The sequence below is a fragment of the Diadema antillarum genome, unplaced genomic scaffold, assembly GCF_040938485.1.
Source record: "Diadema antillarum isolate AM-2024a unplaced genomic scaffold, OU_Dant_1.0 seq00001119_RagTag, whole genome shotgun sequence".
NCBI classification, from domain to species: domain Eukaryota; kingdom Metazoa; phylum Echinodermata; class Echinoidea; order Diadematoida; family Diadematidae; genus Diadema; species Diadema antillarum.
This window is the reverse complement of record NW_027271933.1, coordinates 20,735-164,913: the sequence shown is the minus strand read 5'-3', so window position 1 is coordinate 164,913 and position 144,179 is coordinate 20,735. Positions and strand designations below refer to the sequence as shown.

Sequence of the window (144,179 nt, the reverse complement as noted above, 5' to 3'; positions counted from 1 at the left end):
AAACACCACATTTCATTCCAGCTGGCAATCATTTTCAAATTTTGCTTCTGACATATCACTAAATTTAGGATATAAATAAGCATGAATGATCTAAAGTTCCTCATTTTAATACAACTGTCTACTAATTAAATAGTCTGACAAATTTTTCGCTTTTTTGATAAAAAGAGATCATTTTTGGTAAAGAGTTCAGCAGCATTTATCATTTGGGCGATTTGTTTCAGAGTAGACTTATCTAAGGCTCCATATACACAAGTGTATTATACTCTAATTGATTTTCTTTACTTCCTGTCACCACGTTTACGATAGAACAGAAGGTATTCATCGTAATTTTGTTTTTCAGAAGTAGGGAGAGCACTGACACGACTCAACGACAGTATCGACAGGCGTTTGACTTTACACAGATACTGCCAGAGGCTGAATAAAGACTAGCTGTGATAGTGGAATTTCTCATGAATGAATAATGAAGCATTCAAACCCTGGCCATTGTTCAGGACCATTGTCAGAGTGTTAACCACACACTCCCATACACACCCATTGATCCCTGTGCAAAGTGAAATTTTGTACAGAGGGTTGAAAATAGAGCAAAGTCTGGAACCTAACTTTGAAATTAATCATGGATTTTATGAAACTTATTTATGCTTTCATATTTAAACTACCTTTAACCAAATTGTACACTATTCAGCTATCACTCATATCAATGACAGTGTTATCTGATATATAGTTTTTGAATTATTAAGAATCAAAAGTGGGAAATGTTTTTTGAAACACCTAGTATTACCCATAACATATGTCAGTAACGAGTCAAGGGAATGTGTACTTTTTTCAAAAGATGAAATTTTGTGAAATTCTCTTTATATTTTCCTTATATTGTTGTACGCATGTGACACCATACACCGCAGTAGTCTTCTCATCCAGCGGTGACTGCACAAAAACTTCAAAAATTCATAACTTTTGAACGGATTGTGCGATTTTCCTCAAACTTTCAATGATGTGTTCTACTAATATTGCTACATTCTCTCAATCCTTATGTTAATGAAGGTGAACTTGTCCTTTAATAATGTCTCCTAAAAAAGGGGTTATTCATAATTATAAATCAGTCACTGTTTTCAAGGATTACCTTTGGTTGTGATCAATGTCATCACATTAGGTAGCACATCGTTATCTTAATAAAGGAGTGGGTTTCTTTTTTCAACTATTGGGTATTATCATTATCAATCATAAATCATAACAACAGCAAGCTGTATACATCAACAGGTGTGGTGTTAGTCGTAAAATGTAGCAGTCACAGCAATTATTCGCTCTTACGTCCAATGTGCCATATAACATCAGTCACTATCCGTGCTCAAGATCCATCATTCCACTAAGGCCAAGTCGAAAATTGATTCGAATCATGGCACATTGAAAGTTCCAATTTCATTAGATGAGGGCTATTAATGTTCTAGAATTGCATATTTGCACTCAACAATGATATGAATCGTAACCATTAATCTGCATAACGCGATATTGTCATCACATACAAATCTCTACTTAATTTCATGTTTACCTTCGAAGACGAAGAAACAATGTCTTTGACAAATTACAATGAAGTCTTGTACAACAGTTTGACTTTTTTTATATTCAACGTGTTAGTCATTGACGATGGCGACAATTTTCATGTACAAACCAATGGGAAAGCCTGTATTGAAATTTTAGTCTCGTTTCACGTCATACTTTGACACTGGGGACCATACCAGCCTGTATCACAGCCTCCTTGACCGTCACAGGAACCAGTTACTGGGTCACATTGGTTGAATGACGCACTACAGTGGCAAGTCTGGGTGCAACCCGCACCATACATACCGGCAGGGCATCCTTGATAATCGTAAAGAAGGTTAATGAGCATAACAAACACATGCAAGTAGGGGAGAGTTGGGTGAACTGGGACGCGGGTGAAGTGGGACACCTCTCATATCTCAAAAAGTTTTGAACCAATCAGATTTCAAGTCTTATCGCCTATTAGGCATTTGGCATCAGAGTACAAGCACATGGTAATTGCTCTGCCTCAACTCTGGTGGAAAATTTATTTTGAATTACTTTTTCGGCAACATGTTTATAGCTTTTTGCATTCAGCGTGTAGTCCTTCCTGATTTCTTCGTATAGCTTTAGCAGATACTTCGCACGCTATACGTGGGCCTTGTAATTTCCAATAATTAATTTTGCATTAAATGGTTTTGAAGAAATTAGCTACAACGTTCAGGGAAATCGTGGTCCTTGATATAATCACATCAGGTATGTGTTCTTCCCTATTCTCATGTTTTGTACATGTAATTTTCTTGAATAATTAATGCTAATTGATTGTAGGGAGGAAATTCTGACTGAAAATTTCGAAAGAACCGCGTAGAATTTATCCATTACCTGTACTGCAGTCGAGTCCTGACCAGCCAGCTGCACAAGAGCATCCGTACGGGTCAGGAAGGCAGAATAGCGCCCTCTGACAGCCATTGTTGGAGGAGTTGATATCCACGCAAGAAACTCCGCAGTTCTTTCCCACATAGCCGGATATGCATGCTGCCACGATTATAGTGAATGTCGTATTTCCTTTTTTTTTATCATAAATGTGCTTTCATGATATTTCAACCTATATCATGATTAAATTCCTCATTAAAGGGTTGTAAAGCTGCTTAAAAAGACACTTACAATAAATAAAATAATGCACATTGAGTTTTTCAAAATAAATCGTGCATCGTCGATATAGTTCTATAAGATGAATATATAAATACATGCAGTTATCCTTGCATAAGGGGGAATCATCATCACCTTATTGTCTACAAAATAGTGTAAAAGACTTTGCTTAGTCAAAAAGATCACGTTTATGTCTTTTGAACTATGCATCAGTGGTAGCCAAAACAAAGAAATACATATCAATACCACAATTGTTCAAATTCATGTGACATTGACTACTTTATTATCTATGAATTCAACTACTAAGATCTAGTATCACGGGGAGGGGGAGAGAGAGGGAGGGAGGGAATTGATGGTTGACAAGCAGAACTTTTGTGTGCAAGGCACTTTCCAATGACTTGTGTGAACTATTACATGCATACTCTATGGCTCATACGGGTAAATAATTCCCCACAATGCAGTGTGTTATAATTCAAAATTCAAAAAATTATGTCAATAGGTGGGAAAAATAAGATGTTTCATCTTCGGTAACCTGACAAAAAAAAAAGAAAAAAAAAGGCGGTACACCCTTTCATCCATTAAATTTACAAGGGGGGTTCTTCAGCTCAAATTCTGTCCAAGGTCCCTTCAAAGTCCCTTCAAATTCCATCAGCAAAGTTTTCAACCAAAATGTGGTTTGTAGAAAAATTTATACTCAATATCTGCAGTTATTCAGTTTTAGCCAAAATGCCTTTTCTGATTTTTAATCATTTTTCACTTTTACTGTAGTATATATATATATATATATATATATATATATATATATATATATTTGTACGATATTGCATTTACACCGAGTACGATAAGGACAACGGGCCGGGTTTTTGCTATAGGGTGCGTCAAAAGGAACCACGTTTCGATCTGTTACAATATTTCCCCTCTGAAAGTTTTGTTACACAATTAATCTTCTACTATTGATTTTCTTGCTCTTGATTTTTACATCAAAAGAATAACATTGTGGGTGATTTTGTAACAAATTACTGATTCTTTTTTCTTTTAACGGAACCAGACTTTTTTTTTTTTTTTTGCGCACCATAGCAAAACTCCCTGACCGTTGCCCGTACCTAGCTCGGTGTAGACGTGCCCTAAAGCGAATACATCCTTTCATTGAATGAACGTATGAATGCTACAATCCAGTATTTAAAAAAAGAAATCGTTATTATTCGATCGCTTTATGAAGTACAGTGGGAAATAGAGATGTCAATAAGCTGTATCTGCCTATAACAGTATAAACAAACGGTTCAATGGCCGAACATTTATTCGTGACTCTCTTAATCACACACACACACACACACACACACACATATATACACACACACAACACTTTCAGACGCACAAAATAATGAGAATTCGAGTGTAAACACATTGAGTGAGTATTCTGTTACGGTGTGATCGGTCACTAGATCTAATTGCATTCAGCTGGAAGGTGGATGATGGCAGACTTTGCGCTTTGTATGTGAATGATATTCTCGAAGTAATCCAGGGCTCTATTTTATAAAGAGTTATAATTAATTATAGTTGATTTCTGTGATAAGTCTATAGCAGCCTGTGTGGTAAGGGAATTATCAAATGATTACTCATTCTTTGATAAAACGGGGCCCAGGCCGCTTAGGATAAATTACAAAAACCGAACCGGTTACATCGGTTACTATCAATGTTTTACAAAGATTTTTGTTATGCATGTAGTATAAACTGCACTTTTGTTTTGTATTGCTCCTTTGTCATTTGGTTATGTTTGGTTTAAAGGGTGTGTACAGTTCTGGTCGAGATGAGGATTTAGCTTTGAACGTTTTGCGAGATATTCAGAAACCACTCTATGAGATGTCAAAGAGCATGCAGTTCTAAGGGGTATCAAAAGTTTATTCGATGAAAATCGGTTTTGAAATGGCTGAGATATCCAAAAAAAAAAGGTGAAACAAAGAGATCCTAATAAAGTTGTGGCATGTCGCCTTTTATTATTAGAACTTTTTTGGATATCTCAGGAATTTGAAAACCAATTTTCATCAAATAAACATTGAATCCTTCTTAAAATTACATGCTCTTTCATATTTCATAAGAGGCTTTTCATTGTCTCACTTAGGAATATTCAAAACATGAATCCCCACCTCAACCAGTACTGTACAGTCCCTTTAAATTTGTCACATTGATTTTATTCATTTTTTATTTGATTTGATTTGAGAAGCAAAATAAATAGTTACGAACGAACGAACGACTATATTAGTTAGCCATGTTAGCATTACATTAAAAGTACACGTGTCGGGTCGCATCGCAAAAATCATCAATACAGGTGCACACAAAACTGCATACCGAATAATCAGATTGATATTTGACATATGGAGCAAATTAATATCACATTGCAAAGATGATAGACGAGAAACAACAAGTACGAAACCTTAGGGGAATTATTACCTCTACGGAGGGGGAGGGGTGTTGTTGCTTTTAGAGTGAAATTGATTCGATGCTTTGATTAAAAAAAGAAAGCAAAGTAGTGAAAACAAAAAGATGATTGACGCAATTATGATACAATCAAATAACAGAAAAATAACACGGTTGAATTTCATGTGAGCATATGAAAAAGAAAACAAATAACTTAGAGGGGAGTTTACTTTAATCACACTGCACGTACGCATCATAGATATGGTCTTAACTAATTAAATAACATCATTCAGCAGCTGCCGATACATAAACATCGAAACCTCATAGACATTTTCACCATTCCGGTTTGATTCAGTGTGCTTTTTGCATAGACTAACAAAGAGGCGTGATATGAACTTTGCTCATTCTGACCTTGATTTCCTTCAATGCAAAGGAATTCTCGAAAGACAAAACTGGCTTTCGAGAATAGTTGTACATCCCCTTATACAATCAAAACTGCAGTAATTATCAGAAAATGTCCATATAATGACACCTTCCCCTGGACAACAATCAAGACCTGCCATTGAATGATAATACCTTGATAAACAATAATTGCGTTTATGGCTAATTAGGTTATCAGTTATAGTTGTTGAAAAAGTGACACGGTGACAATATTTACATAAGTCAGGTATTCACCAACCTACGTATGTCATTATTCCAGTGAAGGCGGAACTTCATAAACCATAATCATTTTCCTGTACGGTACCGTTCCTATCAACTCATGAAGTCATTGGGTTTTTCCCTTTTCGGCAACGAGACCAAAAATAAATACGTCTTTATTAAAACAAACACGATCTTTTGTGTGTACTTATCGAAGAAATGCCTCAGTGTAGAATGAGCCGGTGCCCCTCGTTCTTTTCTCTCTCTATCTCTGTGCCTCTGCTGACAACTGCACTATTGATGAGAACGTACGCTGTGTGTGTGTGTGTGTGTGTGTGTGTGTGTGTGTGTGTGTGTGTGTGTGTGTGTGTGTGTGTGTGTGTGTGTGTTTTTTTAGAACATGCAAGCTACACCTGTAATTGACTTCTATTAAGGACAAGTGACAAAATTTTTGCACATTGTCTTTCCATTTAAATTTCAGTTGTGGTATCGTATCGAGATGCACAAAAGAGCTGAACTGAAACAAACCCACACCACTTTATTTGGAGTTACACTCACATCAGGACAATAAAACAAACGCTACAGGACGGATACGGCCATAACATACCATACACTATAATTGTCTGCTTACGTGATTCTTTTTCTTTTTGTTAAATGCTGTGGCTTATATTTTCTCTCTGTTCAAGGGCAACAAAAGGAAATAACACGTTCACATTGTATGCGGAGTTGATTTCATAATGCCAACATTGTGAGATATATGCGATTTAAAGTGCAGTTGCACATGTTCATGTTGACCCTAATAAAACATGTAAACAGGTATACGAGTGGAAAAAACGAAAGAACCACATAAGTTCCTCCTGATACCAAGGAAACAAAATTCTTTTAAAGAGATCACGTGTTTTCACAAATCAAATCTTATGAAGATATTCTTTGATACAACATTATACACATTCAATGCGGCTGTTGAGAAAAAAAAAATGTTTGTGATGTTTTAGACAAGAAGCAATAATTACTTCATCAACCAAGACTTTTTTTTTTTTGTGTGTGTGTGGGGGGGGGGGGGGGGGCTTTGTTTCGCAAGCAGATGACGTCATCAACTGAAAGTACATTTGCCTTTTTATTTTATTTTTTTTCAGTATTATCATTTAAACCAATGATTTGGTGAAGGTTTATGAAAACTTCCTAAACTTGGATATCTGAACTTTATTTCACGTCGAACTTTCATTAAACTTCTTCGTCTTATCATCATCATCATCATCATCAATGATTTACTTGATCAAGAAAAAGAAAATAATAATATAGTCGAAGCTACCAAATACAATACAAATACACTACATAATAAGAATGGCGCTGGACAATAAGGAAAGGTAGATGCCATTTATACATCCTGGTAAGGGTCGGTAAAAGCAGAATGGATTGTTGCTGCTCGGTTGTATGTCAGCTCAAACCAAACATGAAACTCCTACTTTTCTGTTCGTCTGATTTCAATCTATTCATCAAAGTTAACTTGGAAAGGGTGAACAACGATGTACCAAAACAATGATGTCGTTTTTTTTATTTTTTTTTATGGTGCATCAAAATCAAACTGCAGCTCAACAAACTGATAATGGCCCTTGGTTTATGTTAGCGCATACATGCGGTCAACTACGAGGAAATAAAACGGTCAGTTTGTAATTTCAGACTATGATTTAATGACATGATAATAACATGCAGAAGGAAGTGATAAACACGCAAAAAAAAAGCTCCAATATGAAGATTTTTTTTTATTTTTGTCTCCTTCCCCTGAAGTGAGGAAATAACAACAAAGGAATAGTCGGGGTGTGAATAGTTGTGCGCTACGGTGTTTCGATTTTAAATGTTTAGGCTCTATGTTGGCAATAAACGCATCCAAGCTTCCAACTATGAAAGAAGGTTAATTTACTCTTATGACGGTGTGCCCTTTGAACGGGCAACTTGGAATTTGAAACATCATGCCTGTGGCTCTTCGCTACAAGAGAATGTTATAGGCCTACTAACCGGTGAACCAGGAAATTAAAGTTGAGAAAAAATATTTCTCCTGGCCTGGAGTTCCAAGAGACAACACACAGGTATGCGAATTATGGGAATGACAAGAAAGACGATCATTTTCATATGCGCGTGATCCTTTTCTGTCGGTCGCATGGGGTAATTCTTGCTGTGGAGAAATTACAGTATTCCGGGCAGAACATAAGGGCTTTTTACACTTGTAAAATATTGCTTAGCCCCGGACCAACGGTGGGGCTAAGGGGGGGGGGGGGGCTTAGCCCCACCGTTGGTACGGGACTATCCTTAGCCCACTTTCTGTTTACACTCGTTTTTGCCAAAGTGGGCTAGCCCCACCGATAGTACGGTACTATCTGGCCCTGCAAAATAGCAGGGGTTAGCACCGCAATTGCGGTGCCAAGCAAGTGAGTGTAAACAGAGCGAAAAAATAATCCTGGGCTAAGCGACGGAGACGAAGTCCGACCCTCACTGACCAATCAGAAACGAGGTAATCAAGTGCTGCCGGTGCGTGCGTGTACGTGTACAGTACACAGCGTAATTATGAATATTCATGTGGTTTGGAAAGTCCGGGGCTAAGAAATATGAGTGTAAAAAGGTCAGTTTTCTCCTTAGCCCCGGACAAGAGATAGTACGGGACTAATTGGCGAGTGTAAAAGCCCTATAGATCCACTGAATGGGTCACAAGAATGGAACTACGATCCCGAATGTTAGCACTTCGATGTGCAATCATCATCGGCATGAACGTGGCAGTTTGCGGTAAGTTTTGTGATGTGAAGTTGGCACGGTGCGCCGGGGGCTATAGCGTATAATATCAAATTTTCATGTTGACATGTTCTATTCAGATGGATTGCAACTAGAGGCAACAAGTGGCAAAATGACACAAAAAGAGCAAAACAAAACGGATGAAGCTAAGTTAAATGAAATACAACTTGGCTATGTTTAATATTTGGCGTATTGGATATACAATTTATTCGCAGTATAAAGATAATTGAGTGATAGAGCTGCTCATGATTCTGTCAACCTATACAAAGAAATGCTGGTCTATAGTCATGATGGATTTGTTACCAACGAAGGCGGACACTCACATCCACTGGACACGGTAATATAGTGTAGTAAATAGATCAGGAATTGAGAAGATTTGCTATCAGATTCAGTGTGGTGTCAGTGAATATCCAATCTTGCAGATATTAATAATTAGAATGAGTACTATTCGTCACTTATTCAATGGTCAAAAGAAAATAGGACGAACTCTAACAAACATTCCGACAAGCTCTCCGATAAAAATCGGGTATCTTCTACGTGGACAGAAATATAGCTAGGGTGGCTATTACTGTTATCTATTCCCAGATACCAAGACTACTTTTGTTGATATTGAAATGACCATACATATGGCAGGGATTGAACTGAATATTAGTATTTCATTCCCTTTTTATTTGCATACCGTCAAAATTTCTGTCTCAGATTTAACTAATCTTCATGATGTCTTATGTCCCTTATTGTTAGAGCAGGAATCGTAATAAGTTTTGCTTTCCCGACAGTAACTTTTATCACAGTTGTCGTGACTTGTAAATCATTCTCAGACCACTGTACAGGCATTGCTCAGTGAGTTACATTTTGTTTCGTGAGCAAATACCATATAAACTCTTTAAAAGTTCCTAATAGGATTGAACGTTTTTAGTCCACTATGACACTGCAACACTGCACTAATAGGTATGTGGCTGAATCCATTGTCTTTCCTCTTTTATTTCCTGGGAAGCAAACTTTCCTTTATTTCCTTAATCTATGGTATAGAGTAAAAATTTCAGAGATCTTTGTAAGTAGGAAATGATGGGCATCATGCTCTATTTTTGTAAATATGCCATTCCCTTCCGTCATTCCTCTAGTTATTGGAAAAAAAATGACAACTGATTAAGTAACTTTACATCTTACGAAGGGACTCCCAACATTTTTGATTTTTCCTACAGTAATCTTCCACCATTCTTGCCTATCACATCCATATACTTCCAATTTTTTTTTTTTTTGGCTATAAGCCCACCCATAATTATATTCTAATGTATTTCCTTATATTTCTGTTTCCCCGTCTTTTTCCCATTCTCTAATTCAGCAAATCTAGGAAATGCAGAAAAAATAGACATGCAAAAGTGGATATTGGGGAAACTTGGTCAAGTTGTTTTAGAATAATATCAGTTTTAATATCGCGGGTCTTAGAGAGCACGTTGTATGGGTGAAGTTATGAATTTGAAAATTCACAAATTAATTTGGAGTCCATAATCAGACTTTCTTCAAACTTCTATGATGTGTTTTATGAATGTTTCAGTGTTCACTAATATCACGTGTTTATCTATAGGAAAACTTCAGTGGAACAAGAAGCTCAATTCGTTATCCATTGTTTCTCTCGTGGACTTCCATTTATTTCACATTTACAGGAAACATCCTGGACATGACCTGTGTTAATTTCAACCCAATCTACGATCCCAGTCAGCCCGCTTCATTTGCAGCTATTGTGAGCGGTGCTGATTCGACAAGCACATTGACCTTTCAGAGGTCAATAGACTTGACCACGGGGTCAGATGTGACAAGCTGGTGTTCTATCGATGATGATGTCTCCTCGTGTCAGTTACCATCTGGCTCAAATATAGACAGCTACCTCACCTCTTCGGCAAAGGTCACCTTACCTGCTGATACTGGAGACACCTTTGGGGCTTACTCATGTCAAGCTGAACGGTACAATTGGACAACAACCGCTACGACTCTGTTTATACGTTCTGACGGTAAAATAGTCTATCCCTTTGTATTAACGATAGTCAGTTTTACCTTTATCGTCGGCGGGAACGGAAGGGAAAAATGCCCGGGAGCAACTAAACATCTTTGACTTTCAAATTCAGAATGAGTACTTATGCCCTTCAAGCTGCAGTCTACATAAAGTCCTTAAAATCATCGTAGATACCGCCGTTGGGATAAATACAGGGCTATATTTTTGTTGTTGTTATTATAGTGCATGTGACTATAGACCTGAAGCAAACCGACTTGGACAACAGAAAGGACAATTTTGAAAGCGGTTCGTATGCTCAGTTGAAAAATTATCGCCTGTTTACGAAAACATGTAATTAAGCATAATCCTGCACGTTAGTCGTGCGATGTTCCCATCTCGTTAAGTTCCTGTGTTCACAGATGTAACCTCAATGCCATAGCGTTTATCAGTGCTTTACTTACATGATTCTTTCGATTATTGTCATACTTGCTTTGCGTGTGACGAACATCCTGGCCGTGACATTGCTACACTTTTTCATTCACAACTTAGGTACTATAGGCCCATAGTAAATGAATAACGTGCATGTTAACCAGTCAGGTGAAAAGGGACAAAGCGAAACAAAATGAGAAGTTAAATTTAATTAAAGTCTTTCATGTTAAGTATACTGTTGATAGGTACAAGTCTCTCCTGATAGTGCCTCAGTCTTTATCATAATATTGAATGATAGAGCAGATATAATCAAATTGTAGGTTAAAGCGTACACGTGACTATTTTTTTTCGCCTACAATGAAACACATAATTTTGCTTATGACTGGTCATTAGAAAAGTGTAATGACCGACCATCAGCACTTTCACGTCATAGTGACCGGGCGAGATTTCATGTTTTATTTAGGCCCTATTTGCTATGAGGATGAATTATCAAACTAAAGGATTTATTTCATCATTTTATAAAACAATCAATACACATGACTTTGTTCGCACATTAGTATAACCACCCACTCACGGTATTTTCGATACAGTCCAAACTTCCTCTTCCAAAGGTATACATGTACCTACGGGGGTAATTATTACTGATGACCTTATTGATGTAATATAAATTTTGTATAATGATAGGTTTTATATTGTAAAGACATTGTTTTTGATACCAAGTCGGAGGAATAGGCCACGAAAAGATAACAAAAGTTACAAAGGTAAAAATTATTTCGAAGCACACTCTTATAGGTCTCAAGTCTATTAGGCCGTAAGGTCACGACTGTCTTTCCTATGTAAGGTGAATAGTTTGGAAGATATCCACATTAATGTGCCCGTATATCTCGCATCTCTCTAGGGGAGAAATGACAAGACAAACAGTATGTTCCCTCTGTCTTGACCACTCCCTTTAAAATGTTAATATCATCAGCATGGCAGAACCATCTACCCCCTCCGCTACTTATTACAGTAATTCGTAGATTTCATTATTTTCTCTTTGTCTTCATGCCATGTATAAGCTGATAAAAGCATGCAGTCACAAGAAAAAATGGTAGTTCCTCCTAAACCAAGGCTATAAAAAAATATATCACAACCGTGTGAAACAGCCTTTCTGTAGTCATCTCATTATGATAATGTAGTACAAGCATTGGAAGAGTTCTTTAACATCGTCTCCGTATCAAAATACGCTCAATTTTACAGTTAAACATAATACATGTAGATTATGATGGACCCTCGAAACAATAACACTCATTTACTGTAACAAGACTGCAACTTTAATGTTTACCACTAAATCTCATGACATCACATTTTTTTTCTTTCCTTGAGTATCTTGTAACTATTTTTAGTTCAATGCATTGCGATGTTCTAAATCTAATGACAATGAGACGATGATCTGATAGCGAAACGAACAAACGTGTGAGGCAAAGTCATACTTATTCATAAATGATCACTCTAAAAGCTTATAGTTGGGTAGAATGATGCAACTTTTAATGGTTGGTTTGTGTACTGAGTACGATGCAGGACGTTGTTGAGAGTTGTTGCAATTATTTCAGCTATTGTGCAAACAACCTGCAGGAGCATCATTTCTGTGCTTGTCATAATCACAATATTATTATACACTCTAAAAAATCCGGGCCAGAACTGACCCGAAACTGGGTCCGTTGGGGTTACACACCGTTCCGGGTAAAAAATGACTTGAAATTTGGTCATGAAGACCCGGAATGGGGTCATCCTGACTCATAACTCAGCACTCTTAGAAAAAAAAAGGTTCTTTTGAGCACCATTAAATGGTTCTCAGCACTGTCACAATAGTGACACCCTTTTAGGTGCTCGTGAGAACCTTTTCAAAATGGTGCTTGTCGGCACCCTTTGCAAAAGGTGCCCATTAGAACCTTTTTCCCGATGAAATGGTGCTCGTGACTACCATTAAAAGGTGCCGATGGGCACCTTTTTGACTCTTTTCAAAAGGTGCTCATGGGAACCATTTCATTGGAAAAGGTTCTAATGGGCACCAATGTTAAAAGGTGCTGACAGGCACCATTTAAAAAGGTTCTCACGGGCTCCAAAAAAAGGTGTCGCTATTGTGACAGTGCTGAGAACCATTTAATGGTGCTCAAAAGAACCTTTTTTCTTTTTTCGTAGAATGTAGTATGTATGTGAATTGATGTCTGTGTATTTTTGATGTGTTTCACATGCAGTGCTGGTAAGGTGCTTCACTGGCACCATTCTTAAAGGTACATTACATATCTGCATTGAAAATGTGTATCACAAACTCTTTTGAAATGAAATGAATTCATCTGAATTTCATCTCATCAGTCAAACATACGTTCAAAACATGTATAATTGCAATACATTAGAATGTCATACATTATCATTGACACTGGAAAAAAAAGAGCAAGGATAACACACCCATGCACACACAGTTTCACAAGCATGAATACATGTACATGACATTCACGAATGTTTTTTCATGCAACATTACTCAATAACTGAAAACCATAGAAATTTGCTCTTTCATAAATTTGCAGAAATGTATTTATTTACCTTCACTTTTACAATCTAAAGGTGAGGTTTGTATTTGTCATGTTATAATCAGTCAAAATTCTTAACAAAATATTTTCATTTGTTCACTAATTTTTTTCCACAATATTTGTCATTTGTGTACCGAGCAGTTCTTGAAACACCAGCACACATCTCTGTACAGATGATATGAAATAGCAAGAGGTGCATCAGGCTTTTGAAATACATAACAAAATTTCTAATTCTCTGTGAAATAATTCCTGCATGGATGAGATACAGTAATTGTGTCAGTCTTAAGATAGGCAGAAGTCAAGTACATTACTTAAGTAGTATGAGGAACTTTTTCCACATATTTTCTAGTTTGTTCAGTGTTGTTGTTGTTTTTCTTTTAAAGCATATTTGTCCTAAAAGCAACTACAAAGGGCAGGAAAACAATTCCATTAAAGATAATAAAAAGTTTTGGTACCTCAAAAGCTTCCCTGAATTTCCTTGTCTTGGTTTGTGTTTCAGGTTAAAGTACGTTGTCTGTGAGAATTACTCGCCCCAAAGTGCTCTCATGTCTTAGTAATCATGCAATAATGGTTTCCTACCATATCCAACGCTGTACAGCGTCGATAAATAAATTTGTATTGTACGAAACCACTGACTGCGACCAGCAGCGTGCAGCCCATTGTACGCATAGCTAACTGCGACCAGCAGCCCCATACGCATAGCGTAATGGGGCTTCGCATTGTAGCATTCAGGATCATGACAGAATTAGTATCGCGGGTAAATGTCAACTTAAAATCCAAAAATTTCTTCGATTTGAAGACTTACCAATTAAGTTGAAGTATTGAAAACAGGCTTCGAACAACGTTTGGTTCTGTCAATAGACCCTTTCTGTTCGAATTGATGACTGAATGTGACTCGGTCGAGAGGACCTTGGGAGAGCTACATACACTGGATACCATGGCCAGCGCATGCGCACACAAACATCTTATCCGTTCATGGATTTGAAATTTGTGTGCGGGCTGTATGTGATGTGTTCGCATGCACTGGCTGTAGTATTCAGTGTTCTCTAAGGTCCTGTCGACCGAGTCACATTCAGTCATCACTTCGAACAGAAAGGGACTATAGGCAGAACCAAACGTTGCCCGAAGCCTGTTTTCAATACTTCAACTTAATTGGTAAGTCTTCAAATTGAAGAATTTATGGGATTTTAAGTTGACATTTACCCTACGATACTAAATCTGCCATGATCCTGAATGCTATAATGCGTAGCCCGATTACGCTATGCGTATGGGACTGCTGGTCGCTATGCGTATTGGGCTGCTGGTCGCAGTTAATTGCATGATTACTAAGACATGAGAGCACTTTGGGGCGAGTAAGTCTCACAGTGTTAGTTATATGAAAGGTACTTTAACCTGAAACACAAACTAAGACAAGGAAATTCAAGGACACTTTTGAGGTACCAAAACTTTTTATTATCTTTAAACAGGACCTATGGTATTGTCACAGAAAACATACATCATATTACTGGTATGATACTTGGAATAGGATAAGCTTTACACTTCTTCGCTTCACATCACATTCATAAAGGCGGTGTCACACCAGCCTTGCGTGCGACTTGCAAAGAACAATTTTGACTACCCGGAGGTCCCCGTAGATATCCGCACATGACAGTACCTAGCATGTATCTCAAAAGTAGTCGCCCGGAGGTACGCACGCATATTTTTTTACCCGCAACCGTGTTTAGGCCCTGTCACACCTTTCCGGGCAAGCTACTCGGGCTTGTTACGTGTAGGGATTTTCTAGCATACCGGACATTCCTGAGGGCGGAATAGGATTTGTGCGAGTCAGCGCATGTGTCTTACTTGCTGGACGCGTTATACTTGCGAGTATACTGTGTGACCTTTGTACCAGTCGCGTGGGGGCTGACAACTTAGTGAAGGAATTCCTCTAATGAAATGGCTGAAATCTCACAGAATTTCATTATCTTGGCTGCATACGGGACTGCGAAGTACCAGCGTGGGAATTGCCTGGGAAGTACTGCCGCTAAGGGTCTCCTACTGGCGTTCTGCGTGGACCTCTACGGGCATTCCCGCGACTCATCCGGAAAAAGTTTTGGTCATGCTCAAAACTTGGCTGCGGTTAAATCGGACTTGCGTGAGCACCTCCGGGCAGCTACGCGCTAGATACTGTCAGGTGCGGACCAACTGCGGAGAGCTCCTTGGAGTAAATTTGTTTCCCCGCAAGTCAAGCCGCAGAAGTTCCCCCGTACGGTATGACAAGGCATGAATGAAAATTGCAAACATTCTTGTTCGCCCGCTGAAAATCTTCTACGTGCTGGAAACTACCTCATCGCCACTAGCCCGCGTTATGGTGTGACACGGCCTTTACGTCGAGTACTTGAATTAACTTATCTTTGTTTGTATACGAGTGACTTTTTTGTTGTTGTTCTGCAATTTGAAAGCACATGGACACATCTATTCAACTGCAAATACAAGAAGAGTATCAATTCAGGTTAATCATGACTTCTGACAATTTACAGCATCTCCTACGAAAACACATACATACACACACACACACACACACACACACAAAGAAAAGAACACATTGTTTTATAATGTGAAGGATAATAAGAATCCCAAGGGGAAAAGAGCTAGGATACCACACCCACACAGTTTCACAAGCATGAATGAACAAAATTCCTCAACCATGATCTAAAATATGTAACATTGGGAATCAATAAAAATTTACACTTTTTTTTTTAAAGCAGAGCAAAAAATTCATTAGAGTAAACTATAGTATATACAATGCACGCCTAAGGCTGAGGGTTGAATTTGCTGTCCTATAACCTGCCTATGACAATAATATGTTGTTAGCATTTATCATTTTGTTCACCAAATTTGCCAACAGTCTTTTAAACACTACCACCACGTACATGTACATTTTGTATTTCTGCAAAAGCAATATAAACTGGTGACAAGAGGTGCATCAGTGCTTTGAAATAAATTACATAATCTTCAATTCTCTACACAATACGTAATTCCTGCGTGGGTATAAATGCAATAAGTTTTACCAGTCTAGGTGCAAACTTTAAAAGTGTGCAGAAATCGACCACACAATGACTGGAGAAGTGTAATTACTAAAAGAGCATTTTCCGTTTTGTGCTTTAATGTTTAGAACTATGAATGATTCCACTTCACAAAATGGCATCTGGTCTGATCTCATTACGTCCCCCCCCCCCCCCATACAGTTGATTCAAAGCTGTTAAATGCAAATTATAGTGAAACATTATCACTGGTACATTGTAAGTTGCAAATACTGTATTGGGATCATAACAAAACATAATATGTTTTGTTATGATCCGATATTATGTGACCCTCCATCACACAAACCAACAAAAAGTTGCCTGACATGAATATTTGGTTGACGGCAGATTCTGAAAGAGCAGCTATAAAATACACTATAAGTCAATGCAAACGGACTTACCTACCCTATCTACATATTTCTCAAAGGTTTTCTCTGGCAGCATCAGTGCCTTTTCTTTGACTCAGCTCATTCTTGGCTAGCGTAGGTTTCTGGTCAATGCTGTCACCGGGTTATCGGGCTAAAATTGTCATTCTGATCGATGTATTCTTGTGGTCACCCCGATCATTCTTGACTAGCCCAGGGTTCTGTTTGATGCTGTCAACGGGTTATCACGGGCTGTGTTTCTGATCGATGTATCGTCTTAGCCACACAGCTCATTCTTGACTAGCCCAGGGTTCTGGCTGATGCTGTAAATGGGCTATCCCGGGCTCTTATTCTGATCGATGAATTCTTGTGGCCGCCCAGCACATTCTTGGCTAGTGTTAAGCCTACGGTTCTGGCCGATGTTGTCAACGGTCTGTCACGGGCTGTCTCTCTGATCAATGTAGAGTCTACCTTTTTCCAATACCGCACCAGCGACCCAAACACGTACGTTCTGCTTTATCGTCCCGGCCGGAGTTACTTGTTCCCTGGTTTCTGTGCATGCTGGTGTGTCCACTTCCCTGACATATGAATTGAAAGAAACAATAGACCTACACAGCGTTAATAAAACAAAGTCATTGCCATAATTCGATAAACAGAAGACTGCATTACATGACGTGACTCCTTGCTTTGCCTTAGAACAAGCCTGAAAACATACTGAAGAGATTGTGACCTAACAATTAACAGTTAAGCCTACTGGGCTGTAGACAGACCTCTATTGGCTCTAACGTTAACACTGACAAATAATAACTTAGACTCTAGATTATAAATAATAAATTTTCTTATTGCATGTACAGTGTAACGGTATATAGACCTTACCCCGGGGCGCTCCTTGTACACAGTTATCTTTGCGTTCAGCGTTCGGGCTGTGTTTCGGAGTTAGTAGACTGATAGGCATATAAATGTTACATGCAGGCCTAGGTAAGTAACTTAGCCCGGCCCAGTTGCTGTAAAAACGTGACAGCCATGCTCCGGCCCCGCACGGCGTCTGTTCGGGCTAGCCCATGGGCCATTGCTATGCCAAATGTCTAATTGTAAAGTGTTATGCCTTTACATGTTATTGTTAGATCTGGATCTACTGTACCTGGTAAACATTACACAAGATAGCAGCTTCGATCAAATTAGATCTAACATTAACGTTAGGATCTAACACGTTATCTAACCGTTTAGTAGTCGCGTTAGTTATGAAAGGTTAATCACTGACTGAAAACGAAAACTGAGTGATGAATCAAGTTAACTTGATTCTGTACCAACGAATGTCATCTAAAAATGAGATAAAACCACGTTAAAACTAAAAATCTTACCTATTTTTCTAAATTGTGATGACACGTTTCCAGTCCACTTTGACAAAATTAATGTCTCAACGTTACCGGGTGCCGTTCGTTGGGTGTGATACTGGTGATGCATAGACCTAGAGTAATGTGTAAGTGTCTACGTCTGCGCTGCATGCTGCATGCATGGTATTGCATTGGCACTAGCACTCTCCTGCTGCCGCTGTGGTAGCCTTTAAACAAGGCGACTCGCTCTGCGTGCCCCCGTATAGCGCGTTTACCCCACAAACCTGTTGGTCGGCGAGTGGAGCGAGCCGCCTTTATCCACTCGTTCAGGGATGTGTACTTTTGTCGTTGTTGTTGCTTTATATTCTTTGACAAATTTGCGTACAAATTTGACGCAGAAAATACACACGGCACCAAGGCAAGCCTCGTTAATATTATGCACCAAGGCAAGCCTCGTTAATATTAAGTAACTATTCTTATTCTACTTAATATTAACGAGGCTTGCCTTGGTGCCGTGTGTATTTTCTGCGTCAAATTTGTACGCAAATTTGTCAAAGAATATAAAGCAACAACAACGACAAAAGTACACATCCCTGAACGAGTGGATAAAGGCGGCTCGCTCCACTCGCCGACCAACAGGTTTGTGGGGTAAACGCGCTATACGGGGGCACGCAGAGCGAGTCGCCTTGTTTAAAGGCTACCGCTGTGGTGGTAGGTTTGCATAGGCGCAGGCAGGCAGCACAGGGCTACATATAGCCGTGGCGCGTGCCGCGGCGGTTACATAGTCCTACAGTGCAGTACTAGTATGTGGACGTTTACGCGTACGCATATCTGATCGAGCGCTAAAATTGGATCGTGGCAGCTGTCACTTGGCACGCAGCCAAGAGAAGTTCTTAGTCTACGATAAAAACAATATGTACTTTTTATTATCACAGAAATAGAAACACATACAATATTTTTGTACCAATACCACAGTTTTGGTGATTCTTACATCTGGCATTCGAATATACAGCAAGGGGAAAAATGAAAGTGGACCTAAAGATATTGTTTGACCTGCAAGAGTACCACAAATAACACTCGGGGACTGGGTCGCATACTAGCAAATGGTGACGAACGGAACCATTTCGATTGGGAACCATTTATAGGTGCTCATCGGAACCATTTTGCGAGAACCATCTGATGAGAACCATTTTGGAGCCGACGAGAACCATTTGAGAACCTTTTTTTCTTAGAGTGTGGATGGGGTCATATCTGACCCCATTCCTTGTCATTTCTAACCCGGAACGGTGTGTGACCCCAACGGACCAGTTCCGGGTCAGTTCTGACCCGGAATTTTTTTTTTTTTTTTTTTTTTTTTTTTTTTTAAGAGTGTACGTATTGACAAAGCATCTTCATGGAATGGGCTCCCTCCCTCTCTCTCTCTCTCTCTCTCTGGGCCCGAGGACGTTGTATTAGAGGTTTGCAAAATTGTCAGCTGATATTTGCTGTGTATAGTGTGGCGGAAGCCATGCGTTATCCCTATCAAGTTTTCAGTATTTATGGTGTGTGCGTATGTGTGTGTGTGTGTGTGCGCGCGCGCGTGTGTGAGAGAGAGAGAGAGAGAGAGAGAGAGAGACAGACAGAGTAGGGGGTAGGCAGAAAATGCAATTCTTGCAAGTTTCAATATAATTTATGAACATTTCAATGCGGGGGAAGGCGGCTGGTCCTCCGCGTGAATGTGACAATAATAATATTTATTCATTATCGTGTTATTATGATATTAATGCAAGAAACAAAAGACATCATGTCTAAAGTACCGAATGAGCACGTGAAAATTTATATCAGAGTATAATTTAATCAGGTTTTTCATTTTCATTGAGTTAAAGGAGTGTAATTCCTTCGAAATGATACATTCTATAGTTAATCATTTAAGAATTCAGTCGATAGTGCCTATAATCCCTTTTTATTATCCGTCGGACACACACATAAACGTCTTCCGAAGATAGTGTAATCACACATTGATAAGATTTAAAGACTTTTTTTTTTACATGCATTACATAATGTCCATACAACTCCTACGCTGCTTTGTTACACAGTTTACACAAAACAAACATTATCAATAATTGATTATTACAGTTACAGATAGACAGTGCCTTGTCATGCATTCCTGTACATTAAAGGGATGGTACAGTATTGGTGGAGATGAGAATTGGGCTTTTAACTTTTTGTGAGATACCAAGAAAACACTTATGAAATAGTACAGAGTATACCATTCTTAGAGGAATTCAAAGTTTATTTGATGAAAATCCGATTTGGAATGACTGAAACATCCAAAAACAAAGTAAAACAAAGCGATCGTAAAAAAGTGTGGGTCCCACACTTTATTAGAATCGCTCTGTTTTGGATATCTCAGCCATTTCAAAACCAATTTTCATCAAATGAGCATTGAATTCCTTATGGAATTACATGCTCTTTCATATTTCATAAGAGATTTCTCATTATCTCACCTAAAAATGTTAGAAACCTGAAATTAGGTCTCAACCAAAATTATACAATCCCTTTAATAATTGAATTGAAATAAGAATGTAATTATAATGATATTCAACGATTTCTATACAGCCAATTTTAAGACTGGTTCATGAAATATGCGGATTCTCTTTAAATCACTATCTATGGGGTTCCGCCAGAAAGGAAATTTGAAAACAGGAAAAAATGCACCTTGTTTACTTGTATTGGTGACTTTAAGACAATATAGGGAGTTGGGTCGACTTATCCCACCTCCTCGGTACGACCAATGAAGTTAAGCGTTGTTTAACATGCATGACTGAGTAGCCGGTTCACCACAAGTAATCATTACAACGCAGGTTCCTTCATACTTAAAAAATATAGAACGCCAGAAATATTACTAAGTGTCCGGGTTTGTTTTGTTTGTCGGATTCATTTACAAATCTGCAGCAGTTAATTAAACAGCGTAAATTATAATGATTGTATTCAAATAAAACCGATATAGACGCGGTCACACTCCAAAGTCCATAGCGCCATGACTCACATTATAGCCTATAAATGGGCTATCACCACGTCTCATACAGCACTGATTTATTATGTTATGGATATGCATTTTTTATTTTGTTACCATTTTCTATAATAACAAAACAAAAATCAACATTTCTGTATTTCCTGCTCCAAAAATATAAACATATATATCAATAAAAGACAGACATTGAATCCAAATAGAAGGAATTAGTGTAATGTTCATGAACAACAAGTAATGCCAATGTTTATATCATGCCAAGGCGAAATGTTGACCCATTGACTTTATTTTTAAGCGTCACCATAGATAATGGAGATAATGATCGATGTAATCATATTTCGCACATTTTAACAGAATCATGAGGAAACTTAGAACTGAGACACTTTCTGTTCTTATCATGATTGAGCACGATTAAATCAATGTATTTCTTCCATCCTTTTCTCTCTTTTTTTATAGTTTAAAGTCCTGTCCGTGTCATAATTTGCCTGTACATGAAATTGAGAGAATGTTTTTGTATCTCAGCCCTGAAGTGTAAGATTTGATAGCTTAATTATGTGTCCATTTGTTCATTAATGTACAGCCAATTTCAGACCCAATAAATTGACGGTAACTGCCAGCATTGATGAAGAAGTACGTCTCGTCATGAACACAATGGGAACTGGTTCAGGCTTACCCGTCTGGATGCTCAACGGTCAGAGTGATCTTTCCGCTTCCGTGCAGGGTAATGAGTTGTACATCAGCAAGGCAAGCGAATCCATGGCTGGTGTATATCAATACTACTACGGCAATGCGAAAGAACAAGCAGGAATCGTCAGACTGATAGTTCGAGGTATTAAAATAGGCCGACAGCATATAGAGAGAAACTGCTCACTGTCACAAAAACAGCGAGCCATGACCTTGCTAAATATCATCTTTTACTTATTACACTGCTTTTCGAATCAAAATTATTTATATTCTCCCACTGACATTGGATAATTGCGTTCTTTTTAAAGGTAGTAAGAGTTGTATGTTCCTTCTAGACAAAGGTTCACTGGCATCTCCTGTCACATTGTAACTGATACCAGTAAAGTGCAATTTCCACTTGATTATTTCCCGTGTTTACACTACAACGATTGGAGTGTTTCTATGGTTTCTAATTGTTATTTAATTTTCCTTTTCATATCTTCAAAGCTGCAATCCGAAAACATTTTAAAGCGCTGTATCGGACTTCACAGGAAAAGCACACAACGGCCTACTTGGAAGGAATTCTTAATTGTAATTAATTTCTTATAAATGGAAATATAGCTGAAAATTACATTGTCTTAAAAAAGGATGGGTGATACCCTCCTTAGCACTAATCATCTTTCAAATTTTAAAACCAGGTTGCTTAGATAACCTCTGGGGGCCAAATTGTAAGTTTACCTGTCCGACATGCTACAATGGAGGAATCTGCGACGACATTAAGGGGCGTTGTGTTTGTCCGCCTGGATTTATGGACGATCATTGTGAAATGGGTGAGTTTATTTTGAATGTCTTTGTGTATTTTAGGAGCGCATCTTTGCAGTGCTAGCCACGGGCCGCTATAACGTTGTTATAGTTAATATAGTGTATTTTAAACACTTATTTTTCTAGCTATAGGATGGTCTAAGCCAGGACCGTTTATAGTCGCGTTAATCTGCACAAACAATCAGAATTCCATCTTACGACTACAACTGTAACTTTGTTGCTGTTCCACATACCAATACCCTGCACGGTCAATGGAGAATCAGGCCTGTGTTTCCTAAAAAAACCCACAAAAATATGCAAATTAGATGTTGTCCAAATATAAACAGTACGGATCAGAAGGTTGTATTTTTTCCGCGAACCTCGCACTGAGTGTGATATTACGTGCCCCAATGCATTTACAAAATCATGAATTATTCGTTTATATAACACCTTGTCCATATCACACTAATAATTTCCAATGACCGGCAACTCAGGAAGGCCCAAAAATGAATGTATCAATTAGGCCAAGAATAACCATCCCGCGTATTCAAACGCTCGCCATGATTCGACCACACATGAATCTATTTGCTTTTGTTTGAAACTCTGCAGGGTCTATACCAAATCTACATTAGATCGAGAACGTTGATAGGCCGTTATGAAATGTTAGTAGATCTATGTAATAGATGTAATACCAATCAGATCGATCTCTCACGTTAGAGACTAGGGCCCGAATTCACGAAGGTGGTCATGGTGGTACAATTGAAACCATGGTTCAAACCATGGACATGATTATGGAGCGCCAAGTGTCGCATGGCCCATTTCGTTATACGAAATCAGTTATTTCGTCAACGAAATGTTCATTTCGAAATGTCATTTCGTTACGAAATGACTGATTTCGTAACGAAATAAGCCATGCAACACTTGGGGCTCCATGGTTCAAACCATGATTTCAATTGTACCACCTTCGTGAATTCGGACCTATAGGTCTAGACTATGTCTTTTTCCGACAATGATTTTGTATAAAAACACAGACAAATCAAATTACGGTTTCTCAACCTGAAGTGAAGGCTTAAATTGAGATCACTGTGCTCCATGTAGCAGATCCACAGCCGCAATACGTAATAGTGTACATGCGTACATACAAGTACTTAACACAGAGAAATTTAGATATCGATCACACAATCACGATTGCATGCAGATCGTGGATTCCCAAATGTACTATATCACGCTAGATAGTAAGCCTTTGCACAGCTGCTCGTAGATAGCTAGTAAAACTACACCCTTTTCGTGCTCTGCACAATCATATTGCAAGAAACTTTATTTGAGGGATATAATATATTATAAAATGGGTTCAAGAATGTAGCCAATAGGAAGCGCTGGAATGAGTCACGTGGGCGTTGTTTATTTTAGTCCCATTGCACTTGCGTGTTATCCTATGGTAAATTGCCGATCGTCTGTGCGCGCGGCTCCTTTGAATTGCATGCAGTGCTTATATGCAAAGGTTGATATCGCGATATCGATTGCCAGCGAAACGAACGAAAAAAAAAAATGGCTGCCTCCAGCTCGGATCCGCTGCAGGCGCAGTTTGAACTGTAGAATGACGAGGAATTGGATGAATTAATCAATGGAACTGATTCGGCGAGCACGAAGCGATCTCTGAAATTCGGATGGCAAAGATTTGAGGCCTTTGTGAAATTTACCAAGACTTCATTGACGGATATTTCCCGTGAAAATTTGGATCAGCTACTGTCAGCAAAACGTAGTACAGTTGTATTCAGACAATCAGGTATGCAGCAACAGTTACAGTACAGGACAGTACAGTGTTACTGTTAGATCTACTGTTAGTAGTATTCAGACAATCAGGTATGCAGTACAGTACAGTACAGTGTTAGATCTACTGTTACAGGTGAAGAATATAATCATAGACCCATTTTATAAAACAAATGATGCACAGGATTATTTCGTGGCGTTAGTGTGCGCCTTGTGCATGTTGCATCACTATCAATACTCTCGAGTGCGCCGCACCTTCACTAACGCACTCTATCCTGTGCATCATTTGTATAAGATACACAATGTGCCTACGCCTCCGTTGCGTGGCATGGCTGCAGCGTATTTATGCGCAGTGTGTATGAAGCGCTAGCACGCTCGTAGCAATACACATATTACATGTGTGTACTGCAAGTTTTGTCGTCGTATTAGTACAAGTGTCAGTACAACCCAACGGAAACGCTGGACGACGGCTGTACATACGCCATGACTGCGCAGTAGTGCAAAATAGTTATATTTACCGTGTATTATAACAAAATTTATGCACGTCACGTGGTATCAATCTGGCCAGTCACAAATGTTGCTATTGATGACACAATTTCTTACATAAAATTATATACATGGGCAGACAGATCGAGCGGGAGGATACACAAAATGATCCATCAGCAAGGAGTGATGGGTAATCGACTGATGTTTTTGAGTCTGGAGACAAGATTAGAGCTTTATGCATTTCAATCCATATAATTAGAATGTTCTGTATACTACTAACAACAAAAAAACTGGTGTATTATAATGGGCTTACTCAAAGTGCTTTGAGACAAGTAAGTGCCTTCATTTTCACATTCCCGCCTATAGGAAGGAGTTTTTTTTTTCTCATAATCGTCTGCGAGCCTATTATATCCATATAATTATAATGTGTGTGTGTGTGTGTGTGTGTATGATTAAGTCATTACAGAAGCACTCATAGGGAGACTGTATTTCTCTTCCGTCGATTCTCCCTCAAAAAAAAAAGTAAACTGAGGAGTTTATTTACAGATGTATTCCTCCTCTTTTTCTTGCTATCAAAATGAAATAATTGTCAATAATTATAAAACGACTATTTCTATCTACAAAAATTCCAATTATAGAACATTTACTGCCTGCAGATTCCGCAAGATACATGCCTTCAGACATAGTTGAGACGCATTGTCATTGCGAATGCAAATCTATCTGATATAATTATGGACCTACTAGACACATGGACTGATCCGACCTGCATCGCCGCGGCTTGATTATGTGTATCTTGATGAGCACATTCAGACGTTTGGACAATGACGATTGTGTAATCGTTCATCGTCACTGACAAAAGAACCGTTTACCTCACTTCGGTTTTATTTTGCTGAGGTGCCTATTCAGACCTAACTGCCTTTGGAAAATCGACAATGGGGAGTAGCAAACCTAAAATCACGACAAATTGCGTGTCACAAAATTAGTAATTACTGAAGTGGAAGCTTGTGGAGACGCATGTAACGCTTAATGGTAAGACATTCACGTCGTCTGCCAATACTGCCCATGTTAACTCTGAAACAATGTGCGAAAAACGGGAAAAATAATATAGATTACAAATTACAACCAACCTTCCGAAATACTTGCTTTCTCTCGTAAAGTACGTGCATTTCGCAAATGAAATTAACTAAGCGATGATTTCCCAATGTATACTACAACTGCACATGCTCTTTTTTTCTTCATTTAAGAGAGTTGTCATTTTCATGTAGTTTTTAGATATCTCAAAGTGCCGTCTTGTTTAACTCAAGGCTGGCTGTCGGTGATGCACGATGAGATCAAAGCAAGAAAACATCTTTAGAATGTTATTTTGACACTTTTCACAGAAACAATTTTATTGCAGCAGAGACATCGAATCGTTTTTAATGATTGTGGAGGGCACGTGGGATATTTTGCTCCCACATTTTCTGATGCCACTTCTGGGGATAATTGGTTGACAAAAAAAAAAAACCACGGAAAAAAGGCTTTACATTTTGGAGAAACACTTGTTTACTGACATCACCTGAAAGGCAGCAAAACAAAGCAAAAAAAAAAAAGTTTCATCCTATATTTCCTGCAACAATGTGTCTGTGTGTGAGGGGGGGGGGGGGACCCTATGAAATGTAGAGTCTCCAGCAAAGTGGTAGCCCCCCACCCCCACCACCTTCGCAGTTGCGCCGACCAACTTTCTACGTCTTGTAGTCCTATAAAGGCTACATTAAATTGTGCTTGCTTTTTATTACTGTACCTGCTGATTTTTCAGTTCAGCACCCTTTCCATGCAATGAAGGTATTATAGCATACTATGATACCATGGATACCATCCGGCAATCGAAAAAGTTCGATAAATTCCAGTAACGTCATTCTCACTCATAAACACCGTCGAACACTAAAGTCAGTGACATTTTACTTATACATAGTGACGTCACTTGTCCCGTCAACAACGCGAAATTAGTGATGAGTTTAACCACACATCTAAAGCCAGTGCACGATAATACTGCTGACGCACTTGTAGTTGTAGTGTGTAATGTTTACTGAGGTATGCTACGGGGTTTCATTATGTTTTAAAACATCATGATAAAATTATTTCATTTTGACGATCAGAATGGCGATCAGTCTCGGCCACTGACTTTTTTTTCTGATGCTCTCTTTATTTCCCTTACCAGGAACGCTACGAATTCTGTTTCGATGTCGTCGAGGCCTACAGAGATTCTGTGCAAACCTATGCCAACTTCATGTAAACCCTCGTCTTGAAAGTCTATGACACATTCAGGAAAACAAACACGCGCCTGAAAACCCTAGAACATCCATCTCTCATCAACTTTGTTTTTGTTTTTGTTTTTCACTCTGGTTAATAAGCCAGTTCGTTGTTCCACTTTGCGCATGAGCAGAAACAAGGTCATTCGGACCAACAGGCATAATGGTTTTTAAATTCACTAGGATAAGCATCTGTAATGTAATGATTATTCATGACATACTTATAAATGCTGCTTGCCAGCACATCCACCTGACAGCAAAAGTGGTATTTGGCAATATCAGTAGAAACAGATTTCAATACATTCAATGCAAAATAATGAAATGGATGCTTTCCCAAGTGTAAATTGACGGATCGTTCTGCTCATCTGGTCTACGCAACTCTATTCTTTGTTTGAACAGGATTGTGAATCCCATAAATTGTTATGTAAAGCTTATGCATTATGTCGCTCTAAAACGAGTTAAGTGCCCCTAACCGACTGAGAAAAGAGAAAGGTCATTCGTACCAATGCGCCCATGAACTAACTCCGAACTAGCTTATTTGCTCCTCCTAAACAAGGACTTCTTTATCCTAGCCCGTTCGTCGTTCATTATAAAATAATACAGAGTAATTGTAGAGTTATGCACGAAGGAGAATTGGGGACATTTCAAAGCGTTGACTTGCAAGAAGAAGCATGAATATGCGATATCAAGGCAGGTACCAAGACAAACAACAACAACAACAACAACAACAACAACAACAACAACAACAACTAGACACAGGAATTCATTAACGTAAAAGAAAACGCAGTACCCACTCTTATACCAATGATAAGAACCATGGTACTGTCTGTCGGGCGAAAGCTCGGTAGTCTTGGTAGTCTAGTGGATACGACGCCTGTCTAGTGATTAGGAGATTGTTGGTTTGTGTCCAATTGTATACCCATTATTTTTTTTTCATGATGGCTCTTACTCAAACACTGAACAATTTGTGCTTATTTACATCGATATAGGGCAATTTGTTAATCAGTTGCAATAACAACAACTCGACGCGTGAACTCATTAGTTTCAGTCAAGACCTTAATGTCAATGATGTTTTTGGTTACTCCCATGCTTTGATCGTTTCTGAAAGCGAGCCAAAAATATTGTTAAAAATGTACCATTTCCCAGGCAGCAAAATGCCGATGTTCCTTAGCCGTTTCCGTGCAAAAAAAAAAAAAAAAAAAAAGTATGACAAGTTGGACCATATGCGTATCTTAGTTCGGTGTTTTCTTTGTACCACAAAATGAATAGGAAGCCCTGGAGGAAGATTTGATGACCATTGTCAATATGACATAGTCGAAACATGCGAATCTTTTTTAGCCAGAATTAATGTTGCTCGACAACTCAAGCTCCTCCATCAGCAGATCACCATTCGCGACTCGTCAGGAGATGGCAGCAAACTTCCTCATTTCGATATTGTTCATCTAGAAGGATAACGCAAGGAGCCTTGAAGTGGAAATTCAACTGGGTATTGAATATCCTGGTATAGAAGTACATCGAAGTACACTACAAGAAATACGAAAATTTTGTCGATTATAATTTCAAAGAGCTAGGACCCTGATGAACAAGAACAGTACATTATAAAGGATACAATTATGATTATAAATAAAAAGAATGACAAACAAAGCGTGAGCCGTTTTTATCAACCTCTCTCAGACACCCCCCCCCCCCCCCCCCAAATCAGAGCGAAAGCGGAATGAAACGGGGCCTCAGGTAATGACGTCATCCTGACGACGATCCGTGGCCCCAGCTCTCGGCGAGCAGTGTAGTATTGAATATGCAATGGACATCTCAACTGGGATACCCTTTGTCAGAGAGGAGATTCTTATTGGTATTATGATCATTTTCTTTGTTCATGACTATGTTAGTGTTTGATGTAATAATTGCTTTATTTTGCATATCTATAAAGTGTTGAAGGCTGAAACAACCTGCTGAAAATTATTCGTGTCATGGGATAGTGCGCACTGCAATATTAGGTGCTGGTCCTTCCACCATGCCCCTATACGCTGCAGACAGGGTTAATGCACAAAAATGCTGATATCCCATCATTTTATCAGTAAACCTTTTAAAACTAAAAATATACTCTTTGTTAGCCAAGTATAAAATGCTGTGGTTTTCTAGAATTTTTCTACTTAGTATAAACGATATAGTACGCAAATACCTGTAAACTTTATATTACATGAAGAGTGTCATTTTGTTGTTGGATATGATCATTGAAGTATAAACGATTGCACAGTCTTATTGTAACCCTTAAACGTATATACTGTTTCGAAACCGTAGTTTAAGACTCACCTTTCTTACAATCTATGAAATTTGTAACCTTTATATTTTATGCAAAGAATTGTCCTAACGTATAGATTGCAAAAAAAAAACCCCAACAACTTCGTTCTGTGTGCTCATTGAAGGTTGCATGTAGGCAAATATTGCATTGGAATAAGTTTTCTTGCAGTGGCAATACATGCGTTATTCTGATTCTGTTTTGTGTTCAGAATATGGAGATTGTCTGACTCCGAAGAAACATGAAGGATAATGTAAAAAAAAATGCTTAAATTGAGAAAATTCATTAAACAAAACAAGAAATATATTTACTGTGCAAGAGAGAGTTTTTAACTACAGCCTCACATCTTGGGCTGCATGTTCTTTTGTGTATGTATGTTTATCATGAATGAATGCTAAAGCTAGCCTAAATTCGCAGCAGACCTGCGGGATTGCGTGAGTTGAAAAATATTGCATTTACTCATGTAGACACTGCTGTCTGGCTCCAAGCTTAGCGCCCTAGAGCCTTTTTGAGCGAGGTTTATGTAATTTGTGTGAAGCCGAATTGATAGCATGTATTTCTCACAGATTCCTCGCACTATTGGATGAGTGCGTGCTGATCCACATCTCAAAAGTCAATGCTAGATATTCGCAAACTTATTTTAGGTTTCCTTTTCATAATATCTTTATGAAATAATTGTATGCATACGTGTATTTGATTGTATTGCGGTGGTCCGGTGATCCGGCTCTATAAAACTGATTTTGAGCCATCAAATTAATATCCAAAAACTCCATTTACGGTGACTTTGGTGAGTCGATCGGGCAGCAAAATTCGAAACGAAATTCCATATATCCTCTTATTTCGGGTCACTACATATTCTTTTTTCGGGCCACCAAAAATTTCAAGTTGAAAGATTCAAGTGGTAGAGGAAATGTTTATATCGAGCCCTGACGTGTGCATTAAAGATCGATAAAGCAAGTCATCGTATGATACATCACGATTACAACACTCGAATTCATTCAAGTATACAATGTCTGATTTTTATAAATATTTACACATTTCATTGCTAGTGAAGTTCGTATTATGCCCTATGAAATGTAATATTGTAACAATATTGTCGTGAAAGAACGATTGAAAAAACATTTTTACTTCAGCAAAGATCACATCAGTGTGAATACTTTAGATAACGAAACGGTCACAGGTTAGGGTCACAGTTTCTTTATCCTGATTTGTACATGTAATGTGTTATGCACCTTAAAGTTTGAGGAGTATTTCACTGGTCCTTTAAGACGGTTTGCTTGTATTGATGTTCATTGTTTTAATCATTGACTCTCGTGAAGAGACGCGGAGTTCTGTTTACGCCAAGGGTACTGACATTACTAGGTATATTAATAAAATGTCTCGTTAACTTGATGTTTATACAGATGGTCCAAAAGGCAGTCTTTTTAGAAAAGTATCTTTGATTAGCCAGTGTGATTAGTTTTAGGGCCCAAAAAATGGTATTGATGACTAATTATGCATATCAATAATACCCAGATCTTGAAGGGATCGAATAGTTTTGGTCGAGACCAGGATAGTAACCAGCATGTAATTTCAAGGATTCAACGTTAAGTTGATGAAAATTGGTCTTGACATGGCTGGAATATCAAAAAAAAAAAAAAAAACCCGATTCTTTAAAAATTTTCTTTTAGGATCTCTTTGTTTAGCTTGTTTCTGGATATCTCGGTCATTTCAAAACCGATTTTCATCAAATAAACTTTATGATAATTTTCCGTGGAATTTCATAGAGTGATTTCTGAATATCTCGCAAAATGTTGCAAGCTAAATCCTCACCTCAACCAGTACTGTACAGTCCCTTTAAAAGTTTAAAGGGATAACTTAATCCAGTACAGAAGTAGAGTAAGATATGATGAAAATGGTGGAAGTTAATAGACATGTTTTTAATAATACAATACAGGTATAAAAATGCTATCAGGGCCATACTCTCTGGTAGGATGGATTGCGCACATTGTAATCCTAGAAATATTTTTCGGCTAATACTGTTTCCGTCATTGTCTCCACACCGAGACGTGTGCAAATAAGTACGCAATGCTTAAAGCTGAATCAAATGAAGTATCAAAAGTGTGTTTAGAAATATTTGTGGCTGAAACTGTTTACTGAATTGTCTCCACACCGAGCCGTGTGTGAGCAAGTGTACAATGCCTTGATAGCTGAATAAATATGAATTGTGTTTGTTTTCCCGTACGTTGTCTTTGTAATCGTGATCAGTCGAGTTCATTGAAAGTAACGTAGAGGATAAATAGAGAGACTGAGTGCTGCTGATGACACGAGACTTACAACCATCAATGTGTGGTCAAGTGGTCGACTCACCCAGCAGCCTTTGCGATCATTTTCGAGTGGGCTTGCTGCAACGAGGGACCTCAAGTAGGCAGCAATAAATGATCATTGCATCTGTCTCTCTGGACGGACCAGCCCTCTTTTTTTATTTTATACGGAAAATCAAATTAATGGTAACATTGCTAACGATTTAAAAAAAAAAGGTTTTTTTTATGTGTGTCATTCTAATGTAAGAAGCATTTCGACAAAAATTTGACCCATTATCATCTCTTCTTTTTTTCTTTTTCTCTTGTGAGAAATGCAGATTTCATTACTCAGCAGTCGATTTAACTAAAACATGACGTAAAGTTTGATGTCATTACAAATGTGGCCCTGCATCACAAAACCAACAGAAAGTCGTCAGCTATGAATTTTTAGTGTAAGGCAGATTCTGAAAGAGCAGACTATAAGATTTGAAATGATGTATAACTCCATCGAAATCTAAATACTGGAAAGAAAGCACACACTCTGGAAAAGTGTGAACTGAGAAAAGAGGCTCTGAAGTAGAGGATCTATTCAAGCGCTTGATCTTTACCAAACCGCCCTAGCTGTGCGATAAATGGGACCAAAAAAAAAATAAGATGTAAACCACCGGAGCAACAACATAGGAGGGATTATCAGATTAAGCTGAAATTGAGCATGCTCTGTTGACACATTTTCCATGATTAATGCCAACTTCCAAAGCAGAAGCATCATCCTTTCAAAAATTATCAGGACCAAAAGTGAAGAGCGTTAAAGGATTTTCAAGAAATGAAAAGGGGCCTCTCCATAAGACGTACCTGATCTCACTACTCTGAAAAAAAAAGGCTGCAGAAAAAAAAAAAACTGCTAAAAACACACTTTCCCGTTCATTTTATGATCCAAAACTTTGGAACAATGTGAATGAGAACAGATCTTTCCGAGAATATGTAAAACTCAAGATTGACTTAGTTGACCTGTTTTACCTCTTTTGGGTCCTCACGTAAAATCAGTGGGTGCCCCTTTTTGTTCGTTTTGTGATACACGGTCACAAAATGATGCAAATGATTTTTAGGGCTGTCTCTATGACGGAAGTGGATGGTGTTTTGTTTTTACTTTGTTTTCTCTTTGTTGTGTGTGCGTATACGTGTGTCTTTGTGTGTGCTTGTGCACGCATACATGTTCAGGTGCACTTGCGTGCGAGTGCTGTGTGTATGTGTAAGTGACTGATTGTGATTTTTCTTTTCTAAAGACGTACTACACATGTATCTGCTTTTCTGTTGGTTACGCCGCACATAATTTTGAATATCAAATATGAACGTGACGTACTGTAGACTGATTTAAACCCTTTCTGTATCGTGAAATATCATTTAAAGTCTGCATACACTGAACTTTTAAATCTTTGTTACTATTCATTGACTTTTAGACGTATGTTACAAATGTGATTTGAGTGGAAATTCATAAATAAAATGATATGAAAAGTGGACACGTAAGACAAGGTATCAGATTGTCATTTTCCCAAAAACTTATACAAACTAGTATCGATTCAAAGTTATATGAGCTAGTTGCACGCTAATACTATAGGTATGACCACGAAAAATCTTAAATTCATCTTTAGATTCCTCAATTTTATTTTGATGCATCATTTTATACATCTGTCATTTGCTATGCAAATGCTCATTGATGGCATTTTGTTTTTATGCAGTTCCAAATTATACGATCAAACTGCTAAGAGTGTATTTGACGATTTACTCAAAATAGCCTCTACATAATCATCTGTCTTGTGTCACCTGTACAAACTCCCCATGCAAATTCATATAGTGTACCATGACCATTATGTTTCCATCTTGATGGGATGATTGATGATTGTCAAACAATGACTCTATCGTCTTGCGTGTCAATCAGAAGGTCCAGTACGTCTATCCATATATTATCTATTATGTATATATATATATATATATATATATATATATATATATATATATATATATATATATATATATAAAATACGTTATGATCCATCGACATAAAAGTTAAATGAGAACGGTAGAAAATATTTAAGGAAGATCGCTGGACTGTCAGTAATTGCACGTATCCCCTCAATGCCATCTCGGCTTGCAGCACTGGTAAGTTAAAGGGGAATTCCGTACCAGTCAAAAACTTTTTACAAAAGTTTTACAAGAACAATATGATGAAAATTTGATTTGGAATTGCATAAAGATTATGACACGTGAATTTGTTAACACTTGCTTCTTCTTCTTTTTTTTGACAAACACTTCTCGGGTAGATGAAATGAATAGATTATGAAAATAAGTGAGTTGATCATGGTATTACATTGTATCTCGAAATTTTCAATTAATTGTGAACAAAAAATAAAAAGATACTGAGGCAAATTCAATTTTCCGGCTGTGAAAGTGTGAAATTCTTTCTGGGTGAATAACTTCAAAATAAAGATCAGTCAGATGAATAAAGATTTGAGGCAGGGTTGAACTATTTTGAGCAAACACACTGGAAGTATTCCCGCTAAAAGCAGCTTGTGCATGGGAAACAAATACGCGAAATATCTTTCGCCATTCCCATGAAATGTGAAAGGGCCTGATTGCGTCTAGTGATGAAGTTTCATTTAACAATTATGTGAAATGTCATGTGAAGTCATGTAAATCGTGACTGACAAGCTGATTGAAAAGGACTTGCATACACAAGTGTATACACAAGCAAACAAAGAAACCGACAAACCTTTGTACTTGTCAAGAGATGATGGTATTAATAAAAAAAAACGTGCGCATTACAATTCCTTGCAATGCACCGCGTTTCATTAATACTTCAGATTACTGTGCCTTTGCTGTATACATGGCAATGTATAATCATATCAGTAATATTGTGAAAGGATTGATAAATGTTATCTGCCCCAATGATTTCAGGAGTAGGTCTGTTTGTGTTTATTAATTGTTATATGCTTCTTTGATGATAGATCAGTGTTAGTGTATGGGTTCCATGACATTCATCCCTGCGACAATTGCTCTCATGTTATATCTGCACGCTCAGCCGAATATTCTACCCACAAACGTAACTCTAACTTTATTCCTGATCCTAAGGCTGGGTTCACGTGGAAATTTACTATTTGGGTATACGGCGCACGTTTTCGAGGACACGCGATTAGCTTGAATCGAACAATAGGGTTTCCTAATATCGGGTAACATAAGAGGGCACTATTAGAAAACGCCATATAGTTGCGTATAGTATAGTATAGTATAGTATAGTATAGTATAGAGGGAATCGTGCTTGTTCGATTTTCATGCGGCGTATACTATCCCGTTCGGGTGCAGCAGCTGGTGTTCTGAATGTATGCCTTAGTATAAATAAGGTAAGTTACAAATTATAGTATTCTTGGTACTCATTTTTAATCATTATTATTAAAATAATTTGAAAATAATGTGAAAATAGATTCAATTCAAGAAAATATTGTTTATATAATTATTTCTTTATTATTTCACTTTTGCCATAAATTCACAGAGCTGGGATGGGGGAGTAGAATTAAGCTACCCCCCCCCCCCCCCCACTATGAAAAAAAAAATGACGTCATCTAGAGGGGTCCGGGAGGCCGTCTACGTACAATGTAAACTCCGTAAACTCCGTAAACCCCTCCCTTTAAGGATGGGGGACTCACCACCACCTCTCAAGGGTGTACAGCTCTGTCATCCGGAGATTTCCTTGACGACTGAATCCGAACAATAACGTCGGTAATGCGTCTGTGTCGATTGGCAACCACACCTTGCCATTTGAAAAAAAAAAAACAAATTTCATATATTTTATATTCTATATGACAAGCATAAAAACGAAATGCAACATTTTATCATGGTGAATGGTATATCATTGAAACAAAAAGAAAGTATCAAATTTCTCATAATATATCTAAATAAGAATAAGAAATGGAACACGCATATGCAATATATGTATCTGATAAAGTGTATTGTAACGTTGGTATACTCCATTAGCAATGATTAATCCACGGGGGAGTGGGGGTTCTACACTGGCCCACGGACTACATAAGCTTAAGTAGAATGTCCCTAAGCCTTGCTAAGGACATAGTTTTATATATATTTCCTTGATATTATCGTACTGTTCATATTGCACATTGTATGAGCAACTTAAAAAAGTCATATTGATAGTATATCACTTCTGAAAAAAAAACAACAACAAAGCAGTGCGATATGCACCAACTCAAATTATCGATACCATTCAGATCCTTTATTCGCAGAAATGAAAAGAGTCAAGTTAAATGAGACCATTTTTTTTTTTTTTTTTTTGCAAAACTCACTCTTTATGTTTCGGTTACATAATGGTCAGTTGCCATCCTCTTTTTTCTCATTATTACAATTAAGAAGGATATACATTCTTATCTCGCAAGACAAATTTCATGATTATAATCCTAAAACGGTGATGCTCTCAAGTCTATCAAACACACTGGGACCGATGTTTGGAACTTTCCACCTTCTAAAAGTCGAAGTTTAAAGTCCATGTACTCTTTCAGGAAAACTTTAAAAGAAATGTTGTTCCTTGATGGATATCAGTTATTTCATTGCCATTGTTAGTGTATTATACATGAAATTCTTTCGTAGAAATAGCGAAGCGTTTAATCTATTAACCCTAACTAGGCCGGGGGGGGGGGGCCTCCGAGCCCCCCCCCCCCCCCCCCCCCCTCGACGTTTCGCGCGATGTATCGCTAACGCGAAAAGCTAGCGCCGCGACGTTTCATGATTTTTTTCTTTCGAGTCTCCCGCATCTTTTGACACCAAATTTGCAATGATGCCCGGGCGCGCGGTTCCGAAGTTGCGCATAAATATGTACATGCATGTCAGACCAAAAATTGCTCAAAAACGTGAATTCGTGTACAATTTCAAGGCAAACTGTGCTTGCAGGCAAATTTCATAAAAGCATGATTATTTTGGGGTTTTAATGATTAAAATCAATTAATAACATACTTTTTTTTTTGTTCGGAACAATGTCGCGGACAAGTTTCATCGAAAAAAACAATGAAGAACATAAAGTCGAAAAAACAATGAAATACATAAGAAATTCAAAAAACAATACAATACTTAGGAAATTTTTCAGATGGCACAATTTTTTTCTCTTATATTTGCTCAGGACACTAAAAATAATATTTACACAAAAAACGTGCCCATTTTGAGCTTTATTTAGTGATTTATACCATATTGTTTGATTTCATGCATCATTATGCATAAATTAGTATAATTAAGCATAAATGATAATTTTTAAAAACATTTAACTTCATGGTGCTTTAGATTACGTCATAGGCAATGTGTGTGCGAATTTTCTGAATAGCCCGGCCTAGTTAGGGTTAATCAATCATGTAACCGTCTATGAATTTTTTACTGCTCACATGTACCTCGGTGAGAAAAACATTTTGTCATGCCTTACTGATCAGCGATCCAGGTGAATCTACTTTGTGTAAACCTTAAAGGGATGGTACAGTATTGGTGGAGATGAGAATTGGGCTTATGATATAACAGGGTATACCATTTTAAGAGGAATTCAAAGTTTATTCGATGAAAATCGGGTTTGGAATAAATGAAACATCCAAAAACAAAGTAAAACAAAGCGATCGTAATAAAGTGTGGGTCCCACACTTTTATACTAGAATCGCTCTTTGTGGGGTATTTCAGCCATTTCAAAACCAGTTTTCATCAAATAAACGTTGAATTCCTCGTAGAATTACATGCTCTTTCATAATAGGTTTCTCATTATCTCACCAACAAATGTTAGAAACCTGAAATTAGTTCTCAACCAAAACTATACGATCCCTTTAATAGTGAAAGCAGACAGACCTCTTCTTTCTCTTTCTCCTTTATACTATCATATCTCTATGCAAGTTATCCCTCCGTCCTATTTTCTTTGGGTATTATATGTCTTATGTGTATTGTGTACGGAGGCTGCATGCAAATCAAGCCTCTAGCCCCACTGCATTATTCATAATTGAGTATATGAATATAAGAACGACCCAAGTCCAATTTTTGGCCAAATTCAGTTTTTCATGGGAAATTGTAGCTTATCCATGGACTCATCTTGTGTGTAAATGATAAATCTTAATTACCCCCGGAAGTGCCTAAAATGAATGAGTTAAATCTTATATCAATGTAAGAATGAAGGACTTGGGTCATTCTTACATTCATATAATAGCGCCCTCTGTCATCCTTCTCCCATCTCTATAGCAGAATATCATGTATATGAATCAAAGAACGACCCAAGTCCATATGAATCAAAGAACGACCCAAGTCCACCACACAAAATGGCCTCTCCACAATTAATGTAAATGCTAATTGTCATAATGATATATGTTCTAATTTGTATATACAATGTTACCTTCCCATCACAGTTAAATAGAATATTATTGGACAAATAAAAAAGATATGAAGTTTTTTTTAGTTTACTCGAAATGATCCTCCATGGACTTGGGTCGTTCTTATATTCATATACTCAATTGTATTGCTGATACGTTTTGCTGTAGATTGTGTAAAAGCAATGAAGAAAAAAATGTATGCAACAAATATACATATTTCTAAGTATAGTTCCACTTGTTCATTTTGACTCCAATTAAGCAAGTAAATTCAACAACAACAACAAACAGAGCGGTGGAAATTCCACCTGATAAGAACAATTTCATATTCTTAAAAAAAAAAGTGTTTTCTTACAAATCTTCTCAGAATATTTTTGGTACAACATTGAGATAGATATTATGCACATTCGATGAGACTTTTCAAAAGTTTCAGGCCTAATTGTCAGGAAAAACAAATATCTATATTATAATTGTTCATTTACATTTAATATAAGAAACCATGATGTAGTCTTGACATTGTAGAGAAATTTATTAGGTCAACGCCGCTTCTATCGGGCGAGATATTATCAAAAAAAAAGATACTTAATTAATTAGATACAGTTATGCCGTCTTACGTCATTATGTTAGGTTCAGGCAAGCTTATCGGACAGTGAGGTTAGGTTTTACTCGATTAATTAAGTTCAAACCGAACATGAAACTTCTACTCTTTTGTTCGTCTGGTTTTAATCAATTGTTTTTATCAATCTATTATCAATTTGGATATTGTTCAAGTAATGATGCTAGGTTTTTTTTTTTCTATTGCCATGCATCAAAATGGAACTGCAGCTGAACTAACTGACCTTGGCTTATTATGTAGGCGTGTAGGTAAACAAATACGGGGCTACTACGAAGAAAAGACAAATCAGTGATATTTTCGATGTCAGTCTACACACGACTGTAATGACATGATAGTTACTAGCAGGAGGAAGTGGTAAAGAAAAATCTACAACTGCAATTGTTTTCTTCCATACGAAATAACAAGCAGAGCATCCTCGAGTTCAATAGTTGTGCAAACACGGTGTATAAGATGTTTGCATTTTAAACCCTAAGAGTAGAATAGGCTAATCCCAGATTTCAACTGAGGCAGGTTAATTTACCATCATAACGGTGTGCCCTTTGAACGGGCGTCTTGGGATTGAAACATCATGAGTTGCTTGTTCTTATCACCGTAAAACAAACTGATAAGCTACCACAGAGTGCTATACTGACCGTTGAACCAGGAAATTAAAGTTAAAAAATGGTCCACCTTGCTTGCAGTTACATGAGACAGCACAAGAAATGCAGGAATGACAGAGAAGACAATCATTTTCATATGTGCGTGATCCTTTTCTTTCGGTCGCATGGAGTAATTCTTATTGGAGAGAAATTACAGTATTCCGTTCAGAACGTAGAGTCATTGGATGGGCCACAAGAATGGAACTACGATCCCGAATGCTAGCGCTTCGATGTGCAATCATCATCGCCATGAACATGGCAGTTTGCGGTAAGTTCTGTGACGTTAATTTGGCGCAGTAAGCTGGGGATAGCGTAATATCATATTTTTACGTTGACACGTTTTGTGAGGATTGAATTGCACTGAACTAGAGGTGACGGGTGAGAGTGTCGAAATCGCACAAAAAGAGCAAATCAGAACGAAAGCAAAGGTATCATGAAATACAACATGTCTATGCTTGTGCGTATTTTTTTAATGATAGAATAGCACCATTTTGGATAGTACGTGTAATAAGATTTAGAGTAACATGATAAATATACATGAAGTATATACACATGAGACGCAATGAAGTATTGCCTATGGTCTGCGTGAAGAATTTTTTTTTTAGCCAGTCGATCATGCACTTGTCCTCAACATAATATGTGTTATCCAAATTGATAAAGATGTTGAATGGCTTCTTATATACATTGTGATACGTTACAGCACATCTGTAATATAATTTACCCAACTTCCACATTAATATATTATGATGAAGACATTACACAACCTATCTGAAGTCCAAACCGTCGAAATTCGCTGAGCTATACGACGAGTTCTGTGAGAAGGGCAGTGAAATTAATAAATTCTTGTCAGGACTAAATCACAACTGTCCTGATATCCTGATTGTGCACAGGATTGTTGTTCATATCAGATTTCATGAAGATGACGCCATCATTGATCCTTATATGAGCCTCATATATTTAATTTCTGACTTTTAGCGTACAATGACTCTCAATTTTTTTTAGTTATATACAAGTAGTTATCTTAATCAGGATATGCTTTCACAGGAATAGGAGGAAACTTGACCATCTGAAAACATTTTAAAAAATGCATGAGTACACATAGTGGAGGAGGAGATGGCATACATGACGAAATCAGTTGTCGCTCAGAGTTATTTTTTTCATAATGTTACTATGTGTGTGAAGATACCTTTCGCTACTTCTTGTTTTCAGATGAAGGTTGCTCTTATAAAATAATGTTCAATATAAATTTAGTATAACCTGGCAAATTGATTTCATTCCAAATTCGGGCTTTATCCTTCATAAGAGGATAAGAAAAAAAAAACCAGTTTACTTGTCTCAGAAATAGATTGACACCCTTACATGACAGTGAATTTGGAACCCTCAAATTTCATACATTTCACTCAATTTTGCTTTACAATAATCATGTCATTGTCTTATGCGACTATCGCGCAGTGTGTGTAATATTACACTATGCATTTGTAACTTCGTCCTTGTGAGGCGTAACAGGAAGGTAAAAGAATATCTGAAATCAAAGCTCGTCAGTTTGGTTAATTGTTGTTGGGTGTTTCTTTTTTTCTTTTTTGTTAACCTTAACAATTAAATGTTGCTCCAAAGTCACGAGGGATGCACGGTGAACGAAGACGGACAGACAGAATATCATCTATTAGAGATAATGAAGAATTGCATCAAGCAGAACAATCGAATGACAGATATAGGATTAGTATCAGATTCAGCGTCGCGTCAGTAAATATCCACTCTTGATAACAATAATAATACTAATAATAATATTTGCATTTATAAGGCTCTTCATACTGGCGTTTCAAAGCACACTAGTGCTATTCATACAGAATTCTAGAAAACACAATAACATTGACAAAACTAGCATATTAACAGTAACATAAAAAGAAGAAAAATGTGTATATGATACAATGACACAATAATTGATAACTGACTGTGTGCGCCTCCATATCTTGGTGATATCAATAACTAGAATCATTTATCACTATGCAAAGGTAGGACAAAGTTTAATAAATACCCAAATGGGCTTCTATTGCATGAACTATTCATATTTATTTATAGGACAGTTATCCGGATGAGCATAGCTAAAGGTGGATATTATAGATATTCATTTTTAGATGCAAGGGACACTTTTGGAGATATTTTTGGCTATATAGGGTGGTTTGCACAAGGTCTGTAAAATGTGGTAGGGATTCAAATAAAAAAAAAAACACTTACAAAATATGCAATCATCATGTCCGCCATTTTTTTCTGTCTCAGATGTGTATTATCTTTCTGCTGTCTAATCTGTGTAATTACAGTTAAGTAAGTATTCTCTAATTCTATTTCCTCGAACTCCCCGCCATTCTGTTAAACATGTTCCGCTCTAACTCAGCTATTCATAGTTATCCAATACAACCAAAACCTTTACAAACGTGCGCTTTACTAAATCGAAGAATAGCTCTTGCCCACCAATCCATACGACATGCTGGTCCTCACATCTGGAATTCTCTTTCTCGTGAAATACTACCGTGCCAAACAAAACAAAACAAAACAAAATTTTGTTATGCGTTCATCACGTTGACATATCAACAAGTCTGTTCATGTTACCAGAGTTTATATCACTTTTGTATACCTTTAACCATCATGATATCCCTCTTAATTCTTATTTTCCTCTCGACCTTTCTTCATTCCTCTCTCTTTCTCTTACATCCCTAATTATTGTTTACTAACTTTTTGTGTGTGTAACGTTTCTGTACACAATTTTGTGTACGTTATACCTACTCCGTTCCAGACAAGCTATTCATAGCTAATGACGATCCACACAAAGTGTGTATGACATAATTCCATGTACAAACTATGCGCCTTTTTGCGTGATATGATACAATATGTTTAAACACTTGGTGAATAAATCAAATGAAATCAAATGAGGAAATAATTACGCAGCTTATTTCTATTCAATAAAGGAAGTCATACTTTTCAGGCTTTTTAATCGGCAATGTTCCAACATCTTCGCTATGATATATTTTTTTCTGCATACTTTCAAGAAGATATTCACTAGTATTTTTTACCTATTCTATACCTTTTTATCATTTCGATCTCTGTTCCCCTCCCCCCCCCCCCCCCTCATTGCTTCTGGCTTTCTAGTGGGGAAGATACGCCATGTAGCTTATAAGCATAAGCCGTTAATGTTCTTATATCGTAATCACTAAGTTTGTGGGATCTTTTCTTGATATAAACTTAGCCTTGATTCTTTGTTCCCATTTCTTGCTAACCCCTGGTTTATGTACATCAGCCCCCCCCCCAAAAAAAAAAATGATAATAATAATCAGCAAATTTAATTTGTCTACAGGAACATTCAAAATGAAAGTATCGCCATAATTCATATAGTCCATGAGTCATACGGCCTACGAGTCATAAAGCTTATGGGTTCGAGACTAAGAAAACAAGGCCCACAAGACCGACACATAGGCCTTGAGTTGTATTTAAATGTCGAACTCATGAGCTGTTTTCACCTAATGTCGAACTCATGGGCTACATGACTCGTGGGCTGTATGACTCATAGATCTTTTATAAATATCGAGCTCGTGGGTTGTATGAATCGTGAGTGTCTGTTCCGTGGAATTACCCCGTTTTTACGAGTTATGAAAGACAAACTGTGACCGTGCATCACAAAACGAACAAAAAGTCGCACACAATGCGTGAGGACTGAAAATAAGTGAAATGGGTCAACATGGCCCATCTTGACTTTTTCATGTTTTCTGAAAGAGCAAGTCTTCTTTTACATTATGCTAAAATTTGGGGTCATAAAACGGGCGGTAAAGTGTGTTTTTTAGCAGTTTATCTTGCACATTTTTGGTAGAATAGTGTGATTAGATGTGTCTTTAGAGTCCCTTTTTCATTTCTGAAAAAACCTTGTACACACTCTTCACTTTCAACTCTGATAACTATTGAAAAGATAGTGCTACCGCTTTGAAAATTGGCATTGATTATGAACAGAATGTGTTAATGTGGCATGCCTAATTTCAATTTAATCTGATAATCCCTCCATTGTTGTTGCTCGCGTGGTTTACTTCCTGTTTCTTTTTTTTTTGTCCCATTCATCGCACAGCCAGCACGGTTTGGTAAAGATTAAGTTCTTGAGTAGACACTATACTTCAGAGCCTCTTTTCTCAGTTCACACTTTTCCTGAGTTTGTACTTTCTTTCCCATATTTAGAGAGGTTAGGAGAGTTCATTTGATTTGAGTTATACATCATTTTAAAGCTTAAAAGTCTGCTCTTTCAGAATATGGTCTTAACTAAAAATTCATGCCTGGCGACTTTTTGTTTGTTTTGTGGTGCAGGGTCACTTAATAGGACTTCAGTGTCTACCAACAGACGTAAAATGGAAACAACTCAGAATACACATGAGAATTCAGTGAATGCAGAAAGTGTACTAGAACACAGCCCTCGATTTTGAACAAATTTGTACAGACCATTTAAAAAAAAATAATGATAATGTTGACAGTGACAGTTCAAAAACAATAGGGGATAATCTGAAACCATAACCTGTTTTTATATAGATTTATGTCTTTCATGCACTTTTGTTACATAGTATGACAGGGAACAACATGCATGCAGGCATATTATAGGGGACATTCTGGAACCAGAACCTGATTTGTTTGTTTGTTTGTTTGTTTGTTTGGTTTATTTCTGCATTTTCTTTCTCCGAATACAATTGCAAATGAAAACAAAATGATACAGATACATACAAATCAATACAAAGAAAAATCATTTGCGTAACAACATTCAGTATGAAGTGGCATAATTATGAATCAAAATAACATATTAAGGCATACTGTATCTATTAACAAAGGAGAAATCAATACAGGGGACCGTCATCATAAGCAGAGCTTGACGTGAATGAGGCCCTATCTGAATATGTGATACCAATGTAATACAACACCAATTATATATGTACTCGTAAAACTCTTAATCTTAATGCACAAAACACATTTTGCTACAGAAAAAAAACAGAAAAGAAAAATAGTGACTTGGCGCTTTAAAACAAAAAAAAAACAGCACGCAGCACCATTGACTGCTGCATGGTATAGTAGACAATAAAAGTGTAGGTGTGTGCGAGTGACAGTGCGTCGTGTGTACAGGTGACAGTGCAAGAGAGAATAAAGGCTGTAGCATGCCTATTTGGGGCTTAAGGTATACGCTTTAATGAATGTATGCAATATCATTATCAAAGAAAGGAACGGGAGGGAATGAAAAAAAACACTTTGCATGGATCAGGGCTTACTGAGACTTCAGAAAAAAAAAAAGAAAAAGTACATTGATCAAAGACTACTAACTGGAAACATATTTCAATAATAAATACTTTTTTAAATGAGCTTTAAAGGAAAACAGTGAATTACACTGCTTTAATTGATCAGGTGGGTTATTCCAGACATCGCGACCGTAATGTCTAATTGATTTCTGAGCTAAAACAGTTTTGGGGTTTACAAGGTGAAAATCTGTCGAACGGCGAGTTGGATATGTGTGTATATTCGAATTTAAGTGAAAAATATTATGAAATAAAGAGGGAAGTTGATTTGTTGCATACTTGTACATAAATATACCTGTTTGTAAAATGTGGATGTCCTGAAGCTTCAAAGTATGCCAACGATGAAATAAAGGATCTGTATGAGATAAATATGTGGAATTAGTAATAATACGAATAGCACGCTTTTGGAGTAAATACAATGAATTCAGTTTAGTAATACTACAATTTCCCCATACAATATTTGAATACAATATATGAGGCAAAATTAAAGAATTATATAAAATAATCAGGGATCGTTCTGATAAGAGATCTTTCAACTTCCAGAGTACACCAATATTTCTTAATAGGGTCCTTTGTAAACAGGATATATGTTTGCTCCATGTCAAATGAGAATCGATTGTAATGCCTAAAAATCTAATAACCTGTTTCTCGCAAAGAGAAAACCCATCAATTGATATGTTGACATTAAGATCCTGTGAGTAGGGTTTTCTAAAATGAACAAAATTTGTCTTATTAACATTCTAAGATAACTTGTTTGATTTAAACCAATTCAATATATTCAATAATTCAGTGTTCAAACGATTAACAAGTGTCCCTATATCATAATCTGATGTAATAATGGATGTATCATCAGCAAAAAGTATAAAATTCAAAGATGGAGAAGAACCTATAATATCATTTATATAAATGTTAAACAACATAGGCCCTAAAATGGAGCCTTGAGGTACCCCACATTTAATATCAAGTTTGTGTGATTCATAAGACTGAAAACCAACATACTGTTGACGGTTTTGCAAATAATTTATAAACCAGAGCAGAGCGTGACCTCGTATTCCATACGTATTAAGTTTATGTATCAATACTTCGTGGTCGATGGTGTCGAATGCTTTCGACAAATCCATGTATATACCTATAACATGCTTTTTATAGTATAAACATTAATTTTTGTCTGAATCTGAATTTTGTCAAATTCAGATTTCGTATAAACGTTAATTTTTGTCTATCATTAATTTGTTGTTTCTTCTAACAGGTAACATACTGGACATGACATGTGTCAATTTCAACCCACCCTTTGATCCCAATCAACCAGCGTCATTTGCAGCCATTGTGAGTGGTGCTGATACGACAAGTACATTGACCTTTCAGAGGTCAATAGACTTGACCACGGGGTCAGATGTGACAAGCTGGTGTTCTTACGATGATGACGTCTCCTCGTGTCAGTTACCGTCGGGTTCAAATATCGAAAGTTACCTCACCTCTTCAGCAAAGGTCACCTTACCTGTTGATTCTAATGGAAACAACTTCGGGGCTTACTCATGTCGAGCTGAACGGTACAATTGGACAACATCCACTACGACTCTGTTAATGCGTTCGGACGGTAAACTATTCTATCCCTTTGTATTTACGATGGTTAGTTTTTCCTCATATCATCAGTAGGCAACACAATGGGCGAAATGCCTGTAGCAACTAAAGATGTCTAGTTTTCAAATTCAGATTGAGTATTGCCCTTGAAGTCCGTAATTTCTTTGAGTCATCAAAGTCGCCGTAATTTTCGAGAAATTGAAAAATAAAAATACATTAATGTTAAAAGAGCAAAATCATCGTAGAAGCCGCCGCGCGCCGTTGGGATAAAGCAGGGCAATTTCTCTCTCTCTCTCTCTCTCTCTCTCTCTTGTAATGTGTGTAGCTATAAAGCAAGCCAATTTGGACAACATAAAGGACAGTTTCAAAGCGTCTTCTACACTAAGTTGTAAAATAATATCTGCATACTGAACTTTATAACCACGCAATCCTGCACTTTTATGTTCCCGTCAAGCGAAGTTCCTGTGTTTACAGATGTGACTTGAACGTTACTGCGTTAGTCACTGCTTAAGGTTGCCTACTTATTGCATACTATATAACATATATTTAAATATGTGTGGCATATTTGCTTTGGATGCAACGTAAAGCCTGATCGTGACGTTTTTACTATATTTAATTTTAACTTATAGGAACTACTAGGGCATTAATGACGTGCATTTAACCAGGATGGTGAAAAAAGGAAACAACACGAGAAGTGGAATTTAGTTATTTTTTTTTCACGCTAAGTGTACTGTTGATAAGTGAGCTTCTCCTCCTGAGAGTGCCACGTTCCTTATTGCATTGAATGATGGAGCAGATCAAAATCAAATGATTGGTTGAAAGCATTTTCCGCCTAACACGTAATTTTACCTTATGACTGGCCATTAGCACTTCAACAGGTCGCGATAGTGCCTGGGCGAGATTTCATCGTTTCTTTTACACGTGATGAGGATGACCTATCGAATGAAAAGGATGCACTTCATCACCTTAATTATTAAAAAAAATAACATACATGATTTTGTGCGCGCATTAGTATATTTACCCATTCTCGCTGCTTTTTAAACAGTCCAAACTCCCCCTTCCAAAGGTACCTGCGCGTTCAATTCTTACTGATGTCCTTGTGACGATGAGTTATATATACTGCTATAGGTCAGATATTGTGAAGAAATTGTGATCCCTACTAAGTCACGGGGGGGGGGGGACCAAGAAACGACATAAAAAAATAACAAAGGCAACAAATAATCCAGAGTATACTCCTATGGGTCTGAAGTATAATATGACGTTGGGTCTTAATAATAATAATAATAATAATAATAATAATAATAAAACAGGGTACTTAATACAGGGTCTTGAGACTCAGTCTGTCTATACCAATGTATTGAAGCTGAATAGTTTGGAATATATCCATATTGACGTATCGTGGATGCCATGCCACCAGAAATAGCAGTGCCAATATAAATATTTCGCATCTCTCTAAGGCAGAAAAAAATTATTAATAATAAGAAAAACCGCCTTTCTCTCCGTCTTGTCCATTCTCGTTATGGTAATATCAACATGGAGAACGCCCTCAGTTATTTGTTGGGTGGATACGTAAATTTCATCTTTCCTTTTTATTTTCATGACCCGTAAGTTGCTGTAAGCAGTCATAGCCCTCAACCTAGGCTAGAGAAAAATAATTTGCAACCGTTTGAAAGTCTTTCTATTGTCCTCCCTTGAAGCATATAATAAAGTAGTCAAAGCACCCGATTTCTCATGACGTATCTATAGGAGCACTAACTCATCCTAAATGTGTTATACCAATATCAAATTCATTAATGCTCTATTCAATGTTAATTAATAATCCGTATCTCAATTGCGGTGTTGTGCCTTGAGAAAATCCTTCATCAGCATTACTCATCAGGATTATATTACTACAGAAAAAGGTTCTTAGAATAATCAATATTTGTTTACATTATGTTCATACTCAATGATTTTTATCGTTTTTTTATTCAGAAATGAGGTCCTTAAAATTACTGATATGCAACTCGGTCAATTCATGTTCAATTTTCTTAACAATAATCTTCCATTAGTATTCCATTGAATATTTGTTTTTTAAAAACACGATACATAAGTGTCCCGTAAGACAATCTACCTACATTTATATACCCTTATACAGTTGTACATTTATTGCTCAATTGCGATTCTTCAAAATGTCATAACTTCCTTATTTTTCACCCGATTTTGATCAAACTCTTACCGTTGAACTCGTAATATCTTACTCTTTCTTATCAGACTAACTTATGTTTGGAGTGGATTTCCCTTTTAAGAGATTTTCAACATTTGTGAGCTATGGTATCTGCATTGACTAGTGTGACGGTAGCCACCATGAATCAACCCAAACAATGCATACGTTTTAGTTTGTAGTGTGTATGTATGCGTGTGTTTTGCAGAAAATGCAATTCTTGCAAGATATATATCACAATGTATAGTGCCTTAAATAGTGCATAAGCATTTCTATGACGGAAGACCGTTGTCCTCTGCGTGAATACGACAATAATGATACATTAATAAGTTCATCCAGAATATGGCTTTAAAAAGAAAAGGGCAACTCCGTTTTTGCCCTTGTCATTTTAATGCATTTCTTAACGGACATTGGAGCCTGTAATGATATTAATGAAGGAAACGATAGACATCTTCTCTACGTGGAAATTGATATAGTAGTGTTTGATCATGTTCTTTTTGTTCTTATTCATTGATTGATAGGAGTGTTATTAATTGGTAATGAAACATTTTCTTGTTAATATTAATACTCTACGACTACCACCAATAATGTCAATGTACCTTTTCATGTGTGTCCGTCGGCAATATCATGGCCTCGTAGACAAACGTCATCGAAAGATACTTAGTACCCACGCTGACAACGTCCAGAGATTTTTTTTTTTATTTACATAGATATATGTCCATACAAGTCCAACGCTCCTTTGTTGCACGGTTTGCACAAAGCAAAGATTATCAAAATTACGGTTACATGTAGGCTTCATTGTATATCAATACGCGAATTATATATTACGAATATACAATAATAGCATTCATCCATTTTTGCACAACCAAAATCGCCTGCATTATAGATACTGGTTAAAGAGATATCCATTTTTTTCTTGTATTTTGTTATCTCTATGTACGGGGTCCCTTCAAAAAGAAGAAAAGAGAAAACACGACATCGTAAGACATAACTTGTTTGCTTTGGTGACTGCACGACGAAAGTCAAACGTTATCATGGTTATTATGCATGCACGGCTCGGACGCAGGTTCAGTACAATGGTCATTACAACGCGAAGTTGATTACTTCATGTTGAGAAAAAAAAACAGAACGTCACAATGTTCACTACGTGTCTGGGTTTGTTTTGTTTGTCGAGTTTACACACAATATCACAGCACCTAATTAAACGATGAACATGACATAAGGATTATTATTTTGTATCAAAACCTACATAGACCTAGACACTCATTCTTCAAAGTCCATAATTATGACCCTTTTATAGCCTAGCATAATGAATGTGCATAGTTTATATTTGAAGAGTTTATTTGCAAAAGGGGCTAGATCCACTTTTAGTACTTTACAGAAAAATAGGTTTATTTGTGAGAATTTGTACACAAGTGTATGGAAAATCTAAATCTAATTTTGCAATAATTTCTATTCAAATGGTTGTCTGCAGTTGAAATTTTCACTGTAGCTAACTCCAAGCAAAACAAAAAATCCAGGACGTTTCATTGTTTTCAGAATTATTGATATCCGTATCACCAAAAACAAGTTTTGCAACAAAATAGAGAAATTGATATCTTTTCATAAACAACAAGTAATTCCAGTGTATATTATGCGGAAGCAAACTATTGACTCATTTTCAGTTTTCAAGGATCACCATTGATAAAGGGATGTAATAATCGATATGTAATCATATTCCGTACATAAACAGAATCATGAGGAAACCATAGACTTCAGGCACTTCTACGTTTTAGGCACCTAATTCCCTTTCCGTTCCTATTATGGGCTCAAGTAAATTAATGTATTTCTTGTATCCTCTTTTTGAGTTGAGAGGCCTTTCGGTGGCATATTTTGCCTGTAATAGGAAATTAAGAGAATTTTTTGTATTATAACCCAGACATATGAAATGAACTTATTGGATGTATTGTTGTCCACATTGTCTTAATGTACAGCCCATTTCAACCCCAATAAATTGACGGTCTCTGCCAGTATTGACGAAGAAGTACAACTCGTCATGAATGCTGGGACGGAAACTGGTACAGGCTCACTAGTCTGGATGCTCAACGGTCAGACAGACCTTTCCGCTTCCGTGTCATCTGACGAACTATACATCAGCAGGGCAAGCGAATCAATGGCTGGGATACATCATTACTACTACATGGACAACCCGGAACGAGGTGGAATTATAAGGCTTATAGTTCGAGGTAAATAGGCAGGCATCATGCCTCAAATGAAGAGAAAACGCTATAAAGTAACAAAAACAGGTCCTCATGACTCCGCTAAACACCTTGTTCGCGCGAATCCTGTCTCTTCTAATATGCGCATCATTATAACGTTCCAAAAAACAAAACAAAACAAAAACAAAAAACTGACGTACTTAACGGTGAAACCAGTGTCTATTCTAGTTGTCTATTCTGAACAAAGGTTCACTCATATCCTGGTGTTAGATCGTAACTGAAACCATTAAAGTGTAATATATTCTATAGATTGACTTCCCTGTTTACAAAAGAAAAGATAAGAGGTTTAGTCTGGTAGGAATGGGGGGTCCCCATGCACCCCCCGAACACATTTTTTTTAACTTACTTTTTTGTAACCCTTAGGGTGTCTAGTTAATGAATTTTTTTGTTCCCAAGAAAAAATCGTGTCCCATGGGGGTCATTGGCGGCCATCTTGGCAGCCATCTTGGATTTTCAGGGAAAATCATTATTTTCTATAACTTTTGAACTACACAGCATAATATTAGAAATAAAGCATTTCTTCAGGGTAAATGTGACACGAGGAATCGATTGCAATGGTTATTTACATGACTAAAGCAAGTTTGAAACAAGAAAAGCCTAAAAATATGCAAATTTCGGTGTCATTTTCGCCGAAAAATACCCAAATAGTTTAACTTTTCAATTACACAACATACAGGGACAAATAAAACAGTACTCCAGAGTTAATACGGCATGAGGAATCGTTTGAGATAGTTATTTACATGATTAAATCAAGTTACATACAAGAAAAGTCCAAAAATGCGAGGAAAACCAGTGTCGTTTACTCTAGAAATATTCCCAAGTAGGACATATACATATACATGACAATCTTATACCTCCTAAGAGTAGACTAACTACTTTTTCTTAACAGTCTGGCAGGAATGGGGCGGGGGGGTCCCCATGCACCCTCCTTTTTGTATCCCTTAGGGTGTCTATTTGATTTTTTTTTGTTTACAAGTAAAAATCATGTCACATGGGGGTCATTAACAGCCATCTTGGATATGCGAGGAATAGCACTAATTTCTATAACTTTTGAACTTTCCAACATACAAGGACATGTTAATAATATCTCCAGGGTAAATTTGGCATTAGGAATCGATTGAGATGGTTATTTGCATGATTAAAACAAGTATGATACATGAAAAATCCAAAAATGCGAAAAAAAAAAACCCAGTGTCGTTTACTCTGGAAATTGCCAAAATAGTCCATATACATACATGACAATTATAATATACCTCATATGATTGACTAACCACTAAAGTCTTAATAGTCTTGTAGGAATGGGGGATCCCCATGCACCCCTCAGGATGTCTATTTGTTTTTGTTTTTTTTTTTTGTTTCCAAGTAAACATGGGGGGGGGGTCATTGGCGGCCATTTTTGATTTGAGAGGAAAGTCAGTAAATTCTGTAACTTTTAAACTTTACAACATACAGAGATAAATATAACATTTCTTCAGGGTAACTGTGTCATGAGAAATCGATTGAGATGGTTATTTATATGATTAAAGCAAGTTTGATACAAGAAAGGCCAAAATACGAAAAATTTGGTGTCATTACACTGTAGACTACCCCAAATCCGTATACATACATGACAGACTACCTAAAAAAAATGACTTAGCACTTTGTCTTTAGATCATAGCTCAAATATGGTGTTTTGTATATTAAAAAAAAAAGATGGAACATGCAACTCTAAGCATTTTGACGCCTCATTTGTTGAAATCAAATGAAAAATGTAAGCACGATGGCAATTCATATGCAGATACCCCGAAAATAGCAGATCAAAAGAGGTGAACATACAAATTTTGATCACAACATGTGAAAGTGACTAATCAACAAAATTCAAACCTAAAATATAATTGAACACTTTTTGTGTGCATCTTCTATTTCATTTAATTTTGTATTTGAAGAGTTTGAGTAAGGGTATTTTTATAAAGGAAATCACTGTGCCAAAATGCTCTGTCGGTTTCACCAATTTAGGTGCCAGATTGTTATCATTAAAACTTATTTAAGATTAAGTTAAAAATGGTTCATTCAAACGTACTTGTTTAAAGCCTTCCTGTCTGAAAAAAAAAAAATATGAATTTAACTTGACAGCCAGAAATCCACTCTATATGTATGATATATATATATATATATATATATATATATATATATATATATACATATTATATGAATATTATATATATATATATATATATATATATTTGCCGCTTTGGTTTTTCATACATATAAAGTATAATGGAATTAACGCATATCGAAAAAAGTAAGACAATATGACTTTACTTTGTCTAAAGTATTCTGAATTCTCATTCCTGTGTATCATTCAAAAATATGAATTTTACTTGACAGCCAGAAATCCACTCTATATGTATAATATATATATATATATATATATATATATATATATATATATATATATATATATATATATATATATATATATACATATTATATAAATATTATATATATATATATATATATATATATATTATATAAATATTATATATATATATATATATATATATATATATATGTATATATATTTGCCGCTTTGGTTTTTCATACATATAAAGTATAATGGCATGTGAATAGGCATGTGAATGCTTCAATGTCATCTGTCACCTCTGGCTCCACAGACCACCCATCACCAAGATTTGTGAGGAAAAAACACTCAATTTGGCATATTGTAACGTCGTATTCTAAGATTTCAGTAGTCTTTAATATGATATGATACTGAGCAACTTATTAGATTTCAGTGAAATACTTCTGAAATCATCATATCAAACAACTCTCACCTGAATGCTATATGGGTGGCTTTGTAGATTCTTTAGGAGTCCAACTTTTCCCAACCCATGAAGGCACTTTAATTGTTACATCTTCCCCGGTGAAAACATTTATACAGTCCAAGTATTTTGGTACAGTAATGAGCTCCCGTTGATTCTATATGCAAGTTAATTGACATTCACAACCTGGCAATACGTGACCGTCCGTTTATTAAGAAAGATACTACATTGTAGAATGGATTAAGCATGGACCAAAAGGATCAAGAAAATGTGTGTCTGTATTCCTCGCCAAAGCTACCTTGTATCCAAGCTTAGCAGCGCACTTGAGGTAGAGCACGACCCTGGTGTCCGTCTCCTTATACTGGTTAGACAGTCACTCATGAATATTGCACCTTTGTCTCCTGGAACATGACATTGTGTAAACAAAAGGAATGTACAACAGAAATCACATTCTCTGAAGCTTAAGTGATTCCTGTTACATTCTTTTTGTTCACCCAATCATCCCAGGGGACAAAAAGCTCTGTCCATGAGCTGCTGTCTAACCAGGAGAAGGACACCAGGGTAGCGCCCTACCTCGAGTATTCCACTATTAAGCTTGGGTGCAAAGCAGCAGTGGTAAGGAAACCAGACACAGGCATTTTCTTGATCTTCTTGCACCATGCTTACTCCGTCACCCTCACTATCTCTCTTGATAAATGGACTGTCGAGCATTGCCAGATTGTGAATGTCGTTGAACTGGCATACAGAATCAAAGGGAGCTGGCTACTGTACCACAATATACTTGGACTACATGTGTTTACAGGGGAAGATGTAACAAGTGCCTTCAAGAGTAGGGGCAAAGTCGGACCCCTATTAACGAATCTACAAAGCCACCCCATGTAACACACAGCATTCAGGTGAGAGTAGGATATGACATTATGATTTCTGCAATATTTTACTGAAATGTGGTAAAATGTTCAATATTACATTATAATGAACACTGCTGAAATCTTAGAACATGACTTTAAAATGTGCCAATGTTTTTATCCCCCACTTAAATCTTGGAGATGGGTGGTCTGTAGAGCCAATAAGAGGTGACAATAGACATTGGAGCATTCACATGCCTAATGTATGACCAAGGAGGTATGGCTTCTCTCATATAAACCTCCTTGCATGGTATGACCATAAGAGCTGGAGAAGTCTATTTACAGCAGCATCATCCAAAGTAAATGATGGGAGAGGGCGAACAAATGACGACAAACTCCAATGTGGATTTTTTCATGATCCCACCTTGCAGAGACAACTTTATCCCACACATTAAATGTGTGACCCTTTGCCTTGCCATCTTAAAGAGAGCTGACCAACCAATCTTCTGATGCTCTATGACCACTTTGAACCTGGGCGAGGATAGCAGAAGATAGCCTTTGTTATGATGGAGCCAGTGTGGTCAAGTGGCCCTTTCTTTCCGACCTCCCTCATTGACTTGCTTCAGACAATTACTGAGGAGATGAAGGAGGATGAAGAAGAGGAGCCAGACATTGATTACAATGATCGTTTTGATGATGACTAGAAATTAAAGAAGTGTGAAATTAAAAGCTGATATATCGCATAACCGCTTCTGTGGTTTGTACAGTTACACAGGATGAGAATTCAGAATACTTTTAGGAAAGTGAAGTCATATTGTGTTTCTTTATTTTTTCAATATACGTTAATTCCGTACTTCATGGAAAGCATATACACATGTCACAGATGTTAAAATATATAGATGATGACTGGCGGCGGAGGGAACATACCCAATATTCCGACCGAAGGGTTTGAAATGCTACTGAGGGAGGTTATAAGTGTGGTGTGGTCCTAGGCCTTAATTCTGTCATTTGTTACGTGAAAATGTTTTCCCATGGAAGAACATTACAAGAATGTTCGCCACATGGGCGAACATAACGAATGTACCTCCATCACGTGACTGTGTTCAGCCAATCACTAATCGGTATTTGACTAACCCATTTAAAATATCATTTTGTCTTTTGAAAGTAGCTTGAATATTGTGTCTTGTATCAGACAACTTTTCACCGAATTCGAAAGAAAACTTAATTCCAATCAATGTGAACTTGAATTGAATGCATACAGGATATAAGCACAAAAGCGATTCATATGCAAATATTTCTAAATTGAAGTAGCAGCAATCCACATTGATTTACAGTCCCTATTCACAGGGTAGATTTTCGGCTGTCAAATGAAAATTGTCTCTTTGTTTTCGGACAATAAGCTTTCAACAAATACATTTGAATGAATTGCTTTTTTAACCTGAGTATAAATTAAAAATATTTTGGCATCAAAATTTTTGAAATCGGCTCAAGATTTTGGCACAGTGATTGTTTCCTTGAAAAAATACCAACTCAAACTCGTTTTCATTTCATTCATTCATTCATTCATTTCATTCATTTATTTTTCATTTCCAACAAAAACATATAAATATATTACAGAAATTGAATACAGTACATATATTTCACCATAATACAAAATAAAGGATAAGTTTACAGAAAAATTGTAAGTATACGAAAATGTTGGAAATGGGGAGGAATGCTAAAAAGCTCGGTTTGTAGGATACATTCCCCCCACACGTAATGCAAGAAATTATATGATCGATTGACTGATATACATTGAAAATGGATGAAACAGAGAAAAACCTATAATTAAGTCAAGACAGTTGAAGAGGTCTACTTATATGCCGTTGATGTTTTAACGCATGTAATTAAACGCTACCATGTGTCATGAATCTTTCAAGATAATGGCCTTCTACGTTCACTTCACTTCACACATGCATGCATGTTCACATGTATGCTTTTTTATTTTCAATTCTAATCAATATACACAGGTAATACACAATGAAACGAAATTGTACGCGCACAAAGAATGTTAAATTACAGTTCAAGTTTTATCTTTGTCCATTAGTCGCTTTCACTTGTTGTGATCAACATCATTATCACGTGTCACCTCCTTTTAGGGGTAGTTGCATATGAATTACCATAGTGCTTAAATTCTTATTCGATTTCACCAAGTGAGGGGATAACAATGCTTGAAATTAATTTTCTCTTCAGATTTTATTTAATGTTTTTGACACAAAACAAAAAAGGCCTATTTGGGCAATGATCAAAAGACAAAGTTGTCAGTCACTTTGTGAGGTATACAATTTGTCATGTATGTAGCAACTATTTGGGTACTTTTCGGTGTAACCGATATAGAATTTTTCATATTTTGGACTTTTCTTGTATGAGACGTTTTTTAATCATGAAAATAACCATCTCGCTCGATTCCTCATGTCACATTTACCCTGAAGAAATGTTTTATTATTCCTTGTATGTTGGAAAGTTCAAAAGTTATAGAAATTAATGATTTTCCTTGGAAATTCAAGATGGCCGCCAATAACTCCCATGTGACACGATTTTTACTTGAAACAAAAAAAAATCATCAAATAGACACCCTAAGGGATAGAAAAAGGAGGGTGCATGGGACCCCTCCCCCATTTCTACCAGACTGTTAAGAAAAAGTGGTTAGTCACTCTTTGATGGTATGAGATTGTCATGTACATGTATATGGACTACTTGGGAATATTTGTAGAGTAAACGACACTGGTTTTCCTCGCATTTTTGGACTTTTCTTGTATGTAACTTGATTTAATCATGTAAATAACTATCTCAAACGATTCCTCATGCCGTATTGACTCTGGAGTACTGTTTTATTTTTCCCTGTATGTTGTGTAATTGAAAAGTTAAACTATTTGGGTATTTTTCGGTTAAAATGACACCGAAATTTGCATGCTTTTATGCTTTTCTTGTTTCAAACTTGCTTTAATCATGTTAATAACTATTGCAATCGATTCCTCGTGTCAAGTTTATCCTGAAGAAATGCTTTATTTCTAATTTTATGCTGTGTAGTTCAAAAGTTATGGAAAATAATGATTTTCCCTGAAAATCCAAGATGGCTGCCAAGATGGCCGCCAATGACCCCCATGGGACACGATTTTTTCTTGGGAACAAAAAAATTCATTAACTAGACACCCTAAGGGTTACAAAAAAGTACGTTAAAAAAATGTGTTCGGGGGGTGCATGGGGACCCCCCCATTCCTACCAGACTAGTTCCCATGGGATCACATTTTGATGTTCTAATCTCCTTTTCATACTTTGAAAGCTGCAATATCAATACATTTTGAATTGTTTTTCTATATGACTTAAGAGGGAAACGCGATTGCAGAAAAATTCCAAGCAAACATGTCGTTTTATGAGAGAGGGTATGGCTTACGATTATACTCACCATGAAGAAAATGGATATGGGATGTCACTTTTTTCTTTATGATTTCCTCTTTAAATGTTCTATTATGTTTTAAATTTCAAAACCAGGATGTCTAGATAACCTTTGGGGGCCAAATTGTCAGTATACCTGCCCGACATGCTACAATGGAGGAATCTGTGACGACATTAGCGGGCGCTGTGTTTGTCCTCCGGGATTTATGGGCGATCATTGTGAAACGGGTGAGTTCATTATGTATTTCAGTATTGCAGGGATGCATCTTTAGCAATGCTAGCAGAATCGTAGCGATCTCAAGACGGCATTAACCCTTACATTAAAAGGCAGCTGAGCAAGCATGCATAGTCGATTTACCTCTGCAATAGTGGCAATATTGTTTTTTTTTTAAATATGTTTGTGATGTAAATCCATATACAATGTCCCTATCTTTGCATCAAGTTTGATTTCCATCATGACTGTATTTGTTTTTTTTTCTTTTGAACTCCCACTATCAAGTATTCATCCGAGTTGCATACCATACTGTAATGATACGTATAATAAAATTATCAATATATGCATCCCCGTCCTCCCCCTCGTTCTCTCCCTTTCTCTCTTTTTATATACTTGTCTATACTTGTATACGTATCTACTCTTTCCTCTTAATTTAGACAGAAAGACAAAGACAGATAGATAGATAGATAGATAGATAGATAGATAGATAGAAGATACAGAGATATACAACGTCTTTGCCTGTTGGAAACATAAAACGCATCATTGGCAAGGAGTCCATTATGCATTTCACTATTTTTTCTAAACATAATACTTCAAACTTTGCATTTTGAAGATTCTGTAGATCCTAACAACAAGGTTATCGTCTGTTATATCACATGGCTTTACACAATAATACCATGGAACTTATAGATACCTTCATCTTCAGTTTTCCCTTGGAAGCCTTTTTTTAAATTGAATTTAATTGAATAACTGAAACTGCACTGGTCTTACACTCGAGATACAGTGAACAGTTCCAGCACATTTATTTTCATATTTCACTTGAAATCGAGATACATTAAAAAAAGAATACGAACCAAGCAAGATACAACATATGTTACAAATCGGGTCATGAACAGAAAGTGTGTCAGCATACATAATGTACATAAGACAATTCTCTATAACTTGTGAAATGTGATGGAACCGCAAAAGCAAATAAGCTTGTAAACGCAGGCTCCAAGAAAAAATACCAGTGTAAATTTGCTTTGCAATCAATGGAGATAGGACACAAAGTAATAATGCCGAAACTATATGAAAACCAAATCATCAAGGTACAAAGGGGGAAAAAAATAAAAGAGAAGAAAAAAAAAGGATAAAGACAAGAACCCAAACAATAAGAACTGAATAAAAAATTTGATATAGCATATTAGATACGCAAGTATATACGTGCACATATCTAGAATCAAATTCATAACGAGTTCATTATGTTAATACAGGTACGGATGCAGTTATTATAAATGGGAGCAAAAACCGGAAGTAAATCAATCATACACTGTAGGTTGATTCGTCGTACATCGAATGAGGATACTGCAGATAGCATATTAAAACAATTCTAATCAGGCTGGTTTTCTTCATTTATTAACATTGATTTCAATTTTTGTTTGAATGTAAACATATTAGAACAATATTGATTAAGTCGGCGGGAAGATCGTTCCAGAATTTAGATCCGGTAAAAACAATTGTTTTTTGAGCAAGGAGTGTGCAAATACGTGGAAGGTGAAATGAATCTCTTTGTCTTGTGGGGTAAGCATTGACGGCGTAGTTTTTTCTGAAACATATGCGTAAATACGTCAGGCAAGCCGTTGGCTGATAACTGAAACATGAATGTGCCTAAGTTGTATAAAAACAAGTCAGCAACCTTAAGGAGTCTGTTTTCAAAGAAGAAATAATTCATGTGACAATAAAAATCGGCTAGATTAACTGAACGAAAAGCCCGTTGTTGTAGTTTGAAAATTTTATCAATGTGTAATTTGGCACATTTACCCCAGGCAAGTATACCGTAACTGAGATAGAGTAAAATAAGCGTTGAATATAATTTTTTCAAATTATGCTTGAGAAAAAAAAAATGTTTTAGCTTATCTGAAATCCCAGTATTTCTCGAAAGCATCTTAGATAAATACTCTATGTGATATTTCCATGTTAATCCATGGTCAACATGAAGACATATGAAGAAAAATTTAGACGATTCAACTTGAGTCAAAGAATCATTATTCATGCGTATATATCGCCAGGCAAATGGGTAACAGAGTTACTAAATAACATATAAACATTTCGCAACATTATCTCGCGTCAACACCATGTATGCACAAATAATGCAACTTGGCGCCGCATTGGGGCAGTGACAACTCAATTGCATAAGGTGCTGCATCTCAATTAACGATACTTTTCCGTTTACACATCAAAATTTTTTTTTCTTTCAGAATCAGAAAATCTGGTCCATCGATTGTGATTATGTATATTCCTTTTACGTTCCCTATTGTTAGCCCTTTATTTTGATACGGAACAGCTATTTAGAATTCACAGATTATGTTGGAAGGAGAGGATGCTATACCAATTAACCGCTAAAACCACCGGCCTGAGGTTATTAGCCAATGTCTGTACAAAGTCACAAATTGTGTGTACTTTATGCGACAAATGCATTTGTACATAATGTTTATCAAATAACCGGTGTAAATGTTTTTTTTTTCTTCTTTTTTTTAAAGCCCGTTCCATACCGAATTCTGAATTGCCCATAGATTTAATACAAAGGCTGCCAGGTTCCCGTAGTGTAAAGGTAAAGTTCTACCAAATTTGTCTACACATACATATTGCTTAAATAAACATTCATTTTTTCTATCTCGTTTTAAAAAAGATTTCATACTACTAGAATAATATATGGAAGTGTAGTGTCTAAAACCACATGTCTTTCTTAAATACGCGTCCATGACTTTATGCACTTGATTTACATTTCCCTCATGACAGCATGCCAGTACGGCTTCTTAGGAAAAAACTGCGCAGTTTCTTGCGGACATATTGACTCCTCTAACAACGACTGTCAAGGGTTATTATTCTGCCTTCCAGACCCCTATGGGTGCTCCTGTGCCGCTGGCTGGTCAGGACTTAACTGCATGACAGGTAATTAGAAATACAAGGTGTATGCTCCAATTGCTTTCCTCATTTTCTGTCTATATTCGCTTATTGTCTTTCTGTCACGGTATGATAATAAAGAAATTAGTATCTTGCGCCTCCAGTTAGAATATTGGTGAAGTATTGTTTCATTTTTTTCTAATCAAACTAAGGGACATAAAAAATTTGATGGACAATGATCTACTTTCCTGACGCTCTAAACAGAATTAGAGTGTACATGTTTATTATACAAGTACAGTTAAATCTGTCTAGAAAAATTGCATTGGGGTTGTTTAACTTTTTTTAATCGCAGTTGACTTCTTAGAAGTTGTTAACATGACAGTAAATCTGTTTTTCGTAGAGGAATAATCATTTTCAACTTTAATTGTTGTTAACAAAATAAAGGCGATCGAACTCAAATACATTTAACATACAGTTGATATCTGTTGGACTACTCAAAGGCCTTACAATGGGCGTTTTAAACCATGGAAATCAAAGGCTACATACAATAAAGACTTTATGGAATTCGTGGGATGCCCATGGATTGCCCGGATACGGGTTCGGGTCTAGGGCAATCACCCCCAGGGCAATTACCCCGGACCCTTCCCCTGGCCCTAATCCTAATTCTAATCCTGAACCTAATCCTAACCCTAAACGCAAACTCCTAACCCTAAACCTAACCCTAACCCTAATCTTAACTCTAACCTTACCACTAACCAGTATTTAGCCGGGGGTAATTGCCCTCTGGGGGTAATTGCCCGGATACGGGTTCAAGATTTACTACGATGATAGAACTCAATTTGTCAATTTGAATAATTTTGGGTCTAATACAAAGCCAATCAGAACTATAAAAAAACAACAACAGAGTTTAAAGACTTTGAGGCTTTACCCCGCCCGTCCTACCTTTTCGGCGATAAGGGGGGGGGGGGGGCGCTTATTCAAAGAAATTAAGATCACATCACAGTAAAGATCATATATACGTGTACCAATATTAGTGAACATTCGTCATAGACTTTTCAAGAAGATGCTGAAAATGTTGAAAACTTACCCTTCCAACTCACCCAACTTCCCCCCCCCCCACCCCAATCAGGGCACCTCTGGATCCGCCATAATCAAACATGACATTTTAGTCTGAAAAACTCTGAGGCTTCAACCCCGTCCCATTTTAGGCGTTTTTTTTTCTCTTTCCTTTTCTCTGGAATTGTAACGACCACTCCCCACTGTGCATTGTCCCATTTTGAGTAATTTCCAAGTTACAAGCTTTCTAATCTACGAAGTTAAGTTTCAGCACTGTTTTTGTCGTGGTCTTTTGATTTGGTTGGGCTCTTTAGTGTTAGGAAAATGACCCTATTGTGTTTTTAAGTAGAGAGTAAGTAACGTGACATTTTCTTCTCCTACTTTGTCCTACAAGTTCCCACTGCGCAGTGCTTGCTATCGAGACTAATTATAGTAATGTCATAGACATAACAGACAAATGTAACAACGATCCTATCATGGCCTTGCACATACAATGTAGTATTCAGGGGCCGCGGAAGCGGGGGGGTTGGGGGGCTGCAGCCCCCCCCCCCCCCCCCCCCACTTTTGGCTCTTAAAAAAATCGTTTAAAAAAATCGAAAAAAGAAAATCGTAAAAAAATCACAACACCCATGAATTTCAATTTCCAAAGATTCCGCCCTTAGATTCTTCTAAGCGGGGGGGGGGGGGGGGGGGGTGGTATTCAAAGTCATGCGCTGTTTGACCCTTATATCGGCTTATTCGTTTATGTGCTTTAATTTGTTTGTTTTGATTTTGTAAAGCTCAGATTTCTTAATTCATAACTTGCCCAGAGCCCCGTTGCTAGAAACTTCGCGATTAAATGCAGCTCGAAAAAGTCAAACGCTATTCTCCCAAATCCCATGCAACTTTGCGTTATCAGCTTTGATGAATCAAACCCAACTTTGCGTTTGATTTGTAATGGTCAATAAAACTGCCGACATTGTAGCACCACCAGTACCACCAGTAGTATTTTGTTCAACAAAGCTCTGTTGAATAATGTATAAAGTAAAATCAGCCTCTAAAACAATGCAGTAATTCATACTTATTTATTTCTTCATTTACATTTCTTTTTCTTTTTAAACAAAACATAACACAGAATAAATGACATGTATCAACTTTATACGATAGATAATACTTTACAGATAAAATTAGACATGCATACCGGCAAAATACAAAGTTATATTAAGAGGGAAAACAGAATTTAGAGGTTCACTGAAAAGCATGCCTGTGTACAGTGAACCTTGCCATGATAAGTGTAATGCCGTATGAAGGTGACCTTGCCATGACAACCCCGCGAATTGAAATCATTCAATTTCTGTCGTAATAATTCTTTCTCCGCAGTATAATGTTTGACGATCGACTTTATACTATGCTATATAATGTATTTATAATGTACTATGTTTTGATTTTCGTTGACTGGAAATAAACTATGATTGAATTGAATTGAATTGAATTTATATCACAGATCTCGCAATTCGCACATGTCAGGAATTATCCAAAGTGTAGACTACAAGCTGCACTAAATGCGGTCATTAAAAAAAAAAAATCCTAGCCGATGAACTCACCACACCACCACAACTTAAGATGATTCCCACTTTTTGATTTCAACGTCATATTGCAAAATGTGTTTTTTAGGGACTGAAGTCAGCATATTGCGTTCTAACCTTACGCAAGTTTCTTCTAGCAACGGAACGCATGGATTAAACGCAGGTGACACTTGTGTTTGATCTCAAGTCGAGTTTCTAGCAACGGGGTCCTGGAATGCAAACATAATTTGGTTTCTTCCGTTGCCAACGGTAAACTTGTATGTTTCACGTACAAGCTTCACTGTTTTTTTCTCCTATACTGCACGAAAACCCCACTGACATCGCTTTGTTGAGTTTCAGAAAATGGTATTCAATAAATATGCTAGCGAAATCAAGTAAAATTCTCTCTTGTGACACCCCCTAAATAAAAAAATAAAAAAGGATGTGATGCCGGTACATACGGTGCGGACTGCACGCAGACTTGTCACTGTAGTGCGTCGTCCAACCAATGTGACCGAGTGACTGGTTCCTGTGACGGTCAAGGAGGCTGTGATACAGGCTGGTATGGTCCCCAGTGTCAAGGTATGCTGTGAATTGAGTTACACATTTCTCACAGGCTCGTAAACTATACGGCGTCTTCACGTATTTGCTTAAAACCTGCAAACAAATTATTTCAGAATGATTTATTTGAGAGTGATTGTACATGTTCTATTTCACTTCTTTTTAAAGAAAAAGATTGTCAGTAAAGATTTATGTGTAAAAATATGGGAGACCAGTTGAGTAATGACCTCATTGCCTCATTTAACTTGTAGTCATGACCTATTTTACTGTGAAAACAACCCGCAAACCAAGAAACATATTCATCGTTTTTGTTGTTTTACAATAATGAAAAAGTTGTCACATATTATGAATACAGTCTGGGGTATATTCGTGAATCAACTTGAAGGGAGAATCTGCTTGTGACGGATTTATTTAAAATTACAAAAGTATTTCGTAAGATTTATAAAAGAGTTGGACTATTGTCGTAATATAGGTTTCGTGAGAGGGTCAAAATGTCATCACTACTATGATTGATTGATTGATTGATTTTATTTCCGCAAAATAAAGAATATGTACATCACTTCTTATTGAATAATACAAAGAAATTATCACAAAAGTACATGAAAATGCGGCTGGATAGCCCTACTCAGCTCCGCCCTCATGGTGGAGCTGTTCTACCGAGGGGTCCAGAAGAAAACACACTCGGTATATCTGAAATTAACATGCAAACTTGTATCAACAAAAACTACACTAAACAGAATTAAAATAACATCCTCTACTACCCTACAGTTATACGAACACTATTACCATGATTGCAATAAGCCAAATCAAGGAATTTAACAAATGTGTACATCTACGCTTCAATGAAATAGAAGAAAAAGAAAAAAAATACATCTACAAATATACTCAATGATAATACTCCCATACTCGGGTCTTATGGCTTATTGCAAGCATGTGTAATCACTTTTAGTTTATAGCAAAATCTAACCAGACTATGATTATACCAATATCATGATGCCACACAGAAGGACATTTGCAAATTAAAACACACACACACACACACACACACACACACACAATGTTTCTTTCACAAATGACACGGTAGGAACGTTATATCTTGTGGAATATAAGCAAGGTAAATCTGCATTTTTGTGTGTATGAGTGGGTGTGTGGGTGCGGATGTGTGTTAGTGTACGTACTCTTCGGCCATAAAGAAGATGATTAAGTTTAGATCTCTGGACCAAGTTCTTATTATTCAAACTTTCGAATACATTATTTTTTTTTTTGCATTCACTTACTTGTCCACTAACATGTTTTGATCCTTGCTTTCAATGCCAGTGCACATCGTTGATATGGCGACGTACAATCACTATGCTGGAGTTACAAATACCGCAAATAATTTCATCGCCCCCTACATGATTGAAGACCTAAGTCATCCTTCCATCAAATTTTACATCGGCCGAGAGGTAGACACCGGACCGGGGGAGACCGGCAATGGGGTGACTGAAGGAGCCCGAGATTGGGAGGATTCAGGTTTACCAGATGACACAAACGTCAAAAGAAAGACATTTAGTGCCGCTGACAGCTTACGCGCGACGTTCAACCATCAAACTGGAGGGGCTGCTAGAGCCGGGGCGTTCGAAACAGCTGTAAACTACAAGGACAGAACAGAAAAGGTGGTCATGATCAACGAATACCGAGGTGGTAAGAGTTGATCTTCTGCCTATCATGGCAGGTATACCGTGGTTTTATTGTGCTTGAACACCGATAGATTGCTGCTTGCTGAAATAAGTTCACTTTAATATTGATTGGTTGATAGCTGTATACGTAGACTTTCATGTATAAACTCCTCAAAATAAGTTCTGCAATTAAAGTTTGATATAATTTCTCTTATACCCACATTATCTTCATTAGATATAACATCATGTGAAAGCCTGATTAATTATCTTTAAAATGACACCTCACTTGCTATGATTGGGTGTTCTTGGAAGTGCGAAACAGCCAAGTGTGGGGACAGATCATAAGCGAAAAGTCGCAACAATATTCTGCTATTGATAATGTACAGTTTTGATTTTTTAAAAAGGCCACTGGAATAAGCACTGCTGAAATGAGAGCACTTTCAAAAACTTCCATTTCCTAGACATTTGATGACTGCTTGGTCAACCTTTTGTTTAATTTTAATCTGCTGATACTACTGCAGTTTTTAATCCATGTATGAAGCCTGGAATCTAATGATAATCTCACAATGCATTCTTTTCAAGCACATTCCTTCCTTGAATGGGAATTTCACTGATTGACAGAACCCGTTTGCTCTTTTTTGCAACATTTCACATTTGACCTTTCCTCATACTCAGTCATAAAGTGCATTTCAAGAATGCATTAAATGTAAACAAGTAACTTGTAATTGTAAAGAAAATTAATCAGGCTATCCTTATGATGTCACATTTGAAGGAAATGATGTAGTTTGCAGAGAAATATGATACATCAAATTGGAATTGCAGGACTTTTTGAGGAGTTTATAATAAAAAGTTTATGTCTGCAAAAGATAAAAAGATAACTTTATGTCCCTCTTCAGTTGATTATCGCGTTATGAAATAGTATTTGATGCGATGGCAACTTTCATTTTGTCAGTGCATCTCGGGTTATTACAGTGGTTGCATCCGACATAACACCTGTAACATAAGAAATGACAAGGCAGTTTTTATCTCTTCCAAATTCCATCTTGGTTTTGAAAAGGGCGGTGTATGAATCATTGCAAACCGTGAAGGTGAGCCCTTCCTTCTGCCCTAGGTTTTCTTCATGGACAGGCAGTGCATTTGCACGATCTTAACGCTTGTTCGTTGTTTTGGCTGAGAAAAAAAAATGAATTAGAACTCTAACATTTATATGAAGCAATAATCGTTAATTAGAGTTAAGTAACATTAAGCGCCTATTTTTGGCTATCTGCCATTTCAATAATCCTTGAGGAAATTCGCATTTTCTGGTATCTGTATTGCCTTTCTGAGCAGGTGTCTGTCTTTTTGTTTTGTTTTATTTTGTTTTGTTTTGTTTTGTTTTGTTTTTTGTTTTGTCAACTATTTGCAAGTTAGTCTTCTGTGACTAAATTGAGCCAATGTCCCTTGGGACTCTGAAATCACCATAGACTTTGCACAGGACCCATTCGGTCCCTGCGGGTACAAAATGGTTAACTCTTTATGTGCCACGTTCGCACGTCCGACTCAGTCGACGGCGTGCCAACTTCGCATATTCTGCTCAACAAACAAAGCCGCCAAGACCGATCGATAAACCGCTAATTACTGCTAATCCCGCGGCACAATGAAAGCGTTTCTTGTTTTTTGTTCCTCTCGTATACGACTTCCATTCTATGTGGTGGTCGACTATCAAGCGATGTTCCCAACTAGATTTGCTCGTACATTCTATGTTTCTGTCACGGTTTTATGTGCAAAGGTCGTGCCTTTACAGTAATGTAGCAACTGGTCATTCAAAAGAAAAATTGAAAATAGATTCGTCATACAAATTATATCGTAACAAAGCTTGGCATTCCTCTTTGACTTTGCTTTCTAGTATGCCCATCTTAACAAAAATTTGTAGAAGTTATACAAATCGGAATAACAGAATTCTTTCTCAAAGTATGACTACCTTCGTGTCTCAGAATAACGTGGCACACAGGGGGTTTCCGGCATGGCACATAAAGAGTTAAAGGATTTAAATGACTAATCATTATACTGTATGATTTAACCATCACTCGCAGATTAAAAATAAAGCTTATATAACTAAATTTGGTAAATATAAATTTGTCTACCCCTTCTGACATAATCTTGCAACATTTAGTATCACATTTGTTCTTGATCATTATCATAATTTTGTCAGATAAATAACACAAGCGGAATTATGCCACAATCGTCCCCGATTCTTTTCGCGCAAATAAGAGTGCTTCGTGTAGTCTTATGCCTTATGGAAAATTGAGGCGGAAGGTGCATGTCCCCTATTTGTAGAATAACATATCAAGGACATTCAATTTATGTTACTTAGGTTCCCACTGCCGATCAGATCAACCCGATTAAGCCTGATCGCCCCGTTTACCCTAGCCTTTTGCAAAGGCAGCTCACTATTTTGAGGACACGCCCACACAGCGCGCGAGCGACGAGCGGCGAGCTGCGAGCTCCAAGCGTAGAGAGCGCCTTTTCAAAAGTAACGTCTCTACACTGACGATGAGTCTCATGCACAATCAATGTCTTATGCTAATTCATTGCATGATTCCAGTCTTATAGTATCGACCAAAGAAAACACCACAACTTTACGATTTTCATGCGAGATTGTTCCATTCATATTATAGGGGAATATTTTTAAAAGTATTTGTGACCCGCTATACAACAGAAGGATCCCAAAGTTGCTGACGGCTGAGCCGAGAAAATCGAGTTTGAAGTCACATCATCAAAATTGTGACACGCTACAACAAAAGGATCCGAAAGTCGCTGACGGCTTAGCCGAGAAAATTAATTGAGTTTGAAGTCAGATCATCAAAATCGGTCAAAACAGCCGCATTTCTGTTTTCGGCAAAATTTTGTAGTCTGATGTTTTGTCTATCTGTTCGAAGCTAAATGATCAAAGGAAAGGCAAGAAATCAGCGTTTTTCTGGGCCGTGTTTTTCCGACTTTCAACGCGACAGACACGTGTCGAAGATTTGGATTTAGCGCCGCAGCTAGACTCCGCCCCTAGAAACGAGGGAATGATCTTATTGGTCTGTGAGTGGCATCCCGATTACTGATTGGTCCCGATTACTGATTGGTCGTCCGTAGACGTCCAATCAGACGACCAATCAGCGCTAAGCTTGAATGAACATCGCGGAGGTCGCTAGGAGCATACCTTCTATTGTCAGCTGTGAAAACTGTCTCGCCTCCCCTTGATCATGATAGCGTCGGAAGGAAAACTTTGAAGGCGTTTTTCTCGCAACTCTGATTTCCACAACCACTTGACATGCGCTAATAAAACCATTAATATCTCCGCAACCGAGTACTTTTATGAGTTGTGCTATACACATTATGAAATTAAGGTAAAAGAGTAAGGGAGTAATGTCATGTCATTTTCAGAAAATTGTCCTTGCACACGCAAAACCGAACAATCACATCCGAGCTTGTGCCGAAGACCTGTCTCCTCGGCCTCTGTGAAGGAACATTTCGCTGATCCTCAAAATACCTTCGACAAGACATAGTTTCGTACTCGCGCGAACTGTGTTGCAGCATCAGCAAACAGAAATTTATCCCCGTTGAAATCGACGACCGTGCGTCTTTGATACTGCCTCGCCTCCCTTTGATCATGATAGCGTCGGAAGGAAAACTTTGAAGGCGTTTTTCTCGAAATTCTGATTTCCTCAACTACTTGACATGCGCTAATAAAATTATCGATATCTCCGCAACCGAGTACTTATATGAATTTTACTATACATGAAATTCAAGTAGAAGAGTAAGGAAATAATGCCATGTCATTTTCAGAAAATTGTTCCCCCCCCCCCAACTTCCGGATCATTTTGTTGTAGCGGGTCACATTTATTATGTAATTAGTTTCAATCACGCACTGCGCATCATGTTCCATGTCTTTAAGAATTAGTTTTAATATAAGGATACTCTACTTTGGAAAATGTGTTATATTTTGATTGTGACTGATATGCTAGCATTATATCTTTCAGATTCACACACCTCTCTCAAAAACATATTACGGTCGAAGAGCGCTTGATCTTCTACTTACGAGTTCTACTCGAATGAACAGTAGGCCTACTCGAACCTGTTATATTAGTATAGTCTGAATATGACGACTAACCAGAAACAACAGCTGACAGTCATGATAACCTGCTAACATAGGTTAAGGCCCCATTTCACTGACCATCGGAGGCTTATCTGATAGCCAAAATGCATTTCGGAGTTCCGATGAGTTCAGATAAAATTTTAGCCTACAAGCGGAGTTTTGGGACTCTGTTTTTTAACAAACCCAATAAAGACCTGTAATCCGATCGAAGGCTGGTAGCCGCCCGATATCTGTCATCTCTTCCCCCTGATTGGAGAGTGATCTGACACTGACTCAACACGCGACTATCGCAGGACACTAATCCGACGAATCGGTCAAAAATCAGATGGTAATCAGACTCAGACCAGATATTGGGCTTACCGGGCAACAGTAGATGACAGGTTCGAGTCCCACTGGTCCCTTTTTTTTTTCGGACATGTTTGTTAATTTACAGACCAGCAGTTGCGATCTTAACAAAATTCATTTGTAGAGGGAGACAAAGTGAAGAAACTCGAATCTGAAATTTCACCCCTCTGATTAATTATCTTTCTTTCATTTAATATGCCTTGTCCGCCATGGAATACTTAACATAACAATGTCGGAATTTTGGAGCTTGGGTATTTTTTCCATGTTCATCGTCTCACTGCCGGCAACCAGGGACAGCCTGGTGGTAGTGTCGCTGCCCGGAAAGCAGTAGATGACAGGTTCGAGTCCCACTGGTCCTTTTTCCGACATTATGTTGATTTACAGATCAGCAGTTGCGATCTTAACAAATTTAATTTGTAGAGGGAGACAAAGTGAACAAACTCGAATCTGAATGAAGGGATTATAAGAACAAGCTGATATTGAGCATGTTTTATCAACACATTCCGTCCATGATTAATGCCAACTTATAAAGCAGTAGCATTATCCTTTCAAAAGTTATTAGACTTGTAAGTGAAGAATGTACAAAGGATTTCAAGAAATGAAAAGGGGCCTCTAATACATACCTGATCATTCTATACACTCCCCTAAAAAGGGGTTGTAGAAAAACTGCCGAAAACACACTTTCCCATCTATGTTATGATCCAAAACAATAATGTAGAAGAAAGATAGCTCTTTCAGATAATAATCATAGAAAACTCAAGATTGACATAAATGACCCATTTCACCTGTTTTGAGTACTCACGTAAAATCAAAGGGTGCGACTTTTTGTTTGTTTTGTGTTGCACGGTTACAAATAGGCCTACATTACTTCGCACCCACACACACACACACACACACACACACACATACGCATACCTACACACGTACGCTTAACCCGTTCCTTACGGGAACCTGGTGGCGTGTGTATTATGTCTATGGGGATTTCAGAATTCAGTAGGGAACGGGTTAATATGTTCAATGGACTATGTGACCCTGCACCTCAAATTTCCATACCCTTTGCCAACTAAAAAGGCCTCCGCAGGACAAAACCACCATAAACTATGCTAGTTTTCGATGTTGAGGGAGTTAATATCCTAAATAGCGAAATAGTACGGGCAGTGGGTCTGGAAGCCAGACTAATTTTGGTACCGCATCTGGCCCAGTTTGCGTTTACAGTGAAAAAAGGCCGGGCTGCGACCGAAACTACCTCCAGAGCTTGGCCAAATGCGCGGCCGACTTTGCTACCGCATTTGGTCTTTTGAGCGTTTACAGTGAAATGGAGGCCGGGCTCGGCCGCGGCCGAGCCCGGCCTTTTCACTCACTATAAACGGGGTCAAAGATCCTATGTAGTGTACGATGTTTGGAGAGATCACCACAGCACAGTTTTATCCCATGCAGACTTTACACTAGCGTTAGAATGGTTGATGTCAACAAAGACATGAATGCTCAGGTGATTGAGGTCGAGGATTCACTTCATGACCATGAAGTTGAAGTTGAAAAGGATATTATCCCCACTGAATTGAAGGTAGGTAACAAAAAAAGTCACGCCTTATTCAGTCGATCACCGAAGTATTGAATCACCTACCCTACCTAGGCTACCTATACATATCTACGGTCTCACTGCACCTACTCGATACTGACCCTTGTCTTCAAGGAAACCGAAATCCGAAGAGAAATGTGGATTGAGTGAAAGTAGCAACATTAATACAGGGCGTATTGTCTAAACTACATTTCAAAATATTTGGAAGATTTTTTTCATATCTATGGATGCCCAATAGTCTCATCTATCAAGTGCAATCAACAAAACAAATTTTTGTTCACGCTTGGCTGAACACTGAGGCTCTTTGTCCAGAGTGTGAAAAATGACTTGCGCCAAATTGGAAAAAAGATAGAAAATTCAGCCAGCAGTCCAAATAAGTGCTCCAATTCAAACAAATTGCTCTTTTGCTTAAAGCTTTGATTATGTTATGATAGTCTGAGATGTGTTGTCAGCTTAATCGTAATTTTAAAGATTTCATTTCTAAATCAGTTGTCGAGTATTAGAGTGTGTAATTACTTCAAGATCTTTAAAGCACAGTTTTCACAATGCACGGACACATCAATACCATATGCCAGTTATTCATCAATGTGGTAGTGGTACCAAATTAATCAACATTCAAATCATTCATCCCATTAATCAATCAATTGATTGGCCAGTCAATCAATCAATCAATCAATCAATCAATCAACCCATCAATACATCAACCGATATATCAGTTAGTCAATCATTTAGTCGTTCAATCAATCAGTGAATCAACCCAATAATCAATTAATCACTTTTCAGTCATTGAAATAATCAATCAGCTGATTGAACAAATAGATTAACAAATACATCAGTTTTTCATACATTGATCAGCCTTTGAGCCACGGGGGGGGGGGGGGGGAGGTAATATTCCCTATGTCGATCTGCCACTTTTTATAAAACATGCATACAGTTGTGACTGACTGATTGTTTGATCAAATGAATGATTGATTGATTGGATGAATGATTGATTGATTGATTGATTGATTGATTGATTGATTGATTGATTGATTGGATTGGATTGATTGTATTGATTGAATTGATTGTATTGATTGAATGATCTGAGGATGCATTAATTTTGTACTTTTCTTCTTCACTGAGTGACTGGCATGTGGGTTCGATATGTCTGTGCATGATTTGTGATAACTGTGCTTAAAAGATCTTGATGTTGTTAATCAACCTTCCATAACACAATGGAATCATTTAAAACGTGACAGAAAATCGCCAAAATTCCTAAACTATCATAACATAATCAAAACTGTGAGCAAAAGAGCAATTTGTTTGAATGAGAACACTTATTTGGACTGCTGGCTGAATTTTCCATCTTCTTTCAATTTGGCGCAAGTCATTTTTCACACTCTGGACAAAGAGCCTCAGTGTTCAGCCAAGCGTGAACAAAAATTTGTTTTGTTGATTGCACTCGATAGATGAGACTATTGGGCATACATAAATATGAAAAAAATCTTCCAAATATTTTGAAATGTAATTTATACAATTTTTTCAAAAGTGTAACTTTTTTTTATACGCCCTGTAGAATACATCAGTGAAATTATGAGGAAAATCGGACAATCGATGCAAAAGCTATGAATTTTAAAAATTTTCGTTTTGGAACCGCTCGATGAGGAGACTACTAGAGTTCATGATGTCATGTGCGGACAACAGTAATCAATATAAAGATTATAAAGGGATTTCCACAAAATGAAATTCACACATTATTCCCCCTGCTTTCTGAAAGCGATTAGTCAAGTGCTCTTTCATTATGCTAGAAAAGTGAAATTATGCTTGCTGGATTTCTTTTATCGCCCCAAATTACAATTCAATTATTCCATAGCTGAACATCGATAGTCAAACAGAGCTTTAAGTAATTCTTGTAAAGCACCGCTGGAGGTATACTTTTGATGTCTTGTCAGTATTTGATTCACAAACGCACACACAGCCTTATACGGTTTGTCTTTGTTATGTATCTGAGGTACTGTAACAATGATCCACGTCTGTTGTCAAATGACCCTGAAAATGATATTGAAAGAAATAGTGGGTCTCCCAAAACTTGTAAAACTTCTGTGATCGACCCCATATGTGAAAATAAAGAGGATATTCATTTGGATTTAATATTTCATTTGGATAGGGCCTACTGTGTATTGACAGGCAATCTTGATTTAATTTTGTCTTTCAAGCTGTTCTGCCAGATGGTTACAGCTACATCTTGTCTGACTTTAGTTTGAAGGAGACAGGATTTGAGGCCAAACTGAAGATCGATTTCAAGGATGCTGAAAAGTGGCAATCCGACTTTCAGAGGCGTCGAAGTGTACCTGGAGGGTACATAGAACGTACCCTAGATCTCGAAAATAATGTTCTGTTGAAGGTATTTGTTTACTTCTTTAACTGTTCAAGTAAATTACATAACATGTTTATATCTTTATGTAAATCTATAACCCAACTGGGCAGGTAACATGCTCCAGATGCCTTGAATCGGGACACCATGTATCCGTTGCAGGAACGATGTGATATGTCAACTTTGTAAAATCACAGGCCACGAGAACGAGATCACAGAACGAGTGTCGGCACTGCGCAATCACGTAGCACGTGATATCACCCCTGACTGCAAAACAAAGCACCAGGACGCGACAAACTCGCCTCGCTTCTATTCAGTTTGAAGTGCAACCAGGCAAGATTTGATGAAAGTGGATTAAGAAGAATACGTAACTTTTTCGGTTGATACATGTATCATTGATGTACACTTCATTTTTTTCTGTCAAAATGATTATGTTGGGTGTATTTAAGATACTTGTGGATGATGTCATTGTAAAAATGTGAAGTTATATGGAAAATAAAGTACCTGAAATGTGGATAAAAAAATCATTTCCACATACATCACTCATTCGGAACGATTTACGTGTACGCTGATGGCTGTTCGTCATGGAGAAGTTCGTGCTAATGAAGATGAAATGAAACCTTGAGTTTTTAACATTACAGAAAATAGAAATATTTTCCTGCCAACATAACGCGATTAAAAAAAAAATCTGATGTTTTTTCTAACCTAAGCTTTGTTAAACAAGGCCATTTAAAACAACCTCAATTTAAAGTATAGGTGAAATAGGTCATTGAGTAATTCTGAGTTCCAGTAATACAGTCACTGTTTACTTTTTGTGAACTTTGGTAGTCTTTGAATTATATTTCCTGTGCTGCCTTTTGCCAGTCTTCTGTACATCATACATCCCGGTTACAGTACATTATTCCGAAGGTTCGCTATTCTGAAGGTTCGTTAATCCGAAGGTATGTTAATCCGAAAATGGAATGATAAGGTCCGTTATTCCGAGGGTTTGCTAATCCGAAAATGAAAAGAGTATCTTTATTCTGAAGTTTCGTTATTTAGAAAATGAAAGAAGGTATGTAATTCCTAAGGTTTGTCGCACGAGCGCCTTCACATTTTCTGACCAACGAACCTTCGAAATAACGAACCTTATTTCATTTTCGGATTAATATAACGCACCTTCGGAATAATGCCACAAATGTTCAGATTTACGATCCATTTTTCTTTTTCGGATTAACGAACCTCTAGGTAGAGAGACTTTATTTGTTTCGGAATAACGAACCTTCGGAATCATGAACCTCATTCCATTTTCCGATTAACGAATCAAAGCATAACAATACATATATTTCAAGTTCAAACGACACGAGCTGCCAAAGTTTAAAAAACAACGCTCACTTAAGTACAAATAAGTCATCAGACACTTGTGACTTTCAGCTACACTTAACTCTTCGTGAAACTTTGCATTCTTTGGAACTTTTTTTTTCGTGCAGCTTTTTGAAGGTCTGCGGTACATGCGACATTCAACATAAAATGTTGCGTGCCCATAGATTGGCTGAAGGTTACCTTTTGCAGCAATGATGATATTGATGATGATGATAATGATGATGAAAATGATAAGGATAATGCCAATAATAGTATATAGTAACAATAATTATAATAATAATAATAACAATAATGAATAAATAAATCATGATAGATATAGAAATCAATATTACAAGATTGTATGACACAAGCTTTCAAAAACACAAAACCGTATCAAAGAAAGCTATAGCCAAACACAAGTAAAGGTTAAAAATAAAGCAAAAAGTAAAGAAAAACACTATTCACTTGGTGTACCACAAATACTTAACCCTTCAAAATAAGTTCTACAACTCAAGTTGAGTGTTGATATCTCTCCATACACGTATTATTATTTTTTTAATATTCATATTGCATCTATTGAAATTTATGTATGATTCCCTCTACATAATAGTGATACACCATTCGTAATGATTACGAACTCATTGCATGAATGGGGCCAAAGAAGAAGTGCAATATTGAACAATAAGATTGTCTATAGCAAACTCCTTATTTGATAGAGGATGCAAGGAGGGTATTGATGTTGTGGTTGGTCATACTACATGAGTGTCATTGAAATATTTTCATATTCTTTGAAAAGTAAATCATGTTTTAGATTATAATGCACAATAGATAATAATAAAGTGATGAATAATGATTTTTGACTTTGTCATCGTCTTATTAAGAGTAATTCGAGGTTTCGAAATGTGATTGAGAGAATTGTGTCCACTGTATACTCAAGGACGACTGAATGTTTGTAGGGGGGCAGTCATCGGTTGTAGACGCTGACTGCTAATGTGGACCTTTTCTTACCATCTTTATCTTCAGTGTTGTGGCAGAAGATGGTGACGATGTTAGACGTAGTAGCCTACTCTCATTACCGTCATCATCTCACTCAATGTCAGCAGCGGTGCCCTCTCCACCTAAACTCGGCATCTTAGCATCTAATTTGTTTGAGTAAAATGTGACATAATATCGTGCCGCTAAATGGAAAACATGGTTAGATGAGCACGTCATGGGTGCTCAGTGGCGGATCCAGAGGGGGGCGCAACCGGCGCACGCCCCCTTTATTTTTCGTTAAAAACAAAAGAAATAAAAAGAAAAAAATGAAATGAAACCCGGAAGTGGCACCAGAAATATTAGTCACGCCCCCCCCCCCCCCCCTTTTACAGAATTCCTGGATCCGCCCCTGGTGGTCGTCCGTGATTGACGTAGGATTAGCAAGATCGAGTGTGGTCGAAGAGTGCTGAAGATGTGATCAAGCCTAGTAGCAGTCAAAAAGTGAGCGAGTTCGGTCGAGTAGCGTTCTACAACAGTCGCGAAGTGATCGTGTAGCAGTCGAGTTGATCGTCAAAACAGATCGAACCTTCAACGAGTTGATGAAGAACCATGCAGTGGTGTCGTAGTTGAGTATAGATCGGGATGATATCGTAAACTGATCGGTCGAAAAAAATTCCATCCCGACCAAACAAGATCTTTGTACAATCGTTTCCCGATCAGCTCGACCTCGCCTCCATGAATACCCTATCCCTGTACGATTGCTTGCCTTCTCGACTCCTTACATGATACTTTTTGACGAGTCAAAAATTGAAAGCCGGACTAAAGCCGATCAAGGGAGATCGGGCCCGATCGACCCCGGTCACCCTAGCCGACGGAGCCCGACCAGGCCAAAATCGGTTGGTCGGGCTTGATTGAATTGATCTGATCGGCATTGCTTATTATTGTGAGTCAACAGCATTTACTACTAGTACTTGACGATTTTCGGTATGAGGGAGATGTAAATTGTCAACCGGTTCCATCCAGAATAAAACTAACAGTATTCAGTTCCATATGCTTGTTTTGCAAGAAAATATTGAAATGTAGTGAAAATAAAATCGGCATTCAATGTGCTAAAATGCGATAACAAATGACAGACTTTCAAGCCCCCCCCCCCCCCCCCTCCACACACACACAAAAACACACACGCAAACACATTCACTTTTGGTAATTAAAAAAAAATAAAAAACAACATCAGACGCTAAAGAATTCCGTAGGTTCCGCCCTGGGATTTTTCACAATCAAAAGATGGGGCGGGGGGGGGGGGGAGGGGGGTTGGCCCCTGACCAAACCCACCATGAGCACTACCAACCAACTCCTCCCCCCCCCCCCCACACACACACAATATATTAAAAACCGTTGCCTGACTTTTTTGTATTCGCTTTTGATTCCAGATTCTAATGCTGACGTATGGGCAGAAAAGCTGTCATACACAGTTGGAGTGGGTGAAACCATCAGTCTCGGAGTACAAATAAGAAACGGGTTGAATCAAGGGAACCTCGTCTGGAGGCGCAACGGAGATTACATCATAACAACTTGGCGTGGCTTGAAATCGGTTACTCTTCACGACGTTAGGAAGTCCGATGAAGGCATTTATGAATGCTACACTGACAGCAGCAGGGACAACGGAAAACATGCAATCATGAGACTCTTTGTTAGAGGTACGACCGTCAAAATACTTAATTTTTAATTAACTTCACCCCAATGTTATCTTTACTACTCCTTCTTTAACGACATTTGCGTTACATCAGAATGTGAATGAGTGAAGTAATACATGAATTGACCATCTTCATCAGTGGATTACAGTCGATGATCTGATGATTGGATATGGCGAGACATTAACGATAAGAGCATAGCATCTAAATGCAGGTGCACTGCAGAGTTTATGTTTACTTTCTAGAGCATTTTTTTTTTTATTTTGAAAGTGCTTTTCTATATTAGAAATGATCGCAAGAATTAAAATATACCTATTTAACTTGAAATGGGTACATACGGTTTAAGTTAAACTGTATTCTGTCTCAGAGACTGTTGACTCAGGGGAAAAAATAAAACCAATGTAATGTTATATATTCCCTTACTTTTACTGTTTTACGTTTATTGGAAGTTGATAAGGCAGAGCAATGGAAATTGCGTCCCCCGGCCAGGCATGTCCATGTGGCCTGCTTAGTTTAAAAACGCATTCCATGTATTTATTTTTTCCTTTGATGATCTGTGAAGTATTGATATATAAGCATAATTCGTATGCGGGCGTTGGTATGGAAGTTGTTTTTTTTTAAATCTTTTCAGTTCAATTTATTTTTCATTCCGTTTTCACTGCAATGTAATAAATCATATGAATTTTGCCAGCGCACGAATACGAGTGTTTAAAGAAAAATACACAACAATGACATATTGAAAGTAAAATGTACGATAAGGAACAATTCAGATTTGATGTAAAGAATATACAATATTAAATGCAATTAGGACCACCTTCATAAGCAAAGCTTGACGAGGAAGATGGCCTCAGATAAACGTACGACATGAAATGAAGCCTATGAATCTTAAAATACAGCTCTATATCGCCATTCACGGTATAGTTAAAAATAGTGTTTCTTCTTAAAGAAAAAGCATGTTCTATCGTAATATCGAGATTATCAGATTATATCACATCATATCTTTTCACTTGTGTGTGTGCATGAAACAGATTGTCCCTCTAAGAAGTATGGGCTGGAGTGTTCGAATGACTGTCCGGACTGTTACGCTGGGGGTCTTTGTCACCATGTAACGGGAGAATGCGTTTGTCGACCAGGATTCCAAGGCAGTAATTGTGAAACAGGTGTATACCATCATTCCTATTGTCAGTTGGGTATCGTTATGGTTAATTTCATTCTTAATGGCAATTTCAGCAGTATGCCATCTACATGTACGTACACAAACACAAATAAGTCTGGTTGTCCAGAAAGCTATATGAAATTTTGAACTTGAAGTTTGAATTTTGTTTGTGCAACTCAAATTTGAATAAACGTCATAAATGAAAAGAATATATGTGACCGTGCATCACAAAACGAACAAAAGGTCGCACACACTGATTTTGTGAGAGGACTGAAAATAGGTGAAATGGGTCAACCGAGCCGATCTTGACTTGGCTACCCTTGGTAAATAAGGCCTTATCATTATTATTATTATTATTACTATTATTATTATTATTATTATTATTATTATTATTATTATTATTATTATTATTATTAATTTCAGTTTAATCTGATAATCCCCTCATTGTTGTTACTCCGGTGGTTTCCATCCTGTTTTTTGTCCCATTCATCGCACAACCAGCACGGCTTGATAAAAATTAAGCGCTTGAATAGACACTGTACTTCAGAGCCTCTTTTCTCAGTTTACACTTGTTTTAAGTGTGTGCATTCTTTCCACTATTTAGATTTAGGAGAGTCCTTTTGATTTGAGTAATACATCATTTTAAAGCTTGAAGTCTGCTTTTTCAGAATATTTTCCCAACTAAAATTTCATGTGTGGTGACTTTTTGTGTGTTTTGTGGTGCAGGGTCACATATAACATCACTATACCACAAATAAAATACAAAGAGTAAGAAAATATTACTTGCAGTCATGGAATAGACAAACTGTGGTTACGCTGTCGTTGCTCAGCGATATTCATGACTTACTGGGTTATGTTAAGGAGATATTTATGATAAAGCAATGCTTATTAAATCTACAGAAAAAAAAAGACATCAGAACTTTCAAACACCCCTCCCACGCCCAAGTACAATATCAAGTCATCTCTTGAAGTAATGCATTTTCTGTTTGAATTTCTTGTATGCATGTCATTTTGTAATGCGCAGTAGAGTATATTATCATAGTAGCTGCGCAATATAAACGTCCTTTACTTGATTATTATTATTATTATTATCATTATTATTATTATTATTATTATTATTATTATTATTATTATCATTATAATTATTATTATTATTATTATTATAAAAAAAATGTAGGGCCTAATACACATTCGATGGAGCGTAAAGTGCATGGGTAATACTATAGAGAAATAAATTCGTTCTCATTTTATATAGTTGCCCGTGTCCCACACCTTCCCCGGCCAGAAAAGTGTATAAAATGCTATCACCCCATCCCCTACCCAAAATATTGCTTTTTTCGAAAAAAATACATTCGAAGAGTACAAGAAAAAAAAAGTTCAGCACCAAGAGTCAACCAATGTCATGAGTATACAGGGTATGGGTGCCACTTAAAATGACCATTAATTGTGGGAGACATTTCATAATTTGACCATGCAGTTCTGCCTTGAGCTCCACCGCTCCGACTGTGTTGTAGCATTCCTTCAGGTAAAGGCGCTGCAGCTTGGCAACAGGAGTATTGTGCCTTCCCACGAGTCTCTGTGTTCCCATGCGAGTGGAAAACGAAAAACGTCGAAGGGAAGGACGTAATTGTCCGCAACATCCGTAGCTGTCCGTAAATAGCCGTAAGCGGACGAAACTGTTGTGATACGTTAACTTGCGGTTAATTTCGGATACTTACGGTGGACGTAAGCGAACGCAAACGGACGGAAGGTAAATTTTTTGCGGATGGTCTGCGTCCAAGCCACGGGTAGTTACGTTCAGTTACGGATAGTTACGTTTGGTTACGGTTACTTGCGTAAGTTTGCGTCCGTGGCGTCCCTCTGCGAAATTTTGAACATTTCAAAATTTCGCAGGTTCGGCGACGTCATTTTGCGTTTCTTTACGGATGAGTTACGGACAATTACGTCTACATACGTCCCTGCGGATGCCTGCGTCCACTCATTCGTATCTATCCGCGGCGGACGTAATCCATCGTAAAGCACTGTGTGACTGGGGCATAACGTTCAAGGCGGCGTGAGGCCGGCCTCACGCCGGCGTTAGTCGTATGTGTAAATCGTTGTTTTTTGTTGTTGTTTTTTTTTTTTTTGAGGTGGTTTGAGGTCGGTTTCAAGGCGGCCTCACGCCGCCTTCACGTACATGTATGTGTAAACACAAAGCGGACTGAAGCCGGTTTTCGAGAGTCACGTGGGCTTGTGCAATAGTGCCGATATTTCATCATTCGTAATTTCGTTACCTCGCGCGCGTCAGAAATCTGAAATTCTCGTACAAATAATCGAATATGTGCTTTTGTTTTGTGATTGATTTTACTTCACTGGAGTCCTGCCGTCCTGGACTGCGTCGATGAGTTTTCTGCTTATTCAGTCGTTCTGTATCCTTTTTTTTTTTCGTTTGTGTAACTGTACTTGTAAGGTTTATGTTTTTTTTTGTTTTTTTTTTTACTTCGTGTAGTCCCACCCCGTCAGACTCGTGAAAGTCTCACCACGCAGACCGACAAAGCCGCCGTATATGTTAACGGGGGGTAGTCAAGCCGACTTCAAGGCGGCGTCCAGCGGACCTTTCTGCTATTTGTAAACACACTTTCGAAATTTTTTGGAGGCGGCTTGACAAAAACCGTCTATAGCACAAATCAGCAAGATATGTTGTAGTAATATTTTTTTTCCAGTTCACGCGTGAGGTGCGTGGTACCATAATTACATTTGTAATGTGTTAATTTACTAATTAATCTAATCACACTCTTGCAATTGCATTATTTAAAAAATAAAATCTGGTATCTTAGAAGGAATCTTCTTCATATTATATAGAAAAGACTTTAAAATGGTGTGTTGTCCTTGCTTTCAGGCTCCCAGCATTTAGCTTTAAAAGTACATGATTATGTACAAATTGTATTTCATTTGATATTCAAGACACTTGCATCATTTCCAAAGGGATATTGATGATGTAAATGGAATTCTCGCCCTATAAAACCACGGAAAGTCATATCTTCCCTGCTTTCAAAATTCCTAGATTAAAACTAGCACATACCATAATTACATATTTTGCTAATTAGGTAGATATTATAATCACTGACTAATAAAGCCAAGCTTGATCTATTTCAATATTCATCTAGAACACGAATAAAAAATACATTATTTGGAACATATCTCATCATGATAATTATGATACTCAAGACACTTATATCATTTTGAAGTGTAAGTTGTTGTTAACCAAGTATAGATTCCTTGTTTTCAAGCCTTCTGGATTGAAACCAGCAAGATATTAAGTTAGAGTAGAAGCTCGTCTGTAATGGAAATTCACCTGAAATTGGTCTTAAACTTTTGATTTAAAAAAAAAAAAAAAAAATTATTTACCTCCGAAATTTCCAGGTGCCAATGACCCGTCTCACCTTGATCACGTGACCGTCGATAAGCGGGTCACGGACTTTGGGAAGTATTGTAGCGCAAAACCACCAAAGGACCAGAACCGTTGAACACAGACAATTTACTGACAGACGCCCCAGCTCCACCTCCTCTGACCAGTTGTGACCCGCATATTTATCGTCACATGATAAAGGCGAAGACGGGTCATTCTGCTGATTAAGGCTGTAGCGTTGGCACCGGGAAATTTCGGAGATTTTCAAATGAAATGAAAACTTTAAACTGATTTAAGATATCGGAAAAATGTAATGCTTAGTTGGTAAATATGCTAATCAGACTAATGAAAATAGAATTGCCCAACGCTGCAAATGGGCATGGCAACCAAATTTTATTCTCTTTAATTCCCATCTAGAACATGACTCATTAAGAAACTATTAGACGATTTTGCACATCATAAGTAAATTTGAGATATACAAGGTATATATGGCACCATTTCCTGGACTATTGTACACATGCATATATTAAGCCCAGTTTGTTAATTATGATATTCAAGAATTTTGCATCATGTCAAACTGGAAACTGCTGTTATAACTCGTTCCTCGTCATAGAAAACACTCAAAAGGTTGTATTATCCATGGTTTCTGGATTCCTGGATTGAAATTCTTATGAAAATGCTAATTTGGCTAATCGATAGCCATGTAAAATTCTCTCCAAGTATATCCTTCTAGAACACGAATCAACAGCAACAAAACAAAACAAAACAAAACAAAACAATATTGTACTTACCATGGGTTTTTTTCAGGGTTAGGGTTTTATCTTTTCTCTGAAAATATTCTACCAATTATTGCGTCAGAAAGCTGCGCTCAAAGACCTTTCTATAATTATTTGAATCACTATACAAATGAAACCCAAATATCTTGAAGGGATGCAGTAATGTTGTTAGAGCACATCAGCGACATTTCAGGAAAATCAAACAATCCGTTCAAAAGTGAGAGTATTAGAAATAATGCAACCTGAACATTATGTCAGTTGCAAGTCGAGGGAATGTATGGCTAGCGTAGTGTAAAGCGACATGTCCGAGTATTTTCGTGACACGATTCATAATCAGATTCCATATGCTTGTTTCGTGCGAATCTTTGACTGCAATTCTTCATTCGTCCCGTGCGATGCATTTAATGGAGAAGACTTTATTTCTCCGTGTATTTGCATTCACCCTGTTGAAATGTAGAGTGCACGTAATGACGCATTTTGATTATCAGGGAACAGTTGAATTGTTTGCAAGTAGTTACCTTTTAACGCAGAATCGTTACCATGTTTGTTTGTAGTTTTTTTTTTTGCTTTTTTTTTGCTTTTTTTTTTTAATCGTGGTAATGAATGTCGGGGGTTAATCATGACAGTGTAGATAATGTGTATGGATGTACTCTCTCTCTCTCTCTCTTTCAATTCACCAGTAGGACCTATTCTTTATTTTGAATGAGCTTGAGGTTAAGCGATTAAAGATACAGAAGATAAAGATTTGACAATTTTGCTGCTACTCGCGGTGATTTGCTGATCAGGTATCTCGATAAACACCTTGAAAAACCCATTCTCAAAATATCACCAAATAAGTTTAAGTCTTTTGCTTCATATTTAATCATAGTCATTCATTGTTGTCTGTGTTTCTCTGGTTCAAAGGATGTGGCAACAATGCTTGGGGAAAAGGTTGCACAACGGTCTGCTCAAGTAGTGGAAGCTGCCGATATCGTCTCCTGTCTGTACCCGACCCAGTGGGTATCTCATGCCAAGCCGGATTCGGAGGAAATAAATGCGAAACAGGTTGGCTCTTTCATTATTATTCCCTCTACTGAAATACTTACGAAGTTCTTGGATGGCAACTTACCAGTACATTGTACTTGCAACCTCTCAACTACAAGAAAATATTCATGCTCCTTTTTTTTTTTTTTTTTTTTTTTTTTTTTTTTAAGTGGGCGTGATGTTTGCATGCATCTTCATGCGTTTATGATTTTACCTGGCACGGGTAGGGGTACTATTGATATGTTGTTGATTGTCGTTATTTATGAGCACGGGGTGGAAAGAAATGTGTGTACTCTTCGACAGAGAAGTCTATAGCAAAACATCTTTATAAGGTTGACATTTATAAGAAGATAACAAACATATATCAGTCATGGAGAGAGCAAGTGCCGATTACTGTGACATAGGGGTTCTGAAAGACACTTTGCTTCTTGCTTAACCGGATTATCAATTATTCGATCTCGACAGACAGGGCATCAAGATCGAACGTGCTTTCTCATGGAATGCCTTGCATAGTATGAATTGGAAGTCCCAACTTAAAGGGTGTGTACAGTTCTGGTCGAGGTGAAGATTTAGCTTTTAACGTTTTGCGAGTTATTCAGAAACCACTCTATTAGATGTCAACGAGCATGCAATTCTAAGGGGTATCAAAAGTTTATTTGATGGAAATCGGTTTTGAAATGGCTGAGATATCCAAAAACAAGAGGAAACAAAGAGATCTTGATAAAAGGTGTGGGCTGTAGTCTTTTATTATTATCACTTTATTGGAGATGTCAGCCATTTGAAAACCGATTTTCATCAAATAAACGTTGAATCCTTTTTGACATTACATGCTCTTTCATATTCCATAGGAGGTTTCTCATTATCTCACTTAGGAATGTAAAAAACATGATACCCCACCTCAACCAGTACTGTATACAGCTCCCGTAAAGATGACATAAAACTGTCGCTTAACAATAATCGTTTGAGAATATCTAACGTTAATCAAGACAAATAACAGCAATGAGGCCTGTAGGAAGCATATAGGTCTTTAATACTCATTTCCTAGATAAACAAAAAAGAGATCGTATGGCAATACACAAGTTTGAAGAGTTGTAAAGTTGAAAGAGCTTCACAATTTCACATAAATTTATGGCGGAGAATTTAATGCTAATAGTGTTGATAAAAATCCACAAAAATGCTGAGAAAACGATTTGCCTTTCCTATGTTATCAACGGAGATGAAGAGACTTAGTTGCCAAACACAAATCAATGCAATTGTGCCTCTCTCAAGTTGGAAGGGCAGGTGCAGTTGTCTTTGTTTCAGTGAATACTGCAGCAGTATATACAGATGTCTGTTTTCACTTAACACATAATATCATGGACAGCGCAATGTCGCGTTCTCTTGGTTGATGAGATTGCCCTTAAACTAATTGTCTTTATTACTCGATTACTGATATTTCCGGGTAGAGTAACAAGTACCACTGAACGAGAAAATGAATGAACGTGCTAGTAATGATTCTGAAGACGTAATACTTTTTGAAGTATACAGTGATATGATTTGATTTTTAATCAGTCTTTTTTCGCCGATTTTATCAAAGACCTGAAGTTAATCTAGGCTCAGTTGTTGTTCGGCTATCTCGTCAAACACAACGCACAAAACAAAGTAGCAGCTGTCGTTCTATGTTTCAACAGCTGTTCTGACACCTGTGCGATAATGTTATGTTATTATGCTTATAGCTAACGTTGTTTTTTTTTTTTATAATCCATGTCACATTGCTGTTCCGCTTTCTTTTGCAGTATGTTCAAACGTAACCTTCGGGGCTAACTGCGAGCTGGACTGTAACTGTGCATCGGGTGTGACGTGCGACTCAGCCGAGGGATGTCAAGGGGCCTGTGAAACCGGGTATTCGGGAGATCTGTGTCAGGGTAAAAACAAACAAACAAACAAAACTAGCAAAAAAAAATGATGTTGTTGGTCCATTTCCCCCATCAACCCTTTTCCATTAAAATGTTTCGGATTTGACATTCTCTACTGTAATAATGATTTGAAAATAAAAAATTGTATTCGACAATTACTTTGGTTCTTTCACTTGATATTATTGATTATTTTTTTTTTATGTATGTGTTATTTGCACTCTCAAGTTAAATCAGAGCCACAGGAGATTGCAGCGAAGGTTATTTTGGAACCCTGTGTTACTATCCCTGTCACTGTAATACCAGCGGGACCTGTGGTGGGACTAGCGGCCAGTGCCCTGGCGATGACTCCTGCGCCGATGGTTGGGCTGGATCGGACTGTCAGCAAGGTATAGCAGAAGTTCAGAAATAGCAAATAAGAAGAAAAAAATTATAGCTACTGTTTTCATGTGGGAATGATGTAATGCTCACAATTTGATACGTTAAGTGTGTGTGTGTGTGTGTGTGTGTGTGTGTGTGTTGTTGTTGTTGTTGTTGTTGTTGTTGTTGTTGTTTTGAGGGGATGTGGCCTGTATAGCGGTAGCTATCGGTAGTTTCCATGTTTCAGTGTATGGGGACTGTTATTTTTACATGTTAGCTTCACAAAAATTCTAGAATCATTTCGATAGCTCAGGAAATGGACACTCGATATTGTATCTCACAACAGTCAGACAAACAAAAGAGTAACAGTCAATAAAGATTTTCATGAGTTTTCACCGGAAAGTAATTTTGATATCGACGTCACATGCAAATCAGATGAGTTAATGATATAATCTCATCTCTTTGTACGATATTATTCCGCACAACACAGAAAATCACGAGAATCTTGCCTTTGGTGGACGATTTTGCTCTACAATACTCCTCTTAAAGTCGCAAAAGAAAATCTGATTTTGATTTGTCATTTTTTTTTCTCAATAAGTCATTCATTTTGTTGGGTTTATTGAAGAAATAATGTTTGGTGACTATTTTTTTTTTTTACTCAAGAGACGGTCAAACAGCTTCATCTAATTTTCTAGACATGCTGCGAACAGAAAAATGAGTAAATATAAAGTGATAATAAGATGGCATAGCAAAATATACCGGTAATCAAATATAGCGATTGTCTTGGCTTACATTTGACAGCAAGTCGAAGGTAACAATAAGGCTGAGCAATATATTCCACAAAAAGAACTGACTTTCCCCTCTTGGTAACACATGCATGTGAAGCTTTAATATTGCTCTTTTCGATGCAATTAATTTTACATGTAGCATTGCCAAGACTGGTGGATTCTCCGTGGATATTGGATGTCACAAGTGACTCAGTTTTGATTGCATGGAACGCCTGGAAGGACGGCTACGATTATGGCACAGGGCCGGTGCACTCGTACCTGATTACTTACAGTTGGAGAGATGACGTGGGTAACACAGGCAGCTCTGATGAACCCGTTGTCGTCTCTGAGGATAGCACTGCTAACATCACTGATCTTCGTGCATTTAGTGATTATGAGTTTGTTTTGTCCGTCAGGCGAGAAGTTGAAGGTTCACCAACGGGTGGTATCAGCAGTTCACCAATCACAGCTATGACGCCATGCGGTAGTAAGTAAACGATTTTTCTGTTGTTGTTTTTTCTCAATATTAACACATTGTTCACATTAAGGTCACATTGGGTTAGCACTTAATTTGCGAGTGCAAAATGTCGGACAATCCTTGATAAAAACTTATGTATCAATCTCTGTGTACCAAAATATGATACAAACACCCTATATGAATATTTTTCCTTAAGTCTTAATTTTGTCATCCCGAGTTGACTATTGTTCGTTTCAGATAAGTCATACCGAAAAAAAATGATGTCACTTTTCTATCTTTTTGAAACACTGCATAACTGGGAATATAAATAAGGGTGTCTATTACATAACACAGGGAATGAAATGTATAAAAATGGTGCCAAGCCACAGCGCAACATTCAGGTGTAAAAAGCCCGGAGTCACGATGGCCTTCCCTATCTTATCTTCTCTTATACCGTATATCCCCTGCCCCCCCCCCCAAAAAAAAAGAAAAGAAAAGAAAAGAAAATACAACCGAACTTTCTGCAATGATAACCTTGAAGGTAGTAAATCAATCAAAATGTAATTTCAGGGTATAAAACTATAACATATTTCCCACATCCTGCAGGAAATATCATTAGATTTGATTCAGTGGCCACAGAGAAACGGGGATCTTTGTAAAACATGTCAGAAGTCCCTTCCCTCCAAGTTTCGCATTGTCAGTTGTGATTACGCCTTACAAATACCAAGTTGTTCATTGTGTTTACTCTCAATAATCTCTTTTTTTTTGAAAAAGTGATTCTCTGTTTCTTTTTATTTGTCAACTAAAGGAGTGAAAAATGAATAAAATTAAAAAGGGGCAAATTTCTGAGTTTTGCAAAATTAGTAAGGAGTGACATTGAGTGATTAGAGAAACATATGAAATTGTTAACTCATTGAAGGTTTTCTGTTTTCTGTTTTCTTTCGTTTTATATTTTTTTCTCTCTCTTGATCAAGATGATCATAACAATATCTACATTATATGTACAAATTTGTATACTGTCATATTTTGATGTAATGCTATGCACAGAATTTTAATTCATTGTTGTTTGCCCTGTCAGCAGTCAAGTTGCATGACCGGCGCCACGTTTTCAAAAGTGGGGGGCCACTTCGGACTTCAGGTTCCACTTTAGGGTTTCATCTGCTAAAAAGCAAAAAGAAAAAAAGGCGGGGGAGGGGGGGGGGGAGAGGTCATCAGAGCAACTTCTGTAGTTCTGTAGGGTGCCACTTCCGGGTTTCTTCAGCTTACCGCGCGCACATTTTAAGGCTTCTATCTACAAGCATTTCTTTCTAGTGCCACTTCCAGGATGTGTGGTGCAAAAAAAAAGGGGGTGGCCGAGCCCGTCCCCCTCCCCCCCCCCCCCCCCCACCCCGTTCCGCCGGCCCTGAGTTGTGAGCAAAATATGTTCATTCATATGGATGCCGAGAGTATCAGCCTTGTAATATATTCTCAAAGAGTAAAATAATAAATGAGATTAGTATAATAATTATTTGATTTTTTACCTGGCTTTGGCTGTTATTCAGCACACGCAATCAAAAGGTTACATATCTCAAATAAAGTTTGTTTACATCAAAATTATTATTCGGCTGTGGAGCACCCGTGTTGTTGGGCATTGATTGTGGAAGGAATGCAAGGAAGGCACGATCTCAACAGGTTCTATCGTGTCCTTGCGGAATGTTTGATGATTTTAAATGGATAAAAAAATAATGATGTAAATTCCCTTCAACAAAACATTTTTTGCCTAAATACCAAATATATGTCAATTCATTACTTTTTTCCACTATGTAAATAGCACCACTCTTCCCGCCGTCGGAACTGAATGTGAATGTCACTGGTACAGACAGTATCTTTGTATCATGGCAGGTGAGACATAGTGACTCATGTACTTCAAATCTTGTGAATGTGACACAGTAGAACTGGGCTAGACATGCGAATGAACACATGCTTACTGTTCATGGCCGTGTCACACCTTTCCGGGCAAGCCTTGCGTACGACTTGCGAAGCACAATTTTTACTACCCGGAGGTCCCCGCAGAGAACCCGCACATGACAGTAACTAGCACGTATCTCATCCGTATTGTCGCCCGGAGGTGCCCACGTAAATCATTTTAGGCCTTGTCACACCTTTCCGGGCAAGTTACGCGGGCTTGTTGAGTGTAGGGATTTTCCAGCATACCGGGCATTCCTGAGGGCGGACCCAGGATTTGAGCGAGTCAGTGTATGTGTCTTACTTGCTGGACGCGTTCTACCTAAATTCTACTTGCGAGTATACTGTGTGACCTTTGCACCAGTCGCGTGGGGGCTGACTTGAACTCAGTGAAGGAATTCCTTTGAAGGAATGGCTGTAATTCCACAGAATGTCATTATCTTGGCTGCATACGAGACTGTGAAGTACCTGCGTGGGAGTTGCCTGCGAGGTGCTGCCGCTAAGGGCCTCCTACTGGCGTTCTGCGTGGACCTTTCCGGGCATTCCCGCGACTCACCCGGAAAAAAATTAGTCATGCTCAAAACTTGGCTGCGGTTAAATCGAACTTGCGTGCGCACCTCCGGGCAACTACAGGCGAGATACGCGCTATAGGTACTGTCAGGTGCGGACCAACTACGGAGAGCTCCGGGTAGCAAATTCGTTTCCCCGCAAGTCAAGCCGCAAAACTTCCCCAGATGTGGTATGATAAGGCCTTGAGCATGCTCAAAACTTGTTCCGAGTGAGTCATGGGGTTTCGCTCGCAGAGGTACACGCAGAACACCAGTATGAGACCCTTACCAGCAGCACTTCGCAGGCAACTCCAAAGCAGGTACATCTCAGTACCTGTAAGTCGCTCGTAACAGAAAACGGATCGGTTTTAAAGCTCTCACGCAGGTCACACGAAATACACGCAAGTAGAAGGTATGAAAGTAGTGCGTGTCTAGTAGGTAAGAAACAGGTGCGAAACTCGCAAACATTCTTGTCCGCCCGCGGAAAATTTTCCTGCGTGCGGAAAATCCCTCCTCGCAACAAGCCCGGTTAGCTTGCCCGGAAAGGTGTGACACGGCCTTTATACTGCCGTGTGGGTATACTAGTACTGTTGAATTTGAATTTGACTTGAAATTTGGCAAAATATACGCATGTTGTTAATTACTACGTAAATTATCACGCATGCAGGAGTGACTGTTCCTTGGGATATTACTATTATTACAAACTGGAGTTCATGTTAATGCCATGGTTCGTAATACCATAGTAATGGAGATGGCGTGGCTAATGGCGTGGCGCTCGTCTCTGAATGACATGAGCGTGGTATGGTCAGTGGGTTCGGGTCCATGCCAAGCCTGACACGTTTGCACGTCAGCAAGGCACTCTGTCCACACTGTTTGGTTGTTTATTAGTAATGTCATAAAGTGAATACAATGACAAAAGTCTTGTAGATTTCTTAGCAAAATGATGTTCGATATAAAGTGTTCAAACAAGACTTTTATCACCTGAGAAGATATTAAGTCAATGCAATGATTGTAAGTACAACAAATGTGACTGATAAATATAGATCTTCGTCTGGAAGTGATATGTCAAAGGTTGTAATTGAATGATAGGCTGGAGTGAAAACATGATGAGGTGTTCTCTGACGAAAGTCTTCTGTGCTCACTTTTATAGGTGCCCGACGTCCCGATGTCAACGTGGCTGCGGTGCGAATCTGCTGCTTACTATAGCTACAACTTGACGTACAGGCCTAGCGAAAACCAAGCCGAGAATACAGTCATTGAGTTCGAAGGTGCCGATTCCATCACGCACCATGTCACGGGCTTGAGTCCATGTACGGATTATATTTTCTCGGTGGTGATTGTCAACTCAAGAGACTTGCTCGGACCTGAGAGCCAAATGAGTGGAACAACCGATGCGATACGTAAGTCATGAAATGGGCGTAGACCGCAGAACTTTTTTTTTTTCGGATTGTACGTTTGTCAACCAACGTTCATTCACCTTGAGCACATTTTCTGCCGCAAAGAAAAACGTATACTTACATGGACAAATGACAATGGTATATAATTGAAGATGTGTGTACATTTCGCCGTTGCCAAGGACGTCAGCTACACGTGTATATTCGAACAATAGCATAATCTCCATTTTCGTGTGTATTTTGGTGCGCTTTTTTATATCAATGTAATTCAAATGTTACCAATAAATTATCATAGAAAAAAACAAAAAAATAGTCATGTATGAAAAGTTATTACAGAGTGGTAAACATCACCGAATTCAACTCATACTGCCATATCTAGGCCTAAAATATTTGTTGTTTTTTTTTTTCATTTAAAACACTTAGGGACTTCCTAAAGACCACAGAAGTAACATGAACGGTTTGTCATTATTTGAGACAGATGATGAAGTGCATATTATCTTAATAATAATTTGCATTTATTCACCACCTGTATTAGATTTTGTAGTAAAGGAAAAGTAATAAATGCAGAATTTTTTGGTTAAATGAAATACATGGTCTACCCCTAACCAGCGCCTGATCCAGTGGACGACCTTTCAACTTCCACGGAGTCGCATGATATAGTCGACTTGTTCTGGACAGAACCAGCAACAAACTGTTCCCCAGTAATTTACGAAGTCACACGCACCCTCCTGCTTCGCGACCAGTGCGACGACTCAGAATCAAATGATTTGGAAGTTTCTACAACAAATGTCACGTCCTACACCTATGATGACATGTATGCATACTCAACATACAACTTAACGGTCATTCCATATTATGAGGATTATGAGAATCATAAATACCAGGCTATCAAGGCATCATGGACAGTATTTAATTCCAGTGATTCAGGTAATAAACGAATGATGAAAAGAAAATGGTCATTTGTGTTTGTTTGGTTTTTTTTTCAATTAGGCTGACTAAAAATCACACGCAAGATATTACCTCTCTCGCTTTCATCCGTTTTTATGAGATTGTTGTGTTCTCTTTTGTCCAGTTTTGTTCTCGTGGAATTATTTTAAAAAAAACGATTTTTTTTTTTTTTTTTTTTTTTACATCTTGTCATATATGTAACATTTGAAGTATATCGAGTATATCTTATGCTTACAATAATTCAAGCATGCGAGAGAATTAAACTTTATTAGATAGACTACTGTTGTAATAAAAAAGGACACTTCGTGTTATTTGTGGCGTCCCGCCACGTTCCCACACAGATCCATTATTCACTAAGTATAAGATTTTAAAAATTAAAGATTTGTATTTTTTTTTCAACTTGGACAGTTTATGTTTAATTTCAACGCGAATACACTTCCCTGTATATTCAATTCAATGTTTACAAGAAATCAGTTTTTCCATAATTATCCCACCAGACAATCTACTGAGTTTCATTTACCCCTTCTGAGAACATTATTGGCTCGGAATACATTTATATACACAGGCCCTAGATTCTGGAATTCATTAAGTTGCGAAATAAAAAATTCTCCCTCTTTGTATTCTTTTATTAAAGCAGAAGTAAAAATCTTTTCTGTTAAACCCTCTCTGATATTTCGTTTTTATCAACCAAGTCCCAACAACCACAGGGATCGTCATCCAACCATCAATCAATCAATCTCTGAATTCATTATAATGAAATAGCCATCCTACTCTCTGCATGGCTGTATGCAGCCACCAGCTGTTTGAAGCATCTCTTTAATTCCCTTTTCAATTCCCTCTTTCGTTTCCTTGATCAGCGTGCAGGCATTCTCTTTCTTCCTTCCTTCCATTTTTCCATCTATTCTGTCGAGTCGTTTCATGTTGCTGTGTGTCTCCTATTTTGTTCCGTCTTGTCTTAAATTATACTTGTACTAAGCATTTGCAAATAAGTATTTCATTAGATTTTTCTTAAGTGGTTCACAATCTACAAGCTTGCTTTTTAGTGGACCTCTCAGTTCTTTTTTTTTCCAACTGAAACATATAACCTTGTATTATTTTGCGTATACATGCATGTATATGTGACTTTATTATTGTATCATTTGATATCATTTGCAAGTTGTATGTATACGATTGTAGTATGATTCCTAATTTTTACTGTGTTATGTTCTGTTGGAAAAAGGAGAAGAATGAAATAAAAAATGAAATGAAATGAAATGAAATGAGCTTTTAATGTACCTCATGGAGCGTAAGAAATGGGGTATAACGGGGTGTTATAACTGTGAAATGAATTTTTAAAAAAAATCAAAAGCAGTCATCATATTTGTCAGTAAAGATGACTTGCAACTGAAACAAATGACACGTGGGTGCTAGTGTCAGCGGTTGATGGAAAATCAAAATAAGAGGACTAAACAAACAACTGAGATATCTGCTAATCAACGACAAACCTCTCTTATGTCTACTTTTCGAGGTGATAAAGTACAAAATGCCATACACTCTGGTTTTGTTCTGAGGGTTTCAGAATTTACAGATGAATAATATGAAATAGTTAAAGAAAATGAGAAATTTCGTATTTGAGGTAAATTTATTACCCCCCCCCCCCAAAAAAAAGGTCCCTGCAAATTGAACAACTGTATAAAAGAATGACATGTTTCTTCTATTGTTTTATCACGCTGTAAGTCCCCACAGAGAAACCTGGTAACCTCACTGTAAACAATGACACAAAACAAACGTTGACCTACGAGTGGGTCACACCGCCGTGTAAAAGCAGGAGTGGAGATGTTTTCTACATCTGTACCTTCATGAAGCTACAGGATGATGATGATATATCTACTCCCCCGGAGGAAAACATCACAACTGCTACGACTTTAACGTACCAATCTTTACCACATTACACGTCCTATAACTTTACTGTCTGTGCATACACATCTGCTGGAGGGGGTCCGTGTGACAGTGTTCAAGCCAGAACCCTGCCAAGTGGTACGTATACATTGTCCACAATTTATATGCATCTTGTGTCTGGTATAATCTCAGAATGCACGCACAATCATGACGTCGAAAATACCAATTTATAGTTTGATGGAATATTTCGACTACATGCGCCTTTGTAGTAGCGCCCTATTCAATTCAATTCAAATGATTTCATTTCCATATAAAGTAATACAAAGTAATATACATAACGCTTACATGAGTACATAACATCAGAAGGAACTTACAATCAGGTAATTTTCCAAAAAAAAACAAAACAAAACATGAATACAATTATCATAATGATATCAACTCTGATTTGGAAAAATAAACAAGTAACCAATACAATCTTAATGTATAACTTTACATGGAAAAGAGGAATTCACAAGAAAAGCAATAATGCCGAATAGAATTACCTTCAGCCCGTCAAAGTCGCTTCCTTTTAACTATCATCACAATTTCCTTTTTTAATGCTGTTACTTCCTATTGTATAGGCCTATGTATTATGAACAACCCATGTTACACATTGCAGGGGCCTTGTTCCTCACACTGCAACAATAGCCTGTGCTATAAAAAAAATGCATTCGTTCATAAAGAAAATCCTTCAATGAATATATATTGCTTCGTCTGTTTTTTTTTTTCATCCTCTACACACAGCTCCTACTATACCACGAGATGTGGGGATTTTGTCTGACTCTGTAAATCAAACATCCGCAACCATAACGTGGCAAGAACCTGAGCTCATCAATGGGATTCTAATGAAATATACGATACAAGTAAACCCCGGAGAACCAGTGGAGATCACAGATAACCTCCAAGAAGGCATGTCATACCAGTTAGTCGACCTCAATCCTGACACCAGCTATTCCTTCACGGTAACGTACAAACTTCACTACTATTTTAACTTATATCATTTCGCTTTCCAAAACATGATCATGCTGTCGTTGCTTTATTTGGATGGTGCACCGCATTGTACGTATTGTGTATTGGGGGGGGGGGGGGTTATGTTGTTACGACCAATTTACTGATTGCACGAATGAAAACAGATTTAATGTTCATGCGCTTCACTGAAAATGTTTTTGGTACAAAAACTGATCTATAAGTACAATTAAGAACCCAATGAATGGATGATCACTTACATATCATTATGTTACAATTGTGATAATGTAGTAATCGCAAATTCCCTGTATCCCCTGGAAATCTCGATTTATGCACAGAATTCTCCATGCACACAGACTTTTAATGATCCACTCAGACGTAAATCAGTGCACGGACTCGCAGATTAATGTACAGCATACACGATAATCAAAAGCGATACATGTTGAATCCAGACGCTGTAACAACAGTGTCCAGTCCAATGTACAGGTGGTAATCTAGCAAGAAATTATCGAAGTAGTTATCCAGCCTGTAACCACTTCGTTGTAGCAATATCCACATACAATAAAATGGAACCGGCCACGAATATAGGTGAATCAACTTTCCACAAGCAATACATGTGTATGCCTCTTGGGCCTTTCTCCACAAAATATAGTAGGTCAGTAGGTTTTTCCCTTCACGTGCATGCACTGAGAGATTTACAAGCAGAAACTTCTTTTCAATTCTGATGAATTCAATGTGTTTAATTATGACAATATCAACCCAAAAAAAAAGAATAAGAGAATATCATGTCCAGTGAAGTAAATCAATTTTCGTAAAATTTCATTCTTTATCATCTATATGAGAATGGCAACATACTTCAGTCTGGAGACTGTTCTTCCGCAAGTCCGTGCGGATAAATACAACATGATTATACATTTATATGTATACCTACAACATAAATAATCATTTATGCTCAAATAGATTTTCGATAATGAATAGTGTTTCCATTTGACTGTCATATTGATTTCGAAGAATTACAGGAACATAAAACAGATGCGTAACAGTGAGGAGATCATAATTTATACCATATTTTATTTGCTGTGTTAAAGGTGACAGCAGTAAGCAACGGAGGGGAAAGCGAACCAGGTGATGGAGAAGTGACGACTTTGCCCATTCCAAGTACGTGATAGCAAGCTACACTCCATCTTCTTGTTCACCAGTATTCCACTAGGATATAACGTACACGTTCTGTTTATTAGTGATATTATAACACAATCAAAATGTATGTTCTGAAATGGCGCAAAAAATACTAAATTTTCTAACACGCTCTTTGTTGTTGTTGTTTTTTTGTTTTTTGTTTTTGTTTTTGTCTTTTTTGGGGGGCCGTTTATTGTTAACCAAGCTACTTTTATCAGTCCGTCTCTTTCACAAATTAGTAAGCTATGCAAAAGATAGTTTTTAAGAGAGTACCTCGTTTACATACATTCAAAAGTTAGGAGGCCTCCTAGTTAGAGGCCTTCATCCATTTCAAGTTAGAGGCCTCCATTTCATTTCAAGCTTAATCGTTTACGATGGTGGTCTCCTGCATTCAATGATCTCTGTTGTTTACTGAAAAATACTGTATATCTTATTTTATGTTTCTGTGTATATACATTGCTCAAAGCAATCACCTATGTGTATCTATTTATGTACTGTTATCGATTTATTTCACTGCACTTGTTATTCTTTATCTTTGTACTTTTTGAAGTTTGTATTCAAATTGTATTTGATTGAATGCAGAAATAAAAACAAACAAACAAAAGTTAGTCAGCTATGCAAAAGATTTGGTTTTTTTTAAAGGGCGTCTCGTTTACGTACATCCGCATGTACATGATTTTGCACCACCTCAATTCATCCAGTTCGTAAGTGTACTCTGCAAGCATAGTATCACCTTTACATGCATATTGATTTTTTTTTTCAAAATGTCGCATGTTTGTCAAACCTTCTGATTCCATATCTTATTTCATTGTATCTATGTTACCATGAAAATGCAATGGAAACGATTCTGCAATACGTGTTCTGTGTGATGTTAGCCCTGTGTAATCATTGTGAGTTTTTGGGGTGCACAAAACAAGATAACATTTTTACATGTTAAATCGGAAACCAATAGAGGCTTCTAATAAAATGATAATGGCGTCACTTCTTCATCACATCAGTACCTGGAGCACCCTCTCAGCCGGAAGCTTTCAACATCTCGCAGACTTACATTGTTGTTACGTGGACAGCTCCAAGTGAACCTGACCTCGGCATTTATGAGATCAGTGCCTACGAGTTGGAACTGTCGCCAGCAGATGAGGATCCGATAATAATCCAAATATCTGATGGGATCCAATATGAGATGACGTACAATATCACTGATGTGGTGGAAAGTACAGAATACACAATAAAGGTACCAATTCTATATCATTCTTTGCTTTTGATATCTGAATCTTTGGTAACAAATCTGTCCTGGCCCTACATTGATATGTGAAAATTCAGATATCGTTGATCTATTTCAAATCATCATGATTATCATTCTGCGGTGAAACGACTGATCTTTATAATAGGCATGGTGAGTGGAAGTGTCATGCTTTGATATACAGAATATTTATCGTGAGGATAAACAGTCAAAGTTGCCTTAGTGTTAATCTGTCTATACTGCGGCCTCTTGTCTACGATTACTTAATATCCTCCGATAAAAACAATGTTAAAAACCATGTCAAAAGCGGTCAATTGTCTAAAATTGTCACCTTTTTCTTTTCTGGTGTCCCTTTGGAGGTCGCTACGTCCAAATTTGACTGTACTTCAGGCAACGGTTGCCGTCCTCTCTTCTTGTGCTATCCATCACCACCGTTGTGGCAGGGAATGAAAAGTGGAAATGTTTGCTTTTAAATCTTAGAAAAGACGGTATGAAGGTTGTAGAACTGTTTTTCTCCTTACATTGACCTAAATTCGACAATACCTGCAGGTCACACCTTGCCATTATACAGCATGTACACACGATGAGAATTGAGATTGGTTTGGCCACTTCCACTGGACATTGTTTTAAACTATATGTGAATGACTCAACAGGGTCGAATGTGCATGGTCTGTCACAAAATGGAGCTTTAGATTTTCGCGACGAGGATGTTTAGAGGAAAAATAATGTTCTGCGCATGGGCCAAATCGCTTACCAAATTCGATCTACATTGTATGAGTATAATTAGCTCGCGTCGTCTGAGTTTTCACCACGCGTTATGGGCTACTTTTATGTCCTCTAAATTCACGACGTATCGCAGTTACTTAGTATGGGGGCGTCACTGGTGCAATATAAAGCTACTTTTCAGCACGAAGCAGGGAGAGGGAAGAACGTCCAACGCTTTAATCGTCGTCTCAGACGTCCGCGCCGCAAATCTAAAGCTCCCTATAGTAATTATTGACGATGAAGAGTGGTGTGTTTTATCCTCTCCTAGGTTGCAGCTGTCAATGAAGGTGGAAGGGGACCCTGGTCAGACTCCACAACAGAAACCACAATGGCAAAATCCAAGTCTACAAATAAAGGTGGGCATATTCACTAGGTTCTCTTTCAGTTAGCTAATGGGAAGCATCAAATCAAGAGCAGCCATCCATGGGGAAGATAATTAACTACACAACAGCTCGTCCTGCTTGCTTACAGCTACAGGGAGGATGCATCGTGTAAACAGAATGTGCCCCCATCGAAGACTTCAAACGCTAGAGTGTGCCGGTATTTGCTATCACGCTTGCGCCCTTGTGCAAGACTCTACATCAGCAACTCGTATTTTTCTCGCAGGGCAACTATAACTCAAAGTATAAGAGCTCTGGCTACCAGGAGAAGTCTACTCTAATGAATTCTTAGGAGTATTGAGCGTACGATGTGTTGATGAATATGTTACATTCAGTTGTCTGTACTTAAGCTTATTAAAATGAAACAAACGAAATCAACCTTGGTTTACTTGTAAAACAAGGGAACCATCCAAGACCTCCGTTCCTTGAGTCATTATACCCTGATCACAATTCCATCAACGTTTACAAACGTCTACCCGTTAACGTTACCTTTGTCGTTGCATTCAGCATGTATGCCCCTAGAGGACGGCGACCTAGCCGGAAATGAGAGAAAGAAAGAAAACGCATACAGAGACATACAGCAACTGCTAACCAAATTTTGAAGACAACATGTTTCGCCTGTGCTGGTCAATAGTCATCGCACTCTAGTTTGACACATGAATTGGGAAGATGAAAAATGGATACAAATTCATTTTAAAAAGAATATGAGCTATTGACCTCTGAAATGCACATCGAGCATATGATGCTACCTTTGATTACACTATTGATAATTATACAATACATTCATGTCCATATAACCACGCGCAATAGTTTAAAACTATATGATTGCCTTCATGTCCATGTTATTCTGAAAGGTTTGGCCGCTGGGCTTGGAGTTGGTATCCCAGTACTCTTGATAGTTCTGGTCTCTGGCATTCTGTTCTATCGAAAACGACGGTGAGTGTATAATTAAACGAAAACGTAAGAAAGTGTACACTTTGTCGGAACATGAAGCCATCGAACTAACGTCATAAACCCTTGACATGCTCTCTCCCTCTCTCTCTCTCTGTCTCTCTCTCTCTCTCTCTCTCTCTGTCTCTCTGTCTCTCTGTCTCTCTCTCTCTCTCGGATTCCATAGGTATTAATAGTAAGTACGACTACTATTCAATACGAATATCAAGCAGCATCACCGATAGCCTAGCTATAACAAACTGGTCATCGAGGCTTTTCCTTGGTCTAATTCTATTCTCTGCAGCAGCCTAAGCTTTCCACTGATATTTAGGTATTCCATTGTAATTTCCCAAATACCTAACATTGCAACACCAGAGAAACCGAGTTCAAAAAAGGCTTTACAGTTCAGATATAATAAAGCATAAGGTAATTTAGGTGATATCAAACCATACTAGTATCATTTTATCCTATATATTCATACATGCGTTATAAAATGGATGGGAAACAGGAGGCAGGAGAAAATTAGGACACAAGACTTTAGATTTTCGTAAAAATTTATAATTCCTTCGTTGACAGCAGCTGTTGTCGCGATATTGATGCTTGTTTCTTTGTTAACGTAATGCATTAACAGTTCACAATATTGTCAACACAAGAGTCTCCTAGAATGAATATGTCCTCGTGGTAATTGTTTTGTTTCAATTGGTAACATTAATTTTGTAACAAAGTGAGACGATTGTAATCTTGCGTTCGACAGAAAAAAAGAACTATTTCTTCTCAGTTTTCTCACCTTTATATCAACTCGGACTACTGTGACATCCCATGGAAATAAGTTCCCTGATTCCCTGTCTGTGGCCGAAGAGCACGCTTGTATATTCCAAATAACTTTTGCTACAGTTACTTGACAGTAACATCGACCTTCCTAATTGTGCGCCTCAAAATTCAAAGTATAGAAGTATAGAAATGACGATGAATAAGAGTTATTCCCTGCGCAATTATATCGCTAGTTTTAATTAACAACGCTTTTGTTTGGGGTTTTTGTTCGTTTGTTTCGTTGGTTGGTTTTGGGTTTTTCTTTTTCTTTCTGTTTTTGTTTTGAAAGCGCAGTCATATTCTCTGTATGAATTCAAAATAAACTGGGAAGTTGTTTACATTCAATTTGAAGTATTAATTATTGGCATATGTTTAATGCTAGAAGTTTCTTTAATAAACTGATTCATTCACTTTGATCGTTTTCGTGTTTCTGCTATTCACAGGTCCCCTCCCATACCGCTACCGAAAGCTGGCATGACAAACCCTATACCTGTAAATGACAATTGTAAGTGATTAGGAAGATTGATATACTCCTTAACAACAACTTGAAAGTTAACATGTTACGTAGGGACTGATATTCCTGCAACAAAATGTAGTCATCTCTTTAATGAAAGGGATTGTATAGTTTTGGTTGAGACCTAAATTCACGTTTCTAACATTTTGGATGAGATAATGAGAAACCTCTTATGAAATATGAAAGAGCGTGTAATTCCAAGAGGAATTCGATATCTATCTGATGAAAATTGGTTTTGAAATGACTAAGATACTAAAAGCAGAGCAATCTTAATAAATGGTGGGACCCATCTTTTATCAAGATTACTTTGTTTTAGTTGTTTTTGTATGTCTCAGCCATCCAAAATCGATTTTCATCAAAATTAAACTCTGAATTCCTCGTAGAATGGTGTGTTCTGTACTATGTTTCATCAGTGCTTTGTTGGTAAAGCGCAAAAAGTTAAAACCCTAATCCTCATCTCCACCAAAACATCCCTTCAATCGATTGTCAGAGATTAAAATCATTAAGTTACCGTCATATGAATACATTGTAGATAAAACTGGATGATGATGATGGATGCATTTCGTTTATACTCCGGCATTGGTCTATGGGAAATGCGTGTTGTAGCAAAATCAGCCCGTCCTCAACGGGTTAAGGTTTTGAATAGATTAAAAGGTCATAAACAGTACAATATCATATAGTTTATGAAAGCATGCGATTACATAATTATTTTCCAATATTAACTCTGCACAATTCAATGATATACATTGTACTTCCACACGGAAGCCCATTCAACATTGTTCTCGACAGCAGCTGCGTATAATCCTGTATCATACTTCCAAGGTAAAGTTTTCTGTGATTTTCAACATGAAATATAGGCCCTATATGATTACATCAGTCATGTATGCTGCCGATTTCATGTTATTTAAGTCAGCATTATGTATTTGGATATCAACGATAAAATGTAATAAAGCGTCTTCTAAATTATCCATGCGATTACATAATTATTTTCCAATATTAGCTCTGCACAAATCAATGATATACATTGTACTTCCACACGGAAGCCAATTCAACATTGTTCTCGACAGCAGCTGCGTATAATCCTGTATCATACTTCCAAGGTATAGTTTTCTATGATTTTCAACATGAAATATAGGCCCTATATGATTACATCAGTCATGTATGCTGCCGATTTCATGTTATTTAAGTCAGCATTATGTATTTGGATATCAACGATAAAATTTAATAAAGCGTCTTCTCAATTATCCATGCGATTACATAATTATTTTCCAATATTAGCTCTGCACAAATCAATGATATACATTGTACTTCCACACGGAAGCCAATTCAACATTGTTCTCGACAGCAGCTGCGTATAATCCTGTATCATACTTCCAAGGTATAGTTTTCTATGATTTTCAACATGAAATATAGGCCCTATATGATTACATCAGTCATGTATGCTGCCGATTTCATGTTATTTAAGTCAGCATTATGTATTTGGATATCAACGATAAAATTTAATAAAGCGTCTTCTCAATTATCCATGCGATTACATAATTATTTTCCAATATTAGCTCTGCACAAATCAATGATATACATTGTACTTCCACACGGAAGCCAATTCAACATTGTTCTCGACAGCAGCTGCGTATAATCCTGTATCATACTTCCAAGGTATAGTTTTCTATGATTTTCAACATGAAATATAGGCCCTATATGATTACATCAGTCATGTATGCTGCCGATTTCATGTTATTTAAGTCAGCATTATGTATTTGGATATCAACGATAAAATTTAATAAAGCGTCTTCTAAATTATGTCTACCTTCCAATATGTATATTAGTATGAATAATTATATACGTATATATATATATGTGTGTGTGTGACCGTGCATCACAAAACGAACATAAAGTCGCACCCGTTGATTTTACGTGAGGAGTCAAAAAAGGTGAAATGGGTCAACCAAGTCAATCTTGAGTTTTTCATATTTTCTGAAAGAGCTATCCCTCTACACTAATCTTGAGTTTTTCATATTTTCTGAAAGAGCTATCCCTCTACACTAATCTTTACTTTGGGATCATAACATGAATGTGAAAGTGTGTGTTTCAGCAGTTTTTCTACAACCCATTTTTGGGGGAGAATAGAATGATCAGGTGTGTCTTAGAATCCCCTTTTCATTTCTTGAAATCCTCCACACACTCTTCACTTTCAAGTCTAAAAAGTTTTGAAAGGATAACTCTACTGCTTTGAAATTTGGCATTAACCGTGGACAGATTGTGTTAATAGAACATTTCAAATTTCAGCTTAATTTGATAATCCCTTCACTGTTGTTGCTCCGGTGGTTTATAACGTGTGTTTTGTTCCTTTCAATGCACAGCTAGCGCAGCTTGGTAAAGATTAAGCACTTGAATAGACCCTGTTCTTCCGAGCCTCTTTTGTCATTTCAAACTTTTCCAGAGTGTGTGCTTTCTTTCTAGTATTTAGATTATGCATGTAGGTTGAATTGAGTTATACATCATTTTAAATCATTTTAAAGCTTAGAGTCTGCTCTTTAAGGATCTGCCCTCGACTAAAAATCCATATCTGGTGACTTTTTGTTGTTTTGTGATGCAAGGTCATATATATATATATATATATATATATATACATGTATTGCCAAACTTTAACAAAATTAAATACACACAACTCTTCGCTCTCTAGCGTACAGTATGGGCACTTACGAAAGTGTCGTGGAATCCCCACCCGAAGAACCTGCCAAGCCACCAGTGAAGGTGACCCCCGCCATTTATCGGCCCATTCTTTTGAGTAACTTGGCGAAATACGTGAAGAAGAAGCGACTTTCAGCAGAAGGCCTCGAGAAAGAGTTCAAGGTATGAGGACAAAAGAAGCCTTGCATGCTCATTCAAACAGCCTTCATTGTCATATTTTGTTCATTTGGCGCTTTGTCTCACTGTCATCGGCGATGTTTTCCATGTTATTCCTCATGTGTTTAAAAGGATGGTATACAATAGTTCTGATTGAGATAGGGATTCTATGTTTTAGCTTTTTGCGAGATAATCAGTAACCACTTAAGACAGGTTAAAGACCGGACAATTAATTCTAAAAGGATTCAAAGTTTAGTTGATTAAAATCGGTTTTAACATGGCTGAGATGTATATTCAAAAAGTAGAGGGTCCTAATAAGAGGTGTATCCCACCTTGTATTAGGACCTCATTGTTTTGCTCTTTTTTTTAAATTTCTGGGCCATCGCAAAACCGATTTTCATCAAATTAACATTCTATTCTTCATAAAATTGTATGCTCCAATATATATCATATAAATGCTTTCTCATTCTTTCGCAAAAAGATAAAATATAAATCTCGATCTCCGTCAAACTATGTCCATCCCTTTCATCCGTTCTTTAAATGACTTATTTTTTCCGTTATAGTATGAAGAAAACTGACATACTGTAAACTGGACTATTTGAACAAGATCGTGTATGAGAAAATGACCATGTGGCATACAGTGGATACGACTCAGGACTCCCAATCGGAGGACCTGAGTTGAATCCAGTCCAGTGCTTACGGCCTTGGGCAAGATGTTTTTACCCAAGATGTTCCTCTCGATCAGGGGGTGTATAAATGGGTACCTGGCAACGCTAGGGTAACGATAATGACAGGCCCTCTGGTAAAACAGTGTCAAGATTGAAGAGGCTACTCTTGATAAAGAAGATGACCACCAAACAAAAAATCTAGTACAATGCTTGTAGAGAATAATGTGCCAGACGACACTTACTTTGATTACATATAATATAATCGTGAGAAAAAAAAAGGAGTAACGATTATACACTTATGTACAGTAGATGATATTGCGGTTGTTTTATTGGTCTCGTTGATTGCTCCCCCGTTGTTACATTCCTTACTTTGTGGCAAGCATATAAACCGGTGCCCTTTTAAAAAATTAGTGCTGCAGCCCATGACACTGTCAAGCTCTGCAGTAACGGCGGAAACGTAGATCACAAGCAACACAATAGTAATGATGTGAAGATGTCACCACCTCACAAGTCACACTATCTTGTACAGAAACCATAAAAAAATAGTAACACATCTAGGTAAAAATCAATTATGATTGTTGTTTTTTTAAGCATCAACAACTCGCGTAACCGCACAGGTAAATTCAACTGAGAAAGCAGCAGATGTAATTTTCATTACAATAGAACAGCAGAAAAAATACTGCTTCAAATTGATTATACTGGTAAAATACACTCAACTGAGGGTAAAAGTGTTTATATCAATAATTGCCGAAGTGTAAACTTGTTGTTGTTTTTGTTTTGGTTCATGCATGTTAGGATCTCTACAACGAAATCCCCGAAGAATGCGTAGCTTTCCTTCCACAGAACAAAAAGAAGAATCGCTACAAGAACATAGTCACATGTAAGTAAATTTCATTTTGCGTGTGATATAGAGTAAAGTTAATTAGCACATTAGCCGAAGAAGTTGCTTGCTGCTGATGTACGTGTAAATTATAAAGGTTATAATCACGTAATGGCCTCTTAATAAACAATAACATAATGTTAATTATAATCATGTTAATCATGTAAAAAATGCAGTATCAACGTTGATATAAGTTAGCCTAATGACTCCTCTGACAACTTAAAGTTGGACGTTTATTTCTATGCATCAGAACGTCTATTTTCATACGAACGAGAAAACCTGCATCGTAACGTGCTTTATAAGTTAATTTTTAACTGTGTTTTTCATTTCGGTTTTTCACAAGTCGATGAGCACCGCGTAAAACTCAAGACAGAGTCAAACCAACCAGGAGCAGATTACATCAACGCTACGTTCTTCGATGTAAGTATAATATGGAGACTTGCCTTCTATCTATAATGAAAAGAAAGGAAATTGTCTTTCTCTCATTCACGCTATCTAAGGGAAATTTCAGCTTGCCATTTAAAGACGATACGACATATTAAATGTTATAAGACTACTCACAGATATGCATCACAATATCAGCTGTTGCCAGAGGTGTCGCTATAACCTTAAAACCAAAATCTGGAAGACATCGTAGATCATTTTGTATTGTTATGTCTTGTTTATTGGCCAGTAAGAAGCAAGTTTTCTTGTTTTTCTTTTTTTTTACATCATTACATCGTATATTTACTAGTACACATTGATGCATGTCATATTATTCTTACTTGTATTTTGATTTATCTGTTATGATGATAATGATAATGATAATGATAATAATAATAATAATACATACATACGTACATACATACATACAAATATACATACATACCTAACATTTATGAAGCGCTTAATATCATAAGCGCTGGGGAAAAACAAAGATAGAGAACAAGTGAAGAAGAAAACAATGAATAAGGACATCCACAACTACAGTAAACAACCACATATAACGACAATTACAAATACTTTCTACTACTACTAACACAGATAACACTGCCTAAAGAGATATGTTTTGAGGAATGACTTAAATGAATCTAGTGTATTGGCTTGTCGCATGCCGATGGGGGGGGGGGGGGGGTGTTCCATAGTTTACGGGCAAAAGATGTCTGTTATCTTTTGTTTTTCCTTTTTCCTTCCGTCTTTTCCCTTTGCGCTTAGAAACATTGTGTCAAGCGCTTTACAAACATAATTTATTATCATTATTATTATTATTACCATTATTATTATTATTATTATTATTATTATTATCATCATCATCATCATCATCACCATCTAATAGTATAACACGTGAAAAGAATACCTTGATTACTTGTCGAGATTAAACGGTGAAGTCATCCAGCCTTATTCATAAATTACAGATATTACAGCACCATTTGTTGTATCTGTTTTGTTGTTTGCAGGGATACCGGAAAAAGAAGGCCTACATAGCAACACAAGGTGATTTGTACTTTCGACAGACTTATTTGCCTTTCGGGCGTGAAAAGAATACATGATTATTGAAACAGAACGAAAGATTCTGCTGCATGAAATGGTCTTTTGAAGTGCTTAAAGAATGTGTGTCGTGATGTACAATGTACATATCAGAAAAGAAATCAAAGAGAGTGTATAATAAACTTTGCACCTAGCACTAACAGACACACACACACACACACACACAAATATATATATATATATGTATACATATATATATATATATATATATATATATATATATTCCGATGATTAAAAGAAAGATCATGTCGTTTTGATTATAGGGCCGAACACAGCGTCCTTGAATGACTTCTGGCAGATGATCTACGAACAGAATGTAGGGGCCATCGTCATGCTGACCAATCTTGTCGAAGACGGCAAGGTAAGAAGCCTCCTCACTGTGTATTCCCTCAGTATTGATTACTTCAAAGTGGAGTTATTTACAGACAGAGACATGTGAGCAAATTGTAGCAAGGCATGTCTCACTGAAAACCTATAACGCAGCCGAATTTCCTCTTAAATTATCTCAAAATGAAAGAAATAGTTTACTTTAAATGTCACATGAGCAGTGACAATGAGATGTGTAAGATGTCAGTGTCATGATTCTCTTAAAAAAAGAGAGAGAGAAGTAGTAGTTTCCGCAGTTAGTTTAAGCAGAGAAACTTGCGTAATGTAGAGAAATCACCTTATGTTAAAATTTAGACCAAGTAATGTCTTCGAAAGATAAATGCAATATGTATTTTGTTTTATATATCTTACATAGTTTTACACTGGATCTGAAAGCTATATATATTTACAAACTTGTTACGAATTGTAGGTTTATTACAGTCCTACAATTTTGCAATGGCCATATGGTGAGGTTGAAATACTGGAAAATGGTAGTATTTGTGTCATTAGTATTTATATAATTTTCTTCCCGCATGCTTCATGAAACGTCTCCTGCATGTGACACTGATGGCGATTATCCATTTCCCCCTTGCTATGACATGTTCTGTAGGTTAAATGCCTGCAGTACTGGCCTGAGGCTGACAGCAGCGAGAGGTACGGTGATATGTTCGTGACAAATAAAGAGGAAGAGAAGCACGCAGGTTTCGTCCATCGTCGACTGGAGTTGCGATTCGTATGTCATTTGCATGTTTGTTTCTATGCAAAGTGCATGATCGGTTTCGTAGTCAATCGACAGTATACAACACCAATTTACGTGTTGTTCATTGTAAAAAGAAAGTAATAAACAAATTGTGAGCTATATGATAGCGAATGAAACTAAATCAAAATTAGAAACCGTGAAAACCTTTACATGGAGATTACAGAGAGACCATAATAGACATGAAAAATCACTGAGAAACTGTTGAGAGATCGCTGGGCGACTACACTGCAAAAAGTCCGGTGTTAAATAGTGAACACCGAGCTGGTGTTAAATTTTCGGTGTTCATTTATGGTGTTAAATTAACACCTCCGAGTGTAATTTCCAAATTTTAAACTGTTTTTTGAAGAGTTTTTTAGTAACTGCACTTCTTATTGATTTTTAATTCAAACAAGACGATCAAGAGTTTTACATTAAAATACTAGATTTTTGAAAAAATGTGAAAATAAATTTACACCAAAGTAACACCAGCTGGTGTGGTCTCTTATTGAAGCTGGACGGGTGTTAAACCATTGATATTAACACCAACAAATATCAAATCAACACCATGTGGTGTCATTTTTGAATTAACACCAGTACAGTGTCAAAATAACACCAGGTACAGTGTCAAATTAACACCACGAAGTGTCAGGTGAACACTTTTCAACACCATCACAGTGCATTTTTAACACCTGTGGGTGTGGTCCTTTATTGAAGTTTGATCGGTGTTAGATTTAACACCCGTGGTGTTAAATCTAACACCGATGTTTTTACAGTGTACTTTTATCATACTTCCAGAGAAATGCAATACAAGTCAGTGAATTGACACTTAGACTGTACCAACAGTAAATGAAGCATTGAAGTGACAAGCGTTTCACACCATTAAAACAGTCTGTTTTATTTTCGTTCTTGAACGCAAGTCCTTTATGTATTCACATGCTGAACGTGCCTATTAAGTTTATATAAACATAATAAGAAGTTCTCTTTTCTTTGTTGTTGTTGTTGTTGGTTTTGTTCTGCATTTGTTGTGGTCGTTGTTTTGTGGGTATTTTATTTCGGTACCATCACCAACCAGGGAGACGACGAAGAATCTCGATGGGTGAGTCAGTACCACTACACGATTTGGCCTGACAAGAGAGAACCCGAGTGTTCTCAGCCTCTGATTGACTTACGAAACATCGTGAGAAACGCACACCCATCAGATGCTGGTCCGCTAGTGGTCCATTGCAGGTAAGTTTTGGAAGTACCATTACTATACTTCGTCAACACGTCACAGCTGGTTTTCTCGAAAGTGTGTGCAACTGAAACCTGATTTTTAATTGATTGTGGATGGATTGACATAAAGATATCAATGCCTATAAAAAAGACCTCTAAGATAAGATGTTTGTGATCCGTCATCACGTTACTTTAACAAAGTAGCAGGTATTATAGGGGGAAAATCCAGTCCAAAAATAAGTTAGTCTGATAAAAAAGGGTAACATATTACGAGGTCAATGGTAAAATTTTGATCGAAATCGGGTGAAAAATAAGGAAGTTATGACATTTAGAAATTTCGCTATTTTTTCACGAAACAGTTCTTGAACGGTTGATATAAGTGTACAAATGGCACAGTAAGCATGTTACCCCCTCACAAGTTGCCGTGTAGTTGTATCCCCCGAACAGAGTTAGGAGGATACTATGGATCTGGCCTCGTTGCGCCGCGTCCGCGTCCGCCGCAGAGATTTTCTTGTTTAAGTGCTCTACTGGCTGCAGTTCTTCTTCGATCATCTTCAAATTTGACATGAAGGTGTATTATGGTAAGATGAAGAAGCCTATTGTTTTTGGTGATGGCACCCTCGCTTGTTCCGTCCTTATACATGAAAAGGTAAATTTAACAGGGTCTGCTTGTGTGTGCGACGCTGGCCTTGTTTCTCGACAGGTTTTTTTTTTTTCAAATTTGGTATGTAAATGTATCATAGTCAAATCTATACACCAATACCTATTGATAACGCTGCCCTCACTGTTCCACCTTTTACAGGTTCAAAGGTCACCCTGATCATGTCAAAATTTGCAGAAGTGGTAATTTGTGCAAAAACTTGATTGTTACTCAATGAATTTTATTCAGACTTGCTAAGGAGATGTATGGGTGGTCATTCTACATGAAGGGCACAACAGTTTGTGGTGACGGCGCCCTCAATGTTCCGACTTGGATGCCAATGCACATTTGTTGTGTGTGCTCTATCAGCCCCATTTCTTATCAGATTTTCTTCAAATATGGCAAAAAGGTGCATTATAGTGAAATGAAGATGCCTATTTAACTTATTGTTTTTGGTGGTGGCGCCCTCGCTTGTTCCGTTTTTATACATGAAAAGGTAAATTTTACAGGGCCTGCTTGTGTGTGCGACGCTGGACTCGTTTCTGGACCGATTTTTTTTTTTCCAATTTGGTATGTAAATGTATCACAGTCAAATCTATACACCTACACATATTGATAATGCTGCTCTCACTGTTCCACCTTTTACAGGGTTAAAGGATATTTCCAGTTTTCCATCTAAACGCAATTATGCCCGAGGTTTAAAATTCAAATTCAAATTCAAAGTTTATTTCATTTTTCGACAAAACATATGTTTCACTTCTTTTGGTAACAGAGAATGAGGTAAATAGAACATAGTGAAGTGAAAAGACTGTACAGCACTTGAGGACCTATAGTAGTCATACATAGTATAGTACAAAAGAAACAGAAGTGATCAAATTGAAGTACATGTATACCGTTGCATAAAGTGCGAAAAATGGAGGGACCCACTAAAAAGACAGAGCTTGTAGTGTGTGGGCCCCTCTGAAAAAGAACATCGATGGAAAGATAAATTGAATCATCTTAGATACAAAAAATAACAAAGTGGAAGAAGTCTGGAAGCCCACTGAAAATTAGATTACCAGATATACACTTTCATAGATGTGAACAAACATGAAACAGGACTAGACAACAAGATAACTACTGAAGAAAAGGTTGTACAGGACAAAACGGGATGGACAAGACTGACAAACTGAAGACAAAATAGCAGACAAGAATGCACAACAGAAACAGAACAACAGAAACAGCGATCTTCGGCAGAAGCATGCCAAGAGAAACAGAAGATAGTTGCGGGGAAAAAGTAATATTTTGACGCCTGAAGAAAAGACAAGGAAATAGAAAATAGAGGGACGTATGAACAGGAGTAACATACGGAAAGTCAACTTCAAGACGCTATGGGCAAAACGGCATAGATGACAACATTGCGAACATCCAGGAAAAAAATACATTGTACCATTAATTCTACGAAGAGGCATACATGACAACATTGCAAACATCCAGGGAAAAAAAATACCATTAATTCTACGAAGAGGGGACAGAGTGAGCAGGTCAGTATGTAAGAAAGAAGGCCAAATGGTTAATTCGGTATTGTAGATTCATACGATTGCAATAAAAAAAGACTTCAGTCTCCTCTTAAAAGAATATGATTATGGATGGAGCGTTTTTTATGTGATGATTCAAAGAATTCCAATAATTTGGGCCTACATAAATAAGTGTGTTTTTAGCAAAAATCGTTCTTAAAAGAGGTAAATGAAATTCATTGGAACGCCTAGTGGGATATTCATGAAATGATTGATTTTGAGGAACATAGAATAAAAAATAGACGGAAGCTAGTTATTACAATACTTGTACATAAACTGCCCTAAATCAAACAAAAACAAATCTGTAATTTTTAAGAGCTTGTTGGAGGCAAACATATTTGTATGAGAACGCACAGGGGAATAACAAATAACACGGAGAGCTTTCTTTTGTAAAAGGAACACTCTCTCTAGTAAGTTCTGATGCGTGTTGCCCCAAACTAATATTCCATAATTAAGATGAGGCAATATTATCGACAAATATAACATAAGTAATGATTTTTGTGGAATATGAAATTTCAATCTATTTACAATGCCTATATTACGTGAAATTATATTGCAAACATTATCAACATGTGATTTCCAGGAAAGTTTGTCATCCACAATGATACCAAAAAAATTGATATGTGAGATTCTTTGTAGGTGAGAGTCATCTAATACTATATTTGTACTTAAACTATCAACAGTATTACTAAAAAGCATATATTTCGGTTTTTTGTGCATTAAGTGAAAGCCTATTGGCCCTGACCCAGTTTGTCACTTTTTTTCAATTCAATGTTAAGTTTATAAACGAGAAAATCAATATCATTGTGGGCAAAAAATACATTAGTGTCATCTGCAAAACGAATAAAAGAGAGGTCGTCGGATACGCGACAGAAATCATTGATATAAATAATGACCAATAACGGCCCTAAAAGACTTCCCTGTGGGACGCCACATTTAACTTCTCTGACAACGTAATCATTGTTTTTAATTGTAACAAATTGTTTTCTATCAACTAAATAGCTCTTGAACCACTCCAAGGCCTTCCCACGTATTCCATAATGCGATAACTTATAAAGTAAAATGTCATGATTGATAGTGTCGAAGGCCTTGGAGAAGTCCAAGAAAATACTAACTAAATGAGAATGGTTATCGATTGCGTGAACAAATCCTGGTATATCTAACTGATCACTATTCTGTAGTTATTCATCCAGGAATAACATCATGTTTAAAACTTCAATGACAGAAACATCATTATTTTTTTGTACATGGTCAGTGGAAAATTGTGATGTTATGACATGGTGAGCTCACGCATTTGCATATTCATATCCACTGTAGAAGAATTGTTTTGCAGAAATTTCAAAACTTCAAAATGTCAGAACTTCCTCATCTTTCATCCGATTTCAGTCAATTTTTTTTTTTTTTTACCGTTGAACTTGTAAGATTTTACCCTTTTTGATCAGACTAACTTCTATTTGGACTGGATTTCCCCTTAAAGCGACTAACACAGCTAGTACATTGCAGGCATTTCGTCATTACCATGAAAAGTTACTCTATCCATGTGGTATTCGCGTAATCATATCTCTAAGGTTCCTTCATTTCAGGTTCCTCTGATAATTACGCGACTTGGATTACTTGCCTTATTTTCAATCCCATCCTGTGTGTTGTTGTTTTTTTTTTCCTTGCAGTGCCGGAGTTGGCCGCACGGGAACCTTCGTTACCATTGACGCAATGATGTCCATGATCGAACAGGAGAAGAAGGTTGACATCTTCAACTTTGTGAACAACATGAGGAAACGACGTTCATTCATGGTTCAGGTCGAGGTACGATAAGCACATCCTTATTCTTTTTTTTTTTCAGATATGTAGTGTCATTATCCAGGTATCTGATTTATGTTTTCCACTGTCGATAAGTGGACATCAATATCATGGCATAGGTTTTGTCTGCAGTCGCCTTCTCGTGACTAAGACTTGATAGTGTCATCGAGGTTTTTTTACGTTTGTTTATCTTTTTTATTTAGTTACCTTTTTAATGATATGCATCAAATTTACGTGACTTCAGCCATTCAGAAGAGAGTCTTCGTACACGTTTTTAAACGTTTGTCTTGGATCGTGATATAATAAAAGCACTAATAATTATGTTCTTTTCTGTTGCTCTCATTTGCTCAGCTAAAAAGATTCCCAGAGATTGATTGATTCGAAAGCTGAAATAATTAATATTAGGCTTACATTACTTGTCCATGGGTCACGGTGGTCACCTTGAAATTTTGGCCATGTTTACGTTCCTCCTTGATAATGATAATAATAATAATAGTGGCCTCTTATAAAGCGCTGAAGTCCATCAAGAATGATGCTCATGGCGCTCTTACATTACCAGTCCTCAGTTCTTCACAGCTTTGTCTTCTCTCATCCGTATTGCAGTAAAAGATGTGGAAACATTCTTTCTTGATATATTAGTTAATCACTTTACTGTTACATTCATTGCAAATAATGTATGTAAACAGTAAGCTCATCATTATATGCTATGGCATGTTGACATTCAATCTTCCTATCTTTTCCAAAACTGCCGTGTCATTCACTCTACAGGCTCAATACGAGTTCATCTACGAGACTCTGCTGCAATGGTCAGTGTGTCCAGTTATGACCTGTCAGTTGCTGGACATCGCAGTGGTCCGACCTCAGTGGCAAAAAACTGATCCTGCTTCTGGCAAGTCGGAGATTGCAAAACAGTTTGAGGTTAGCTTGAGATCGATTTATTTGTGCAAAATAATGCAGCATGGCAGTCTCCGACAAGCCTAAAACACATTTCGTTTAATTCATTTCCAATAACAACATCGGGACAAGTTTGAATTTCATTTGCAATAGGCACTTTGAATCAAGTTTGAAATGAAAATACCCTTCTGTACACGTTCAATGTCAATGCTGAAATTAATATTTGTTAACATAAGCAATGATATTGATATCGGTATTTCAATTATGTTTCTAAATCATTTTACTGAACTGAGCGGTATCGCGTAAATTGACGCACCGTGAATATCACGCATAGAATTTCGATGACGCATGGAATATAAAAGAATCAATGATATATTTTTCTTTATTTCTGAATTTTCGTCATCACTGAATGCAGCTGCTGGACTACATCACATCAGATGGGACGAAATTGTCAAGTCCTGCTGGACTTAGATCAGAGAACATGAAAAAGAACCGTTTTGCAGACAGGATGCCAGGTGTGTTCAACCAATTCAAACCATTCCTATTTTGTTAGATGCTGGGGCCTTTGTTTTGGCTTTTTTTTTTGGTCATTGAGTTGCCAGGTTATGCACGATATCAAACAAAGCTGTAATGACAACTGGGACTCGATCCTGCCGAAACTTATTTGACAACACTTTACCTACTGCAACGCCATCATCATTGAACAAAAAGGGTTGTCACAACCAATAGCACAGTAGTGGGATATAGGATGCGATAGATTAAGCAAATCAATTGTGTCCTTCCGATTACTCGGAATCTCATTACGCCACATAAGTTCGTGCGATTTACCCATGATGTTTTCCTCATATCAGGTGGAAAAAAAATTGTGCCTGGCATCGGTGGGATTTTTTTATTATTATTATACCGTAGACGATAGGCAGATAGGGTTCTATAAACATGATAAAGACACAATTTGCACACTTACAGGAACGCGATTATTACTTACAGTCTTGTTACTACATATACTATAAATTATTCTATTAGACAACTCAAGACGATTGATGCAGATAATGCATCAGCTTTCGACCATTGTTTCAGGGAAAAGTAGAATTTTAATTGATTGCCAAGACTATGTACAGCTTCAAACCAGTTAGTTCGGATTTATTCATCATATTTGACCGCCTTTGACTCCTGTGTTTTGTTTTGTTTTTCTACCTCACTTTTGTTTTCCATACAGCGGATAAGTCACGACCATATCTCATGATGGAGGGCGACTATCCAGGCGCGAACCAATACATCAACGCTTCATTCTTCGATGTGAGCTTGATTAGAATTCCAATTAGAAGTAGATAAGAAATGAAAAATGAGCAGACTTAAAGTGTCCCATCATGTTATTCAGATTAACTCTAAGATAATTATGCCAAATAAATTTACTTGTTGACCACTTAACTGATAAACACAAATTACAGACCAAGCTTTTGAGAAGAATCCATAAAATGATCTTTCTTTACTCCGTCTTCAAAGCAAATGAGGCTGTGATGGTGTTTTTTTTTATATGAAATTTTACCTCTCGTTCGAACTACTACAGTCCTGTATTCGAAAACCTGTGATGTTGTATAGTTTGTCTCTCCTGCATATTTTTTTCATTCTTTGTTATTTTTCTTATTTCTGTCCCATTCTTCTCTTCATTTAAAATCCACTACCTTGTTCATTTTGACTGCCTATCACTGCCAGCTCTCTGTCAAAATCTTTTCAGTTCGAAGGTAAAACGAACGCCCACATATCTACCCAGTGCCCACTGCCGTCCACGATCACTGACTTCTTACGTCTCGTGTGGGACTACGACTGTCGAACTGTTGTGCACCTCAATGAAATGGATAAGGTATTTAAAAAAAAAATTCTGATATCAATGTATGATATTTGTAATGCATAATAGTTTGAATAAAGATTGATTTTTTTTTTGTGGTTACAAAAGAGCCTCCATGAAACCGATGCCAATGGAATTACTTATTTGGCTACTTTTGCCACCGTAGTAAATGTTATAAAATACTGCTAGGATACTGCTGACTACCCTCGTTAGTCATTAGGCACTTAGGGTGCTATCAAAGTAGCTACATATTTTTGTTGTCTTTGTTGTTCCCTGCCCTCATGCTTGATTTTCCCTTTCAATGTTACGACCATGATTTTCTTCTTAAGACATGTGGACAATATTGGCCTTCACACGGCAAAGACACCTACGGTTCATTTACCGTGGAGCTGCTTAAAGAACACAAAGATACAGACTTCATGACTAAACGGGTTCTGAACATCACTTCCACGAAGAAAAAGGTAAGTCTGCCTTCCATCACGAAAGGTTCATAGGAAAAGATACTGCATGATGAGCAGTAAATTACAATTATATTTTCATCAGAAGAAAAGAAGCAAAATACTTTTTGATACTGAAAGATAACTTTGAAAGATAGAGACTCGCTAGAGGTTCATAGAGATAAGATTTTAGTGACGATTATTGATGGCAAAGTTTACATTACAAGTTATTGATTACATACAAATGCACATAACGAGGCAAACCACAAAGAGGATTTACATTTACAATGATCTGTCATTAACTCAGTGTGGTCTATTCACTTCTCTTTCCTCATTTCATGCCAATTACGACCACATTTTTTAATCAAATGCCATAAACTCAGATCTATTTTGTCTCTTTTTTACTATATTCAATTGTTTGCGACATATGCCGTACCTTTTTGAAATTCCCTACTGGCCAAAGCTAATATATGTGGACTACAGAGTATTGGAAGAATTCTTGACATTAGGTCGATGAATATTCCTCTTGTTATCTCTTGATACGTATAATTGTCGTGATATCTTTAGTGACAAGCCGTAACAGAATACTTAAACCGAATTGCATTGCAGCAGAAGGAAATCGACTTAACCTTCTCGATTTTGTACTAATTGCATCGCCAACAAATGTACAGTTGTAGATGGTTTCATATTGGCATCTTAGCTTTGAACACCCTGCCTCAGTTTTCAGACATAATTTTGTGTAAAATTAAACCAAAAAGGAAGCATCTTCTTGAGCATAAACCTGTATTTGAATCGATCTTATATTTGTGTGTTTTGTGTTTGTGTTTTCGTGACCTTCCCTCCCACCTAAATATCAACACTTGGAAAAAACAAAAACAAAAAACAAAAACAGAAGCAAAAAAAAAAAGCGTTCAGCTTAATCTCTAAGCCTGAGTTGCATCTAGTTTCTAAGCTGTTCCGTATTTCATATATTCCTGTAGTGTATTATTTTTCATCCTGTAAGCTGGTTTCCTCTTTTCTTGTTTTGGGGTTTCGTTTATTTGATTGTTTGTTTATTTATTTATATATTTGTTTGTTTGTTTGGAACCATCAGGGAGCACATCGAGTCGATCAGTTTTACTATCACGGCTGGCCAGAAGACCAACCTGTGCCGAAGTCAAAGGGAAACTTTTGTCAATTCATCCTCAACGTTGACGAAAAGAACAACACAGAGCGACCTCTACTGATTGTGTGCATGTAGGTTTTTCGTTTGTTTGTTTGTTTGTTTGTTTGTTTGTTTTGGTTTGTTTTTGTTTTTTGCTGTGCCATCGTTAAAAGGACATTCCAGAGAACTAAAATAATTCTACATCATGTAAATCAATTGATAGTGCCATGTATTTGTGAAATGTATAATGGTCCTTTAACAAATTCTTTGATAAACCTCAAAACATAAGTTACACTGAACAAGGATGATGACGTAGGAGGCTCATATATTCCAGTGATGTAGCAATGAACTTCATTACAACACCATTTGGTTAAGAAGTTTACCTGTTCAGAATGTATGTATACTTTCTTCTGCTGTTCTTCTTTGGGAGCACCGATCATGCTTTCTTATGATAAGCTGTTACTAGCATGTCATCATCCTTGTTGACTGTGATTTGTTATGGGTTTTGAAAACATTCTTCTTATTCCTTACCCCGATTACTACAAATTATATTACTCTGTACCCTATTATGACCAATTTATAGATGTTTGAACAAAAGTCTGACAAATCATCCGGACGTCCCCCTTGATGGCCAACGCAGACCACGTATACTGTTGACTGGAAGTTATCTATATAAATTGCTATTAAATCTTATGACAGCCCGTTGTTATCACATGCCTGTAGGGGGGAAAAAAGTATTTTTCTGTCGTGTGTGCGCGTTTGTGTGTTGGCTGTGTGTCTTGCCAATCACTCTGAAATGAATATAGGGCTTTTTACACTTGCGTTTCTTAACCCCGGACTTTCTCTGACCCAGGACTATCGTTAGTCCCGTACCAATTTTTTCAGCTTTTTACACTCGCCAATTAGTCCCGTACTATCTCTTGTCCGGGGCTAAGGAGAAATCTGACCTTTTTACACTCGTATTTCTTAGCCCCGGACTTTCCAAACCACATGAATATTCATAATCACGCTGTGTACTGTACACGTACACGCACGCACCGGCAGCACTTGATTACCTCGTTTCTGATTGGTCAGTGAGGGTCGGACTTCGTCTCCGTCGCTTAGCCCAGGATTATTTTTTCGTTCTGTTTACACTCACTTGCTTGGCACCGCAATTGCGGTGCTAACCCCTGCTATTTTGCAGGGCCAGATAGTACCGTACTATCGGTGGGGCTAGCCCACTTTGGCAAAAACGAGTGTAAACAGAAAGTGGGTTAAGGATAGTCCCGTACCAACGGTGGGGCTAAGGCCCCCCCTTAGCCCCACCGTTGGTCCGGGGCTAAGCAAAAATTTACAAGTGTAAAAAGCCCTTATCATGTACGCTTCTTTTTGTGTCATTTGCTGTGTTATTTGATTATGTGCTTCAGAGATGGAGTGGGCATGTCTGGCACCTTCCTGGCTGCCATGGCAACGATCAACAAAGTGAAGCAGGACAAGACGGTGGATATTTTCAGCGCGGTGAAACGTCTACGCAAGAACAGACCGGGCGTCGTGGATAGTTTGGTATGAAGTCGTTACAATCACAACACTAGTTTATAAAGCGTCAAAAAGGATAACATTGAATATTGTGCAAAGGGACCCTTCTCGATCCAGCCATACCTTCTTCCTTTTTTTGACTCTGTCAGATACATGTCTTCAAACTTGAGACACACTTTGTCATTGCCAATACGCTTAAACTATAACATCTTGCCTTGAATATGCATTTGTGCAAGTGGGTAAGGCCTGTTGGTCCCACGTTGGAGAGGATGGATCGAGGCTGGGGATGATGGGACTTCAGGCGAGGGGAGGGATAAAGTTTTGTTGAACTTAAGTCTGGTATGGTGGTAGTGGTTTGTTTGTTGTCAAAAATGTGTGACATGTTTTTGTGCCACCAATATTTTTCTCCCTTTCGAAATGACAATTCGTTACAAGAATATACTACATAGTATCATTTTGATGTTTGGAAATGAAGATAAACCATAAATGAACGAATGAATGAATGAATGAATGAATGAATGAATGAATGAATAAATAAATAAATAAATAAATAATACAAAGGAGTCCCCAGTGACCAGAGCTACCAAGTCTCGCGCATTCTGCGTGAGACTCAAGCATTTAGGGTCTGTCTCACGATCTCACGCATGGCAACCATTTTTAACACGCATCGGATGAAGTCTGAAATTTGGGCCAAAATAAGAAGCATAGCTCAAAGGATTAAAGTGATAGTGGCAATTGAAGGTATTTTTCCGTTTTGTCTTTCAAAATTAGTAAAAAAAAATATTCACTTAAGTATGCACCAGATCGCATCATTAAGAGCTAACAATTTAAAAAAGCTCCCTACCATGGGAGGGGAGACGCCGAGTCATGAAAATCTCACTCATAAAAGTTTTTTGAACTTGGCATCTCTGAGTGACACCTTTATAGTCAGTGTGTGTGTCAATGCTTTTTAGTCCACAGAAGACCTAATTTGTCCCCGCCGAACGAGTTCGAGCAGGGGACTATGAAACGGGTATCGTACGTGTGTGTGTCTGTGTCTGTGTGTGTGTCTGTCTGTCCGTGTGTGCGTCCGTGTGTGATCAAAATCTTCAATTTGCTACTTCTCTGTCATTTATGAGCCAATTTTGATTCTGTTTGCTTTAAATGATAGCACTACGTGGAAGCTTTGAAACTTCTACACAGAATTTCAGTTGTGACCTTTGACCTTGACCTTTGTCCCATATTGTACATTTTGCTACAAAATGCTACTCCTTCGCCATTTCTAACCTGATTTCGATTCCGTTTGCTTTATGTGATGGCACTAGGAGAGGGCTTCAAAACTTCTACACAGAATTTTGACCTTTGACCTTGATTTCTGACCTGTATTGTACATTGGCTACAAAATGCTACTCCTTCGCCATTTCTAACCCGATTTTGATTCCGTTTGCTTTATGTGATAGCACTAGGTGAGGGCTTCAAAACTTCTACACAGAATTTTGACCTTTGACTTCTTTGACCTTTGACCTTGATTTTTGACCTATATTGTACATTGGCTACAAAATGCTACTTCTTCGCCATTTCTAACCCGATTTCGATTCCGTTTGCTTTGTGTGATGGCTCTAGGTGAGGGCTTCAAAACTTCTACACAGAATTTTGACCATTGACTTCTTTGACCTTTGACCTTGATTTTTGACCTATATTGTACATTTTGCTACAAAATGCTACTTCCGGCGGGGACATATATTAGGCACCGCGTAATTTCTACTTTTCCTTGTTAAGTTATGCTATGATTGTTTTTACCTTCTTTGCAATTTTTCAGTTGAGCACCGTTTCAAAGCAATTAAGGTATAGGGACCTACCCCGATACTGTAACCAGGAAATTTCGACAAATCTCATCAAGTTTTATCATAATCACCTTCGACCCGATCATAAAGACAGTGACATGCACCAATTATGCATAGTGATGCACATGTTCCAGCAACAGCTCGAAATCGATGATGATTTAGTACGTCAACTTAGCTGTTCTAGAGCGTTTGTTTTGTGTGAAAATATATTTCAATTTTGACGATCAGAATAGTGATCTGTCTCAACAACTTACTTTTCTCTCCTGCTCTTTTCGTTCTCCTTTCCAGGAACGCTACGAATTCTGTTTCGACGTTGTCGAGGCCTACAAAGATTCTGTGCAAACCTATGCCAACTTCATGTAAAGCCTCGTCTTGAAATCCTACGGTAAATTCATAAAAACGAGCACATGAAAACCTCAGATCACCCGTTACCGTCAGTGTTCTCTCTCACCATTTTTGTTTTAATTCGCTCCGCCTGAGTACGGCGTGGTTCCGACAGTGAATGGCTTCACGAATGCTAGCCAAGTCGTTCTTCGTCTCATGAAAAATAGTTGTAGAGTAATGCACGGTGTGTCCTCCGATTGAAGCGAGTTAAATTGGAGATAAGTGATGACTTGCAACAACTAAAATTTGAGATATCAAGTTCATAAAACAACTCGAGGCAAGACCTCATCAATTTCATTGAATAAGCAGTACCCGATACTGAACAGGCAGTTTCCTAGGTACGACGCCTATCTAGTAATCAGAAGATTTTTGGTCTAATTGTATGCCTATGATTTTTTTTTTATCATGGCTGCTAGCAAAGCACCGAACAGTCGGTGCTTATTAACGTCGATGTGGGGCACTTTGTCAATCAACGGCAATAAAAACAAATCAACGCATGAGTTCATTAATATCAGTCAAGACCGCAATGTCAATAGCCAGCAGTATGTTTGTTGCTGTTTTGGTTGTTAATACTTTGATATGCTGTGATCAACTCGACTTTGGCTTCTGAAAAAGAGCCAGAAATATTTTTGTAAAAGAAAAAAGAAAAAAAAGAATGCCTTTTCCTCAGCAGCAATATATCACTGTTCCTACGTGCAAGCAGATCAAAATGGCAATTCGGTACAGTATTCAAGCTTGATGTTGTAGTTGTATCTAGACAAACCCAGAGAAAAAACCTAGAGGAAGATACGATGACGATTGTAAACTTGACTTTGTCGAAACATGCAAGCCTTTCGCCAGAATTACTGTGACTTGTCTATGCTCTCCTCTAACAGTAGACCATCTCGGATTGCCAGTCGCTGGATAGGCAGCAAGCTTTCTCACTCTCAATATTGTTCCTTTTGGAAAAATGTGCAAAGAGTCTTGTATGTGGTAGAGTATTCATGTCTTTCTAAAGCCTGGTATTGAATATCCTATCAGTGCCTGCTGTTGAAGTACCTTAAGATGAGATCAGCTATATACGTATATCAGACACGTAATTATATCTATATTAATGTACTCTTGTTTATATTTTGATGTGATTTCTTATTTGTCATGATTTTATTTGTAGAAGTGGAAAAAACAAGCAAACTGAAACTGAAAGTTAAATTGAAATCGGAAATCATATACCCCCGTATACATGGTATATGAAAGAATCTTACCTTACGGCTGGAAGGTCCTAACGACAACCAATCTGTGCAGGCCTAAACTATTACTGGATTCTTTATCTGACTGTAGTTTGATGTGTGTAGATAGATTTCATTTTGCTGATCTTTCCTATTCTTTAACATGTCGTTTCGCCTGTACGTTCCTTACTTCTCCTATGTCTGCAAATATTTTATCAGACTATGGGATTGTATTAGCAGGAGAATCTCGTGATAACGAAGTCCTCGGGACCGGCAGTTTTCTTTCGTCACATTGAAATTTCGTTATCGCCGATCTGATAAAGTGTGTAAAGACATAAACATAACATGATTTCGTTATTACCGTGTTAGTTACAACAGGAGTGTATTGTAGCGGATTAAACGTTTCAGAATTTGTATTATATTTTGATCTTTGTTTTGACTACGCTGAAGCCTAAGGATTTATTACATTTATTTTTATTGAGTTAGTTAATTGTGAGTGTATACTTAAAATCACACGTCAAATACTGCACACTACAAGAAGGTGTTAGTCCTTTTTAAATGCCTCTATGTTGCAGTTGGGGTTTATGCACAATAAATTTGATATTTCATGATTTTAGCAATATACGTTTAATGGCTAAAAATGATTCATTATATTCTTCGCTACCAAAGTAATATGTTAGAGGTTTATAAAAATTACAGATGTTTATACTCAGTTTAAATGATATGTGATACTCTAAAGTTTGTGTAAACTGTACTATATCTAGGATATCATTTGTTTTCATTCATTCAAGAATAAATGCAGTCTTATTTTAACCCTTAAACTTTCATTATGTAAAGAATATTGTTAATGTATAGATTGCCAGAAACCTCACTCGGCGTTGCCAATGAAGTGTGTAGTTTATCAGCAAGATTGCATTGTGTATATCTTTTCTTGCAGTTGTTATTTTGTGTGTAATTCTAACTCTATTTTGAGTTCAGAATATGGAGACTTTTTGATGCCGATGAATGATAAAGTTAAAAAAAAATCAGAAAAATACTGTGCATTGTAGTATTAAGAAGAATAAAGTGTGAACGTGAATGTTTCCCATTACAGCCTTGCGGTTGCACATTGCACTTTTCGAACAGTTGGTTAAGTTGTTTACATGTACTGCAGATCAACTCGAATGTAAGTTCGCAATACAACGTCGAGAAAATATTGCATGTCAACTCGTGTATGCAACATTGACATAGTTGTGTTAAACCTAGAGCCCAGATTCCATCAAGGTCACGTTTCTGTGTTTCAGCAGTCTCGTGCATTTCACAAAGATTCCTCACACTCCAGGATGGGTATCAGTTTCTGTTCAGTTCAAATTTATTTCATGTGTCCACTTTCTCGATGATGAAATTACAGAATGATTGACAGCAGACAACAAGTGATCATACAAAAATGTTAACAACCATGTCTTTTGATTGAAGAAAAACAGGAAAAAAAAAACATATTGAACACAAATGTATAATGGTCAAATCATGAAATGAGGATGTCACAAGGAAAATAGCAGAAATATGATGGGACCTATTAAAGCTATAATGCTTGTAAAATTGTAGCTTCCCAATTGCTGATCTTATCTCAAAGGTTGATGCAGATTTTCAAAAATCTGTCGATCTACTGCTATAGGCTTCCTTTCATACAATTACGCAGTAATGGTATGCACTTTCGATTGTTACATATACAATTATACTTAAACATAACTAAAGTCAACAAACATCACGACTGCTTGATCCTTGAAACTCATAAGTTATGTTCAGACGACAAGCCTTAACCTCGAGGTTAGGAAACCTCGAGGTTAGAGCTTGTAGTTTAGGGACCGTGAAGACGCACTCGTAGTAAGCTAACCTCGAGGTTAGCTCGATGTTAAGAGCCACGAGAAATCTTATGGTTAGCGCTCTAACCACGAGCCGCGGGGGTCCCCACTCGTAGTTAAGCACCGTGTGGGCACAAAAATCAACGCACTCAAAGGGGCAGGAATTTGACCTCGAGGTTTCGTAACCTCGAGGTTAAGATTCGTCGTGTGGACGCACGTCGTAGTTAGGGGGCAAGAGCTTAACCTCGAGGTTTCCTAACCTCGAGGTTAGGGCCTGTCGTCTGAACGTAACTAGTTTTATCCGTATAAACTGTACATGCATGTAAAAAATAGATTTATCAATTAACGATCAACTTCGATCTGACTCGACATTTTAACAAAAACTGTTTTTCTATCATTCTATTTTAGTTGAAACAGAATTCAAATATTGCTTAAAAAGCTCGAGGAGAGTCGAAATGCTCAAATAGCTTGAACAACGAAGAAAACGTGTTTTAGTTTGAGATTCGGAACTATCTGAACTTATATAGTCACGAAGGTCACTGTGAAATAGGGAAAAAATGAAACTAGTTGTATATAAAAAAAGGAGAATTTCTCAAATATATCACTATATAAAGGCACTTGTCCTGATAATTAAATGTTGTTGAAGACCTCGAATAAATCCATCAAATCGTACATGTACCTCAAGATCTTTGCATCTCCCACCTTGTGAATAACTGAGAAGAGCGTTATCATGATGTATTGTATATAAGTCATTTTTAAACTCACAGGTGAATGCTAGAGATTTAGAATAATAACAAACGTCCATGAAATTCGGGAGGTTTATTTAAATAATCGTAATTAATTTTGCTCACAGCGCTTTTTGTTTTGTAAGCAATAAACTATTCCTCTCGATTTTACGCAAAATAGCTTTTACACATCTAACGTATCTTCTTTTCTTTTGTCACCTATATTCCCCTTGCAAATTTGTGTCGTTTCCATCGTGATTTGATGACTGGTATGGCTGTAAAACTAAGAGAAAGTTTCTATTGAACTTTATTTGGCTCATCATAACTGCAAAAAGTGTATAAATCTGAAACAATCAGAACACTGAGAGTGAGAATGTAATGTATAACAGCCAAGGCTCTGAAAAAGAAGATCTTGTAAATTCACTTGACTTGATAATGTTAAGTCTAGTAATTATTTTATGTTAAATGTTATACGTTATAATTATATAATGTAAAATGTTATACGCTTATCATTCTCCCAATGGCTCCGTCGTTCTTACGTATCAATCTGAAGGTTCAGTACTTTTACCCATATTATGTATAGCAGTTACAATTCGCCGATAGTCAAATAAGAAATGTTAAAGACACTTCGGGGAATCGTTGTCAATATAAGAGTACGTACTTAAAGATTCGTACTTATGTAGCTCTTTCATAGTTCTTACGTTACTCCTTATTATGTTGGGAAACCCGTTTTGGGTGAGCTATCTCGCCACACAAGAGTTTAAAGGGGAATTTCAAAACAGGCAAAACTTACTGTGAATAGAAAAAATAAATTCAATTTCATTTTTACAAGCACAACAGTGAAAATTTGATCGAAAACGGATACAAGTTATGAAATTGTGAATTTTTAGTGAGTTTTGCAAAATAGTTCTTAGATTTCTGAAATGAATATAAAAATAAGTGAGCTTATCATGTCATCGCTTTGCAATTTGTAAAAGGTCTATGTGAAAAATACTTATGAAATTGTGAAGCATGATGCTCTCTCTTCCTGAAAAACTTCAGAATAATTATCGGTCAGATACATTAGGATTTTCGAAGGAGCATAACTAGATTTGAACAAACACACTGGAAGGAATTCCCCACAAAACCGGCTTTTCCATGGGAATCAATACCCAAAATACCTATCGTTATCTACATGAAAAGTTGAAGGATCAGATTATCTTATGAAGAAGTGTCATTTAATAACAAATATAATTGATGATGTATAATCTGAACTCATTTTGTATGTAGTATTAATGTCAAGCTGATTGAAAAGGACTTGTGTATTGAAGTAAGCGAGCAAATGAATCTTTGTACTTGTCCGAGATTAAACGGGCGTTGAGATATGATTGGTAATAAAACATGTTTATATCATGCAATACATCGTAAATTTGTCAGGCTTTTATGTCTTTGCTGTTGTCAGAGAATTGATATATTTGATTTACCCTAATGACTTCAGGGGTAGGCCCTACTTGTGTACACAATTTTTATTTTCTTTCATATATCAAAGTAAACGTATGTGACTTTGATAAGCAAACACGACGTTACCGTAGTAACGTAGCAGAAAATAATGCCTAGAAAAATAAACCCAAAAGTCGAAATTTAAAACTTTTAAATTGAAGATAAGAAAAACTACCTCTAGACCAAACTGTAAAGACTAACATTATTCTCCCCATCGACACACATAGGTTTCTACGTAACATTTACATGTTGACATGACGTAAAATGACAAAATATCTAGAAAGGATAGTAGAAGGGAGTGGTTATTTAATATCTTTTGATTATTTTTGATTTTCCATCTATTGAGTGGGAATACCTTTGCAAGAAACAAGTGACATTTAGGGTTTTATCTATATTTCATTATAGGGATTATTTCTGAATATCCTAGACTACTTTAGGTGTGGTATTTTGAAAGGCTTATACTGACTGGACACAAGGAAGTGAAATCTACACCAAATGTTTAATGTGACCTTGAATAGAATCAAGATATCACGAGGAACATCAGCCCTAAAAGAAACAAAGCTAAAAAAAAATAACCTATACGAAGTGGTTGTTGCTTGTCTTAAATTCGCGACACATCAGACGTATCGTGTTTGTCACTAGAACAGGGAAGATAATTTGAACAATGTAAATACTATACTATCCTTGAACAAGTAGAGGTTTATTTAGTTAAAAAGTAAAGTATCTATGATGCAAATTGTGTCATGCAGACTTCAGTTAACTGCAATCAACTAAAAGGTAGGGTTAGAAAGTACCCAATGTTTCATAAAACGTGTCAATTTACGCAAACAGATTCAAGTCGCTTAGTTTTCTGTCCTCTTACTATAGTTCTGCACCCCCCCCCCCTCCTTTTTCGACACGTTTCGAAGTATGTGCCAAACACTGACAATTTGAGCATCCGGTATGTGATGGGGGAAAGAGGCGAGATGAAGGAAGTATCATCCGCCATTTGTGGCCAAAAATTACTTTCGGCCAAAACTGGCAGACATTAAAATGCTTGAAGTGTTTCCTACGTATCATGTTATTCATCGATGTAAGAGGTATCCACGTACACCCAAACAAGAAAACCATTTGTTGTACACTATTCTGGGGAAAAAAAATCACTAAAGCACCTCAGTCTGTTAGAAGTCTAAAGCAACTTTGAGCAGTTAAGAATGCTATAGTGAAGTGCGTGTGTGTGCACGTGTTGTTGTTTCTTTTTTCAATGAAAAATTCTGTGGTGCTTATAAGAATTTTAAGCCATCAAGTCCTTGGGACATTTTGCTCGAAAAAAAAATAATCATCTTGATTGTCTTTATTACGCTGGCAGCATTGAATTTCATTCTGCATACAATCAAAAATGTTAGCTTCATGGGATGATATAACTGTGGTGGAGATGGGGGATTCAAATTTAACTTTCTGCGAGATAATTAGAAATCACTTACGGAACATTAGAGAAGATACAATTCTAATAGAAATTCAAAGTTTGTTTGATGAAAATCGGTTTAAAAATGGCTGACATGCTAAAAAACAAAGTAAAACAAAGTGGTTCAAATAAAAGGTAGGTCCCCCTAAAAAAAAAGGCCTCTTTGTTTTGGGGCATTTCAAAATCAATTTTTATCAAATAAACTTTGAATTCCTCTTTATATTGTGTGTTCTTTCATATTTTATAGAGGTTTCTCATTATTTCACAAAAAGTTAGAAACCTGAGACTCCATTTCAACGTAAACTATACAATCGCTTTAAAATCTTCTGAGATGTGTAGCCAAAGGATAAGTTACAGTCTTCTTGATTGAAGTACTCCATGGTGCAAAACTAATACAAGGCTCATGAAGAACTTGCATCCAAAAGGCGCGAAATCCATCATCTTTCAATGGATTTAGTGCCGTTTGGTAGCAAGCTCTTCATATCAACATTTATTATGATAACTTATCATGAAACTGCATACACTCAAATAGAGTAGCACTACATCTTAACCATGCGTACTGAAATGAAATACAAAAATACACGCATGAATAGTTTTCAGAAGTACCTGTACATGTATATCAATGTGTAGTAAGAATGTGTCTATCCATCTTTTTCTTTCATTTTTTATTAGTTCACCAAGAAATCAGTCATATCGCTGATTTGTCATTATTGTACGACCAACATTGGAAGTAATTATGATTTCTCACAAGTACATTAACTTTGAAGAAGAGTGGGTCAATGTTACACATGTTCCTAATGGGGTTGATGATACGTGAGATTTGAACAGTATCTCTTTCATTTTGATAGAATTAAGAATTGTGCTTCCATGCTGCCACAAGGTCAGCGTAATATCACACGTGTAGTATCGTGTAGTTGGGGTGGAGAACAGCTTCATTTCCCGTTGACGGTGACTTCCATCCCTAGTCCTTACTGTTTATACCGAAACGCAAGGAGCTGCCGATATTATCTGCAATGTGAACAAAAGAACCTACAGCTCGGCGTGCTCTTACCACATCTCCGGACTATCGTTGTCAAAGTTAATGGTCCGCGATTAGTTTCTTCTTCGTGTTGCTATTTCCACACCCTGTCCATGACACCATCGTATGGCGATTAGTCACGTGGTATCGGTGGTAAATAGGCACCAAAAGGAAGAGAACACCAGTAAGGGCGTAGACACCGATGCACACATAGAGAGCGATTCCGTACGACCCTGTCCTATCCATGCTTTCCCCTATAAAACAAAATCAAACAAACAAGCTTACATAAAAATATCAGTGAGTGTGTAACTGTGGAAGAATTTTTTTTTAAAGTGCTGAATCAACATAAACAGAATCGCAGAAGTTCCATTTAAGTAGGTCCTAAAAGAAGAAAGTAATTTCGACTTTGGTTTTTTGTTTTTGCTTTTGGGTTTTGTTTTTGTTTTTTGTTTTTTGTTTTTTTTTTCGAAAAAGTCATATCAATAGCAACTACAAATTCGACATAGAGATTAGAATAAAATCTCGCTTGCCGGTCACAGAATTACACACACATCTTTTCTAGTATGTATCCGTTATATCAAATATGTTGTTTTTGCTCGAACACTGCTAATGTAACTTTATGGGAAGGTTTGTCGCTGCTGAAATTGGGACCAAAAAAGAACACGCAGACATGGGTTATGTCATATCTTAGTGCACGAACCATTTTGACGTGTTGTGACTTGAGGATGTCACTGCTCAAATCTCTATCATTCTCTGTTTGTTTGAACTTGAATTATTTGAATTTATTTGAACATGAAGTGAAATTGCTCTTTAAATGCAAATATGAAGTCAGAGTTCAGCACTATAAGTTACAATCACATAGATAATAGATAAAAAGACAAAACCAGAAGACAAAAAACAGGACAAGCAAACAGGTTTTTTTTCTATGCTTTACTACAAATCTTCTTGCCATTGTCAGGTCGGACGTAGTTGATTTAAAAACTGTACGGACACAGTCTTAACTGTAACTTATAGTACATCGTGTGCACATCTTTAGAGCACCCTTGCATGAATTGAATCAAGAAATTGCTATCAAAAATTGGAAAGAGGCCAAACAGCAGACCACATTACTAAACTGATTTTTGTTTTAGTATCTACTACGAAATATGAATCATAGAGCAGAATTCAAGAATTCTGTTAACGCAAGATTTACATTCAAGACATTCTTATGGAGAGTTTAAAGTCTTCAAATAAATTGTATCACAAGATCTGGTATACATCAATCAGTGTTTGTAGAATATTACACGCAGTGGTTTGTTTCTCCGATCAAATCTACCTATTTGGAAAGAACTATTCAGTGTCACTGACTATTTGATTATTTAGATTGTGACAATAATACCTAATACGGAAGCAAGAATCACTCCAACGCCATAACTCATGGCCATCAGACTAGATGTTTCCCGGCCCCTGCTCACTCCGAAGACATGATTGGCGATGGAGAATGGGAGGCTGCTTCCAACACTCATGACAACAGATCCTTGTGCTGAAAATACAAATGCAAGCAGTGGAAGAGAAAGAAGTGACTGATTCGCGAGGAACAGTCATTATATTGAAACTAATTTCGCGCGTACACTTCACAGGTTTTGTTTCAAATGGGTGAAATTCATTTCTTCTGCATTACTGCGTGTCCGATATAACTGGTTTTTATCTATTGATGAAAACATGCAGACAAACCGCAACATTGATTGTTCATTCACTGAAGAAGACGGTGAGACTGACAGATATTAATTTCATCTTTTTTTAGGGGACTTCTTTTTTTTTGAAAGGTAGTTATATAAATGAGATGTAGGGCCCTCGAAAAAAAAAATCTTTGTCAAATATGAACTGTTAAAAGTGAAGTCAATGACGGTGAAATATCCACTTGGTGATAACAATGGCAGCACGTCACTCCAACCCTAGAACTTCTGGCCAGTTATTACCTTCTTTAAAGAGGTTATGAATGAAGGCGTGGCATATTACAGACTATATAAATTGCATGCTTGTGAAATTTTAACGCAACTGAAGAGATTGTTTGAACATCTGCAGAAATAATGCAAATGATGTTCGAGTGTGGAAACTGACAATCTCTTTATAGCTGTGCTCACCGACCAGTAGCGTCATAACTCCTGCGAGGCTTTCGGACACCAGTAGGCAGGCCATGACGGTCATTCCTGTCGTACTGGCGATCGTCGAGAGATATAGCTTGTGGAAAGGTAGGCTGTCGGAGACGAGGGCGACGATGACTTTACCGACCATGAGTGCGATACCGACGACGACGACGGCCTGGGCACCATTTGCCTCAGTGAAACCAAGCGACAGCATGTAGCTGACCTGGCAAGACAGAAAAAAAATGAGGTGTCCTGGCTGTAACGATGACATTAAAGCGCCTAGAACTATACAACAACAAGCTTTCCGTAGACAAGAAACAACGGAAAAATTTCCACGATAGATATGTAGGACCCTACGTATATTTTTTATATGCATGTATGTAGCCTGGGCATCCCCAAGATGTGCAGTAACTTACCACTAAGATTCATATATCAAAAATATCTCTCTATTGAGCTGTTCACTGTTATTTAAGCTTATCCGGAGCTCATGCAGCGCAGAATGATTGTACATAAGATTCTACGCGTTTAATATTGTTTTATAAGCAATCAATGAAGTTTGAAGAAAATCGGACAAGCTGCTTCAAAAAAAAGTTTTAATAATTTTAAAACTTTTTGCTAATTCATGACTGATTAAGAATACTGCAACTTTTTTGTATTTCATTCGTGTCACGGCTGCAGTGAAACATGATAAGGAAAATATGACGAGAATATAATATATCTAAACGAAAGAACACTTGGCTTTACCGCTTTGGTTAGGCAGAAAGAGTAATATGAATCTAAACCTATGTCAGTAACAAGTGGAAAGTACTTTCCATTAAAAGAATGACGTTTTGTGGAATTTCATATTCATATTTTCCCTTTTTCTTTCAGTATATCGTTGTTGCACTAGACATCACGAATTGTGTAGTCTTCTTATCTGTAACCTTTATCCCATTTTATCCCATTTTCTCAAACTTCACCCATTTGTATTACTAATATTCCAGCATTCACTAAATATCCAAAATATGTGTTTCGGTTTAATTGCGCTTTCATATTTTAGATTTCGCCTGTGTGCGCCGTATCAAAGATAGTGACCGTGATGGAATCCCCATGGAATAGCATGAGAGCAATGGAGTATACGGGTTTGATTGTGAAAGTGTATTATCGTATTTCAAGCTTTATAACTCTCTCAGAGACTTTGGACATTGATATGTACGATGCTATCATGGGAAACTTTTTGCCAAACGGTACGTTCAACGAAGTGTTTGGCTCTTTGGCACTGGGAAAAGGCGTATTTCAAGAACTACCAACAGTAGGCCCTTATTATTTTTGAATCCTCATCATTGAATCAATGGATGAGTACCGGCAATACAACATGAAACACGCACTTAGATATTCATAATGTGCTACAGGTCTATATAGGCGTATCACTTCATGTCACTGATGTCATTATTGATATCATAATCCTTACAAGACAACTTTCTTCATTAACCAATTAATGCAATTTTATAGATGACTAAGTTTGTAGATCTGAATATAACTTCTTAAGAAATGGTTTACAATTATGTCGCGGTATTCCCTATTGGAAACTTTGGCTAAATTCGAAAGATTTCTTCCTTAAATGAAAATGTTTGTTAAGAAACCATGGATTTATTTTGTGTCAAGTTCACACATACAAGAGTAAGCAGGAATAAAACGAGAAAGATGTATTGCCTATTTCCAACTAACCATCTGAATCAGGAAGAATGAGTTTACGAGCCCAAACCCAAATGAGCCGATCGCTAGGCACCAGACATCAGGATATGTCATCGCAACAAGGATACCTGCTCCAAGCGATCGCTGGAAGATGTGGCTGTCAATTCCAGAGGTTTCATCTAAACTTTGACATGATGTTTTGCTCACACAAGAGCTCATTCCGTCTTCTGGACTGTCGATGAAAACTGCCGCCTTTTCCCCCTCTGACGTCTTCGAAGCACAAAGCACAGGACTTTTGGCATCATCTCCTTCGGTGTCCCTAGCAACGGTCGCCCTTCTTGTAGGATCATTTTGCAAGTGTACTTTGTCCGAGACATCAACTTTGGTAGCAGTAGACTCCTCCGCTGGAAGGGGTTTCCGGTGCGTCCAGGCACAAATAGGAAGGACGAGTACAGCGATAATGCCTGCTATAGTTCGTACGGTGTTTCTCCAGCCAAAACGATTGTTGAAGAAGTAGATGAACGGTCCAAGGGACAACATACCTGACAACAAAGTCATATAATTATGTACAAGGCTCAACACTTAAATTTAATGTTTGGTATATAGCCCCCCCCCCCCCCCAGAAAAAAAAATGTAGAGACCATAGAAAGGAAGTCAATAATAATGAAACATCAATACGATTCAATAAAGCATGATGATTATCAGTTATTGCGGGGGAAATTAGCAGGTATTAGAAAGTGCTTCGAATACCACTTACGATTAACAAGAAGTTAGGAAAGGAATAGGTGAAAAATCAAATAATTTACTACAATATTATTAACTTTAAGCCACGATATCAAGCGAGAACAGGCAGGAAAAAGGGCTGTGAATAAGCTCGCTAAGTCTAATATTTTCAAAGTTAAATGCAGGCATAAACATGATTTCCATGGCACCAGAAATCAATGAAATTAATGTGTCCACCATAAAGGCAGTGGAGGGAAAAAAAGGCCAAAATAGACTAGGCTTGGCTATGAAGACTACCCAGCCCCACGATGCCCTGATCCGCTCGGCGAGGCCTGGTTTACCCGCCATGACTGATCCCTGTCCTGAGGTTGGCACAACCTGTTTGACAGAGTTTGAACAAATGGCGTTTGAGGTGCAATTTCATCTCATTAAAAGTCGGCGTGGATAAAGAGTAATTTCGAACACGCAATGTGGCTGAGGTTAAATCATTATCGTATAAATATAAGGTTGTGAAATCTGAACGTGCCACACGTTCTCAGGGAACAGCATTATTCGTACACTTTGTACCTATAACAATGCGAATGAGATTAGGCGATACACCTATAACCTCAGAAGTCTTCTATCGTTGTGTAGAAACGCTAATTCTTAATAATATGTAGATGTCTTCTTTTTACCTAAATCAAAAAAAAGAAAAATGAACCCGTCGCATGATTTTTGTTTTGTAGGCACTAGTGACATATTGGAAAAAGAATTGTAGCTATTGAGGAGGTTAAAAAAAACATAGAACCTGTTAATAACACATGGCAAATTGTAAATAAACGTTGCGTTATTGTCCAAGTGTTATAGTTCTGGGGTTTTTTTCATAGTATTTAATGGGGAGGCAATCGCCTTCCCCCCCCCCCCCCCCTCCCGTGATCGACGCCCCTACTCGGTACTCTTTTATAGTAGTGATCTGGTGATAAACACTGTAACCGGTGCAGCCATAGAAATAAATGCCTCTTTCAAAGGTATTCGAAATAACAAAAACAAAGACGTAACAATATTTGTACAACATAAATCAGTTACAGTCCTATAAACAGTAAATATCGCAGTCGCACTCTGAACTTTGTAAGGCATCTTAGACAATTACCACTGTCAGGGTCTTTTTGGGGGGAGGGGGTGGGCTTTTAATTTTGATATTTTGATGTTCACTCTTCAAAGCAGATAGACGTTACTGTGATCGCCGTCCACCATTAATGAAAATATTTCAGCAGTAGAAAGATGTTCTGTATGTATAATAACTTGTGCGTGTTGTGTAAGAAATCTGTTCAAAGGAAAATAAACAACTTGTGCTATTCCCGGAAGAAACGTAAAATAGAGAATAATGGAGAACTGAAATCGAAAGACACAGAATTCGACCACACATATTCGCAAACAAGAATGAACAAGACTCGTTAAAAATATGCCATCGCTTCTATTCATCTGTAAAACCATGATTGTGTTTTAACGTATGTACAATCATTACACAAAAATAGTTCAGGTGTTTTTTTTTTAAACCACACATTATTTTCTTGCACCGAGAACTATGGCTTTAACATTCCCAAAATGTCATTATCTTTCTTGCGAGTGTACCATAGCAACAGCGTGCGTTGAGTTAAAAGCCACATTCAAAAGCAAAATATTACTGAGAACTTTCGAGGCACATTTTCATCACTGAAATATACCATGGTTCGAGAAATTCTGCAAACCTAACGCGCGAAGTATGGAGAAGAATTTCAAACAATACCATTGCTCATACGTATAGCTTTAAGTCCCCTCCCCTCCCCCTCCCCCCCCCCCTTTACTGCCGATAAAGTTCACAAAGTTGTTGTGAGAACAGTCGACCACATTAATAACGATCAAGTTAACACTACACGTACATAATATGAGATAAAACTTTGTGTAGCATTCGCATTGTCAGGGGGGATCCAGGAATTCCGTAAAGGGGGGGGGGGCGTACGCGCCTTTTTTTAATCATTTTTTCGTTTTACTTCCTTTGTTTTAACGAAAACTACAGGGGGCGCCCTCCCCCCCCCCCCCCCGATCCACCACTGATTGTGTCTAGTATACTCCTCTCCACTTAAAGACCCACTAAAATGATTCTGAAGTTTTTTTCAAGTAATTTGATCATGTGAAGTGTTTCATCATGGCCGGCGCCACGTTTTCAAAGGTGGAGGGCGGGCACTATAATGTTACGGGGTTTTATGAGCAAATAAGCAAAAAAAAAGGTCTTTTGCAAGCTCTGCTTTCAGGCTTCCCCTATATTTCCAACATTACGCTGTAAATAACTTGTATGCGTTTATTTATTTCTTCCTCAATTCATGGTGTTTATATGATATTTCGGCGTAGTGAGAATATGTATTTTTAATTTCCATAATTATTATTGTTCTTTTCTCGTTATATGTTTGTAGATTGCCAGTCTTTAATGAAAATGAAATAAACGAAACGAACGTAAAACAAAAGTTTCATTTTTTTTTTTTCTAGTGCCACTTCCTAGATAAAAAAGTGGGGGACCCACAGTGATGACACCCTATGTAGTCCTATGTACGGGTTCCACCGGCCCTATTCATTACTGAGCAATGTTCATTTTGTGCGAACTTCTTAGCCTTTTTGACTTTTGTACAATATTTTTACCTACTCTAGCAAAAATTAAGCAAGCAGCAAAAGCGTGAGGTTCTCTTTCGCATTAACGATGTAACTCTACTTGTCATTGTCATCATGGCACCAATTTCAAAATCCAAGAGGGGCATACTTCTAAATCCTGTGATAACTGAGGTTTGGACAATTTCATCCGCATCTGTTCTGTCAAAGTCAGACAGCATTGAAATAACATACACGAAGTGGCTAGAAACACATTTTTTTTGATTCACAATCATGGGTTGTTGTTTGAGCTGTTTCTACGATATTGATGTCAGGATAATTGGATATGGCCATCAACCCTCAAAATGCGTGTATAATTAGAAGCATTATACCACCTCAAAATTACTTGCCAGAGTGTGCAGTATATTAGTGTCTCATTTATGAAACTTGAGCATTAGACCCATAAGTACGGTGTCTTGTTTCACTAAAAAAAAAAGCTTAAATAGCATATCGCCCTTCTCGTCATCCCATCATTGGGATGTTTAAATGAGAACGCATGCGCACGAAACAAAACCGATCAAAAGATACGCCCATCAGGCTGGGAGAAAAGACTGTTCATAATTAACCAATATCGTGAAATCATATCAGTCCTACTATAATCTGTCGGGAGAGCACAGACGCCGTCTACTGCTGGGGAGTATTGTCCAGTAAAACCTATACTTTACTCGTGGCCTCTTGACTCGCCTACCTACAGCCACCATGGCTTACCAAGAAGATCTTCTCCAAAGGATTGGGAAGTTTCGCATCTTCTTACTTTTCATTTTCACGTCGCTCCCCGTTGTACATTCAGGTAAGCGATAACCACACATTTGCAAATTAACAGCACAAAACTTTTCCATAAAAATGCGATTTCATGTCATTCCGAGGCTGACTTTTATAAAGAGTAAAATTGGCGAAAAAAATGATAGACGTTTGTTTCATCAAATTTAAAGTTAAAAAAAAAAGGAAGTTATGGAATATTCACATGCTTTCACGTGTGGTGATAATGGTTACCAACTGAGTGTAATACAAATAAACTGAAGTTATGTGGTCAGCTGATTTGATTTGTGCAGAAAAAAAAAGAAAATAACCGTTATACCAATGATGCTTCCTTAAGTACACCTACAACCCGTCTCCCGTTAATCTTCATCACTGCTAAATTACTGCAACATTATTTTTTCTCTCTTTTTATCAAAATCACATTATCTACACATAATTGGCAACGATTTGAAAAATTACAAGAGAAACATTCAGAGAAAAATCATACACACAACAACTTTTTACCTATGGAAACACCAGGGGAAAAAAAAAATAAGTAAAAAAAAAATATCCATGGTGACTCAATATGACATATATTTGTTTAAAATCATGTGAATTTAGTATGAAGATGACATACACTGTATTCAATTTTGAGTGCACTGATAGAGAAATAGTACATGTATCAAAGTACTGTCACCTACAATAAGAAGCTGGATAAGAATACTGATCACTAAAGAAGTTTTGAATATTAGAAATCGAACCTCCATTTTCCAAAGCAAATAGGAAACTTATTCCTTTTCTTATCTAAATGATATTCTTCTTTTTTTTTTTTGGTCTTAGAGCAAATAATCTTAATGAGGCAGTGTTTGATATGTTATTTCAAATTCACAAAATAAAATTAGTGTAGAACATTTTACCACTAAGATTAAATATGTTACAAAATGTCACATGTTACACCAAACTACTTATTGAAATTTAAAAAAAAAAATTAAAATCAGAATCATACTTTTAAAAAATATGCCTCCTAAAAATTCTCAAATCCGAGTGGCCTTCTCACAATCATTAAAGAAATGGATTATTTTCTCTTCAAATTAGTCACAAAAAGAACGATTTGGGTGAACTTTTCTTTAAATCTTATACAAAAATTCGTTTTAAGCCATTGCTTTATAAAATATTTTGAAATAAAACGAGCGTAGTTTAGTATCAATAGTGCATGTAAAACTTCTAACATGTACTTTTTTCCAATCAAGATTGACCGGTACTAAAATGTTGTTATCCCAATATTCACAATGTTTTGGGGGAACTTGTTTAGAGTTCAGTAAATTGTATGCAAGGCTGAGTTTTTTCTTCGTACTTTTCAACTTGATAAAGAGACCTTCATGTTCGTCTAAATCGTGCATATTCTAGTTTTTTTTCTAACCAGTCATTTGGAATATTCTTCGTTGAAAAAAAAAAAAAAACTTCTCTGTAACTGAGGGAAATCAAAACCAAAGACTAATTCTTCAAAACTTATGACGAGAAAAGGGTGGGCTTAGCAAATCAAAATACAAATCTATTTTTGGTTTTACATTCCGTTACTCATAGCATATACGTCTTAGATTTTGAATGTATCAATCGATTAATCCATTCTTTGGAATTGAGTCAAATGTGCACACATTTCACACACAACCCAATGGACGGTCAATTAATAAACCACACAGAGGGTTAAACCACAATGATTGACATGGACTTTACTCTGAGATTAGGTATTGAAATTGCTGTACAGTTGCATATACTCCATGTAAATGTACCAAGTACGCAAGGAATCTGCTAACTGCGTATTACCTAAAGAGTTTAAGATTTTTTTTTTTTTTTTTTTTGGGGGGGGGTCAGGCTTGTATGAATTCCAAATAATATTTGGGTCTCAGGTTTGAGTTTCTTCAGTTTGTCTCCCTCGACAAATGAAAATTTGTTAAGATCGCAACTGCTGATCTGTAAATTAACAAAATGTTAATATATTTCTTTCAAATATTTGGGTCTGTTTGATATTTTTCCAAGATTCAAAGGTATCATCGAGTAAACATTTCAACCAAGCCATTTCTTGAGCAAGATTAAAAGTAAAAGGGTCAGTGATCTTGAGACTATATTCAGCATAATCATTATGCATAAATTTCCTTTGACCCTCATCAGGCCACCACTCCTAATAAACCAAAGTATATAAATGTTACAAATCAAAAACAATTATGGTACCTAATACTTATAACAGAAAATAGATATATTTAAGGGGAAAACAATTGACAAAAAAAAAATACAGATTTTTTTTTTCTTCAAATGAATGAGAAGGATCTCGTTCTCCAGCAGTTGAGAGTCTGAGTAATGACTTTTAATTTTCCATTTAACCTAAATCATATACCAAACCCAAATTGAGTAAAAATTTGATCCCGAGATTTTTGAAGTAGAATTCTACCACGTGATGCCCTGATTTATGGAAAGAAGTTTTGGTAACCTCTTTTAGGTACAATGCGAACTACTTCTGTTTTGGTTAATTAATTTTACAGCCAGAGTATTTACCAAATATGTTCAAAATATCAAATAAATGTTTAAAGGAATTTATTGACCAATCTATAAGACAAACTAAATAGACTGCATATGCTCTTGCGGTCTCTTGGTTCCTAATCAAGACCATATCAGAACCATAAACTCGATTACCAGAAAAAATAGTAAGGTGAAATCAAACATTCCTGAAAGATTCCCCTTTGAAAAGAAATACGCTTAGTTTAAAAATGAAATCATTATATACATCTGACGTGCTGAACACAAGGTGTTTTTTTTTCAAATTATTAGATTTTTGACTAAAATCAAATTCTTGTAAATTGTCAAAAAAAAAATATATGACTGACACAATCGACTGCCTTTTCAATATCAGGTAAAAGAATATCTCTAGGAATTTCATGTGTGTCGGAGTATCCACTCAAATCCAAAATTACGCGTTTATAATCACCAATACTCTTACGTGTTGAAAATCCAAATTGATCGGGGAGGATAAGACCATTATGTAACACGTTTTATACGGTTAAAACTCAGCACTTTGCCAAGATCTTATATAATCCACAATCAATAATGTAATGCAATAATCATTTTGTTAATAGAAGTGTAATAACACCAATTCCCTGTGACTTAGATATTTTTGCAAGGAAGAGTTTAGAGAACTAATCAATAAGTCCCAAATATCTTGCAAAAAGACTAAATAGAAGTCAATAGGAAGTCTATCATATCCAGGAGTCTTTTTTATTTTCATAGATTTGATAACATCAAATATTTTCTGTTTTAAATATCGATATTATCGAACATTTTTTTTTATTATTCCCATTTGAAGTGAGTTGAATGTCATTCAATTCAATTCAATTCAAATTCAATTCAATATAGTTTTATTGACAATAAAAAAAACATGCAGCTCAATAGCTGAAATTGTTCATTTTACAACTAAAACACCCACCTTGTAAAAAAAAAAAAAATATATATATATATATATATATATATATATATATTGTATACTAGTTGAAATTGGCTATCGATATGAATATGAATATGACGGAAACACTGTACAAACAGATAAAACCTTAATGTTTCAACCCGGTCTTCAATCCTTGAAATTTGACCCCAGACCCAAAAGTTCCTAAGAAAATCATGGACAAAAAGCACATGGATAAATATATTTTTTTCCACTAGTTACCACAGTTGACCTCTTAACGCTCAATAAAAATGCATGCATTAGAATTATCAATAGTGCTTTACAAAGCGTAATCATGAATATTCATGTGGTTTGGAAAGTCCGGGGCTAAGAAATACGAGTGTAAAAAGGTCGGTTTTCTCCTTAGCACCGGACAAGAGATAGTACGGGACTAATTGGCCAGTGTAAAAAGCTGAAAAAATTGGAACGGGACTAACGATAGTGACCTGGGTCAGAGAAAGTCCGGGGTTAAGAAACACGAGTGTAAAAAGGGGTGTAGTTTTCCATTGATAAAATCGCAATTCTTTTCATGTCATTTTATAATTCATTTCAAATGTAAATGTCTTTTTTCTGTTAAGGCCTCAGATACCCATTGTCAACAAAGCGATTATCATGACCGGCGCTTTGTTACACGATTTAAGTCATGCACTCAGCCGACTGTTGTGAACATTGAGTAAAATGGCAAGAAAATTTTAACGTTTGTTACAAATGGAAATTTTGGTATCTTATCACAACCAAACAATTACACCTTGAAACGTAAAAGTAGTAGTTGCTGTTGTTTTGGGTTTTTTTTTTTCATAAAACGGTGTTTAAAATGGCCCACTTTGTAGGTGATGCTTGAAACGCCATTCAAAATGTTTTCTGGGAAATGCATACCCTACTTTGATATTCCCTTGGTTTTGTGTCAACATAAATCTTCTAGAGTCTGGAAGACTCAATACTATACAATATAGTATACGTAAATAGATGTTTTGTGACTTTGTCGAGCATGATGACATGTCAAATTTTATGGCTGCTCCGAGCATAGACCTACATTTTTGATCGTTCATAGATAAGGGACACTGCCTCTGGGATAATGATAAGCATAAAAGATGCGGGAGCACTAAGTTTTGCTTTGTTTTTTTATTCCTATTCTGTCATGGGAAGTACTTCTTACCTTTGAGTAACAATTATCTTCAATTGATTTATCCGATAGTACTCATGACTAAACCTATACAGAGAATAGATACTTATTAGCAGTTCTGTGACGATTTTGCAAGTCATCATCTTCAAAGTGGCATGTGCACAATAGGTAATTCTCTTTGATATTTAAGAACATTGAACAAGTAAATTAAACTTCGAGGAGTTTATGAGTCTTCGGTGGCGAGAGTTTAGCGATGTCATGTAACCCAAAGCATGAGCCCTGCATTGTAAACAATGCATGATAAATTGAGAATTTGAAGATGATGACGTATTTGCTGATGGAATATTTGGCAAACAATAAAGAGACGAATGGACGTTTTGAGAAAAGACGGAGATAAAACAGAATATGTTTGACACTAGCTGCGACCATTCGACAGAATCATCTACGTTAATGATATTACAAGAGTGTTTTGTTAAGTTCCGATGACCATACGCCAACAATGTTACGTCAACAGCATTCAACGTTGATATCTTAGATTGTTGCTTTTCAACAACACTTTTAACATTTTACTCTGTGCTATGCCTATATAATCAAGTATTTCCTTGTTTAAAGCGGATGTGTTTATATCGTAAACATCCTTCACATTATATAGCTACATGTCTTGCTGATAGAGATAATAACACTTCCAGTTTTAGCTGAGACAAAATATTAAATATCGAAGAAATATTTCCTTTTTCCAAGTTTTTTTTTATGATGGTACACGTGCAGAGAATCACATAAATTGCATATATCCTTGCTTGATTTTAGACGACCGTGGTCTCCATAAGGGATTTATTTAGTTGATACCTTCGCAATTTCAATTCCTACTCAGTTTTATACAGCGTTCTTAATTTGAGCAGCATACCCAGACAAAACACGTAATACTATAAAATCATGATAGACTGGTTTCTTTTATCAGACAAAAAAAAAATGAAACTAATCATAAAAGTGTTTTAATATTGAAATGAAAAGGTATAGAGAGGATAATATTATTGTCCATGTAGCTTTGCGTGTGTTCGTTTTGTTTTCCTTCTCTTTATTGATTTCATTGAAATCATATGAATTAACCGGGTCATCCCACTAGACTGACACCCACGAGTCATACAGCCCACGAGTTCGACATTGAAAACAGGTCCATGATTTATACAGTTCACTAGTCATACAGCCCACGAGTTCGTCACGAGGTAAATACAGCCCACGAATTCGACAGATACAACAAGGGCACCGTGACGGGACTAAAGTGTCGGTCTTGTGGGCCTTGTTAGCTTAGTGTCGAACTAATGGGCTGTAAGACGCGTTCGCGAGCTGTATAATTCTTGGGCTGTATGATTGTGAGCTGTATGACTCGTGGGCTGTATGACTCTTGAGTGTCGGTCTCGTGACGTGCACCCGAATTAACACATTATGAGTGCATGAAAAGAAAATGCAATACAAATACAATTAAAAAGAAAAATGATTTGATTTTCAGTATACACTACAATAGCTCACTGCAACATTGAAAATAACAGCAGATTAGTTATATCAAATTAGTTATACTATGTGCTGTCGCCTTCATAACAGAAACTAACATTGGTCACGGGATATGATTTTTTAAAGGACTGCTTTGTATACAAATTGCTGAGTCGCTTAACAGATGACCGATTGGTCCTGTAATTCAAAGTAGCTCTCATAATGCGAGGAATCCTTATAACTTTATCAAAACGTATGCATAACTTTCAGTTACGATTTAAATGAAATTACCATTCTATTTGCGCATCTTTACTCTTTGTTTCAGAGTCAACTTACATGTTATATGACATGCTACAAAGAATTGTTCTAATTTCTAGTGAAGTCTTACGGTGCTATTCGTTTGTCTGGTGATGTGTGTTGTCCATTACTGCAGGGCTATCAAAATTAAGATAAATTATCGTTTTTACATTGTTATAAACATTGTGGTGATTTCTTCCCAGCACCATTTCCAGTTACAAATTTGACGGCTACTGGAAATGTCTTAACATGGAACAAACCCCCGAATGCCGGCCGCAGTACAGTCT

General features: G+C 37.2%; 1 protein-coding gene across 1 annotated transcript; it reads left to right on the top strand.

The window, feature by feature from the left end:
• The first annotated feature begins 39,417 nt into the window (after positions 1-39,417).
• LOC139743889 (receptor-type tyrosine-protein phosphatase T-like) lies at positions 39,418-122,001 on the top strand. Its single transcript, XM_071654357.1, has 35 exons — positions 39,418-39,753; positions 46,044-46,391; positions 50,549-50,800; positions 58,011-58,142; positions 60,907-61,059; positions 64,053-64,193; positions 65,490-65,855; positions 77,977-78,243; positions 79,266-79,397; positions 84,461-84,601; positions 86,356-86,484; positions 86,701-86,861; positions 87,840-88,086; positions 95,552-95,769; positions 96,862-96,931; positions 97,948-98,180; positions 99,223-99,310; positions 100,189-100,270; positions 101,518-101,579; positions 104,272-104,441; positions 105,899-105,983; positions 106,327-106,403; positions 107,420-107,456; positions 107,774-107,871; positions 108,487-108,609; positions 109,688-109,842; positions 113,691-113,826; positions 114,589-114,738; positions 115,130-115,229; positions 115,931-116,010; positions 116,450-116,575; positions 116,890-117,021; positions 118,091-118,233; positions 119,548-119,683; positions 121,768-122,001. The coding sequence occupies exons 1-35, from the start codon at positions 39,684-39,686 to the stop codon at positions 121,840-121,842; spliced, it is 5,115 nt and encodes a 1,704-aa protein (XP_071510458.1). The 5' UTR covers positions 39,418-39,683; the 3' UTR covers positions 121,843-122,001.
• Positions 122,002-144,179: the final 22,178 nt, after the last annotated feature.

Bases quoted from the DNA above. Each gene is read 5' to 3' on its own strand.
- LOC139743889 (XM_071654357.1), top strand. From the start codon at position 39,684: ATGGAACTACGATCCCGAATGCTAGCGCTTCGATGTGCAATCATCATC. The intron at 79,398-84,460 runs GTGTATACCATC...TCTGGTTCAAAG, and splicing joins AGGCAGTAATTGTGAAACAG to GATGTGGCAACAATGCTTGG. The intron at 109,843-113,690 runs GTAAGTTTTGGA...TTTTCCTTGCAG, and splicing joins CCGCTAGTGGTCCATTGCAG to TGCCGGAGTTGGCCGCACGG.